The sequence below is a fragment of the Haliotis asinina genome, chromosome 10, assembly GCF_037392515.1.
Source record: "Haliotis asinina isolate JCU_RB_2024 chromosome 10, JCU_Hal_asi_v2, whole genome shotgun sequence".
Classification (NCBI taxonomy): Eukaryota; Metazoa; Mollusca; class Gastropoda; order Lepetellida; family Haliotidae; genus Haliotis; species Haliotis asinina.
The window spans coordinates 31,011,134-31,148,450 of NC_090289.1; the positions used below are offsets into that span (position 1 = coordinate 31,011,134).

At 40.1% G+C, this 137,317-nt stretch overlaps 1 protein-coding gene across 1 annotated transcript; it reads right to left on the minus strand.

Annotated features, from left to right (window-relative positions):
* Positions 1 to 3,545: 3,545 nt before the first annotated feature.
* Positions 3,546 to 97,295, minus strand: LOC137297948 (fibrillin-2-like). The gene is made up of 52 exons (XM_067829949.1): positions 97,116 to 97,295; positions 71,317 to 71,415; positions 70,500 to 70,766; positions 67,646 to 67,774; positions 65,018 to 65,139; positions 63,955 to 64,254; positions 63,101 to 63,308; positions 61,649 to 61,902; positions 60,867 to 61,071; positions 60,183 to 60,422; positions 58,373 to 58,504; positions 57,418 to 57,612; positions 56,271 to 56,525; positions 54,629 to 54,857; positions 53,465 to 53,643; positions 52,803 to 52,964; positions 50,381 to 50,494; positions 49,913 to 50,041; positions 48,757 to 48,882; positions 46,043 to 46,159; positions 45,420 to 45,668; positions 44,226 to 44,345; positions 43,634 to 43,759; positions 42,447 to 42,578; positions 41,479 to 41,610; positions 40,937 to 41,191; positions 40,107 to 40,226; positions 38,941 to 39,063; positions 37,677 to 37,796; positions 36,601 to 36,738; positions 35,656 to 35,910; positions 34,585 to 34,851; positions 32,694 to 32,813; positions 31,783 to 31,917; positions 31,375 to 31,506; positions 30,865 to 30,999; positions 30,457 to 30,588; positions 29,947 to 30,081; positions 29,539 to 29,670; positions 29,029 to 29,163; positions 28,621 to 28,752; positions 27,428 to 27,547; positions 27,067 to 27,179; positions 25,781 to 25,845; positions 25,007 to 25,170; positions 23,586 to 23,673; positions 23,408 to 23,424; positions 22,672 to 22,804; positions 9,856 to 10,052; positions 7,972 to 8,039; positions 6,982 to 7,032; positions 3,546 to 5,583 (listed from the first exon to the last, which is right to left on the minus strand). The coding sequence occupies exons 1-52, from the start codon at positions 97,126 to 97,128 to the stop codon at positions 5,551 to 5,553; spliced, it is 7,749 nt and encodes a 2,582-aa protein (XP_067686050.1). The 5' UTR covers positions 97,129 to 97,295; the 3' UTR covers positions 3,546 to 5,550.
* Positions 97,296 to 137,317: the final 40,022 nt, after the last annotated feature.

Here is a 137,317-nt window from a genome sequence, read left to right on the forward strand (position 1 = left end):
CAATCTCGACAGAATAGCGCCATGGACATTGCTGCGTTGTAGCATTGTCGCTGTTTTCAGTGTACACACAGATTTAGTAATTGGCAGTGCTGTGCTATATTTAGATCCGTACTACATTTGAACAGAAAGATCTGGAAAGTACTGCTGCTGTGGGATGGTAGTCCCATGGGCATTAACACTGTTGTAGAACTTGTTCTTGTGTATATAAACAGAGCTGACTATGTTAGGGGCGGTGGGGTAGCCTAGTGGTTAAAGCGTTCGCTCGCTGAAGACCCGGATTCGATTCCTCACGAGTACAATGTGTGAAGTCCATATCTGCTGTCACCCACCGTGTTTTGTGGTGTTTTTGCTGGGATATTGCTAAAGCGGCCTAAAAGTAAACTCACCTATGTTACATCTTACGTCATTAGGAGACCTGTATTGTGTTATTATACCATGGATATTCAAACTGGTTGCAAGTTAGATAACTGTTGCGGAGGGGCAAATGTTGGCATCATTGTCCTTAGTGATGTAATTACTGCTGTTGTATTATATTACCTTTGATTTGTACTGACGTCTTGCGTCTTTACAAATAATCCATTTCTTCAGAAATTCTTTGATGCGATGGTAAATTGAGGTAGACATTGAAACCATCTTTATGTGTGCAGAGCAGAATATTCCTGACCAGCTCCGGCGACTTATATGGTCACAACGGGAAAAGACGAACATATGACATCGAGGCAAGGTATACGACAGGTTCTGTCTCAACGGCAGCTTGACAACAACAACTTAACAAAGGAACACTGTTTTCTCTAGGGGCGATTATTGAGGGTGAAACAACTATTGCCACAGCAATAGTCGGTTGCAACATACTATTGCGACCAGCTATCAAAATACTACTACGGTGTTTTTTCTCTCCTTGAACATGTTTCTGCCCGTATTTTGCGCTGCGCATTTATCAACGGAGGTCAATCACTAAGCTATCGATAGTCATACAAACTATCGATGCATCGATGATTTTCGTTTCCACGATCGATTAATTGTTATCGGAGACTCAACACTTGCAGTTCATTGACAGTTCTGTACATAGTTACAACATTAGTATTTACAACCACCCCGAACACATTCAGCTTCAATGAGCAAATCCACAGGATCGAAAAGTTCGAGTCAGCAAAGACAATATTAATAATAGTATTTATAAAACGCTGTATCCATCCAGTAGGTGCATGCTCAAAGGGCATAAAACGAGAGATAGAGAGAAATACACACACACACACACACACACACACACACACACACACACACACACACACTTCATGAAATAATAGTATGAAATAAAACGAATGGATGGAGTAAAGCCTATGAATATTACCGGGAGAAAATGAATCTATGAATTATAGTTCATGAATAACAGGGTGAAATAGAGTCTATGAAAATAGTTGCGTCTTGAGTTTTTGACTTGAATGCAATTAATGATGGTGACAGTTTGATGTCAAGAGGAAGTGTGTTCCAGAGGCGAAGAACTGAGTGACTGAAGGACTTCATCCATGGCTGGTAAGATTATACTTTGGTTTATTCAGAAGATTCAGATCTTGAGGTCGAAGAGTCTTTAAAGGGAGGTAGTCTACTAGCATATTGGAAATGTATGGTGGTGCCATATCATTTCGACATTAGTACACCATGCGTTGAATTTTAATGTTGATTCTCGCTTCAAAGGGAAGCCAATGCAAATCCTTAAGACCTGCCGTTATGCGCGACGATTTTGGTGTTCTCTTCACTATCCTAGCAGCAGAGTTCTGGACTTTCTGGAGTTTGTGTGGCGGATGTTTACTGATTCCTATCAGTAACAATTCGTTACTGTGGCAATAGTTAATCTACAATGAACTGCTAGAAATTGAGAAATTTTGCCGGCATGTTACTGAAAGGTAAATCTTTACAGAATACATAACTGATGACTGTCAGGTTGACTTATCTGATAACATTGATAACATCACATCGCATGAATGTGCTCCACTCACCACACATGCACCCTGACTGGTGTAAACATACCTGTAATCATACCTCAGGTACAACAAACGGGTCCTAATATCATTTTTTTTATGGATGATAATGTCCGAGGAAGAGTTGTTAATGATGTTATTTACATCAACAACATCACACATATGGACTGGCCTGCAAGGTCATGGGATAAATGTCACATGAATGTTAATGCCTGAGAAAGAGTTATTAACGATGATGCTAAGATCAACAACATCACACATATGGACTGGCCTGCAAGGTCATGGGATAAATGTCACATGAATGTTAATGCCTGAGAAAGAGTTATTAACGATGATGCTAAGATCAACAACATCACACATATGGACTGGCCTGCAGGGTCACCTGATGTTAATCCCACTGAAGATGCTTGGCGCATTATTGGAAGTCGTGTTTACTGTCCCCATGTTCACCCCCACACTCGGGATGAAATTGAAGAGGCGCTACAGAGAGAATGGTAAAACATTTCACACGTGTGCAAGCTTCCACTCGTTCTCATGATGGCCATACGTGTTACTGAGCGCTGCTTCACCGTCCAAAACTTATATGTTAACAATTTGCTCCATCAGTGCAGCACATTCTCTCTCGGGTACATACTTCTGATCATCTGCAAGTCTATTCTACCACGACTTCAGTAAATACAGGATTGTGATTGGTTAATCAAAGTCATTCAGAGGTATATAATCACGTTATATGCCTCTGATTTACCAAAACTTTAGGTACATGTTTAAAATCTGAATATCATGGTTATGGTAGAATGGAGATAAATGTATTGTGTTGGAAAATCAGAGGTATATAACGAAATTATAATAGCTCTAAATTTTTATTTAAAACCGAACGCGTACGTTTATCTCCTAATTATTACTCAATACCATTTCAGTTCGTTTTGTTAATCGTGTGGACATGTTTCACTTGTCTATTGCATCATTCCGTGATTTGCAAATTCAATAAATGAAAGTGTAATGGGACTACAGTGAGGAGTATACATATAAGCAGCTTGCTAGAAGTCCTCCTTGTGGTCATTAGGCATGGGTCATTCCATTACATGCAGCGGTACTAAGGCTTCATATGTAAGATCAATCAACGATGACGTGTTTATTTAAGGGTTATAACTAATGGGTCGTGTGACAAATGGGGTGCCACGCCAATGCGTCACGAACCTGCGTCTAGATTTTCGAAGCTCTCTTAGTGCTAAGATAGTCGTAAGTTAATGTAAATGAATGGTATCTTAGCGCAAAGAGAGCTTCAAAAGTCTTTGCAGGACAGACAGTTCCAACAGCAGCAGACACAACATTATCCATATGCGTTTGTGTTTGCGTTATTCATCCTACCAACCCCGATGCACTTTCCAGGCGCCCCATGCATGGACAAAATGGAGAGGTTCCGCGTTTTTATCTAGACAGTGCTCTCAGAAGGTATGAACACTCATGGGAATGACTAAACTAGCACTGCAAGCTCTAAACTAGCGCGAGAAACGTATATTACAACGAATGCTCATTCTGACAGCAAGAAATACAAACAGCTTTATATATATTAAGTAAATAGATATTTTATTTCAAGAATATGTAAATATTACTTTTTAAAAAAAAGTAAATATGTATCACAAAACAATAATGAATATGGCTGTTAATCTCTCATACACGGTTGACATACAAGGAATAAATTTACAGTGACAATATTGGTGTGGTTCCCGATTTCACATACCGACAGTATACAAAGCACACCAAAAGAGAAATACTGCACTCTAATATGGAAACGCAGAGGATCCAATTGTTTACAGAACGGCAGGGGAGATAATCACTGTATGATAATGACTCTAGACATAACAAGTTTGAGGGAGTTTAGTTTAACGCCGCACTCAGCAATATTACAGCATTATCACGGCAGGGTCCAACAGAAATGGGCTTCAAACACTGTACCCATGTGGGTAATCGAACCCGGGTCCACCCGTGAACGCTTTAACCACAAGGCTACCCTACCACACCTGGACTCTGGTAGTGTTGTCTCTTTATGGGTGCAAACCCAGTGCCCAGCGGGTAAACTGAAGATGAACAGTTTGTAAACTAGATTTTCTGTGTTAATGCATTCCTATACTAAATATCTCACTTTCTCTCCATTCTTGCATAGTTCCTTTCGGTGACACAAATAACACTCATCCTCGCGAGTCAGGGCTTTATTATTTTCCCTCGGTACACGTGGCTATGATGCTTGGAGGGGTGCTGAGAGTGACAGACAAGCGCGGAACCAGCCGCTCTATCCTGACCCAAACAGCACGACAATCAAGGTAACAACAACAACAACACTGGCAGCATCATAGTCGACAGTGAAAGAAATCTGATTATAGGTCAAGAGAAACAATATGTAGTTCACCGTCTCCCTGATATAGTGAAAAAGCTTCGGTACCATATGAACTGATAAAGTTTGCTGTAAATACAGTAGTACGACCCTTTAAAATATACTGAACAAATATAGTAAGGCATCATGACTATTTGGGGAGGTGGTAGGGGGCGGGGAGAGATATATATTGCAGTGAAGACTGAGCAACCTCCAAAATAATCACAATCTTTAATAATGTATTTAGTATATCATGACAAACACTTTCTCAGTTGGTTTCAACTAAAGTAATATTTCAGAGCAAATTTGCTGTTTTTGTTCCAATAAGTAGACATATTTCGGATAGAAAAAGAGCACTAAGTTGCGGAATTATTTTAAAATGGAATATTAATAACAAATGGTCTTTTTCACAATTCAGGCTTCTGAAATCAGTCATTGGAGTCATTTATGGAGATAAAGCTAGCTCGTAAGTCTATGTTAAAAAATCAAGAACATATTTCAAAAAACAACTTGTTAGAGATACTGATACTGTAATATTTACACATTCATACAAAGATACTTAATCAGGTATATGATGGTGTAATGTATTGTCCTTTCCGGCTTGTATTCATAAACCCAGGTAATCACACATTGCATCTGCTAGTCAGCTCGAGTGACGTAAGCAGTTGTGCATACAAATTGGTAGTGACCTGTTTGTGTTTGTTGGTATGCATTACGAGAAATAACATACCAGCAATGCCAGCATACTGGGGATTAATAGCCGGTGACGTGTCAACAATGTGTACAGTATGTACAATAATATATCGTTTATACTTAATGACGTTATGAAGAGATATGAAGTGTATATTGTCCCGATTGTGGTATGTGAATTTAGCTTTGCGGACGTATTGATTGCCTCCTAGAGTTCTGCAGATTCTTTTAATCAGGTTGACCATTCATGAGGCGAAGAAGACATGACTCATATGTCACATGATTGTGCAGCTGGGATGTCCTGCGAAACTCGCCACCGTTTTCCTTGAAGAATACTTCCCAACAGTCAGTATCAAGGATTGTCTGGATTAGTTCTCGGCATTAAATCTCAATATCATTCAAGCATGATTAGAGCATCCTGTGGTGCTCATGATTTATACAGCGAGGAGTGGTACCAAGACGATTCCTCGTGGCGTACTTGTCCAAACTGTGTTCTTCCTGCCAGGTGTCCTAGGCACTGGAGAACGGGGGCTTGCGACTGGACTGTAACAAACGGTGAGAAAGTATACTATGTGCGGATGTTCTAAGACAATTACAGGGCAATATACAACATACGGGTGTTCTCCCCGATTCTCGAGACAACATACCACTCGCAGATGTTCTGGAATGTTCTCTAGACAACGTACCGTCAAATTCTCTGGACAACATGCCACAGGCAGATCCTGTCAAATTCTCTAGACAACATGCCACATGCAGATCCTATCAAATTCTCTGGACAACATGCCACAGGCAGATCCTGTCAAATTCTTCACACATACCACGCATAGATGGTCTGAATCATTCTCTCCACAACATACCACTTGCAAATGTTCTGAAATATTCTGAAGACAAAATACGCATAGATGTTCAAAAACATTCTCTCGACAACATACCATGCACGAATGTTTTGAAATATTCTCCAGGCAGCATATCACTCACAGATGTTCTGAAACATTCGCTATACAGCGTACCACACACATATGTATGGAAGCATATTAGGGCCTCGTGAAAAATTTGTTGGGTGTCACTATCTCCTCCGTAGGACTTGATATGTCCTACGTAGGACATAGTATCTACTACGTGGGAGATATTTAGTATTACGTAGGAGATAGTATCTCCTACGTAGGAGATAATGAGACTAAAAACATTTTTCACCGTGGCCCTAATACGCTTCCGTACATATGCACTGACACATTCTCTAGATAACATATTAATCGCTGATGGTATCAATATTCTCTATGCAGAACAACATACGTTGATGTTCTCACTCGACAAGGAAATATATCACATGTAGGCGATGGTGTAAAAACGTCCTCGGTAAAACTGTAGCAGTGAAAAGGTCCTCGGTTAGAAAGTCCTTTTGTAGTAAAAACTGATTTACTTATATTTATTTGACAAGATTGATCTTAAAAACCATGAAATAACATATAATGAAAACTGAATCGTTGTTTGTTCTTTTAAACGACATCTAAAGAAATCATGATATGCTCACGGATTTTATATCTAAAGTGACCGTTAATCTGATGTCAAAACAGTTGTAAGTGTCTCGTTGTGAAAGCATCTCACCCAGAACTAGTTCCCATTAAAAAATAAATAAATAAAAAAACAAAAAAAAAAAAAAACAAAAACAGGTGTTGTGCGATGCATCATAAACAATTAAACAACATTGTTTTTTTCTGTATACTTCTTGTTAAAAAATGAAAAGGGAACTTTTTTACGAGCACCTTCTCACCTAGGTAAATTGAGGAAGTGTTACTGAACACCGTGGTTCACTCATCATGAAGAGGACCGGGATTGGACCCCCACATGAGTACTAAGTGTGAAGCTTTCTACCAATGGGCTACCCAGCCGCCTATTCGTAGCAGGATATATCACTGGACGGTCAATAGATGTGAACCTTACCTTCAGCTGTGACGAGGGGGACGTGTTAATTTGGGGTCTTCTGATCTCGAACTGAAAGGTAACACAATATTGTGGATTAAATTTTACCATGAAAGTACGGGTAAAAAGCATACAAATAACCCCAGATTTCACTTTATATATGTGCGTTTGTGCTCTCAATAACAATGCCTGGCTCAAATATTTTAGATAATTAGAAAGTGAGTACAAGGCAATGAAAAAATATAAACTAAATACAACTAAATACTTTAATCACCCAAATCATTTTATGCATTTGTGTCAGAATGGACATGACAATAACTTAATCATTACATTATCTAAAGCACCTCAGCTGTGTCTACCACTTGTGTGATGCCAAGCAAAAAATTTTCGTTGTTTCAGTTATTTTCTCGTCTCTACAACTAGGTTTTCGTTGCTTTGAATATTTTATTGTTACTTCAAGTTTCTGTCCTATGCATGACAACTGGGTCGTTTCCTCGTCACTTCCATCATTTTCTCAGTACTTGGAATATTTTTTCGTATTTGCTCGTTACTACAAATATTTTCTCGTTTAAATTTGTTCGAAAATACTTCCTCACTGCATCAAGTTTCTTTCTTTACAAAGCTTGAAATTTAGAGCATTTTTGAAAGTTTTTGAAAGGAAATTAAGGGAACGAGAAAATATTTAAAAGCAATCAGAAGTTAATCGAAGTAACGAAGTAATAATTGAAGCAACGTGAAAACATTCGTGAGAACAAGTAAATATTCACGTTTTCGAAAGGAACTTGACTTACCCAGAACATACCCGAAGCAACGAGAAAATAATCGAAATAACGAGAAAATTATTGAAATAACGAGAACATTCTTGAAAAAAAAACACGAAAAAATATCCGAACCAACGAGAATTATCCTTGGAAAATATAAATGCTCTAAAAGTGGCGGCATTAGGCTTTCGTAGTGACACAGATCAATATGCCATGTTCAAGTTTTATAGCAGTGTTCCGTTCTACTCACGGTTTCATTCGGTGGCATAACCCGGTACAGGAAATCCCAGGAGAAGTTGGAAAGGTCGGCGTCGTCGGCTGTCGGGGAAGAAGGATTGTTATTCACAATTTCAAGCAGGAGAATGAAAATAAAAAAGCACATGTACCGACAGATCTCACAGTCTACAACATAGTGTGAGTGAGTTCAGTTATACAACACTCAGCAATATTCCAATTATATGGCGACAGTCTGTAAATAATCGAGTCTGAACCAGACAATCCAGTGATGAACAGCATGAACATCGATCTACGCAGTTGGGAAACGATGCCATATCTACCAAGTCGGCTGGCCCTCACAGTATGTCTCAGTACTCGCCTCTTAAGACAAGCATGGGTTACTGAAGATCAGTTCTAACTCTGATCTTCACGGATGCAACATGATATTTAACACTCAGCTGACCGGCGTTTGATCTGCACGGGTCACCTTTTTGTCTGAGGCAGTGCAAAGTTGCATCCCTTGAGTGTTAAAGAATCAAAATGGGTTCGAATCTCACAGTCACCCTGATTGTGATTTTGGTTTGTCTGAGCCGAGTGACTTCTTTGACCTTTTGGGTGATGGTTGTAAACCTCTTAAAATAACATTTGGATCATTCAGTTAAGTAAAAATCTCTGTTTTTAAGCAGCGCTATATCTACTATAGTATTTTGTGGGCATCTCTGCATACCAGATTATACCATTCAGTATGCTGATGCGATCCTACAGGATCACTGCTTTCCTTATGCATGAGTGAGTTAGTGAGCAAGGCTTAAGGTCGCTTGTAGCAATTATCCAACAATATCACGGCGAGGACACCAGAAATAAGCTTCACACATTGTACCTACATATTGAACCTAAACACCGATGGTCCTTTTATGAGGAAAGGTGCCTCCCTAAATCATGAGAGGATCATATCAGATTCCGTACTTAGATTTACTGTGTGCTTTATGAGTGGTAACGGCTAAACACGGTACGCGAATCGTCACAGTTCATGTCAATTGAACATTTAAATCTTTGAATTTTATTCAAGTTGGGATAAAAGTTGTTAAACAAACGATCATAGTTTCAAATTGTTTGAACTACAAGGGAGGGATGCGCATTCAATGAAACAACGAGAACAAGTTGGGTTGGTGTAAGTTGATGCTCATCACATACCGCATGGGCATTTGTTTGCTCTTCCAACTACTGCGCTTACACCCCTGTAATATAAACCAATAATAGCAAATTGTTCAACAGCTTTTATCATAAGATGATTAAAATTCTGAGATTTAAAAGTTCATTAGGCAAGGTAAATTTATGACGACTGGCAATCCAAATTTCACTATATTTGATTTACTTTTTTGTTTAAAGTGAAATTCATTGGTACGTTTTCACTGCAAACAAACTGTACCTTCCTGCAACAGACCAACCTAGTGGAATGCCGAAGCTACAATCTCCTCCTGATATTGTGGAACAGCCATAATAAGGATATATTAACGCCAAAACGCCTGTTACGACAAAAATATCCAGTCACTTTCAAATCATTTTAATGAATAAATCTATTAAGCGCAAAAATGTTTAATTGAATTATTAAGAATATCTATAATTAACAACCTCGGGAGGGACAGAATACATTTGCAGGGACCCTATCACGTAAGAGGTATCTACATAGTTACTTCAGACGTGGTATCCTTGTGGAAGGGATTTACCTGAAGGTCCCAGGTTAAATTTCCAACACGGTACAATGTGTGAAACCCATATTTTGAGTGCCGCGCCTTGACATTGCTGGGATATTGCTAAAATCGGCGAAAAATCCGATTCACTTTCTCTTGTTTAGCTTAATGTCACTTCTGTTACTCTTAGTATTTTTGTACACTGTTTATTGCTGTAAAGAACCTACGTCGTGTTTGTTGGTGATCTTTAGCGAACCAAGCACTGTCTCTGAAGCTACCCCGTGCATTCCTCTTTCTTCGCTTGTGAGTGTCGTCACTGGATGCCGCTGAGAGGGAGTCAGGGTAGTACATGCCGCGATTGGCGCTGTAGAAGCCGCCTCGTGTGGCGAGCTGACTCGAGAATGGTTGAAGGTAGGAGTCGTACCTGAAATATATTTTATTTTCACGTACTTATCAAACGTATAATCAGAGCCCGCGTGCCAACAACCTGACTACTGGTATGACGTTTGGACAAATTTGGTTTCCTTCTTGTATTCAGGCTGTGTAATACTGTTTCACTACCCCGCGTGTGCAGATGCGTGTACTTTTCCCTTTCACTACTGTACTTTTATACCTGCCTGCTAGCTTTTCCTTTAACTATCCTATTTGTACACCTACTGGCTAGTTTTCCCTTTCACTACCCTACTTGCATACCCACGGGCTAGTTTTCCCTTGCACTATCCTACTTGTAAAGATACTGGCTAGTTTTCTATTTCACTACCCCATGTGTACACAAACTGGTTAGTTTTCCGTGTCACGACCCTACATGTACATACACTGGCTAGGTTTCCATGTCACTACCCTATTTGCACACCTACTAGCAACTTTTCCCTTCACGACCCTACTTGTACATCTACTGGTTAGTCTTCCAGTTTACTACCCTACATGTACACTTACTGACTAGTTTTCCTTTTCATGTTTTCCTCCTACTTGTATATCTACCGGTTAGTTTTCTATTTCACTACCTTGTTCAGCTTTTAGGTATGTTTTCACTTCACTACCCTATTTGTAGAGCACTTGGGTAGGTGTTTACTCCACTACAGTATTTGTACAGCAGTTAGCTACGTTTTCACTTCACTATCTTGGGCTGCTGGGTAGGTGTTTACTTCACTACCCAATTTGTACTGCTGTTGAGTAGATGTTCACTTTATTACCCTATTTGTACTGCTGTTGAGTAGATGTTTACTTCACTACCCTATCTGTATTACCCTATTTGTACTGCTATTGAGTAGGTGTTTACTTCACTACCCTATCTGTATTACCCTATTTGTACTGCTATTGAGTAGGTGTTTACTTCACTACCCTATCTGCACTGCTGTTGAGTAGATGTTCACTTCATTACCCTATTTGTACCGCTGTTGAGTAGATGTTCACTTCATTACCCTATCTGTATTGCCCTATTTGTACCGCTGTTGAGTAGATGTTCACTTTATTACCCTATTTCTACCGCTGTTGAGTAGATGTTCACTTTATTACCCTATTTGTATTGCCCTATTTGTACCGCTGTTGAGTAGATGTTCACTTCATTACCCTATTTGTACCGCTGTTGAGTAGATGTTCACTTTATTACCCTAGTTGTATCGCTGTTGAGTAGATGTTCACTTCATTACCCAATCTGTATTGCCCTACTTCTACCGCTGTTGAGTAGATGTTCACTTTATTACCCTATTTGTACCGCTGTTGAGTAGATATTCACTTTATTACCCTATTTGTATTGCCCTATTTGTACCACTGTTGAGTAGATGTTCACTTCATTACCCTATTTGTACCGCTGTTGAGTAGATGTTCACTTCATTACCCTATCTGTATTGCCCTATTTGTACTGCTGTTGAGTAGATGTTCACTTCATTACCCTTTCTGTATTGCCCTATTTGTACTGCTGTTGAGTAGATGTTCACTTCATTACCCTATCTGTATTGCCCTATTTGTACTGCTGTTGAGTAGATGTTCCCTTCATTACCCTATCTGTATTGCCCTATTTGTACCGCTGTTGAGTAGATGTTCACTTCATTAGCCTATTTGTACCGCTGTTGAGTAGATGTTCACTTCATTACCCTATCTGTATTGCCCTATTTGTACTGCTGTTGAGTAGATGTTCACTTCATTACCCTATCTGTATTGCCCTATTTGTACCGCTGTTGAGTAGATGTTCACTTTATTACCCTATTTGTACCGCTGTTGAGTAGATGTTCACTTCATTACCCTATCTGTATTGCCCTATTTGTACCGCTGTTGAGTAGATGTTCACTTTATTACCCTATTTGTACCGCTGTTGAGTAGATGTTCACTTCATTACCCTATCTGTATTGCCCTATTTGTACTGCTGTTGAGTAGATGTTCACTTCATTACCCTATTTGTACCGCTGTTGAGTAGATGTTCACTTCATTACCCTATCTGTATTGCCCTATTTGTACTGCTGTTGAGTAGATGTTCACTTCATTACCATATCTGTATTGCCCTATTTGTACCGCTGTTGAGTAGATGTTCACTTTATTACCCTATTTGTACCGCTGTTGAGTAGATGTTCACTTCATTACCCTATCTGTATTGCCCTATTTGTACCGCTGTTGAGTAGATGTTCACTTCATTACCCTATTTGTACCGCTGTTGAGTAGATGTTCACTTCATTACCCTATTTGTACTGCTGTTGAGTAGATGTTCACTTCATTACCCTATTTGTACCGCTGTTGAGTAGATGTTCACTTCATTACCCTATCTGTATTGCCCTATTTGTACTGCTCTTGAGTAGATGTTCACTTCATTACCCTATTTGTACCGCTGTTGAGTAGATGTTCACTTCATTACCCTATCTGTATTGCCCTATTTGTACTGCTGTTGAGTAGATGTTCACTTTATTACCCTATCTGTATTGCCCTATTTGTACCGCTGTTGAGTAGATGTTCACTTTATAACCCTATTTGTACCGCTGTTGAGTAGATGTTCACTTCATTACCCTATCTGTATTGCCCTATTTGTACTGCTGTTGAGTAGATGTTCACTTCATTACCCTATCTGTATTGCCCTATTTGTACCGCTGTTGAGTAGATGTTCACTTTATTACCCTATTTGTACCGCTGTTGAGTAGATGTTCACTTCAGTACCCTATCTGTATTGCCCTATTTGTACCGCTGTTGAGTAGATGTTCACTTTATTACCCTATTTGTACCGCTGTTGACTAGATGTTCACTTCATTACCCTATCTGTATTGCCCTATTTGTACTGCTGTTGAGTAGATGTTCACTTCATTACCCTATTTGTACCGCTGTTGAGTAGATGTTCACTTCATTACCCTATCTGTATTGCCCTATTTGTACTGCTGTTGAGTAGATGTTCACTTCATTAACCTATCTGTATTGCCCTATTTGTACCGCTGTTGAGTAGATGTTCACTTTATTACCCTATTTGTACCGCTGTTGAGTAGATGTTCACTTCATTACCCTATCTGTATTGCCCTATTTGTACCGCTGTTGAGTAGATGTTCACTTTATTACCCTATTTGTACTGCTGTTGAGTAGATGTTCACTTCATTACCCTATCTGTATTGCCCTATTTGTACTGCTGTTGAGTAGATGTTCACTTCATTACCCTATCTGTATTGCCCTATTTGTACCGCTGTTGAGTAGATGTTCACTTTATTACCCTATTTGTACCGCTGTTCAGTAGATGTTCACTTCATTACCCTATCTGTATTGCCCTATTTGTACCGCTGTTGAGTAGATGTTCACTTTATTACCCTATTTGTACCGCTGTTGAGTAGATGTTCACTTCATTACCCTATTTGTATTGCCCTATTTCTACTGCTGTTGAGTAGATGTTCACTTCATTACCCTATTTGTACCGCTGTTGAGTAGATGTTCACTTCATTACCCTATCTGTATTGCCCTATTTGTACTGCTGTTGAGTAGATGTTCACTTCATTACCCTATCTGTATTGCCCTATTTGTACCGCTGTTGAGTAGATGTTCACTTTATTACCCTATTTGTACCGCTGTTGAGTAGATGTTCACTTCATTACCCTATCTGTATTGCCCTATTTGTACTGCTCTTGAGTAGATGTTCACTTCATTACCCTATTTGTACCGCTGTTGAGTAGATGTTCACTTCATTACCCTATTTGTACTGCTGTTGAGTAGATGTTCACTTCATTACCCTAGTTGTACCGCTGTTGAGTAGATGTTCACTTCATTACCCTATCTGTATTGCCCTATTTGTACTGCTGTTGAGTAGATGTTCACTTCATTACCCTATTTGTACCGCTGTTGAGTAGATGTTCACTTCATTACCCTATCTGTATTGCCCTATTTGTACTGCTGTTGAGTAGATGTTCACTTCATTAACCTATCTGTATTGCCCTATTTGTACCGCTGTTGAGTAGATGTTCACTTTATTACCCTATTTGTACCGCTGTTGAGTAGATGTTCACTTCATTACCCTATCTGTATTGCCCTATTTGTACTGCTGTTGAGTAGATGTTCACTTTATTACCCTATCTGTATTGCCCTATTTGTACCGCTGTTGAGTAGATGTTCACTTTATTACCCTATTTGTACCGCTGTTGAGTAGATGTTCACTTCATTACCCTATCTGTATTGCCCTATTTGTACCGCTGTTGAGTAGATGTTCACTTCATTACCCTATCTGTATTGCCCTATTTGTACCGCTGTTGAGTAGATGTTCACTTTATTACCCTATTTGTACCGCTGTTGAGTAGATGTTCACTTCAGTACCCTATCTGTATTGCCCTATTTGTACCGCTGTTGAGTAGATGTTCACTTTATTACCCTATTTGTACCGCTGTTGAGTAGATGTTCACTTCATTACCCTATCTGTATTGCCCTATTTGTACCGCTGTTGAGTAGATGTTCACTTCATTACCCTATTTGTACCGCTGTTGAGTAGATGTTCACTTCACTACCCTATCTGTATTGCCCTATTTGTACTGCTGTTGAGTAGATGTTCACTTCATTACCCTATCTGTATTGCCCTATTTGTACCGCTGTTGAGTAGATGTTCACTTTATTACCCTATTTGTACCGCTGTTGAGTAGATGTTCACTTCATTACCCTATTTGTACTGCTGTTGAGTAGATGTTCACTTCATTACCCTATTTGTACCGCTGTTGAGTAGATGTTCACTTCATTACCCTATCTGTATTGCCCTATTTGTACTGCTGTTGAGTAGATGTTCACTTCATTACCCTATTTGTACCGCTGTTGAGTAGATGTTCACTTCATTACCCTATCTGTATTGCCCTATTTGTACTGCTGTTGAGTAGATGTTCACTTCATTACCCTATCTGTATTGCCCTATTTGTACCGCTGTTGAGTAGATGTTCACTTCATTACCCTATCTGTATTGCCCTATTTGTACTGCTGTTGAGTAGATGTTTACTTCATTACCCTATTTGTACCGCTGTTGAGTAGATGTTCACTTCATTACCCTATCTGTATTGCCCTATTTGTACCGCTGTTGAGTAGATGTTCACTTCATTACCCTATCTGTATTGCCCTATTTGTACCGCTGTTGAGTAGATGTTCACTTCATTACCCTATCTGTATTGCCCTATTTGTACTGCTGTTGAGTAGATGTTCACTTCATTACCCTATCTGTATTGCCCTATTTGTACTGCTGTTGAGTAGATGTTCACTTCATTACCCTATTTGTACCGCTGTTGAGTAGATGTTCACTTCATTACCCTATCTGTATTGCCCTATTTGTACTGCTGTTGAGTAGATGTTCACTTCATTACCCTATCTGTATTGCCCTATTTGTACTGCTGTTGAGTAGATGTTCACTTCATTACCCTATTTGTACCGCTGTTGAGTAGATGTTCACTTCATTACCCTATCTGTATTGCCCTATTTGTACTGCTGTTGAGTAGATGTTCACTTCATTACCCTATCTGTATTGCCCTATTTGTACCGCTGTTGAGTAGATATTCACTTCATTACCCTTTCTCTATTGCCCTATTTGTACTGCTGTTGAGTAGATGTTCACTTCATTACCCTATTTGTACCGCTGTTGAGTAGATGTTCACTTCATTACCCTATCTGTATTGCCCTATTTGTACTGCTGTTGAGTAGATGTTCACTTCATTACCCTATCTGTATTGCCCTATTTGTACCGCTGTTGAGTAGATGTTCACTTCATTACCCTATCTGTATTGCCCTATTTGTACTGCTGTTGAGTAGATGTTCACTTCATTAGCCTATTTGTACCGCTGTTGAGTAGATGTTCACTTCATTACCCTATCTGTATTGCCCTATTTGTACTGCTGTTGAGTAGATGTTCACTTCATTAGCCTATTTGTACCGCTGTTGAGTAGATGTTCACTTCATTACCCTATCTGTATTGCCCTATTTGTACTGCTGTTGAGTAGATGTTCACTTCATTACCCTATCTGTATTGCCCTATTTGTACCGCTGTTGAGTAGATGTTCACTTCATTACCCTATTTGTACCGCTGTTGAGTAGATGTTCACTTCATTACCCTATCTGTATTGCCCTATTTGTACTGCTGTTGAGTAGATGTTCACTTCATTAGCCTATTTGTACCGCTGTTGAGTAGATGTTCACTTCATTACCCTCTTTGTACTGCTGTTGAGTAGATGTTCACTTCATTACCCTAGTTGTACCGCTGTTGAGTAGATGTTCACTTCATTACCCTATCTGTATTGCCCTATTTGTACTGCTGTTGAGTAGATGTTCACTTCATTACCCTATTTGTACCGCTGTTGAGTAGATGTTCACTTCATTACCCTATCTGTATTGCCCTATTTGTACCGCTGTTGAGTAGATGTTCACTTTATTACCCTATCTGTATTGCCCTATTTGTACCGCTGTTGAGTAGATGTTCACTTTATTACCCTATTTGTACCGCTGTTGAGTAGATGTTCACTTCATTACCCTATCTGTATTGCCCTATTTGTACCGCTGTTGAGTAGATGTTCACTTCATTACCCTATCTGTATTGCCCTATTTGTACCGCTGTTGAGTAGATGTTCACTTTATTACCCTATTTGTACCGCTGTTGAGTAGATGTTCACTTCATTACCCTATCTGTATTGCCCTATTTGTACCGCTGTTGAGTAGATGTTCACTTTATTACCCTATTTGTACCGCTGTTGAGTAGATGTTCACTTCATTACCCTATCTGTATTGCCCTATTTGTACTGCTGTTGAGTAGATGTTCACTTCATTACCCTATTTGTACCGCTGTTGAGTAGATGTTCACTTCATTACCCTATCTGTATTGCCCTATTTATACTGCTGTTGAGTAGATGTTCACTTCATTACCCTATCTGTATTGCCCTATTTGTACCGCTGTTGAGTAGATGTTCACTTCATTACCCTATCTGTATTGCCCTATTTGTACTGCTGTTGAGTAGATGTTTACTTCATTACCCTATTTGTACCGCTGTTGAGTAGATGTTCACTTCATTACCCTATCTGTATTGCCCTATTTGTACCGCTGTTGAGTAGATGTTCACTTCATTACCCTATCTGTATTGCCCTGTTTGTACCGCTGTTGAGTAGATGTTCACTTCATTACCCTATCTGTATTGCCCTATTTGTACTGCTGTTGAGTAGATGTTCACTTCATTACCCTATCTGTATTGCCCTATTTGTACTGCTGTTGAGTAGATGTTCACTTCATTAGCCTATTTGTACCGCTGTTGAGTAGATGTTCACTTCATTACCCTATCTGTATTGCCCTATTTGTACTGCTGTTGAGTAGATGTTCACTTCATTACCCTATCTGTATTGCCCTATTTGTACCGCTGTTGAGTAGATGTTCACTTCATTACCCTATTTGTACCGCTGTTGAGTAGATGTTCACTTCATTACCCTATCTGTATTGCCCTATTTGTACTGCTGTTGAGTAGATGTTCACTTCATTACCCTATCTGTATTGCCCTATTTGTACCGCTGTTGAGTAGATGTTCACTTCATTACCCTATCTGTATTGCCCTATTTGTACTGCTGTTGAGTAGATGTTTACTTCATTACCCTATTTGTACCGCTGTTGAGTAGATGTTCACTTCATTACCCTATCTGTATTGCCCTATTTGTACCGCTGTTGAGTAGATGTTCACTTCATTACCCTATCTGTATTGCCCTGTTTGTACCGCTGTTGAGTAGATGTTCACTTCATTACCCTATCTGTATTGCCCTATTTGTACTGCTGTTGAGTAGATGTTCACTTCATTACCCTATCTGTATTGCCCTATTTGTACCGCTGTTGAGTAGATGTTCACTTCATTACCCTATTTGTACCGCTGTTGAGTAGATGTTCACTTCATTACCCTATCTGTATTGCCCTATTTATACTGCTGTTGAGTAGATGTTCACTTCATTACCCTATCTGTATTGCCCTATTTGTACCGCTGTTGAGTAGATGTTCACTTCATTACCCTATCTGTATTGCCCTATTTGTACTGCTGTTGAGTAGATGTTTACTTCATTACCCTATTTGTACCGCTGTTGAGTAGATGTTCACTTCATTACCCTATCTGTATTGCCCTATTTGTACCGCTGTTGAGTAGATGTTCACTTCATTACCCTATCTGTATTGCCCTGTTTGTACCGCTGTTGAGTAGATGTTCACTTCATTACCCTATCTGTATTGCCCTATTTGTACTGCTGTTGAGTAGATGTTCACTTCATTACCCTATCTGTATTGCCCTATTTGTACTGCTGTTGAGTAGATGTTCACTTCATTAGCCTATTTGTACCGCTGTTGAGTAGATGTTCACTTCATTACCCTATCTGTATTGCCCTATTTGTACTGCTGTTGAGTAGATGTTCACTTCATTACCCTATCTGTATTGCCCTATTTGTACCGCTGTTGAGTAGATGTTCACTTCATTACCCTATTTGTACCGCTGTTGAGTAGATGTTCACTTCATTACCCTATCTGTATTGCCCTATTTGTACTGCTGTTGAGTAGATGTTCACTTCATTACCCTATCTGTATTGCCCTATTTGTACCGCTGTTGAGTAGATGTTCACTTCATTACCCTATCTGTATTGCCCTATTTGTACTGCTGTTGAGTAGATGTTCACTTCATTACCCTATTTGTACCGCTGTTGAGTAGATGTTCACTTCATTACCCTATCTGTATTGCCCTATTTGTACTGCTGTTGAGTAGATGTTCACTTCATTACCCTATCTGTATTGCCCTATTTGTACCGCTGTTGAGTAGATGTTCACTTCATTACCCTATCTGTATTGCCCTATTTGTACTGCTGTTGAGTAGATGTTCACTTCATTAGCCTATTTGTACCGCTGTTGAGTAGATGTTCACTTCATTACCCTATCTGTATTGCCCTATTTGTACTGCTGTTGAGTAGATGTTCACTTCATTAGCCTATTTGTACCGCTGTTGAGTAGATGTTCACTTCATTACCCTATCTGTATTGCCCTATTTGTACTGCTGTTGAGTAGATGTTCACTTCATTACCCTATCTGTATTGCCCTATTTGTACCGCTGTTGAGTAGATGTTCACTTTATTACCCTATTTGTACCGCTGTTGAGTAGATGTTCACTTCATTACCCTATCTGTATTGCCCTATTTGTACTGCTGTTGAGTAGATGTTCACTTCATTAGCCTATTTGTACTGCTGTTGAGTAGATGTTCACTTCATTACCCTATCTGTATTGCCCTATTTGTACTGCTGTTGAGTAGATGTTCACTTCATTACCCTATTTGTACCGCTGTTGAGTAGATGTTCACTTCATTACCCTATCTGTATTGCCCTATTTGTACTGCTGTTGAGTAGATGTTCACTTCATTACCCTATCTGTATTGCCCTATTTGTACCGCTGTTGAGTAGATGTTCACTTTATTACCCTATTTGTACCGCTGTTGAGTAGATGTTCACTTCATTACCCTATCTGTATTGCCCTATTTGTACCGCTGTTGAGTAGATGTTCACTTTATTACCCTATTTGTACCGCTGTTGAGTAGATGTTCACTTCATTACCCTATCTGTATTGCCCTATTTGTACTGCTGTTGAGTAGATGTTCACTTCATTACCCTATCTGTATTGCCCTATTTGTACCGCTGTTGAGTAGATGTTCACTTTATTACCCTATTTGTACCGCTGTTGAGTAGATGTTCACTTCATTACCCTATCTGTATTGCCCTATTTGTACCGCTGTTGAGTAGATGTTCACTTCATTACCCTATCTGTATTGCCCTATTTGTACCGCTGTTGAGTAGATGTTCACTTTATTACCCTATTTGTACCGCTGTTGAGTAGATGTTCACTTCATTACCCTATCTGTATTGCCCTATTTGTACCGCTGTTGAGTAGATGTTCACTTTATTACCCTATTTGTACCGCTGTTGAGTAGATGTTCACTTCATTACCCTATCTGTATTGCCCTATTTCTACTGCTGTTGTGTAGATGTTCACTTCATTAGCCTATTTGTACCGCTGTTGAGTAGATGTTCACTTCATTACCCTATCTGTATTGCCCTATTTGTACTGCTGTTGAGTAGATGTTCACTTCATTACCCTATCTGTATTGCCCTATTTGTACCGCTGTTGAGTAGATGTTCACTTTATTACCCTATTTGTACCGCTGTTGAGTAGATGTTCACTTCATTACCCTATCTGTATTGCCCTATTTGTACTGCTGTTGAGTAGATGTTCACTTCATTAGCCTATTTGTACCGCTGTTGAGTAGATGTTCACTTCATTACCCTATCTGTATTGCCCTATTTGTACTGCTGTTGAGTAGATGTTCACTTCATTACCCTATTTGTACCGCTGTTGAGTAGATGTTCACTTCATTACCCTATCTGTATTGCCCTATTTGTACTGCTGTTGAGTAGATGTTCACTTCATTACCCTATCTGTATTGCCCTATTTGTACCGCTGTTGAGTAGATGTTCACTTTATTACCCTATTTGTACCGCTGTTGAGTAGATGTTCACTTCATTACCCTATCTGTATTGCCCTATTTGTACCGCTGTTGAGTAGATGTTCACTTTATTACCCTATTTGTACCGCTGTTGAGTAGATGTTCACTTCATTACCCTATCTGTATTGCCCTATTTGTACTGCTGTTGAGTAGATGTTCACTTCATTACCCTATCTGTATTGCCCTATTTGTACCGCTGTTGAGTAGATGTTCACTTTATTACCCTATTTGTACCGCTGTTGAGTAGATGTTCACTTCATTACCCTATCTGTATTGCCCTATTTGTACCGCTGTTGAGTAGATGTTCACTTCATTACCCTATCTGTATTGCCCTATTTGTACCGCTGTTGAGTAGATGTTCACTTTATTACCCTATTTGTACCGCTGTTGAGTAGATGTTCACTTCATTACCCTATCTGTATTGCCCTATTTGTACCGCTGTTGAGTAGATGTTCACTTTATTACCCTATTTGTACCGCTGTTGAGTAGATGTTCACTTCATTACCCTATCTGTATTGCCCTATTTCTACTGCTGTTGTGTAGATGTTCACTTCATTACCCTATCTGTATTGCCCTATTTGTACCGCTGTTGAGTAGATGTTCACTTCATTACCCTATCTGTATTGCCCTATTTGTACCGCTGTTGAGTAGATGTTCACTTCATTACCCTATCTGTATTGCCCTATTTGTACTGCTGTTGAGTAGATGTTCACTTCATTAGCCTATTTGTACCGCTGTTGAGTAGATGTTCACTTCATTACCCTATCTGTATTGCCCTATTTGTACTGCTGTTGAGTAGATGTTCACTTCATTAGCCTATTTGTACCGCTGTTGAGTAGATGTTCACTTCATTACCCTATCTGTATTGCCCTATTTGTACTGCTGTTGAGTAGATGTTCACTTCATTACCCTATCTGTATTGCCCTATTTGTACCGCTGTTGAGTAGATGTTCACTTTATTACCCTATTTGTACCGCTGTTGAGTAGATGTTCACTTCATTACCCTATCTGTATTGCCCTATTTGTACTGCTGTTGAGTAGATGTTCACTTCATTAGCCTATTTGTACCGCTGTTGAGTAGATGTTCACTTCATTACCCTATCTGTATTGCCCTATTTGTACTGCTGTTGAGTAGATGTTCACTTCATTACCCTATTTGTACCGCTGTTGAGTAGATGTTCACTTCATTACCCTATCTGTATTGCCCTATTTGTACTGCTGTTGAGTAGATGTTCACTTCATTACCCTATCTGTATTGCCCTATTTGTACCGCTGTTGAGTAGATGTTCACTTTATTACCCTATTTGTACCGCTGTTGAGTAGATGTTCACTTCATTACCCTATCTGTATTGCCCTATTTGTACCGCTGTTGAGTAGATGTTCACTTTATTACCCTATTTGTACCGCTGTTGAGTAGATGTTCACTTCATTACCCTATCTGTATTGCCCTATTTGTACTGCTGTTGAGTAGATGTTCACTTCATTACCCTATTTGTACCGCTGTTGAGTAGATGTTCACTTCATTACCCTATCTGTATTGCCCTATTTGTACTGCTGTTGAGTAGATGTTCACTTTATTACCCTATCTGTATTGCCCTATTTGTACTGCTGTTGAGTAGATGTTCACTTTATTACCCTATCTGTATTGCCCTATTTGTACTGCTGTTGAGTAGATGTTCACTTCATTACCCTATCTGTATTGCCCTATTTGTACTGCTGTTGAGTAGATGTTCACTTTATTACCCTATCTGTATTGCCCTATTTGTACCGCTGTTGAGTAGATGTTCACTTTATTACCCTATTTGTACCGCTGTTGAGTAGATGTTCACTTCATTACCCTATCTGTATTGCCCTATTTGTACCGCTGTTGAGTAGATGTTCACTTTATTACCCTATTTGTACCGCTGTTGAGTAGATGTTCACTTCATTACCCTATCTGTATTGCCCTATTTGTACTGCTGTTGAGTAGGTATTACACAGCTGTTACTAGGTGTCCAGTTCACTACACCACTGTTAAAGTACCCATTTTGAGACTACATCTCAACTACATCCAGAGAAATTCCACTCACCGTTCATCAGAGGACCTCTCGAACTCCTTCTTCTGGTTTCTGATCTTCATAAAGATGATCGCAATGATGCACGCCAGGATTACGATGAACAGGGGGATACCCACCGAAAGGCCGATAATAAGTCGATAGTCACCTGCACACGAACGTTATTGGATACGTTTAAGAAGGTTCGTGAGTATACACTGAGCGGCAATCACATGAAATAATCGACCACATTAAGACTGTATTCGATTGACATCAATTACCGTCTGTTAACATATTTTGACACACAAAATAATTTGCGATTAGAGGTCGTGAATTCTATGACACAAAATGCACAACGGTTGATTCATCATAAAAATCTGTGATTGATGCACAGGTTGATTAATTCTTAATCCTTTTACACCATCATTTGTGGATGAGTGACTTTAGTTGTACGCCATACTAAGCCATTCCAGCTGTATGGCTGTATGGCGGCGTCAAGTAAACAATCGAGTCTTGACCAGACAATCCAGTCATCAAGAACATAAGCACCGGTTACAAAGTCAGCTAGGCTGATCACCCTATCCCGTTACTGAAGATCAGTTGTTACACAGATCTGCACCATCTATAAATGAATAGACCCATTCTACCCCGGGACCTTCTCTATGATTCCGAAACCCCCCCACAATATTTGGCAACACTAAGTAGAAAGATGATTTCTAATCATCCCATGAATTTCTGCTTCTGGGAAACAACTACTTGGTAATGTACTTACTTTCTACTGGGACAGGGCTGAAAGGTAAAAAATAAATGATAAGCATAAGATCAGATGCAACCGATGAAAGAAGACATATCTTTTGAACGACAACACATGTTCGACACAATTATTATATCATTATTTATAACATTATTTTTTAATAATATATTTTTTTATTTAAAGAAAGATCTTATACCTGCACTTTGGTGTATCGTTAGTCGTGGTGCAGACTTCGTTACTCGCACAATTGAGTACACGGTAAACATCACAAGGATCTGTCGTCACTGAAAGATATGATAGGAGAATTCTAATTACACCTTGTATTGGATAAAATCAATGATATAGTACAGAAGACTGTTGAGAACGTCCAACATGGGGAGCAAGTAACACCATAGGGTAGAAAAATAGTAAAGGTACATCAAAGGTGGCAAACGTCTTAGAACTTTTCCCCCAACATCAAGATAATACTATAATAATACCGTAAAATACCAGTCAATTCACTGCTGAGGACAAAGGAGAAGGGGTACACACGGCGCTAAGGGATATACAACAGATGGGAACATGGGAATGATACACTATTGACAGAATAGGGCAAAGACCGTAGACAACGAAAGCCAAATGGTACAAGTAACAATATAGAAGAGAACAGTTTTGAGAACAACTGAGATGTGGCACATGCGCCATTAAGGGATATACAACATTTAGGAACACGGCAACGATACACTCATTTCAATACTTTGAAAACCTGTTGAAAACGAAAGCCCAACGGTACAAGTAACAATATAGGAGAGAACACTGTTGAGATGAAAAAAGATTTGAATAAAACACGATTGACAATACAGCAGGAAGACCGTGGAGAATCAAATGACAACATAGGTCTGAAGAATGATGAAAATACTTGGCATGGCAATGTACCGCAGAGAACTTATCATTTGTTTTTATACACATTGTCCATAAAATGATGGTTTATTACATGTTACTATCACACGTATTTGTATTTTAAATCTGTCTCCCAACAGACTACTGCTATACAGTATTCGTCATAGGAGTACTCTTTCCTTCCATGTTTACTTATATTCAATCATTCGGGTCTAATCATCCCTCTGTTACAGGCAACCATCTTTGTCTGGAATGTCCGCCGCCGCCCTCAGCAATATTCCAGCTATATGGCAGCGGCCTGTAAATAATCGAGTCTGGACCATACGACCTTGGAATCACCAGCATGAACATCAATGTTCAGTGAGAAAATACACTTCATGTAAATCTAAAAAGATACACATGGAGAACAAAGGTACAATCAATATCACTGGTTTGGTCGTTGATTCATGCCGCACTGGGCACTATTCCTGTTACATGAAGGCGGTCTGTAGATATTCGAGTCTGGACTACACAACCCAGTGATCAGCTTTATATATCCTGACCACCCGATTCCATTAGTCGTTCCTAAGACAAAAATGGGTTGACTGATTCTGAAGGGATCTTCACGGGTCGCCTCTTATAACAAGCATGGGTTACTGACGACCAATTTTAAAGTGATCTTCATGGATATTCGTGTAACAATAACCAGATAAAAATAACAGCTAATCTAACAAGCAGTACATGATACGCCTCACTCACCGTTTACTCCTTGGACTGTTTGGCCCAGAACTGGTGCTATCACTCCACCGATAGTTAAGTTCTCCTTAATTAGGTTTGCTGCTGCCGTTGTGAATGCTGCTTTAGGGTCAGTTGCAATCTTCGTGTTAATATCGGTTGTGTAGTTAGCGATAACACTGCCGCTCCTGATACACACATGGCAAATGATTGATAGTAATCTGTTAAGTTTGTATATTTCATCAGACTGTATTGCGTTTCAGTAACTATCTGCATAGATGCTAAAGGCGGGTTATGGGGATGGGGACCATTTCGCTCAGGCTACGAAGAGTCGAGTTCCTGACAGTGAGTAAATGAGTTCAGTTTTACACTCAGCAACATTACCTCAGTCTAGCGGTCTGAAAATATCCAAATCTCGGCCAGACAATCCAATGATCAAAACATAAGCATCTATCTGCACAATAGGGAACCGATGGTATGTGTCAACCAAGTCACCGAGCCTGACCACCCCATCTCGTTAGTGGCCTCTTACGACAAGCATGGTTTACTGCAGATCAGTTCCAATCCGGATCTTCACCAAACATGAAGCTGGTTGGCCTCCTGTTGGCATTAATCATGTTGATAGGACTGTCAGCGCCATGCCTATGCTCGTAGGTACATCAAAGGAGGTAAGCGCATGAGAACTGTGTCAGTTCTTCCACCATCAAGCGAATACGCCGTAAAATACCTGCCAACTCACTCGGTCAATGTACCTGTACAAGGTCTTCAGTACAATCCGAACACGCTGGAACTGCTTACCTGATGTCCGTGACAATAAGCTGCACTAAGGCATCACCCAGCTTCCGTCTGAAGTAATCGAATAGCTGGAACACATGGAACAATAACCACTGTGAATAGCTTGTGAGGTATAACGTTTTTCACCATAAACAATTCAATGGCAACGTTGACTGTGTCTCTGTGTCTTTATTGTTGGCCCCCGTGCATAGACCACAGGGTAATGTGGGTTTGTGATAAATGTTGTTTAAATGCTTAAAAAACATTCAGATCTATGATAGTTAGGGTTTGGGTATTTACTTCTTAGATGTTCACATGGTCTACATACCAAGCAAAAAGTGACACAACGTAGTCGGTAGGCACATAGTCGGTCTTCTTGTTCTGTCTTAATGTACGTTTATCAACATGAGAGAGATAATGTTCTATAGCTACAAATGATTTGAAAAGACAGTGATTTTAAAGTTTAGACTTTGAGATTATTGAAGTGTGCCAAGTTCGGATTTCAGAGTCTCTCACTCTCTGGCATCCGCACATCCAAAGATATTCAAATCCATTGTGGAAGTGCATGTTCACGTGGTAAGAAATCCTACTGAAATAATTAGTTTGAAGTTTTTCCCCCAAATTGGATCTTACTGAATCGTCAAATCCCCCTAAATAGGCAAGATCATACTAATAGTCTAAGAGTTTAGCTGCTACTTAGATAGGTAGTCCGCCGGTTCTGTTATGAAGATATTAAATGAGTAGAAATGTTTTTATGTGGCTCAAAAATACTGGTACCATTAACGCCCATAGTTGAGGGTGTCTCAGCCTCGGTAATGTACACTTTGGAGAGTACTGGCAACCAATGATCAAACCACCGATTACCCCTGATCAGAATGTTTGGCATGAGTATACCCATGCTCATACCTTTCGTAATAAAGAGGTCAATCTCAAAGAGTTGTCCTGCGGGGTTAAGTAGAGACGTTCTGATATTACTGAAGAAATTTCAAAGCGACATGATCCAGGTTTCAACGGTGTGGGTATAACTTTAGACTGAGAATAGGTTGATTAGTTATTTAAGGCAACAGTGTTGCGTCCCATGGATGTTTCAGGAATCTCTGATCGTGGGTTCGAATCTGTGTTTGCTGTAATGTTGTTTCTAGGTTTTAAAACCATCCATTTGGGTTTCACCTCAGTGGTAAAGGACTTTCGTCACTTCGGATTTGATGTAACTGAAATACTATTCAAGGTGGAATCAACGTAAACATATTAACTTAGAGTCACGTGATATGCAACATGACAGGTAAACTTGAGGTATAACGTGCTCTTACCGCTTTCTGTATGTTTTCGAGAAGGTTGAGATATTTCGTCGAATTTTTTTGTGTGAAGTCGATGTCAGAAACATTCCTTTCCAGGCGGATAGATGCACTGATCTCTTCAACAGCTGAAAAGAAAGACACAATTCAAATTCTCTCCAGGAATCTGTTATGCAGGGATATACCATAGTATAACTTGTGCTGAAAGACTTTATTGAGACTGTGAAGAAGAAGTAGAAGAAGAAGAAGAGAACACTACACTCCAAATGAATTACACATTTTGCATGTGTGTGAAAATCTAAGACTTTTAGTCATATGTTTCATACTGAAAGTGGTATAAACGTGGTTGGGGTAGGGGGATGAAGTGGTGTATTACCGTCGCACGTCTTTCCATCCTGGTTGAGCGTTTGCCCAGCGGGACATACACATGTGAACGACCCGTCTGTGTTCATACAAGAACCGCTACAGCCATGACTGCCAGCACACTCATCTTCGTCTGGGGATGAAATCATCCATTTTATAAGAGGGAAGAAATATGGTTTGTTATAGCAGTGAGTGCTGTCAGTGGAGACTGGAGATTTCAGCTTCTCATCACGTCTCAGTACATTATATGGCAGATACACCTTCCACTTCCCTATGAAAAAATCTCAGTTATTATGTTCTCAGATATGTACTTTTAAGCTGTAATATTTCCCTTAATAATTTAAGAAATCCCCCCGTCCATTTTAAAACCATGTCAGGATAAAACACTCCAGGCAAATAACTGGTGGAACATTCCAAACATGACAATTCACACATTGTTATATAACCATGTATGAGCATATCTTGAGGAACTGACACAGACTGCTGTGAAGAAGTTGAAATAGACCTTGGTATATGTTTTGACATCAGACAGACATGGACGTTAAATGTCTTCATCATAATCAAAACACTTGAGTGCTGTTTTCATCTGATTTCAGTCAGATATTAACATTAGGTGGCTTCAGTGAGAGAACGCAAATATTGAATTAGATGTCTTCATAATAGACAAATACTTCCGTTCTACTTCACTAAGATATCAAGCAGATATTGACATTAAATGTCCAGATTATAGACAAATACTCTCGTTTTGCTTCCCTCGGATATATAGCAAATATTGACATTAAATGTCTTACTTATAGAAATATACCCTCGTTCTACTTCAGTGAGACATCAAGCAGATATTGACATTAAATGGCTTGATTACAGCCAAATACGTTTGTGCTATTTCAATCAGATATCAAACAGTTATTGACATTAAATGCCTTGATTATAGAAAAATACTCTCGCTTTACTTCAGTCATTTATCAGGTTGGTGTCAAGATTACAGCCAAATACGTTGTGTTATTTCAATCAGATATCAAGCAGACACTGAAATTAAATATCTTGATTATAGACAAATACTCTCGTTCTACTTCAGTCAGATATCAAGCTGGTGTCTTCATTACAGCAAAATATTTTCATGCCGTCTGTGTGCCGAGTGCATGCGTTTACTGTGTCAATACATGTTATGCACATGACAGGAGAAGTTCCAAACGTTTGATGACATACCATCACATTTGTTTGTTGTAGCGTTCTTCACGTAGCCGCTGTCGCAGTCGCAGGAGAAGGACCCTGGGCTGTTGCTACAAGTAGAGTTTGGTGTCCCGCTACATATGTTGGTGTTCTGGCACTCGTCAATATCTGTGCCACACACAAGCAAACAGTATGGCGGGTGTTGAATAAGAAAATATACTACATGTACATCGACACAATACACTTGAAAATCAATAAAACTGGAATCAGACTTTTGCAAGAACCATGGCTTGATCCGTGGAAGGTGAAGATTGTGAAACTTTATGGAAAAGATGAAAAATGTTTTGTTAAATTGTCACACATTGTAAAAGATGAACAACAGTTGTTACAATGAAAGAAGTTCTAGCAATAGGTTCTACATTTATCGGTGATGATTTCACTCACCATCACAGAGATTGGTGGTAGCGTTCTTAACGTATCCAGAGACACAGTCACATCTGTAGCTTCCGTCTGTGTTGGTGCAGTTGGAGTTGGCCAGTCCAGAGCAGATGGTTGCGTTCGCGGTGCACTCGTTGGTGTCTTACAAAGGACAAACATGTCAAATCAATCTCATATACACAATCACTTACACTTTCTTACGCTACACGTCGTGTTTCTTATATTCCTGGTGGTTAAATAGGTAAGAAACATTGACGTTTTTCAGTCCGATTGTTGTATTCGGTTGAGATTGGTGGTCAGTGCGAAACAACAATATGTTTCTTTGACGGATAATTCATTTGAAGAAAGGAACAACACACACACACACATAAAAGCACACACACACGCGCGCGCGCGCAAATATTGTGACTGTGCTTTAGCATCACTGTGTCGTGCAAGTGGACGATTGTATGCATTTACTGGGTCAATACATGTTGTGCATATGACAGGAGAAGTTCCAAACGTTTCATGACATACCATCACATTTGTCTGTTGCAACGTTCTTCACGTAGCCGCTGTCGCAGTCGCAGGAGAAGGACCCTGGGCTGTTGCTACAGGTGGAGTTTGGTGTTCCGCTACATATGTTGGTGTTCTGGCACTCGTCAATATCTGTGCCATACATAAGCAGACAGTAATGGGGGTGTTGAATTAGAAAATATACTACGTGTACATCGACACAATACACTTGAAAATCAATAAAACTGGAATCAGACTTTTGCAAGAACCATGGCTTGATCCGTGGAAGGTGAAGATTGTGAAACTTTATGGAAAAGATGAAAAATGTTTTGTTAAATTGTCACACATTGTAAAAGATGAACAACAGTTGTTACAATGAAAGAAGTTCTAGCAATAGGTTCTACATTTATCGGTGATGATTTCACTCACCATCACAGAGATTGGTGGTAGCGTTCTTAACGTATCCAGAGACACAGTCACATCTGTAGCTTCCGTCTGTGTTGGTGCAGTTGGAGTTGGCCAGTCCAGAGCAGATGGTTGCGTTCGCGGTGCACTCGTTGGTGTCTTACAAAGGACAAACATGTCAAATCAATCTCATATACACAATCACTTACACTTTCTTACGCTACACGTCGTGTTTCTTATATTCCTGGTGGTTAAATAGGTAAGAAACATTGACGTTTTTCAGTCCGATTGTTGTATTCGGTTGAGATTGGTGGTCAGTGCGAAACAACAATATGTTTCTTTGACGGATAATTCATTTGAAGAAAGGAACAACACACACACACACATAAAAGCACACACACACGCGCGCGCGCGCAAATATTGTGACTGTGCTTTAGCATCACTGTGTCGTGCAAGTGGACGATTGTATGCATTTACTGGGTCAATACATGTTGTGCATATGACAGGAGAAGTTCCAAACGTTTCATGACATACCATCACATTTGTCTGTTGCAACGTTCTTCACGTAGCCGCTGTCGCAGTCGCAGGAGAAGGACCCTGGGCTGTTGCTACAGGTGGAGTTTGGTGTTCCGCTACATATGTTGGTGTTCTGGCACTCGTCAATATCTGTGCCATACATAAGCAGACAGTAATGGGGGTGTTGAATTAGAAAATATACTACGTGTACATCGACACAATACACTTGAAAATCAATAAAACTGGAATCAGACTTTTGCAAGAACCATGGCTTGATCCGTGGAAGGTGAAGATTGTGAAACTTTATGGAAAAGATGAAAAATGTTTTGTTAAATTGTCACACATTGTAAAAGATGAACAACAGTTGTTACAATGAAAGAAGTTCTAGCAATAGGTTCTACATTTATCGGTGATGATTTCACTCACCATCACAGAGATTGGTGGTAGCGTTCTTAACGTATCCAGAGACACAGTCACATCTGTAGCTTCCGTCTGTGTTGGTGCAGTTGGAGTTGGCCAGTCCAGAGCAGATGGTTGCGTTCGCGGTGCACTCGTTGGTGTCTTACAAAGGACAAACATGTCAAATCAATCTCATATACACAATCACTTACACTTTCTTACGCTACACGTCGTGTTTCTTATATTCCTGGTGGTTAAATAGGTAAGAAACATTGAAGTTTTTCAGTCCGATTGTTGTATTCGGTTGAGATTGGTGGTCAGTGCGAAACAACAATATGTTTCTTTGACGGATAATTCATTTGAAGAAAGGAACAACACACACACACACATAAAAGCACACACACACACGCGCGCGCGCAAATATTGTGACTGTGCTTTAGCATCACTGTGTCGTGCAAGTGGACGATTGTATGCATTTACTGGGTCAATACATGTTGTGCATATGACAGGAGAAGTTCCAAACGTTTCATGACATACCATCACATTTGTCTGTTGCAACGTTCTTCACGTAGCCGCTGTCGCAGTCGCAGGAGAAGGACCCTGGGCTGTTGCTACAGGTGGAGTTTGGTGTTCCGCTACATATGTTGGTGTTCTGGCACTCGTCAATATCTGTGCCATACATAAGCAGACAGTAATGGGGGTGTTGAATTAGAAAATATACTACATGTACATCGACACAATACACTTGAAAATCAATAAAACTGGAATCAGACTTTTGCAAGAACCATGGCTTGATCCGTGGAAGGTGAAGATTGTGAAACTTTATGGAAAAGATGAAAAATGTTTTGTTAAATTGTCACACATTGTAAAAGATGAACAACAGTTGTTACAATGAAAGAAGTTCTAGCAATAGGTTCTACATTTATCGGTGATGATTTCACTCACCATCACAGAGATTGGTGGTAGCGTTCTTAACGTATCCAGAGACACAGTCACATCTGTAGCTTCCGTCTGTGTTGGTGCAGTTGGAGTTGGCCAGTCCAGAGCAGATGGTTGCGTTCGCGGTGCACTCGTTAATGTCTGGAAACAGGTTTATTATCTTGAAAACGTTTGCATTGCAAGCCACATCCAAAAGTTAGTATTTAATGTTAAATGTTAATTAACGTCCAACTTTGTCTGCAGGTTTGACTAACAACAGCTACTCTCTCTGAAATGAACATATTTTACATAAAATAACTGCTCAGAATAAAGACAATAAAATACAATAAATAGGAGCCCTGAGACCTCCTTAATTTTCAGCCTGAAACTGGAAATCTAGATTTGGTGGACATTTCTGACTCGCATGAGCTCTCTTGGATATATTCCTTTCAAGGTCTCTATGACAGACTAATTACGGGCGTCAATGAAGAATTAGGATAATACTATTAAAAACGTAGGGGATATTAGATTTACAAGATTGATGAAATGCAAATGATGACTCCAGGGAGGAAACATGATGAAGAGAAATAAGGGGAAATATGACAATTTATTCCACTCCGTTAATAATGTTTTATCTGTATGGATATACATCACCTTTCCTCATATGCTTTGGCATTGTCTAGCGGAATGCTTGCAAACTGGAATATTCCCTACTTTTAAAATAGTGTATAATTGCTGACCTGAGTTGACCTCAACTTCAGACAAAGACTGAAAATCACACCGTGTTAAACGATGTTGTTATTGGAAAAGAGTTTTCGTACATTGTTTCAGTTTTTAGTAGTATGTTGTTATATGACGTTTCATAATTAATATGTCAGTTCACATCAGTGTATTCCTGTGTAGCACATTAAAACGGTTTGAAATATCTTATGTCTCACCAGTGCAGCTGTTACCGGTCCCAACGTAGCCATCAAAACACGAGCAATCATGTCCACCTACAGTGTTTGTACAATTCTGTGAACAGGTGTTCAGATCACCGTCTAAACACTCATTGACATCTGAAACATGCAACATATACCTGAACATGAGTACATGCAGTGTTGAGTCTGGGCATATCGAAATATGGGAGCAAACACTTACTACTGCATCGTATACAGCCGTGTGGGTCTGGTATATACCTTTACGTCATACACAGCCGTGTGGGTCTGGTACATACCTTCACGTCATACACAACCGTGTGGGTCTGGTACATACCTTCACGTCATATACAGCTGTGTGGGTCTGGTACATACCTTTACGTCATACACAACCGTGTGGGTCTGGTACATACCTTCACGTCATATACAGCTGTGTGGGTCTGGTACATACCTTTACGTCATACACAACCGTGTGGGTCTGGTACATACCTTCACGTCATATACAGCCGTGTGGGTCTGGTACATACCTTCACGTCATACACAACCGTGTGGGTCTGGTACATACCTTTACGTCATACACAACCGTGTGGGTCTGGTACATACCTTTACGTCATACACAACTGTGTGGGTCTGGTACATACCTTCACGTCATATACAGCTGTGTGGGTCTGGTACATACCTTTACGTCATACACAACCGTGTGGGTCTGGTACATACCTTCACGTCTTACACAACCGTGTGGGTCTGGTACATACCTTTACGTCATACACAGCCGTGTGGGTCTGGTACATACCTTTACGTCATACACAGCCGTGTCGTTCTGGTACATACCTTTACGTCACACACAGCCGTGTGGGTCTGGTACATACCTTTACGTCACACACAGCCGTGTGGGTCTGGTACATACCTTTACGTCATACACAGCCGTGTGGGTCTGGTACATACCTTTACGTCATACACAACCGTGTGGGTCTGGTACATACCTTCACGTCATACACAGCCGTGTGGGTCTGGTACATAACTTTACGTCATACACAGCCGTGTGGGTCTGGTACATAACTTTACGTCATACACAGCCGTGTGGGTCTGGTACATACCTTTACGTCATACACAGCTGTGTGGGTCTGGTACATACCTTTACGTCATACACAGCTGTGTGGGTCTGGTACATACCTTCACGTCATACACAACCGTGTGGGTCTGGTACATACCTTCACGTCTTACACAGCCGTGTGGGTCTGGTACATAACTTTACGTCATACACAGCCGTGTGGGTCTGGTACATACCTTTACGTCATACACAACCGTGTGGGTCTGGTACATACCTTCACGTCTTACACAGCCGTGTGGGTCTGGTACATAACTTTACGTCATACACAGCCGTGTGGGTCTGGTACATACCTTTACGTCATACACAACCGTGTGGGTCTGGTACATAACTTTACGTCATACACAGCCGTGTGGGTCTGGTACATACCTTTACGTCATACACAGCCGTGTGGGTCTGGTACATACCTTTACGTCATACACAACCGTGTGGGTCTGGTACATACCTTCACGTCATACACAGCCGTGTGGGTCTGGTACATACCTTCACGTCATACACAGCCGTGTGGATCTGGTACATACCTTTACGTCATACACAACCGTGTGGGTCTGGTACATACCTTTACGTCATACACAACCGTGTGGTCTGGTACGTACCTTTACGTCATACACAACCGTGTGGGTCTGGTAAACCGTATTATACATGCACACATAACCACGTGGAACTAATACACATTATAACATACACAGCCGCATGGGACAAGCACATGCTGAATTAAACAACACGGCAATGTCCCCATGGTCTGCATACACGCCCAATTTACAAAATACACTCGGATACCAGGATCCAAATACTGGTTCTTACCAACACACATCTTAGTGGTAGGGTTTTGCTGGAACCCGCTGTTACATTCACAGATGAAGGAGCCGACAGTGTTGTTACAGTTGGAGTTGGGTGTGCCGGCACATATGGTGGCGTTGTCCATGCATTCATTGACGTCTTCGTTGCAAGTATCCCCCTTCCATCCAGTCCTGCACGTGCACTCGCCATTTGTGCTGTTGCAGGCGACGGAGTTGACGCCACACATGCATCTGTTTATACAGTTCTTACCCCAGTGGTTTGCGTCACAGGCTGAAATATTTTAAATGTATTATTCAGGATGTGCGTCTCGTAAGTACTGGGCAATGGATAGACGCAGATTGAAGGCATCACCAGTGTGCTGTGCCATCTGATATCCGACCTTTGCATAACAGTAAGACCCGCTTTTTTCGCAGATCCGCAACAATCGATATGTACAGATCAACAGGGTCGATATTTACAGAACAGCAAGCCCCGATAATTGCAGATCGGCATGGCTCGATATTCACATAACAGCTAGGCCTAGCAAACAGATCACTGCATATTCGATACTCCAGCGGCCTGTGTATACTCAAGTCTGAACCAGAGAACCTAGTCATCAACAACATGAGCATCGAGCTACACAACGGGGATGCGATGACATGTGTCAGCCAAGTCACTGATGCATTCAATGAGTGATAGAGTTCAGTATTACGCCACTCTCAACAATATTTCATCTATACGGCAGCGGTCTGTAAGCAATCGAGTTTGGACCAGGCAATCCTGTCATCAACAGCACCAGCATCGATTTACTCAACTGGGATACGAAGACATGTGTCAGTGATGGTCGCTGATGACCAATTCTAACCCAGATCTTCACAGGCTATGAGAGTGAGATATCAACCATCAACGACAAAATGTTCTTACAACATCAAAAAACATGTTTTGATTTGTCAGAGCTTGACTGTGTGAAAGTAATTCACTGCGGCGTTCTCTGACCTGGTGCTGGTAGAATATTGCTAAAAGCTGCGTACTCACCCTACAAATATATATTCAGGACTGTTTTATTGTTCCTAACAATGTGATATTACCACCCACCTTGACACGAATTGAATGCTGTCCTGAAGAATCCATTCTCACACTCGCAGATAAAACTTCCGTTTGTATTGGTGCAGGTGCTGTTAGCGCCGCAGTTGGCGGTGTTGCACTCGTTCACGTCGTCGGAACACGTGTCCCCCTCCCACCCCTTGACACAGGTGCATGAGCCGTTGACCTTGTCGCACGTCGCGGTGTTAACAACATTGCAGCTGCAGTTGCTTCTGCATTCTTGGCCAAAGGTACCTTGTACACAATCTGTTGGGAAAAGGATGAGTACTGTTACCTCACTGATGTATACGGTGAGTGAGTGAGTTTAGGTTTACGCCGCACTCAGCAATATTCCCGCTATATGGTGACGATCTGTAAACAATCGAGTCTGGACCAGACAATCCAGTCATCAACAGCAAGAGAGTCGATTTACACTGTTGGGATATATGTCAACCAAGTCTGAGAGTCTGACTACCCGATCCCCTTAGTCGGCTCTTGCTGGCACCATTCTAACCCGGATTTTTACGGGTATCATTGTATTCAGAATCGAAGCTTACAGTGGACTATGATTTCTATGAAGCTCCACCATCTCGGTGAGGTTTTTAAAATGTTTAAGGCTGCACATGGGTGGGAATTTTCCACATTGTATTTGACGAATTAATTGATGCAATTTCCTAGATTGATCTATGCCCTATTTCAACAATGATTTCCTCATATGCAACTGCGTTGCCTTTGCATGCGTGGAAGAATACATGCACCTTTTCGCGAACGCGTGGGTAGTATATATATATACATACATACATACATACATACATACATACATACATACATACATACATACGTGTGTGTGTGTGTGTGTGTGTGTGTGTGCGTGTGTGTGTGTGTGTGCATCTGTGACTTGGGGGGGATAGGTGAAGTTACAAAGACACGTGGTGAAGATAGTGAGTGACCACCTACCTGCACACGTGACGCCGTCATTCTGGAGTTTGGAGCCACTCTTACAAACGCACTCATATCCGCCGCCATTTCCTATGTTGTTGCACGTGGCGCCCCCTGTCGCACAAGGATCCGTCCCTTCTGTGCACTCATTGACATCTGAATGGTAAAGGTGTCATGAATTTGAGCAGTTTAACGTAGTTTTCGGTAATTTAACGTTGGCCGCAATCTACACAGCCACGTTAGACACTGCATGTGACAAAGAGAAGAACATATACTGATGTTTTAGAACAGACCAACTTAGTATGCCACCAGAAACATTGAATTTCTTATTCTTCTGACAAATAGGAAAAGAAAGAAAGGTAAAATGCATTTTTATAGAATCGTGGGAGAATACGAGTGAGTGAGTGAAATGGGTTCTCTGCCGCTTTCAGGAACATTCAGGCTACAACAAGCCTGAAAAATTGAAAAATATAGCCAGAGATCAATTTTAAAGAGAACATAACAAGACTGGAACCGTATCTATTACGTTTTAGAGGGAAGCTCTACCTCACGACCAGGTTAAAATGATCCATTTATAGTTAGGCCTACTGTCATTATCACTACTGTCATGTCGACTATAAGGTCTTACTTTCCAATCATAATCTCGGAGTAGTGCTTTTTCCTGCACACACATATCGCCAAATTTATCGGTAAACTGGTATACCGCTCAAACGAGCTTAATCACACGGGGCCACTTGAGTCTGAAGTGAGAATGCCTAATCACGAGTTACCGCATCGCGAGTACCTCATTGACAAGAGGTCGGAAACGCATTGCACCGCGGCGTAAAACAATCCACACTACTCAACATATTCTGTCCGCGTGCGTGTGTAACTGTAAATCAACAGGCAGTTTGAGCAGGAGTAATAGAGAACACATATACAGACAGCAAAAGAAACGCAACTGATTTTTGTCATTTTTTTAAAAATAGAAGATATAAACATGAACGCTTACTCTTAGGAGAGTTCATTTTTTGGAAACTTGCGTTTCTTTTTCTGTTCAGTATACTAAACAGGCATCCAACTATCGTAAAAATGACCATTTCTTTAGAACTTACCGACGCACAGTGATGAGTTTGTGGGGTCCACCTTGAATCCGCTGTTACAGAAGCACGACTCATTCCCTTGGTCCACTTGACATCCCTGTTGACACTGAAGAGTCGTACACTCGGTCGCCGCTGTATCATGGACGGTGTAAAATGTGGTCAAGTGAGATGATGACAGTGACCAATACATCACATGAATACTATGTTGAAATAAGAAATGAGCAGCTGAACACGGCCATAAAGTAAGAACAGTGTTGAAAGAAGGAATGAGCTGAACACGGCCATAAAGTAAAGACAGTGTTGAAAGAAGGAATGAACTGAACACGGTAATAAATTAAAGACAGTATTGAAAGAAGGAATGAGCAGTTGAACACGGTCATAAAGTAGAGACTGTGTTGAAAGAAGGAATGAGCTGAACACGGTAATAAAGTAGAGATTGTGTTGAAAGAAGGAATGGGCTGAATACAGTAATAAAGTAGAGATTGTGTTGAAAGAAGGAATGAGCTGAACACGGTCATAAAGTAGAGACAGTGTTGAAAGAAGGAATGAGCAGTTGAACACGGTCATAAAGTAGAGACTGTGTTGAAAGAAGGAATGAGCTGAACACGGTCATAAAGTAGAGACTGTGTTGAAAGAAGGAATGAGCTGAACACGGTAATAAAGTAGAGATTGTGTTGAAAGAACGAATGGGCTGAATACAGTAATAAAGTAGAGATTGTGTTGAAAGAAGGAATGAGCAGTTGAACACGGTCATAAAGTAGAGACTGTGTTGAAAGAAGGAATGAACAGTTGAACACGGTAATAAAGTAGAGATTGTGTTGAAAGAACGAATGGGCTGAATACAGTAATAAAGTAGAGATTGTGTTGAAAGAAGGAATGAGCTGAACAAGGTCATAAAGTAGAGACAGTGTTGAAAAAAGGAATGAGCTGAACACGCTCATAACGTGATACAGCGTCGAGGTGTAAATACTAAAGCTTTTAGGCATTTTTGTGAATGCGAGTGCTCGCGGTAGGGCAGGATATGACAAACATTTTTCATTTAACATAAAAAAGAATATACTTCTGAGAATAGCCAAGACTGGATATTCTTCCGCGAGGGTGTTTTATAATTACACAAACAAGAGCTTGAGCAAACTGAATTTTGGTGTATTCTGAACGAAGGATGTGCCGTACATAGTCGGGTTTAGGCCAGAGTAACAGGTGAACCACATTAAATCTGCACTGAGTTATAGTCTAACATCATATTGTTGTCTTATTTCATTTGTGGATCACTGACCTACACAGGATCGTCTGTTTGTCTGGAGCAGGAAGCCTGGACGACAGCTGCAGGCATAACCTCCATCAGTGTTCCTGCAGTTGTGTTGACAATCGTCCTTTCCTGTCGCACACTCATCAACATCTGCAACAACAACCATATATGTTAACGTGGGCTCTAAACGATAAAGGGGTGGAAAGCATTCGCATGTCAGACACAAAAAATCATTTTCTATCATTTTTGGTGTCGGGTGAGAATCTCTAAAGTGTTGAGAGTGTTCTTTCGTCAGATCAAAGACCCGGGTTCTATTCCCCACATGGGTATATTTCTGTTATGGGATAAGAATCTCTGGTATTGGCTGGAAGTCTCTAAAGTACTCCCTTGTCAGACCCGAGACCCGGGTTCTATTTCTGTAATTTTGATCAAGAGTGCCCCTTCATCAGATCAATGACCAGGGATCTATTCTCCACATCGGTATATCACTGGTATCGGGTGAGAACCTCTAAACCATTCACAATTTTCGCTCGCCAGGTGAAAGACCCAGGTTCTTTTCCCCACATGGGAATATTTTTGCTATCGGGTGAGAATCTCTTAAGTTTTTTCAAGTTTCCCCTTGCAATGCCAAAGACCTGGCTTCTCTTCCCTATATGTGCATATTTGTGATGTCGGGTGAGAATTTCTAATTTTACAAGTTTTGGCTCGCTATGTTAAAGAACCAGGTTCTGTTCTCCACATGGGTGCATAAGAGGTGGACGTGCTCAACCCATACTCAATCACTCTAAAAGTCGACACTATGAGTCATCGACATTGTCAACAAATTTTATGTTCCAAACATTCAAATGAGAAATTATTACTTCCTAGCACAGAATGTCACTTTAACTGGAACGTAGACTGTCATTAGTAATATCACACGTGTCAAGTTGATATAAACGACTTGTGGCTTGTCAGCATTTCAGTTCTATTAGAACAGGTGTGAGGACCTGTTAAAACTCACGAGGAGGTAGGATAGCCTATTGTCTAAACCGTTCGCTCATTACGCCTAAGATCCGTGTTCGATTTCCATCATGGATACAATGTGTGAAGATCCTTTCTGTTCACTCCGACGTGATAATGCTGGAATATACTATAATTTTGCTAAAAATGCTTTAAAACTCACTCACTCACTCAAATGCATTGTCAAAACTCACCCCTGCATCTGTCCGTCTCCCTCACATAGCCGGCATTGCATTCACAGACAAAAGAGCCCACGTTGTTAGTGCATCTCTGGTCACAAGTATTCAGAGCTGGTTCATCACATTCGTTGATATCTGAATCAATAAGCATAAATGTGATCAGCGATAAGTAGTACACGAAGCAGGAGGTTGGGATCGGTTGGAATGATGTAGAGGGCTCTCATGCTTCACAAGCCTGCTAGTTCCTCATTAACCACTCAAACTCTCAAGCGATAAACAATTTTAGTCACTGTGGTCATATTATGATATTTCCTTAATTTGCCTGTAAATGAAACCAAACAGTACCATGTGTGAAATGTTTAGGTATTATTTTGAAAGTCTGGAATCACTTCTCCCCTTATTACTTATTTGGTGGGGGTAGCCTTGTGGTTGACACGTTCGTTCGTCACGTTGATGACCCGGGTTTGATTTTCCACATGGGTAAAAAGTATGAACCCCATTTCTGGTGTTCCCTTGCGTGATACTGCTGAAACATTGCTAAAAGCGGCGTAAAACCACACTCGCTCACTCACTCCCTTGTTTGACACAACTTTGGCTGTTGGTGACTAGCGTATGTTAAAACAGTTCTTGTTCCAAAGTGTGCTTTCGACAAATATCGCTTCAGTAGCACAGTAGTGTACTACAACTTAGGACTTTAAGAAAGAGAAATCATCTGACATAATATATTCGAAGATGGTTCGGTGGAATAAAGAACAAAGCTGAACTAGTTTTAAAACTAATTAAATATGACCGACGATTATTTAAAACTATAATTAAAAATAGACTAAAGTATTTAGTCGTCTCACCGTCGCAGGTGTTAGTGGCGTTGTTAAGCCTGTACCCAGTCCTGCACACACATCTAAAGGAGCCGGGGTTGTTGACGCAGTCGGAGCTCTGTGGACAAATGGCCCCTTGTGCACACTCGTTTCTGTCTTGGTCGCACTTCAACCCTAACCAACCGCCCATGCACTGACATCCCTCCTTCCTGTCGCAGGTGATAGCGCCCACTCCACACCCACACTCGTTGGCGCATCCCTGTCCCCAGTGCTGATCATCGCATTCTGAACAAGAGAAATCATATGGGATATGGCTGTCCTGTACAAATCCTACCGTATCCCGACCACAAAACGTTCGTAACTGTACTATACTGATCTTCTGTAACCCCTGCTTATTGTAAGAGACGACAAATTGACTAAACCCTCACTCAGAGTTACATCTGACTAGCGTTAATAGTGTGACTCATTACACATGTATATATCAGCATGTACACCCTCACAAAATAAGCAACTTGAGGAGGAGAAGGACTAAACCCACGGAGGGCATCTCCCAATGTCAAACATACACTTACCTCTGCATGTGGTTTGATCATTGGCAAGTTTGGTGCCAATTGGACAGTTGCATCTAAACCCTCCCACAGTGTTCTCACAGGTGTCGCTGGGATTGCATTTGTTCAGGGTCGGGTTGTCACACTCAAGAATATCTGCAAAAAACAGTATCCGTATGATATAGTTTATCCATCATTTGGGATCATTATGAACTTGATAAAAGCAACAACTCTGAGTTACAATTTACGAATTAACGCCGAAGTCCTTTCGTAACAATGATTAGAAAACAGGTTCTTTGGTTCCTCTTAATTAAGGTGACCTTAAATTCTCATTTCCATATCTGACTGTATCCCGTGAATTTCCATGGTGACCGACATATTTAGATGTTCGTGTTTGACTGTACCGTTGCAATACCATTGGGCTGCATTTCCCAAGTGTGTCTGTAGCTTGTCAAGTTACATTGGTGACAAACAGATTTATCTTATAATATCTGACAATATCCTGGCAGTTACGGACCCTCAGACGCACCTTCACACATGAATGCTGTCAGCTGCCATTCGAGGCAGAGCAGGGCATAAATGACTGCTACATGGGTCCTAGGGGTTTGCTCTGTGATTGGCTGGACGTCTAGAACCAGGCTGTATGGTTCTTGGCAACAACAGAACCAAATCCGTCAGTCACCATGGTGAGAGTAAACCCACAGACGCTGCCAGGACCAATAGTGATGGAACACTCACCAACTCGTCAATATCCATGGTGACAGAAGACTCACCAAACCTGACAGTAGCAATGGTCACAGGAAATGAATCACCAAACCTGTCAATTACCACTGCGACAGAAGAAGACTCACCAAATATGTCAGTACGAATGGCGGCAGAAGATTCACCACATCTGTCAGCAACCATGGTGACAGACGACTCACCAAGTCTATCCGTTACCATCGTGACAGAAAACCCACCAAATCTGCCAGTCTGTCGGTCTGATGACTCACCTATACACGTCTGATTGTCTGTGCCAAGCTTGTAGCCAAGATTACAGAAACAAAACGCCTCTTCAGTTTCCGCTTTGACCGTGCAGCCCTGGTCACAGTTCAGGTTCTTTACTTCACTACACACATTCTCCACTGGAATACGAGCAAAGTCATGGTCAGATGGACGATATTACTTTATCTGACACTACTGTATCCCATCCCTTGCAACACAGTCGACGCACACATGAACAGACCAACTGCATTCTAACTTCCGTAGTGTGGGTTATCACTATTCCGTTTAGTCATTTCGATATTTAGATCAGGATACAATATACTGAACCAAAAAAGAAGCGCAAGTTTCGACGAATGAAATCTCATAAACGTAGGCGTTCATGTTCATGTCTACGTCTTCTAGTTAGAAACTTGACAAAAAGTCTGTGTTGCGTTTTTTTGCTGTTCAGTATATGTTACCTGATTTGTAAAGAAACTGAAAACGCTTGCCTACACATAGCACGTATTTTAGTTGCACTATTGTGATCACCTCAATTTGCATGCACTGTTGTTCAAGGTACTAATTAGTTGAAAATGATGACAACAGACAGCAGACTAATCCACTAGTCCCCGCCTGCTAACCCCTACCTAGTAAATACAAATATCCATTTTATAATTAACTTCATATTTCATTTTTTAATATTTAAGTAAAATAGTTTAACACCATTTCATAATATCAAATATATATATATGGTGTTTTGCATAAAGCAAACAGACGAAATACCATTTCACAAATTCCTGTTTAGAGTTCTCGTCAGGTTGTATTCAATCTCATAAGAAAGGAGCCGTATATTGCACAAAGATATTAATTTGTACATATATTTAAAAAGGTTTTTGTAAATGTACCTACATAATAATCCTTGTCAAGAGACAGCTTTGTAAATTATGATTCCACCTGTGAAGACACGATTTAGACCTTTTTTCAGCAACAGATGCTTGTGGTAAGAGGCCACTAACAGGATTGGGTTGCCAGATTCGCTGACTTAGCTGACACATGTCATTGTATCCCAGTTGCGTAAACTGATGCTCATGATGTTGATCATTGATTTATTTGGTCTCAATTATTTACAGACCGCCGTCATATAGCATGGATATTGCTGAATGCGACGTCAAGTAACAAACAAACACTACAGATGATTCACCTCTCCTTTACCTACCTTGTTCACAAGCCGCCCGGTCATCCTTAAGTCGATAACCAAACTCACATTCACAGTTGTAGCTGCCGTCGACGTTGACACATTTCTGAGCGCAGTTATTCTGTTCCGTTTTGCATTCATTGATATCTAAAACGACAAAAATCACCCGTGTAGTTTAACTGAGGGTGCCAGTATATGTTTCACCTTTCGACCTGTACTGACTCTTTACTTTATTATAAGCTTACGAATGTCGTAGAGCCACGAACTGTTTGTGCATCGGGTCCAAGTTTTTATAGTGAAGTATACGGTAAAGAGGAGAGAAGGATGAAGGAACTGTAAATTCAGTACGCACAGGTGTATATAGGTCCTACTAGACCGCGTCCCGCTAAAGTGTCTCGGCATCACACGCTAAAATTGATATTAATCCATCCAACGTCTACCCTAAAATGGCCGCAACAGCAAGAGTTGCCATTCGACCATTCGTCACCACTCGCTCCTTTCCTTAACCTGAAAGAAGATCGCTAGTCTGCTTGTCCCAGAATACCACGAGGTGGCCACGAATGACCACTCGGCTTCTCCCGTAATGACACCAATCTTCCGGAGGGTTTCTCACCTTCACACTTTTTTTGGTCGTTCTCCGTGTATCCGGGGTTGCAGGAGCACGTGAAGGAGCCCTCTACGTTGGTACAGACCTGATCGCAAGTGTTGGCATCCGTGACACACTCGTTCTTGTCTGCAGAGTTAATAAAACTACTCATGATTCTCGTTCGTAACAAAAAAGTTTTAACATCACCAACATCGCGATCCTTATTGTCTTTGGACCACTTAATGATACCCCAACCCGTGCAGCTTCGAGTTAAAATTGGTTTTCACCAATCCATGCGACTAACGGGATTGGGTGGCTTGGCTCGCTTACTTGGTTGATGTATGTCTTCGGATACTAATTTGCGTAGGTCGATACTGCTGACATCAATCACTGAATTGTCTGGTCCAGAACCTAGGGTCCATTCCCGAGGTGGGATTCGACCTTCTTAAGATAGACCCCGACTCCGCAAGACCAAAGATGCTAACACAGTGAGTACGCTGACAAGGAGAAAGACATCACGTCTGGGATGACTCCGCGCCCTGTCTATAGTCCCACTCAACAGAAGGAACAACCTAGGGTCGCATAGCAAGGTACTCAGATCTGTTTTTCCCAAATTTTGCTCAGCGTCGCGCTGGATGCCAATGTAGAGGCTATACATTTTCCGACATCCGTGCGGCATTCGAAACAAGGAATTTCTGATCTGAAGTCGGACGTCTTGTCCACATGACCAAAGAGGTTGACTGACAAGGATATCATCTATGGGATGGCTGCCATTTTAAAAAGCCAGAGACTACACTTGATTGTTACATTTGTCTAAAACATTTGCCTAATCCTGGCCAACAATCCATATAAACACGTTATCAGTACAATTTAAAGAATGGCATTCCCTCTGTGAATACTGACTACACTATCCTTTGATAACAAATCATTATCAGAGCACATTATCAGAACAATTCAAAGAAAGTTATTCCAGCTATGAATCAAACTGACTACAACATTCTTTGATAACAAATCATTACCGAAACAGTCACCACGTACAGTAATCCTGTTATTTTTCACATCATAAATTTTAAAGGTGTCCTTTCCAGTGACGAATGTTTTTTAGACATGTATGTGAATGTTTTATTGCAGACATATTTTTATGTGATTCAACCTATCGGGATTAAAGGAGCAAGGCTTGTTATCCGCCTACACACACGATCCGATCATTTTTAATAGTACCTGTACAGGTCCCATTAGCTTGTTTGTCGTATCCAGTAGGGCATGTGCACGTATATGAACCGTTGGTGTTGGTGCAGATTTGGCCCACAGGACATGGGTTTTCATTACACTCGTTGATGTCCACGTCGCACCTGGTTCCACTCCACCCCGCGTTGCAGATGCAACCCCTAACGTTGTTGCAGCTTCTGGAACGGTCGCCACAGTCGCAGCGTTGAGCACAGTCTTTACCGTAGTTTAAGTCTTCGCATGCTGAAACATTCATACACTCATCATCACGTTTATCTCGAGACATGTATGTAACTTTGAGTCAGTTGTCGAGTGAGTGCTTTTAGCAATATTCCAGCCATATCGCTGGACCATTGTACCCATTGTTGGGGGAACCGTGTGTTCAGTATGACGAGCGAACGCCTAAACCACAAAGTTACCCCACCACCGAGTGGCTCAGTTGTAAGTTCGGGACGCCCGGGGACCGGGTTCGATTCCCTAGATGTGTATAATGTTTGACGCCCATGTATCTGGAGTTGTCTGTTGTGTGAAGATCGTTTCAGTGGTGTAGATACTCACTGTCTCAAGTGTAGATTAATAGCTTGAAAACTGACAAACACACAGAAATGCCAACTTACGTTCACACGATACTTTGTCTGAAGACAGCAGGTATCCATCAAAACACGTACAGAAGAAGCTCCCGACGGTGTTGTTGCAGTCGTGTGCGCACACATTCTGGTTGCACTCGTTGATATCTGACAAAAGGTTAAAAAGAATAGCGCGAGGTTAACCCCAAAGCAGATCAAGGCTAACTGACAGACGTTAAAGCATCAGTCTTTACCATCTATAGAAACAGAGTCCACTGGTTCTAAAAGAGAGGAATAGAATTTGAAACATCAACGCTAGGGAATGATTTCCATCATCTGCAGAAACAGACTACAATGATAGTAAAATAGGAAAAGAACTGATAACGCCAACGCTGGGGAATAATTTACTTCGTCGACAGAGACATTCCATTGGTCGCAAACGGAAAGCGATGAGGGAGACTATGTCAGTCAATCGATGCAAACCAACAGGTGGTTGCAAAAAGGCCAGTACGTCTGACGTAGAGCAGTACGTGCAGTAATTGCTACTCAAACTAATTACATGCAAAGTATATATTGATTGGATCACTCTTTAAATGACATTCGGAAGTTTGTGAGATAAACAAGGGAGATCACTCCATCTGTATTTACTGTCTTTAATGAATGCCCCGTTTCGGTATAGATGTAGATCGGTGTAAATGTAAGTTGCACATCCGTTAATCCGATAATTACTCCTCTAAACTGAAGGGAAGTACTTGTGAATATAATTACGGAGTAAAATATGAACAATGATATGTCAAGAGAAATCTTGATGTAATCAGGCAGACTGTATACAGAGGGAGAGGAAACTCCTCGAAAAGCCCCCGAACGTATGCCGCGGGTCGTTACGTAACCAGTGTAGCTAATATTTCGGTAGCTTAGTATTTAAAACTGACCCCGGTTTATTTTCAACAGCTGATTAAATTCGCCGAGTGTTGTGACAACTGAAACCCTACATGTAGATGGTAAGTTAACGATTTTGTCACTTCAGTATAAGTTTAATGATTGTTATTAGAGACAGTATTAGGACAGTGGATGTGGCTTCTATTCTCGAGTAACCGCGAAGATAGACTAAATTGTGTCGATAAAAACTTCTTTCACACATTCGTATATTTTTAGAAGGGAAACATGCCTTTAGTTGAAAGGTATTTGCAAGTAATAGTGATAGTTTTATGACTTACAAAATGGTTACGGTGTAATCGAAGTGTGAGAAAAAATATGACGTATCGCCGATCTGTTCTGATTCGCCATTGAAATACTACACGAGTGTTTGTTCGAGTGTTTCCAGTTATTGCTTCAAAACTCTTTCACATACACCTTTCATTCTAATGAGGGGAATATACTATCAGGTGAAATGTTTTGCAAGTAATTGTAACAGTTTCATAATCTACAAAAGCATGTTAGGGTGTATTTGAGGTGTGTGAAAAATGTGACATATCGCTGATTTGATCTGAGCAGTCATTGAAATACTACAGTGTGTTGTTTGAGTGTTTCTAGTTATTATTCTAAAACATCATTCACATACACCTTTAATTTTCATGAGGGGATTATACCATCAGGTGAAAAGTGTTTGCAAGTAACAGTGACAGTTTTATGATTTTAGAAAAATTGTTAGGGTGTTTGTAATGTGTGTGAACAATATGTCATATCCCCGATCTGATCTGATCCGCAAGTCATACTTGTGATGGTTGAGGGCTATTCGTCTGTAACTTCTTTCTTTCTTGTTGATCTTATTATTTGACAAAACTGCAAAGGTGTTTACAACGCTTTGATAGTTTTGAACGTTCCGTTTTTGACAGTGTCAGTTAAGATTTTGCTAATGTCCATGTCATTACCCACATGCAATAAGATATCTGAATTAATTACTGATGTAAACAAAAGTGTCTCAAAGTAGATTTTTTAAAAGGATAGCTGATGTTAACACATCTGCTCTAGCGACACTTTTGCGTTCTTTAACATGTTTTGGAAGGATGTGTCATTTATTCTTTCATTCATTCACATATGCACTTCTTTCTTTTATTCTTTTTCATGCATTGACATATAACTCTTGCTCTTAATTCTTACTGGAAATCATTCATTCACTGTAAAAGTCCGACTGATACAATAAACTGGCTGAAGTTCAGTTAAAGGTCACATATACTCTAATAGGGTACAAATGCAAAATCACTTGCTGACATCGTTATAAATGAAACCACGGCATCAAAACTGCTCATTTCGACCTTTAATTACCTTAAATCGACCTTTTTGTCAACAATTCGGCATGTCTTTGGTGACGTCGAGAAATCAGCAAAATGACGAGCTACACATTTTCTATAAATTGAACGGAAAATCGTTCCTTCTATGACGTCACTGTAGGGCTCTGGCGACAGAGTTACGTAACCTGTCTGTGGTTTCGTTTGCGGGCGAGAGAGAAGCAAGCGACTTTTTAGCAACTTTTAAGCGCTTGGTATTAATTAACCACAAGTTGTTGTTTTTTTAAAAATGGTGTTTCGTTTAAGACTAACCAAAAGTCTTTCATATGCAGTGATAAAAAGAGTACCAAAAAATTGAGTTTAGTGGTCCTTTAAACACTGCGCTGAAACTGCGCTGGGAACGAGCTTGAGCTTAGTCACTATGTGCGTTGGACCACGACGTGGCTCACTTTATTAGTACAAATGGCAAAGAAAGCATGCGAGTAGTTGTTCCCTGTAGTTGTTTTTCCCTGATGTAGTATCCGTGAGGAAACATACCTTTGCATGTGCTGTTATCAGACTGGTCAATTTCGAATCCATTTTCGCAGAAGCATTTGACAGAGTCCGCCAAGCAGCCATAGGAACAGTTTAAAGATTTACATGTTTCTGTTGTACTTGATGAATCTGAAATATCATCGAATTATCATTATTATCATCATTATTACAAGTAACAAGATGACAAGAATTTTTATGGATGATCAACTTCTTTATTCCAGGGTAGCGACGTTTCGGTATAGATTCTTATACCGTTTTCAAGCGTGTGGGGAATGGCAGGGGGAGTACAATATATATACAGCAGAGATGAGCATGTGATGACAATACCACAATGACAGGATTAACAATAACTATTTGAGGTAACAATACATTAGAGAAGTGTTGAGGTAAGCTGATTAAGGACTGAAGCCAGCGGGTGAGTTGACAGAAGCCAGAGTGAGATGAGTGGATTAATTGGTGGAAGCCAGGGTGAGTTGAGTGGATAAATTGAGACTGGGGGCCAGAGTGGGTTGATTAATTAGTGTTAATGATGCAGTTGAATGCCGGAGAGACAAAGACGCCTTGATCCCTGTTGATTGTTGGGTTGTGTCTGCGGATTTGTACTGCTTCAGCAAGTTTGCGTTGTTTGAAGTCATGTTTGTTGCTAGCAAGTGTTGTGACAGTGTCCCAGTTGATGTTGTGGTCAGGAAATTTGGTGATGTGTTCCGAAATGGCTGATTTTGTGTCACCTTTGTTTGTGGAGGTTTTGTGTTCTTTGATGCGTATGTTGAGTGGTCTGGATGTTTCCCCAATGTAGTTGCTGCCGCAGCTGCAGCTGATGTTGTAGATGACGCCTTTAGGGTGTTGTTGTTGTGTACTGTGTTACAAGTAACAAGGCCGGCGAATGATTTGCATTTGGTAATCATAACGATGTAGAAATGGATAGCTCTAGATCTGTGGCAGCCGATGCTTGTCGTGAGAAGGATCGGATGGTCATCGCATCCCAATTCCGTAGATGATCATGCTCACTGGATTGTCTGGTCCAAACTCGACTATGTACAGACCACGCATGTAGCTGAAATATTGCTGAGTAGGGCGTTAAACGCCAGACAAATATTGTATCGCAGTTGTTTACTTTAAACATAATCATCACTTACAGAACACGGTATTATGTGTCTACCTATAACGCATTTTCTTGGGTCAGAGGCATCCTGCTTGAAACCTGTATTACAGTCACAGAAGAAAGAAGGCACGGTGTTGTTGCAGATCTGTTGGCAATCATGAAGGTTTTCAGCACACTCGTCGATGTCTGCAACGTTTTCAATTCACAAATGCATCACATCTTGCACAAGAATGCCTTGATATTGTGATACGGCTAAAGGGGGATTAAACTTTATTAAACCAAACTGACTCACTCACCCTTAACATTTACATTTTAGGTATGTAGCTGAATGTTGAGGCCGAAATGTAATGCATCCGTCTTCAGTAGTTAAAACTCATAACATATACAACCATATGCTTAGAAAAAATAACTCACTGAAGAGCAAAATTCTTCATTTAAACTTATTGGTTATTGTCCCGCGTCATGCCCTCTGTCTAACGGTCCACTATTTCGCACTCACTCTAACTACAGTGAGAAATGGCTTACCTTGACAGACGCTGCTCTCTAGCCTGTACCCGGCCATACACGAACACCGATAGCTACCCTGAGTATTCGTACAGTTTTGGTCACAGGGGTTTGATGCCTCGCATTCGTTGATATCTGATCATTAACAAAGAATTATATTCGAAATCAATAATAATAGAAAGAAAGTTTATTTGCTCCACGCAAAGGTGAAGTTTATACTGAAGCTGTGCAGATGGTTATAACTGTCTCTCTTTCCTGCCCCACTTTCTTGCAGCCATATATCAGAGGTATTTCCGCAGTTTTACATTCCCTTTTTATTGGAATATACCCAGGAAGAATATATTATGTAAAATGTCCCATGAACGCCGATAACACATTCTCTTTGACTCAGAATTCCTGTGTGTGTTCTTCAAATACAAAAGCATACCAGCATAATGACACACAATCCAACCATATTTTAACTGATCCCACACGTTTTATGAAATATTTAGCCCATGATTTAACCATAACCAAGAAATGAGTATACATGTTTCAATATAACCAACAAATAAACGTAAGTGATTTCGCAAAACCAAAAAGTGATTTTACATAACCAACCAATGAATTTTGATGATTTAAAATAACCAAAAACTTAGTTTTGATTATTTAACATAACCGACAAAAGAGTGTTTACATGATTTAAATGAATTGTGATGATTCAACATAAGCAAGAAATGAGTTTACGTGATTTAATATTGCCAAGAAAATAGTTTTCATGATTTAACATAACCAACAAATGAGTTTATATTATTTACCATAACCGAGAAACGAGTTTACATTATTTAGCATAAACAAAAAAAAATGAGTTTACGTGATTTAACATGACCATGAAATGAGTTTTCATGATTTAACATTACCCAGAAATAGGTTTTGAGGATTCAACATATATTACGAAAACATTTACCCTCGGTGGTTCACTCTCACTTTGCCAGAGTCTTACCCAAATGTCTTGTAAAACAACATTGCACTGTGGCTAGGTGAGAGACGAGAGCCAAGGACCCTATTCTTGAAACGCTTGTTCAAGAATTCTTCACTTTGATCGAAGTCAATATGTTGAATGGGTTTAAGACGTTCGTAGGGCTGCGAACGTTTCGAGAATAGTTACCCAGGTAATTAGCATTGACCACTGAAGCGTGAGCCTTTGTTTAAGGGTTATAGTCTATATCTACTGTGCCACATGATTTAAGATGTATGCAAGTATGTGTGTTTGTTTGCAAATATTCAAATTTGGTTTAGGTATATTTTTATCTGATATTTTGTTCAGACACTTGATCGACAAACATGCAAGACGCTCATGATGCTTCTCCAGACAGAATAACATTTTTGTGACTTGCTTTGCATAACATGATTACAAAAGTACACGATAGCATAAATTACATTCAGCACACAATATACATGAATATAGATATTTGATAGACCTGTTTCCAGTGCTGATGTCAACCCCAAATGTTTTTTTTTCAAAGTATTGCAGTATGGTGTAATCCTATTCCTGAATTCACTTAGTGATTGTATATGTCTGAGGTCTTCAGGCAGAGATTTCCAAAGTTCAATAGTACTGGGAAAAAGAATTTTTCTTGAAAATCGGTATTTGTAACTCCTTCAACAATTTATCATTTTTGAAACTTTATAAAGTGCAGAATTTATCTGTGCAGTCCAATTTGCGTCGTTTTGGAAACCAGAGGTCTAAATGTTTGTGTTCGGAATAATAATTATTTTTGCATAAATAATCTTGGACTAGTTAAAATCACTTCACTAATATCACTAAATGAGCATTTCCCGAAATTCGCATCAATATCACACAGACCAAATCAATGTATCTCACCTTGATACAAATGTCACGAATGTCACCAAATGAACATTTCCTCCAATCCTCAAAACATATTCAAATAATACTATATCAATGTGCATGTATCTCACTTAAATATAAGTTCACAAATCTCACTAACTAAGCATTTTGTTGAAACAAATTATGGCTCATCTGGACTAAGTGTTATCAAAACACCAACCCCCACTCAATCAAATTTGACACCAGTTTTGACAGGATCTGGCTAAGTGAGAGAACACCCCCTCGGCTCAGTGGACAGACACTCAATCAACTAAACCACCGACGCGGTCAGTAGTGTGATGATACTAGCACTACATCCCAATGACCATTTTGACTGGACATTGCTGATGCTACCTTTTTGCTTAACCTGTCCTTCACACCGACCAGGCATGCTAACAAAAAGTAACATCTTTTAACGTATTTTCAACCTCGCCGTGGGAGATCATTAAAGGTTCTAGAATATTTTGCCTTATAATTAACGTTATGTTGGTTTGATCTGTTGCTGAATATGACCTTCCACTTCTAATCAGGGACGAGAGTAATGGTAAAGGGTGTCATGTGTGAGTCGAAATTATTTACCTATACATTTGTCGTTTTCGGCTTTGAATCCATCAGGGCAGGCACTGCAATTGAAGCCTTGTCCTAAGCGCTCCTGTTCCGCCGGAACCAGGTCGGTACAGTTCTGACCGGTAAAACATGGCGAACTGAGACAACTGTTGATATCTTCGCTACAGTCGTCACCTGCCGACCACATAACACTGCGTTAGAAGTTCCACACATGACAAAAGGATTTGACATGAGATTTGTGTGAAATATGATAGATTCCTACCATACAGTAAACAAAAGTCATCATAATAAAACGTACCCCTGAACTTAAAACGTTATGGCTGTATATATAAGCAGTTCGTCTGAAGTGCTCGGTAAACAGTTCCTTTGATTTTACAATACCTGTTGTCATCACCTTTGATTTTACAACACCTGGTGTCACCACACCCGGTAACATCACTATTTCACAAGGTGAGGTGGGGTAGCCTAGCTGTCCCGAAAAGGGTGCAAAGTGTAAAGCCCATTTCTGGTGTCCTCCACCGTGATATTGCTGGAATATTGCTAAAAGTAGCGTAAAACTACACTCAATTTTTATAGTGATTCTTAAGGATAGAGTTGAACAGGATATAGTCGGAACCGTACAAAGGCATTATGACGATGGAAAGAGTTTTGTTTTGTAAAGTATTCACACACACCTGTCCACCCAGGGTTACAGTTACAGGCTGCCAGGGCAAACGATGCGGACGCTGCCGTATTCTGGTCGGTGCGTGAACGGCTGAAGTTGCAATTTCCCTGGCCCGAACAGCCGTCGCAGAGCCGTATCTTTACCTCCACCGTCTCCGACGACGTATTCTTGGAATCCTTCACTACTATGCTGTGGACAAAGACATATGTCCATGATGCTTCAGTGTGAGCGAACTGTATGATGTTGCAATCGAGTCGATTTACACGGACACCTGTTTACCATGTACTATACGGGTACGTGTGTATGATATGAGTACGGCTATGTGTCCATTGTAATGCTTCACAAAAACTATTCACCTACTCGTTCAACAAGCATTTAGTCTATATTTTGTAGACTAGATTTTTTTTCAGCTGTAGCTTCAAAACCAGATATCATATCAAATAAAACAATAGTTTTTAATCATTTTCTGAGATAATATAATTTTCCTAAGAAATTTTAATCTTGATCTCCCAATTTCATATATTTTTATGGCATAATGATGTAAGAACCGTAACTAATCAATTCTTTCAAATGATTAAAGTGTATTATAAGACTGAGAAGTGAGGATACACCGGCTAGTGCTCAACGTTTGAAACATTTTTCCGACTCAAACTGGGTGTTAGTGGAGAGTCGTAGCTGAATTCGGTCATGCGAATAATTCTTTTAGGCTGACGAGCTAATCGTTAATATATTTTATCGAGAAATTTCACGGTACTATTTCTTCTTGAAATTTCGAGATCGTAACTTAAAATTTCACCATATTATTTCGAAACATTAACATAACGATCTTGAAATTCAAAATTGCTATCTTGAAACATTAAAAAAAAACATTTCAAAAACAAAATGAAAAGAAACAACAAACATAATGACCCTAAGATGGATCCATATTCCAGTGGAAACTGTCAAAACCGGCATCCGTGCAATTCGGCAGGTTGTCCCATCAGCTCTACAATCCTGCACTTTTTTTCTTAATCGGATGATATCTTCAGTCCCAATGAATGCCGGTTTAGACAGCTTCCACTGTATTTCACTTATGACATCCAATTGAAAATCAAATACTGAGCATACTGGACACAGTTAACAGATGAGTGGGAAGTGCCTTGAGTCTATATAATTTGGTTTTTGAGCCACTCACGTTATTTTACTAGCGTTAGTTGACATGGGTGTATACGAGACTTCAGCAGTTCTCTCGCTTCCAGATTGCGTTCCCTCCGTTAGGGTCAAACCATCCGGCTTATCTATGACCTCGTAGGTGATGGAGTCCCCACTGTCGGTGTCTGTAGCGTTCAGGGAGAAGGTCGTTGTTTGTTGGAGATTCACGTGAAGAACGGTGGTGTTGGAGGTGAGGGATGGTATTGTGTTGGCTGCAGAACATTCATGTAGGAAGATTGAATTATATTCCAAAATCGTACCAACAAACCATTAAAGCCACCTTAACAATAAACAAACAAATGGCCACTTTCATAATAACATCCTTCAATATAATACATTACAGGTACAAAGTAAACAACAGCAAAGTCATGTCAATCCAGTGAGCACTGATCTCCACAATTGGGATACGATGACATATGTCAACCAAGTCAGCGAGCCTTATCCTCCGATCCCGTTTGCCGTCTTTCAAAACAAACATGGGTTACTGAAGATCAATTGTAACCCGGATCTTCACGGTTTAGGATGTTGTTTTCATGTTGACCATAGACATTACATAAAACCTGAGCTGGTGGATTATTTTTAAGGATCAAGATACAGTTAACGTTGTAGTTATAAGAGAATACTGGCATAGAAAGGGGCCGACAAGTAAAGGTCGGATGTAAGAGTTTATGGGATGGTGTTGGATGGTGTTGGCTTGGACGTTTGTGCTGCCTAAGCCGGCACTCATTGGGACTAAAGAAATAATCCGATTTAGACAAAGTGCTGGACTGTAGAGCTGATGGTAAATGTACACGCCATCGTTGGGGCTGAGATTGTATGCCGTAGTTGACACCCTGCCGGTTTGGACAGTTTCCACTGTATGCCAAGTAGGGGATATGTTCCATTTTGCACATATACCAAGAGCCAGTGTCAATGTATGTGAGAAAATGTAAATATGTTTGCCTAGGAATGAAGCATTTAAAAAATAATGAAATTTATTGCCACATTTTTCTTAAAGCTGTCCCAAACCGGCACTCATTGGGACTGCAGAAATAATAAGTTTAGACAATGTGCCGGATTGGAGAGCTGATGGTAAATGTACAAGCCACAAATGGGACCGAGAGATTATGCGGGTGTTGACAACTTGCCGGAATGGACAGATACCGGTTTTAACAGCGTAAATAACAACTGTTTCTTTCTTTAAGTGATAAAAAGAGCCTAATTCAAAGGAGTAACCCAATCCATTGCCTAATTTCACCCGGTTGACGGGTGTTTATTACACATATATGTACTTATCTCTATTGCACTGATGTAGTTTCAGGCAATTCAGAGTCCAATGACCTGGAGCTTTCGGTAAGTGGAGTTTAAACTTAGAATTGATATTCAGCACCCCAAGCCTGCCGCTAGAGGCGACTCTGGTGGTCAAGCGCTCTGACCAGCCTGACGCATGTAATCGTATAACAGTTGCATACATCGATGCACTGGATTATCTGGTCCATCACAGTATTTACCAAGACTGCTGGAAGGTGTAACAAACAAAGAATTCTCATGTAAAAAACCTCAAATTCAAGCCCCAAAATAAATTAACTCGCAATACGCAAAATGAATATCGCTAATAATTTGTTGAACATGGCCATTCCACTCACTTTGCTCTTCCCGTTCCCTTTTCACACCCTCGTCAGTCTGTCTGGTAGAATCTGCAACGTCCTGGTCCCCGGTGGCCAGGAAGTCAAATATACACGGGAGGTTCTTGTCGTCCCCGCCACATGCAGCAATAGACGCAGTCCTGTCCTCTTCACTGGCCTCGTCGTAAAACAGGGGCACGAAGTCTGGATGGTAGAAGTCCGAGGCGTTCTTTCGTGGTGGATAAATGAAAAGGGACTCTGTCAAGTTGATCTGCCCTGAAAACAGAGTGAGAGATTTTAGTCTTTCAGCAGTATTCCAACAATATCATTGCGGCTTATACTAGAAGCGGGCGTCACTCTGAAAACAGATGGAATCGAGGGGGGGGGGGGGGGTTGCTTGTACCCATGTGAGGAATCGGACAATCGAACCCGGCCTCTCGGTGTGACGAACACTTTAACCACTAAGCTGCCACATCATTTTTCAGCTGCATCGTACGACAAGACGCAGCTAGCGGGGACCCCAGCTGTTGTAAACCTAACCCCTCTATGAGACAACGATGAGACTGGGTTTCAGGTTACATAAAAAATAATTGTACATTCTGTTGTTTCAATATCCGTAATGTTAGATATTTGTTACTACCTACTGTTTTCCTTTCAGCACCATTATCGAGGCGAATCTGAGTTCGAATCCATGATCAGCGGATCCTGTTCTGTGACGATGTGTATTCATCATCCGCAGCTGCTGTGATTGATTGATTGACTGATGTTTTACGCCGCATTCAGTTATATTCCATCTATATGACGGCGGTCTGTAAATAATCTAGTCTGGACCAGACATTCCAGTGATCAACAGCTTGAACGTCGACCTTCACAAAAGAGATGCGATGATGTGTGCCAACCAAGTCTGCAAGCCTGATAAATCGATCACGTTAGTGACTCTTACGACAAGCAGTGCTTGCTGAAGACCAAATCTAACAAGCATCTTCATGGGGACAGGGATTACATAACTAGCTGGTCGTACACAAGGGACAGGCGGTGGGGTATACCCAGTGTGAATTCCCGTGTACCGGTGGAGAGTTTATGGACTCTCACACAGAGTACAACGTTACAGGATAGGTTACATTCACACAAAAAATAGAGTGTCACAGTTAATACACGAAGTACTTACATGTTTTCCCATATTCGTATACGACCCTTTCTGGTGAACTGACATCCAGAATGGTTCCATTAGGGAAGGTAAGATCGTCGGACTTGTCATCGTTGAAATTTCCCATCAAACCTCTTGTTTTGTTCTTAAAAGCTGCCGTCAAACCCACGGAGACGGTGAGGAGCTTTGGACCTTGCACCACCCTCACGGAGACCCCTGTTGGTCCAACGAGACATGCTGCGTAAGGCCTATCTACTGACTTACATTGCCTTAAAACAGACTTCATAAAGTAATGAGTTCCCAAAGATGGACACATATTCCAACTTGATTTTAAAGTGGGTCAGGTCAGTGGGTATGGTTTCACATCAGAAATGGGCTTCACATGTTGTTCCGATGTGAGGAATCGAATCCCGGTCTTCGGCCTGAGGAACGGATGCTTTAATCACTAGACTGTACCCACCGACCCCGTGAGTCAGGTGAAGGAACTAGCCAAAGGTAAGATGCTTGGTTGGCGTTTTAGAAGATGCTATTTGATGAACATAGAAACATTTCTGAGTTTCATCCTCTTTTAATACTTTAATGCAACGATAAAACCTGATGATAGGACCAGAACATGCCCTGAAACGTTGAATCAAAGTCTAAAAAGAAGAATAAACCCAATCAATATATATTATCGATACCACCGATACGGTCTGTGGTGTGATATGAACACCAAACCCAAAGGTGTTTTGACTGGGCATTATTGACATTAACTTTTACTAAACCATTCCTACACATCGACCAGGCAGGGTAAGAAAAAGAAAATCTTTTAACGTATTTTCCCCAGCGATTCTCTATTTAAGTCAAGGGTTTTACCACATTGCAAACACAACAGGAATGCACACCACACAGTACATGCTTTTGCATACATGACACAACCAACACTGGACACACAATAACACAAACCCCCTCCACATATCTGTCACTTAGCGTGTACCTGAAGGAAAGAACCCTACGACATCCTCGCCTTGACGACTAACTGTCAATCCGCCAGTGCCGGTCTCCGTGAAGTTGGCGTCATTTGCAAAGGACACAGATAAGTCTTTTCCGTTCCGGTAGATGATGAACCCTTTAAAGAGAAACGACAAAACCCTTTCCACATCCATAAGAAATCTCTGCAAAAAGCAGAGTCAATTGTACAATTGTGGGCATATCATGAGTATATGTTTGTTTCAGCAGTATTACACCTGTTTTCTTTGCTTGTAAACAAATCGAGTTTGGACAAGACAATCCAGTGATTGTCATCATGCGATACGATGACAGTGTTTATGAATCACTATGCCATAGAGATGATACCAGGTGTTCACGAAAAAGGTGAGCGTATCCTGCACCACCGATGACACCCAGTGTCTAGTTAGCTGTTCAGTTGAAACATACTGGGAAACGTTTGGGGTAAGTCAAAATTGGTAACTAGGCTAACTAGAAAATACTACAATAAATGGCCTGAATCACTGACATAGCGCACCACGTATTGGTGGTGCTATGTTTTAAAAGGGTGTATGACACTTTAACATCCTTGTAAATTCCACTTTCCACAATTCCACTGCAGTTCCTAATACCCTTTAAAAACACCGTGTAACGAAGTTATTACCCTTACTATGTCTGTATTTATCTCATCTTTGAAAAACTGACATTCGACAGAATATAACAACAATAAATAACGATAACACACTTTATATGAGTCAAGCCATAAAGGGAGATAACTCGTGATAGCTTATTATAACGTGACCGGATTTGAGGTTTTTTTGGTCTCAAACGACAAATGAAGTATTTTTTACAAAATATATTGACGAAAACAAATAACAAATCATGTAAACGAATTCATTACTCTGTTTATACTCATAATTGTAAAGCCAACCGTAAACTTTCGAAACGGTCAGCTGCTTGGCAGCCATATTCAATATAAGGTCAAGGTCATATGTACAACCAGTGTAGCTTACCTTGTAATAGATTTGACAGTGTGTACGAATCTTAATTCCGGTTCATATGCTTTGGCTACTGACAATCAGAATTCGACAAATTGTTCAAGGGTCCCAAAGTCACATATACTACACTGTCATGGAAAGCGTATACTCGATTTGACTAAAATTGATTACAGGCCTATTCCACAGTCGTCGAAGGACTATGTCCTTTAGATCCAAATATCACTATGACAAATAGTCACAAGCTTTTGTAGCAGGCAGTGTATAACTGAAATGTATACTTAACGGCATCATCATTTGCTAAAGCCCGATGTCCATTACGACAGTTCTCGCCAAGTGCAATGTACTAAACTGGCTTTTAGGTGACTCAGGATCGTTTAGTCAGGCTCTCTGACTTGCTGAACACATGCCATCGTCTCCCAATTCGTACATCAATGCTCATGGTGCCAGTCACTGGAAAGTCTTGCCCAGTCTCGATTATTTAATGACTGATGTATTATTGCAGGAACATTACTTAGCGTGGCGCTAAACAACAAAGAAAGATTTGCTATTTTAAAACTATTTATATTTATCTACGGTTCCTTATATAAAGGCTGCTGGGCTAAGAATGGATCGCAAACAGAGGAAAGGCAAATTCATTTAGCCTTGGCTACACACGTAAGGCACAAAAGGAGTTACGTCCCTTGGTTTACCTAGCGCTGTGAGGAGCTCAGCATCAGCTACTGTTTGTTCAGATGTTGGCAGATGTTGGCAGATGTTGGCACAGTTGCCATGGTGGTTTTCTTTAGGAGTCTCTCACTCAAAAGGGGGGTAATTTCAATTTACCTGTCTTAGATGGTGCCAGTTCCACGATAAAGGTATCGTTTCTGTCCGTAGCAGCAAAGGCCGTGAAGATGGTAGCCGTGGTCAGATTGCCGTCCTTATTCAGAGCCCTTTCCGTTCTGGCTTGAAGTGTAAAGGTGGCATTTACATCGTTCGCATCAAGCATCACCCATTCGCCGTGGCCGTTGAAAATGTAGGTGAGCTCATCGAGGGTGGTAATGTGTGGGTCACCAAACCCGTTGGCTGAAAACGTGGTCATGAGTGTGATAATACTGGCTGGGGGACATTGCAAAACTTATTGATAGGTCGTTATGAGCATTTTAATCCTCTCAGAGCAATACATCAAAATTTGTCCATAAGTCGTTATCAACATTTTATTCCAGGTTGGACACTATATCAAACCTTGTTGATAAGTCTACATCAGTATTCTATTCCAGATAAGGCAATAGATAGATAGAACCACACAACACCGCTCGTCAATATGTCGTAAGCAATATTTAACACTGGCTGGGCAATACTTCAAAACTCGTCCATAAGTCGATATCAACATTTTAATTCCCACATTAGTGATTCCACACCTGGGTTCAATGCGTGAAACCCATTTCAGGTGTCCCCCAATGGAATATTGGCAAATTCGGATAAAAGTAAACTCACCCATATTATCACTCTTCAAAGGGTTTTACTTACCCCACCAGAAAGGGAACCTGCGGGAACAGAATCTCTGGGGTCGGATACTGAAGAAGAGATCGCACGTATTGGACTGCTCACAGCAATAGTATCTTCCCTGGAAATCTGCCAGGTAATGCAGCCTTACAAATATGGGATCATACCTCTGCAGCGAGCCAGATTCGTCATCGGACGTAAGTAATCTGGAGTTTCTATAGCAACATTCCTGTAAAAATACAGATTGTCACATTTTTAAAAAAAATGCAAAATGGAACAAGTCGTCAACTTGTCTATCTGCTTAATATTGTCAAAACAAATCATGAAAGATCTTATTCACTTAATACACCAGTTGCACGTTATGGTATATCTTTTCTATCACACTGACTCGTGAAGATCCGGGTTAGAATTGATCTTCAGGAACCCATACTTGTCGTAAGAGGCGACTAACGGGTTGGTGGCAAGGCTCGCTGACTTGATTGACACGACACTTGTCGTATCCCAATTGCAGATTGCAGTGGTTGGTCATTGGATTGTCTGGACCAGATTCGATTATTCACAGACCACCCTCATGTAGCGTTAACGCGTGTTCTCCTCATCCCTTATATTGCGTCAGACCTCTCGATCCCGCGTCAATTTTGGCTCACCTGACACACTGAACTTAAACAGTGGAACGCCGTTATATCCTTCGACACCCTCTCTACCCTTAACACAACAAAGTGACGTATCTGTAATACATTTCAATAGTTTGCAAATTCATTTGATCAATAATGCGTGATAAAAAAGCCAAAAATAACCCAACTTACCCGTGACAATGGAAATGACCACCAGGTGAGGTACGATGTGTAACAAGTACTGAATCTACCATTCTGGAATTTATAACCAGAAAAGTAAAAACGCCAGTCTCTGTGCATCCACACTGAACTGCAGGGACAGTCTGCCAGGAAAAATGTCCACCAACTCCGATAATCCCCTGACCACCTGTTATACCAATCTCTACACAACGACACATAGTTGGTCACAGTTCCCCCGATGTCGAAGACGTACACACCCGGGGTACCTGAATTGAAAAAAATTATATCAAATTTGAAGATTCTTTTCGAAAGAATTGACTTAACAGCTTCGACTTCATTGACAGTCTGTCTTCGGTGTCAGTTAGGAGGTCATTGTTACCTTGAGCAGTATACTGGCAAACAGGCAATGTTACAATTTGGAGTTTGTAACAGTTCGTGCGTATGAGCGAATGAATGAGTTTGGTTATACACCGTTTTTAGCAATATTTCAGCAATATCAAAGCTGGGACACCAGAAATGGGCTTCACACATTGTACCTTTGTGGGAAATAGAACCCAGGTCTTCTGTGGTTTAATCACAAGGCTCCCCCACCCCTACCCCACCTGGTAAGTTGGTATGGAATCGAACCTGGGTCTTCGGCGTGAAGAGAGAAGCTTTAACCACTAGGCTACCCAACTGACCCTATGAATTTAAGGAGGGAGGATTTATGCAGTTGTAAGGAATAGCGTGGATGGTCTACAAACAGACTGAAGATGTTGGGGACATCAATGGAATCGACTCCTTGTCGGCTGGGTAATTAGGCCAAGAATTGACGACTTTGAGACTCGGCCGTTCCTTGGCACGTTATACCTACATTTACGTGATTGTTAGTGAGTTACGTTTCACACCGCCTTTAGCAATATCCCAGCAATATCAAGGCAGGGGACACCTGAAATGAACTTGATGCATTGCACCCATGTGAGAAATCGAACCGTTGTCTTCGGCGTGAGAAACGAACGCATTAACCACTAAGCTACCCCATTAACCCCTCTTATTAATGATCACTGCCAAACAGGATAATAACAAGCACAATACTGAACCGGAAATGGAACCACCGACCTTCCACTCAACGGGAATAGTGAGAGAGTGGGTTTAGTTTTACGCCGCACGCAACAATATTCCAGCCATATGGCGGCGGTCTGTCAATAATCCTGTCTGGGCCAGTGATCAACAACATGAGCATCGATCTGCGCAATTGGGAATCGATGACATGTGTCAACCTAGTGAGCGAGCCTGACCACCCGATCCCGTTAGTTGCCTCTTACGACAAGCATAGTCACTCGAGGGGGATAGCCTCTGTACCTCAGACCAGTGAAATTGTCATGTTTCGTTATCAACCTGGTAATTGTATTTGTATTCACGGTCCGCTACAATGTGGGCGATTCGGTGATGTTGAGGTCGTGGTGTGATGACGACGCTACCTACCTGTGTTGCTGCCGATACCGGCGTTGGTATAAGCCGATCGCTTGCCAGAGGCGATAAGGACCACCTCTCTTCTGTCTTGCGGATTGGAACTTTCATAGCCGATATAAATTGGAATGTCATCGCTGACAGTCCATCCCATTTTGTTGTAGGTATACAAGGCATATGTTGCCTGGCCGTTTGTAATCAGCAACACTTGAAACGTGGCATACTACAACAAATGATTTAGATATATCGTGATAATCGATTTGTTTTACTCCGATTTTACCTATATTCCAGCAATATAACTGAGGGTTATATCAGAAATGACCTTCACCCACTGTAACGGTTAAACGGTTTAACACCAAGGCTACCTCACTTCCCCCATCGCAATAATATCGCGAGAAAACATTTCCACATCCATATCAAATGACTGCTAAAAGCCGAGTCGATTGTACAATCCGACGATTATGAACATGTGTTTGTATGCACCTTTATCGCCATGAATGTATGACAGCAGCTGTATGACAGCAGCATGAAAATAATAGAGCCTGGACCAGACAGACCAGTGATCAACATCATGAGCATTGATCTGGGAAACGATGGCATGTATCAAGTGAGATCACCTTTTATGACAGGTGTGGTATATGGGTTACGGGATACTGAAGACAAATTGTCATCCGGACATTGTACAGGTATCTGTCTGTCCGTCTGTCAGTATGTCACGATTCACAGAATCACACTCATTCGCACACAAATATTCACATATTTACTGAATCACCATCTCTCTAAATCATGCACATGCGCGCTCGCACATGCATACACTCAACCGCTCAAGGACGCATTCACGCAGTTGCTCAATGGAACTGATATCTCACCTTTCCGGAAGTGGTTTCTCCCTTCTGTGGAACGTCATTCCACGTAACCACCAACGCCCATGTTGCTCTGAATGAGCTGTCAGTGATATACTTCTTAATCCACGTGGAAGCTCTTTCTAGCATAGAATTGTTGGGTCCGGTGTAAACTTGGTAGTATATGGCAGTTGAGGACTTCTTCACCGAGGACGTAAGGTCAATGTCAGCCCAGTACGGACACAAAATGTTCTGTGTAGTTGTGGGCAGCGATGGAGCATATGGACCAAACGGCGTCCGAAAACTAATTACGCCATTCGTAGAAATCTGGACGGAAGGGAGAACACAGTCATTAATGACTTAACCTTCTTTTAATCCGCATTCGGCAGTGTTCTAGTTATATGGCGGATCAATAAATAATCGAGTCTAGACCAGACAATCCTGTGATCAACAGCATGAGCATCGATCTACGCAATTAGGATGCGATGATATGTGTCAACCGAGTCACCGAGCCTCACCACAAGATCCCTTGTGATCCTTTGTGCCTCTTAGTGGTTGCTGAAGACTAGTTCTAACCCGCACCTCCACAGGTGAACGACAGACGGGAATTAATTAACAGGCTGTTCATAAAATGCTATACTGTCCTGTAATATGTAGAGTACTTCGTATGTATTCGGCATGTTATTTCGAAACAGTTTCACTAATATCTTAAATTCACCATATCACACCACTGTTCTCCAAAATATCTAATGCAATACTATTAGCTTTTGCCAAAAAGGCGACTATGCTTGTCGTAAGAGGCGACTAACGGGATCGGGTGGTCAGGCTGCTGACTTGGTTGACACGTGTCATCGATTCCCAATTGCGCAGATCGATGCTCATGTTGTTGATCACTGGATTGTCTGGTCCAGACTCGATTATTTACAAACCGCCGCCATATGGGTGGAATATTGCTGAGTGCGGCGTAAACTCACTTAATTACACTGTGGGATTGCCAGGTGGCAAAAAACATTCGCTCTATTGCTAAACGCCGCGTAAAACCAAACTGACTCACTGAATTACCTTCATGTCATGGTAGTTCTGAACTTACATATAACTCGGTGTATATTTTCGATGAAAATGGTATTCCATCCTCCACTTCTATTCGCTGAAAACCTTCGTCCTGGGTTCTCATTGCGCTATCCGAAGTGCTTGTACCGAAGGCAAACATTTCTGTTGAAAGGGAAAAAACAGCAATGATATCACAACTATTATTCAAAACACACACCATCGGGCGTTCAATGTCGATAAGTAAATGAGTAAAACTTGGTTGACGATCATTGCGTTTGTATTGTAACATGCACGTACGTTTGTACATGTGTATGTACGTACGTGGTTGCGTATGTGTATGAGTGCATGCGTGTGTCTGCGCAAGAGAGGACTAATACCACTTTTAATATTCTAGTCCACTGATTTTTATGTGCAAAGGGTGTGTTGGTTGTGTGAAGGTGATTGGTTATGCTGACAGTGTGAACCGATCATGACCAATTAAGTTGACAATGTGTACTGATCATGATTGATTATGCTGACAATGTGTACTGATCGCGGTTATGTATTTTGATCCTGTGGTCTGATTGTGAATGGTGATGCTGACAATGTGACCTGCTGGTGTATTGGTTATTTCGACAATGTGAACTAATCGTGATTGGTTATGTTCAAAATATGAACTGATCGAGATTGCATGTGTTGACAATGTGAACTGGAGGTGATTGGTTATTTCAACAATATGAACTGATCAGGACTAATTATGTTGACAATATGAACTGATCAGGACTAATTATGTTGACAATATGAACTGATCAGGACTAATTATGTTGACAATATGAACTGATCGAGGACTAAAAAATGTTGACAATATGAACTGATCGAGGACTAATTATGTTGACAATATGAACTGATCAGGACTAATTATAATGACAATATGAACTGATCAGGATTAATTAAGTTGACAATATGAACTGATCGAGGACTAATTATGTTGACAATATGAACTGATCGAGGACTAATTATGTTGACAATATGAACTGATCGAGGACTAATTATGTTGACGATATGAACTGATCAGGACTAATTATGTTGACAATGTGAACTAATCGTGATTGGTTATGCTGACAATGTGAACTGATCATGATTGGTTATGTTCAAAATATGAACTGATCGAGATTGCATGTGTTGACAATGTGAACTGGGGGTGATTGGTTATTTCAACAATATGAACTGATCGAGGACTAATTATGTTGACAATATGAACTGATCAGGACTAATTATGTTGACAATATGAACTGATCAGGACTAATTATGTTGACAATATGAACTGATCGAGGACTAATTATGTTGACAATATGAACTGATCGAGGACTAATTATGTTGACAATATGAACTGATCAGGACTAATTATGTTGACAATATGAACTGATCAGGACTAATTAAGTTGACAATATGAACTGATCGAGGACTAATTATGTTGACAATATGAACTGATCGAGGACTAATTATGCTGACAATATGAACTGATCGAGGACTAATTATGTTGACAATATGAACTGATCAGGACTAATTATGTTGACAATGTGAACTAATCGTGATTGGTTATGCTGACAATGTGAACTGATCATGATTGGTTATGTTCAAAATATGAACTGATCGAGATTGCATGTGTTGACAATGTGAACTGGGGGTGATTGGTTATTTCAACAATATGAACTGATCAGGACTAATTATAATGACAATATGAACTGATCAGGACTAATTATGTTGACAATATGAACTGATCAGGACTAATTATGTTGACAATATGAACTGATCGAGGACTAATTATGTTGACAATATGAACTGATCGAGGACTAATTATGTTGACAATATGAACTGATCAGGACTAATTATGTTGACAATATGAACTGATCAGGACTAATTATGTTGACAATATGAACTGATCGAGGACTAATTATGTTGACAATATGAACTGATCGAGGACTAATTATGCTGACAATATGAACTGATCGAGGACTAATTATGTTGACAATATGAACTGATCAGGACTAATTATGTTGACAATATGAACTGATCAGGACTAATTATGTTGACAATATGAACTGATCAGGACTAATTATGTTGACAATATGAACTGATCAGGACTAATTATGTTGACAATATGAAATGATCGAGGACTAATTATGGTGACAATATGAACTGATCGAGGACTAATTGTGCTGACAATATGAACTGATCAGGACTAATTATGTTGACAATATGAACTGATGGAGGACTAATTATGTTGACAATATGAACTGATCGAGGACTAATTGTGCTGACAATATGAACTGATCGAGGACTAATTATGTTGACAATATGAACTGATCGAGGACTAATTGTGCTGACAATATGAACTGATCGAGGACTAATTATAATGACAATATGAAATGATCGAGGACTAATTATGTTGACAATATGAACTGATCGAGGACTAATTGTGCTGACAATATGAACTGATCGAGGACTAATTATGTTGACAATATGAACTGATCGAGAACTAATTATGCTGACGATATGAACTGATCGTGATTCGGTAGGTTGACAATGTGAACTGACCGGACTGATCGTGTTTGGTTATGTTGACAAAATGAACTGGGTTTGACTGGGCGTGTTAACCTTGTGAATTGTTAAATGTTCTTTTCCTTACCTGCAAAGCATTCCCGATCTCTCCGGACGAACCCGGCCACGCACCCACACTCGTAACCCGCAACCAGGTCGGTACACACGTCAAATGGGCCTTTACAGTACTCCCTGTCATCATCGTCACACTCATTTACTGAAAATATACAGATGTAGTGACTACAATAAATACGACTCGTACCCCATAGGTTCGTCTTTTAAACCTTGTAGAAACATTTTTGTGAGAGTCTACATTATCTAACAAAAAGAACCTAAAATCCGTTTGATGCCAGCGACACATGCAACAGACAATAAATGGTTCTATAATGGCAGTTTGTTTTATTGGGTAATCATATTTGTTAGGTTAAGTGAACAGAGTTTCGGGGCATTTTTTCAACCGATTACATCCTGTTCAGCTTGACCTGATCAAGTGAATACTAATGCATTTCGTGACCATGTCACATCTGTTTTGGTCTATTATTGTGAAGGAGTGACCCATTGTCATATAATTGTCAGCATGTCCGAAAAGCCGAGACAAGGTCGCCGTTTGACATCTTAGTTTCGAGAAATCGAGAACAATCTCCTGTATTTCAAAAAGAAGCTACAGATGGTTTAATATTTCCATTTCACGCTTTTAGTAAGCGAGCAGAAGCAGCAGTAACTGGTGATTCCAGTGATAATTGAGCTGGTTTAGAGAGTGAATCAGGAATCGGATTGTGAAAGTAATTGAGTCTGTACGTTGTGAAGTTAGTAAACCAAACTAGACAGCATATGACTGTATAAACAATTCAACTAAAACATGAAAGTGTGTTTCCGGGACAAGTTCTATAACGAATCCATGTGTTTATGCTTACCACGAATGCAACATTAATAACATCTCCTGCTCCCCTATTTCATGTACGCAACTAGGATACGGTGACACATGACTGAACCAAGTCAGCGAGTCTGACCAACCGATCCCGTTTGTCGCCTTCTACCAGAAGCATGGTTTGAAGAAGTCCGGATTTTCACGGGTGAAATATTACTTGAAGAAAATTGTAGCAACTATTGCTGAAAATGAGTTCAAAGCCAAATCAAGGATATTGAAATGACAAAGTGGCGTAATCATACACTCGCCATTGCAAGTTCATTCCACGGGAATGTTTCCCTTTTTCGGAGTATCTGTTCAGATCCGGGTTAGAATTGATTTTCTAACCCTTGCTTGTCGTAAGAGGCGACCTGTGTACCCCGTCAGTCTCATTGGCTTTGGTTGACACATGGTTGACACAAAATCCCACTTGAATCGATCGATGCTCATGCTGTCGATCACTTGATTGCCAGGTGAGGCTGAGTGCGGCGTTTTGATTTTTTAAATATGATGTTGAAATAATTGTGAAAATGAACGATTGAAACTCTTGATAAATATGGGGTCTAGGCTAACTGCCCCCGGACAACTGCCCCCCGCCAACTGCCCCCTGGCTATCTGAACCCCGTCCATTGTGACCCCTGGACAACTGCCCCCCATAATAACAACACACCAACTGCCCTTGAGACCCTTGAACAGAACCTTCCAGAGGTCTTCCAGTCAGTAATCAACTACTTCGAAGATACATACATTGGCCGCCACCGTCATCTGCAGTCCAGCATACAGGCTAGCCATCCCAACATCTTGGAGTCGTGCAAAGAGAACAGGTACTGAATGAGGTACACATGACCCAGATGGTGACTGGCCAGGAACCGTCCCCCATCCCCCCAAACGAAAAACCTACCGTGACAGTGCCAACAGACTTGTACGTGTTGTTGAGGTATATGACTCCATGCACGTTTTGGAATTTTCAAGAGCCATATCCCACAATCTGTCCTTATAAATGAACTGATACTCGTACTGAATCTAAAGATGATGTGTTGTGGTATTATATAGTGCTATAAATAAAAATAACATCATAACATTTAGTTTGTGTGTTTTGTTATGATGGGGTGGGTGTAGGTGTGTGTGTGTGTGTGTGTGTGTGTGTGTGTGTGGTGGGGGGCGAGGGGGGGGCAGTTGTTAACAGTTGGGGGCTATTAACCCGGGGACAGCTGTCCAGGGGGCACAATGGATGGGGGGCAGATAGCCAGGGGGCACTTGTCGGAGGGCAGTTGTCCGGGGGGCAGTTAGCCTGGTACCTAAAAATGAAATATCGAGAATTGTCCGTTTCTGTTTAAGGCATTAATATATGCAAGCGCATTAGAACTTTTATTGATACAGTAATATTTCGTGAGGTCTAAGAGAGGTATTGTGAGCCATGTTCTGTATTTTTAGGTTTAACGCTGCTTTTTGTTCACTGACGCATTCATGAAGAAGACGTCAGGTCATCACGCACGACTGCACAAGGATTCCACAAAACAAGATGAGTTGGCATCAAAACACGTTTTCATTTTTTATACTCCACACTAAAAAGGTATACAATTTATACCCCGCGGTTGTCATGAATGCAAGACAAATGCAGAAACCGTTACCTGTTTTTATACTCCACGGCTAAGACAGATGCACAGCAAATGAAGAATGTGTTCACTCAGGAGTAGAGCAAGCCCCCCTAACCAGACACCCTACCTCCACCCCCTTACACACACACACACACACACACACACACACACACACACACACACACACACACACACACACAAACACAAACACCGATCGTCACCCTCACTCCCACCCTCCACCACCCTCCTGGTCGTCAAACTGCAATTCAAGATTATACATGTGCATGAGGACACTCTATACCGGACAAATATACATGACAGCCTTTGATCTGTAACTGACTCCAGTTGCAACTCAGGATTTAGCTTGAGGAGCACCTAAATCATCTACATCATCATGGGTGTATTTGGTTTTACAGGACAACAGGACTTATATTCACCATCACCAGACGCTTCGTAGACCTCTCTCTTGTGCCGTTCGTGTAGCAGGTTGTACTCCGAGGGGAGAAAGTCGGAATTCAAGGCTTCCTCGGAGAGCAGGTCGACCTCTGTCTCGTATTTCCGATCGAGAGACGTGAACCTGACCACTTCTACTCCTTTTTCGAAAGTTCGAAAATCTCGTGTTTTCATACTGGTGTTAAGGTGTTTCTGCATGGAAATAAAGGATTCCTCCTCTAGGAGTGTAGCGAGGTCATCGTGTTCGAAATCTGGAAATGATGAGAGGAAAATGATAAGACACGTGTATTCAGGAAATGTCCACCCCAGAGTTGAATCTACGTCACGATTCCCACATAGTCACTACTGTGGCATACGAGTTATATATATGACATACGGTACAACTGTGTAATATAATTCCATTATATAGCATGTGGCCATCCCTGGTATGACATAAGTCATTTTGTTATATACCCATGTAAATATTTGACAGTGATGCGGGTATACAATACGGATGGCACGGTCAAACTGCACATAGAAACCCCAGGTTCCGTATTGAAACCCTGTCGGTTCTACTTTCTCGAAAGCTCAGTAAAACAGATTAATGCAAAATAAGACGGTATATAATAAATACTGAACGTCATACTACTGGATTTAGATGCTTTGTATAGAACAAGAAGATGTCATGGGAGCAGGGAAACAACTTGCTCGTCGACCTCCTCACTGCTCTACTCCCATGACACGCTGTCATGGTATGACGTTCTATATACATGTATATCTGCGATAGAAAATGTGTACTAAGGCTTTGGCCCCAATTCCTACCTCTTTGGGCTGCAGTGACCATGGCATGGAACAGAAGCACAACGACAACTATCATCAGGTGGGGAACTTTCCGTCTGTGAGGTGACTGTCGCAAGACGCCTGAAAGTGGAACATAAATGTCCTGTATCTTGGTAGCATGGTACACCCCTGAAGATACGGGTTAGAATTGGTCTCCAGGAACCACTGCTTGTCATGAGAAGTGACTAAGAGGATCGGATAGTCAGGCTTACTTAATTGGATGACATCGTTTCCCGTTAACGCAGATTGATGATCATGATATTGATCATTGGGTTTTCGGGTTCAGGCTCGACGATTTATCGACCGTCGCCTTATAGCTGGAATACTGTTGTGTTACACAACAAACAGACAAATATTGTCAGAACATCAGGTGTAAATCTCATACAATTATATACTGACCAGCAAAAGAAACGCAGTGTTCGAAAACACGAAATCTCATAAAAGTTAGCGTTCATGTTAATGTCTTCTAGTTAACACTTGACTAAAAAGATTTGCGTTTCTTTTGCTGCTCAGTATATATGAACTACTTTGTATATTCCCCTCCCAACGGTCAATTTTTATTATCATATTGGCTTAATATTTATGTTGATTCCTTTCGTTCAGAGTGTGTTACTTCGTATCTTTTGTCAGTGCGTTAAATCGGTTTTGCATTCTCTATCATGTTCGCGTATCTGTGCGAATCAGACAGATGTAACAGGGAATCTTTGATCATAAACCAAATTATTTGTTCGAAACTGACCATAACCTAAATAACATCGTGCAAAGATTATTCATGGACTACAACTACATAACCACATAATTTTACAATAATTGCTGCGCTAAGATTGTGTTGTGCAAATGGAACACACTTTGTTTTAAAGCATTTGTTATCACATTCTATAGCATAAACATTTTCGGTAATGATCATTTCAAATGAATCTGATGAAGTGAAATACAGCGTTTGGAATTAAGTAAATTGACTATGTGAGCGCAACGCCAGTCACACAATTTGCTTGAAGCTCCCGTAACTCACATGCCATGCAGTGCGTACTTTGATCACAGTATATGGCGTTCTATTTGCATTAAAGTTATTTTTAAAAGAGCAAACGCAGAGTAGCAAATTTTTTATTTAAACCATTAAAAACATCTGGCGTCCTAGCTGGTTTTCAGTGACCCAACTCATGTAATTGTGTAAGCGCATACTGACATCACTACAGTCACCCTGAAAGAAATTATTTATTGAGAACCATGTCACAAACATTCCCGAAGAAAAAGCCACCTTCATTTAAATATTCTATGGTGTGTAAAAGTATGTATTTATCGTGTTGTGAAAGTTGTGTCTTCTACATCAGCCTGTATACTAATAGTTTCAGGTACATTCTAGAGATTGGTGAGTCATTTGTTAAGGCTGTGACTTACGGATACCTTTCCGATCTACATCGAAACGTTGCTCTTCCCATGAAACTCTTAACTTTATAGTCATATAATTATTATCTATCTAATTAAAAAGACTAAAAAGGCTTAGTAAGAGGAATGGAATGTTATCTCATCCAAGAAAGAAACACAGGGCGACTTTAAACAGTTTTCAACCTTACGTCAAAATTGAAAGTCACATTTCACATACTTCAATAGTTTCATTACTGCTCATCTTTAGTAAGGAATTGGGGTGCCATTTTTTAACAACGCGTGTAAATTTGAATTTGAAAATATATTATACACAAACAAAATAATGGGTCCACATTCAGCCCAATTATATACAAAGCAGCCCCAGGTACCGACCCAGTTCATCGCCAAATGTATCTCAGTTTCTTAACTGAAACACATGGTGGTGTAGGGATACGATATACTGCTTTGACTAGGATCGGATATATTTCCTGTTTTGTTTATTGTTCGTATAAGATCTTGCATTTAGAGTAATGTAAACTTGTATGTGGTCGGTAAGTACTGTTTTATATACAGTATGTGTAACTTTTCAGGTATTCAGGTGGTATATGCATTGTGATGCAGAGAAGGTATATCCTCGCGGGCATTTAGACAGTGTGTATACTCGTTCGTATAATTTCCCTTGTATATTACGTATGTCCTCGATGGTATGAATACACAGTTCCCTGTGATAGTTGATGCATACTTTAATTGATAAATATTGGTTAGAATATTAACTGTCATGTGAAGGAGCGTAAGCAGTCATGTTTGATGGTCACTTAAGAAGTAACTGTTAGATGATGGAGATGTGTCTGATGCGGGTATCACAGAAGCGTTAAGAACCCCAGGTTTGCATTTTTCAGCGACTGTCCTTAGTCGAGTAACGTTTGAAAACGATTGTACTGTATTCAAAATTTTCAATTCAATTTTGAAAATTTAATGTGTACATATTTCCCTGTGGTGTAGTTGGTATACAGTTGAAGCTATACAATTGGTAGCTACTAGTTGCTAATTAATTAGTCTATACTATTCGGCATATAGCTCATCTACAATGGACATTATGACAGCTAAGGAAGGATAACAACATATGAATGAAGAAATTTTTCATTACAGTGAAAGTGATGTTGCTGTGTAGATTCTGAAACTGTTATCATCACTTGCGTGATAAAAGTCCTGGATCCTGCTCCGAAACGTCGCTCTAACTGTAATAAAGAGTGAGTGGGTTTAGCTTCACACCTCACCCAGCAATAGTTCAGTTATATTGCGTCGGTCTGTAAATTATCGAGTCCGGTCAGGCGATCCAGTGATCAACAGCACGAACATCGATCTACGCAATCAGGATACGATGACATGTGTCAACTGAGCCTGGCCACCTGAATCCGTTATTCGCCTATTACGGCAAGTATGGTCACTGAAGACCATTTCTAACCCGGGTCTTCACGGTTGACGTTCAGGTGTAGATACTAACACCGTTATCAAGCAAGTGATGATAACTGTAACCTACAATGAAACGTAGCTCTCACTGTAATGATGACGTTGTTTATCCATATACTGGGCGACATTATGACAACTGACACAGAATGTAATCTGTACTGTAATCGACGTGATCACTTTTGAAGGAGCAGGACGTGTCCGTGCATCGTGTCCTGTCAGGTCCTTGTATAGCTGGTATCGTATATCGGTAGGCTACTTCTAAAGCCCAGTAATAAATAGCCTTGTCAAGCACTCATAAAACAGATTATGCAAATGACCCTAGAACATCATCTAAAGCATTTGTTTCCACACATGAACATGAAGTCCCACCGGAACAACTCCTCACAAGCCTTCCCGTGACACACACTTATGAATTTACATACGGCTCAAGCTACATCGGTGGTGCACTCCCTAAGTGACTTATGCTGCGTCGGTACCAAAATTCCATTATGCTCTTGCAGATAAGGATACTGAATGAGTGAGTGAGTTTAGTTTTATGCCGCATCCAGCAGTATTCTAGCGGCGACGGTCTGTATATAATCGAGTTTGGGCTAGACAATCCAGTGATCAACAGTATCGATCTACCTAAATGGGATTTTTGCAGGTAAAAAACAATAAACAAAACAGAAAAAACCCACAAAAACAAAACAAAACAAAACAAAACAAAACAAAACAAAACAAAACAAAAACAAAAACCAAAACAAATTAAAAACAAAACAATGACATTTTCGTATTCTGAAGCTGCAACGTAATTGGAATCTAAATAGGATTCACACGACACCTGTGTAAAATCCCAATGTGGCTTACTTGACTTCTCTTGGCTTACTCACATCCCTATGTAACGCACTGTGTCACTATTGAAATCATGACGTGACAGACAGTGTATACCCACCGAAATCCCTACACAACTCACTTCTGAAATTATGACACATCGAACACCACATTGACCACCAGGTGTTATCACTGATTTTCAGATATTTTGCCCTTTTTAGCAATTGACTCTTTTTACAGGAATGTCTAGATTGGGTATTCTTTATATAATTTGTACATCACATCCTTAATGTAACTCACATGGTATCACTACCAACGTGTACATGATATCTAGTGGTTAAAGCGTTTGCTCGTCACGCCAAAAACACGGGTTCTATTCCCCACATGTTCACAATATGTGAAGTCATTTGTGGAGTCCCCCGTCATGATATTGCAGGAATATTGCAAAAAAAAATAAATAAAACGGCGTAAAGCCACGCTCACCAGCTCTTTCACACATTGTAAACTCGCATGTAGGTAAAGCGATGCTATGTACACACTCCACACTGACCAATGTCAGTGCCACAAATATTTGAGTAGAACTGGGTATTTGAGTATGAACTGCACTCAACAATTGTGAATTAACCTGGGGTTTATTTTCCACACTGATTTCAATAATGCTTCTTAAAGTATACTTTTAGCCATATTAGAGGATGCTTTATGTAGTGGTCGTGTGTTTGATCAGCCTCAAAATGTGTACTTAATAACAGCCACTTGTTTGTCCGTCAAGACTCGATTATAGTATTCCTTCCACTGAAAGCCTAGTCTTATATTTCTTTAAGATACTCTGTCTTTAATTACACCGATAACAACCGCCAGTGTTCACTGCATACATGCTACCCTTCTTTTACTACCAGCGAATATTCAAGCAAATTCGGCAAGTAGCAAAGGTACTGTAGCCTAAAACCATAGTCATTGTCACTGATAAAACAACAACAAAAAAAAAAACAAAAAAAACAAACACATGCAGCCCTTTGGCAATTTTTGAAACACCCGGTGTCCTTATTGGATGAATATCGAACAGCTTACCTTGGCAAAATTTGTACATAGTTGGAAACGACTGAACCCTGAAAACTTCAAACTTTAATAGTTAACTTGTACCCTTTTGAGCAGGGTATTTCGTTCACTGTGGACATGTTATATAAACCTCCCCTAGTTTCCCTTCACGGTAGAGGGATTTACTATAGCAGGATAGACATTAAGAGGTTTCAAACTGATCCGTTTTCCAATGTAAAACCTGGTTTATACATTCTACGGGAGCCACCAAGCAAAGAGAGGCAGCTTTGACACATGATCTCACGCCCCAGATTTACAACTCGGAGGGCGTGAATGCCTATACAATTATACTGCAGATGTACGCAGGTAGAAAATGTTAAAATGATGATTTCATTCTCGAGTATTCCTTGAGCAAGAGGCGAGTACTGCTGATAGAGCAGTAGAGTTTCAGCTTTATCACTGACGACATTACTGTTATTCCCATAATTTCTATGCTTGTTTTACCTTTAAAACAAACGTTTTTCGTGGCCAACTCGGAGAAACACACATGGCCAGTATGATTGTAGCTGGATCTTCCATCTAAACACCTCTATAGTGTATAATGGGATAAACACACATGGCCAGTATGATTGTAGCTGGATCTTCCATCTAAACACCGCTATAGTGTATACTCGGAGAAACACACATGGCCAGTATGATTGTAGCTGGATCTTCCATCTGAACACCGCTATAGTGTATACTCGGAGAAACACACATGGTCAGTATGATTGTAGCTGGATCTTCCATCTAAACACCTCTATAGTGTATACTCGGAGAAACACACATGGCCAGTATGATTGTAGCTGGATCTTCCATCTAAACACCGCTATAGTGTATACTCGGAGAAACACGCATGGCCAGAATGATTCTAGCTGGATCTTCCATCTAAACACCTCTATAGTGTATACTTGGAGAAACACACATGGCCAGTATGATTGTAGCTGGATCTTCCATCTAAACACCTCTATACTGTACACTCAGAGAAACACACATGCCCCGTCATGATGTGAAATGGGCTTGGCTACACACATCGTGTTTTTGTGGGGAATCGAACCAAGGTTTCCATCCTGACGAGGGGACCCTTTAACCTTGAGACTACCCCACCACCCCTAAGCTATGCAAATTCTTCGCCATAACATCTCAGCTTGTACGTAAAAATGACGAAATATGTTATCAGTTTTTGACAGCAAGGAATATGTAACGTTTAGCGCCTAAGATCGATGTATATACCACTTCCTACCTGATAAATGCCTAACAGCTGACAGCATGGTGTATGGTGTCACCCAGGAAGTTGGTATGTGAATCAAGAGAAGGTTACCGTTCGCTAACATCTTTTATATCACTATTAATTTACTTTTCATGCATGACAGTTGTTTTTCCCCAACGTCACGTAATACTCAGTATGTTGACGAAACTGATCGTATGTATATTTGGTACTACCTGTATATATAGGAGGGAGGGGCTTGGGGACATGCCCGATGATTATAGGTAGTCCCCGGCGTGTATAATGCAAGTATCTGATTGGCCATCATGTCTTCATATGATGTCAATAATCCGATATTATGTGCGTTTGACACCGGGAAGTATTCACAGCAGGGAACAGACACGTATACATTTTTGGCGACTACAGCAGTCTGACGTCTTGAAGTAACCACGATAGTCAGCTGGGGACGATACCATAGCTTATGGCTGATAAAAACAGGCGTTAACCCTACCTAGGTTTAACTGCCAGAAAGAAGGTTCTTAAGAAAATTTACAGGTTTTTTCTACAAGGACACAATTACATAGATGCAGTTGTTACTATGTCGCTGTTCCCGTGGAGTTTCGCTAATCGAGAAACGGTTAACCAGAATTGTTAGGCTCCTTGTAAAATCAAACAAAAGCGACAAAATCCTTCTCACATTCGCAAGAAATCTGTGTTTGTGAATCACTATCAAATATTGATGGGATCAGGTGTTCGCGAACCGGTTGGGTATCATTCACCGCCGGTGGCATACGCCATAAACATGTGCCAATCTAGTCAGCTGTTCACCTGGAAAACACAACAGGCGAGCGTATGTTGGAAGTGAAAACGGAATTGTATCGGACATAATATTTATCACTGAACGTTCAAATTTAGAAATGTCCTTTATCTTTTTCTACTACTAAATCATTTAGTTTCAAACGTCCTACAGAGTCACATCGTGTATATATTGCATTTGGGGCGGTGGGGTAGCCTAGTGGTCAAAACGTTCGCTCGTCACGCCGAAAACCCGGGTTCGATTCCCCGCATGGGTACAACTCATATATTGCACTTTATATTATCATGCCCTGACCATATCTATATTCGCCTACAAAGACTATGTCTGATGTTCGTATAGTGTAGTATCCTGTCTTGGCCATATCAATACATATCCACGTTATAGACAATGTTTGGTGTTTGGCATTGTATGGTATCTTGTATTGGCCATGTCAATATGTATCTCCACGTATTCCTCTATTGACTATCTTTGATGTTCGCAACCCGTGAAGGTCCCAGGGTAGAATAGGCCTTCAACCTTCAACCCACGCTTACCATGAAAGGCGACTATGCTTGTCGTAGGAGGCGACTAACGGGATCGGGTGGTCAGGCTCGCAAACTTGGTTGACTCATGTCATCGATTCCCAACTGCGCAGATCGATGCTCATGTTGTTGGTCACTGGACTGTCTGGTCCAGACTCGATTATTTACAGAGCGCCGCCATTTGGCTGGAATATTGCTCAGTGTAGCGTAAAATTAAACTCACTCACTCACTCTTTGATGTTCGCATAGTGTAGCATCTTGTCTTGGCTATATCAATACATATAACTGCTATTGGCTATGTTTTACGTTCGCTTGATGTAGTATTTTACCTTTGCCATATCAGACATGTATAGGCATGTTTGATGTTTATAAGGTGTAGAATCTTGCCTTTACCGTTTCACAATAATTTCCTTATACAGACAACGTCTGATGTTCGCATGGTTGAGTATCTTTTGTCACCATATCACTAAATTCCTTTCACAATATGACTAAGAAAGGCACGATACCTTTTCGGTGACAACGTCTTTATTGTATTATGATGTGATGCTTGTCAAGCAAGTGCAGCAGCAAAGAACAGACCTGTATACACTGAACCGCAAAAGAAACGTGACTTTTCAAAACCAAATGCAAAATGTCGTTCTGACAATGTGGTGTTTCTATTATGGTCGTATGTTTGGCATGTTTTTCAATCCAAATTGTCAGTCACTACCAATATCAGAGTGGTTTCCGATTAAAAAGCATATAGTCCAAACGTACCTACAAAATACAGACGAGGAAAAAAGGTTCCGTATAGATATAAAAAAAATGCACGTGCTCATAGTGACAACCCTATCAATGAAGGCGAGTCCCAAACTTGGTTGAAATCATTCTTGTGCTGACACAATCAACATACCACGGCTTGCGAGAGATGACAAGAACCAAGCCCTAAGACGATTTCAAGGCTGCCGATCATTTTAATGTTCACGTTAGGATGGGTTATAGTGAAAACGGACCCCAGCAAAAACGGCAAAAACAGAAATCGAGAAAACGGCCACCGCTCACGAGAAAACGGCCACCGATGTTAGAGAAAAGGGCCCCTAAGTTCAGAGAAAACGGAAAACAGAGGCCGTTTTCTCGTGAGCGGTGGCCGTTTTCTCGATTTTTCTCGGGGTCGTTTTCGCTGGGGTCCGTTTTCTCCGTAGCCAGTTAGGATAATCACAGACCATATCGGGGCTCGTTACCGCCAAATGCAACTGTAGTGGGCAACTCAGCAACGAAATTGACAATATTGACTATGGAGATCTGTGCTTTTTTCTGATGAAAGCTGATATTGTGTTTTGACAGTCGATGGCAGAGTAGGAGTATGTAACGGGGACCTGTTTTCCAATGCGTGTATTGTTGGAAGAGACTCGTGGGATGGCCCAAGCATCTAGGTGTTGGTTGCAGTCGGCTTGAACCAGAATCACAGTGCAGGACGAAGAAATGGCGTGACAACTGCCCGCTATACTGACCAAGTCATTAGACCCAACATTGTACAACATTTTGAAAGTAACGGAAATCACATCTTCCAACAAGACAGCGCTGTGCTCACAATGCAAGAAGAACCCTGGACTACCTAAGACAAAATGGCTTCCAAACCTTACAATGGCATGCGCTCAATTCAGATTTACGTCCAATAGAACACAGTTGGGATGAACAACCAAGACCGACAATTCCGACTGGACTCGATCAGGCATGGCCCCAAGTGCATATGGTCTTTATCAACCGGCTAATTCATTCCACGTAGAGACGACGCAACGCCGTCATCGGTGCCCATGGAGGCCAACACGATACTCACTTTGAGGTATCTTAGTGATACCATTTTTGGTGAATTGTTTGTGGGAACACTAAATGTGATTCCCGAAAATGTGTTAACCATAACTGTCAAGTTTGAACACAGTTCCCCGTTGTGATTTTTACTAAGAGCGAATTAAAGTGTGTGGTTGACGAAACCTCTATCAGTGTGCGTTTCTGTCGCGGAACAGTATACAGTATCCTGAATCTTTGACCCTTTAACCACTTGACTACAGCAACGCTCAATTACGGTAAAGCAATAAATCGGGCTTGAAAAGGGAATCTGGTAGAAAGGGACAACATGAACAGATGAAAGAGTAAAGAATGAAAATAAAATATTCGCAAAAGTTAGTTTAACAGTTAAAAGAGGAAGACATGGAAATAGTTTCACAGGGAAATCAAATGTAATGAATAAAGGAGGAAAGTAAGAATAGACGAATAGAGGACGGTGGAATAGTTGAGACCGAAAGGGGGCATGATGGAGAAATATGAGATGGGTGGAGTAAATAAATGGTGATGAATGTAGGAGGATAGAGAAGGGTGGGAAGTGATAGTTTTGGGGGAAACAAGACAAGAGAAACACGATCCCTATAGGAGGAATCGTCATTTTAGCAGGGAGTTGACAAGCCTCACTGATCCACCCAGGTTTATGACACAGAAAGGGGTTTGGCTATCAGGGTGTCGGGTGTCGGGTGTCGGGTGTCGGGTGTAACCCACTTTCTGGATACTTATCCTTATCTTCTGGGTAACGAAGCGTTCAATGGTGCACGATCATTTTTGAAGAATGTCATCAGGTAACGTCTCCCCAGATATATATACACCTGGAAATTAATCAAGCAACACCCCAATTTTTTCTATTGGAGCAACTTTGAAGTGTTCTGACAATCAAAATATGCCGGGTTGATATAGTTTGACACTTTTTTATTCAACAGACGATCTCTGACAAACAACTTAAAGGGAAAAAGTATCAAGACTTTGCTTTATTGCAACGAAATCCAAATTCTTAAAACTGTCTTAAATTCATGAAAAAATGGACACAATTTACTATTCATCCACAGACGTTGTTGTCAGGTGTATTAACACAAATGTCACATGGAAAGAAAGAACAGTCATCTGAGAGTCTGCACACCGACTTTCATCAATATCTAGTGTGTCCTCCCTGCGCACGCACCACCGATTCCAGACGCCTCCTCATTCCTTGGATGAGTCTCCGGATCTGATTCTGGGGGATCCTGTTCCACTCCTCATGCAGGGCAGCCGTCAATTCGTTGAGATTATGGACTGGTGGGTCTCTCTGCCTCACACGACGGCCAATAAAGTCCCACAAATGTTCAATGGGGTTGAGGTCAGGGCTCATGGCAGGCCATGGAATTCTGTCAATTGCATTTTGCCGCAAAAAATCATTTACAGCATGCGCCCTGTGAGGTCTAGCATTGTCGTCCATAAATATGGGTCTCGTTGCCAGAGGATGGTTCTCAAAATGAGGTACCACAGCCCTGTCAAGAACCTCCTGTTGGTAACGAACACCGTTAAGGTTGCCACGGATGGTAATGATATCCAACTTGCAGTTCATGGAAATGCACCCCCATACCATAACGGAACCTCCCCCAAAGGCCACAGTCTCCTGGATGTTCCGTGGAGCCATTGCTGTGTTCCTCTGCCTCCAGACCCGAGTACGACCGTCCACCATGTGCAGCAAGAACCGGCTCTCATCTGAGAAATGGACCTTCCTCCAAGAGGCAATGTTCCAGTGCAAACGGTCATTACACCAGGCCAGTCGGGCTGCCTTATGGGCTGGAGACAGTCTGGGTCGCTTGATTGGCCTCCTTGCCCGGTATCCTGCAGCTTTCAGACGATTCCGAACAGTCCTGTTCGAGATGGGTCTCCCTGGAAGCCACTCCTGTCTCAACCGAGAGCTCGAGTCGAAGGACCTGCGCCGTACAAGTCTCAGTAAAGCTCTGTCCTCCCGGACTGTGGTCTTCCTGGGTCTTCCTGGTCTAGGCAGGTCTTTAACTTCATTAGTGGCCCGGTATTTTTTCAAAAGTTTTGAAATTATGGAATGATGTCGTCCGATTTGAGTCCCGATTTGTCTTAGAGACATACCAGCATTCCTCATGCCGATTATTTGCCAACGAGTGGCCTCTGATAATTTCCTACGTGCCATGACATTGAAATGAATGAAAAACCGAATGCAATCGACAACCTGCGCTTGTAAACACCCCAGGGAAAAAGTGCATTTTTCGAAAGTTGAGGTTAAAGCAATGCACGTGCGCTGTGCAAGCTTCACGCGCGTCATATCAACCCATGAAAAGCTCATGCTGTATGTCAATACATCAAAATTGAATAATCAATCATCAAAATTACTTCGTTAAACTTTGTTAAGTTTTTATGTGTCTTTGAATTTGGTGTTGCTTAATTAATTTCCATATGTATAGATAGCTCATATGGCTAGAGAATCTATGCATCAAAAATATCTCCTGTCGACATATAATCCATGATATATATCCGATGGCCTTTCTCTGTTTAGATGATGTGCAATAAGACATTGCATCCCTCTCGCGCGGTGACGCAGTTCAGACAAAGGAACTCAGAACCCCAAGTGTTTATTTTAACCTGGAGGTCCTCTTTTTACGGAGTGTTCTCAATCTTCCACCTTTTGCGACAGTAAAACAACACAAGGATTAAGTGGCGGGTGGGTCCATCTTTCATCTCAACACCTCACGGAGACTGATAAACATTCGGGAATTGTTATTTCGTTATTTTTTTCAAGTATTGCAGCGCTTGACCTGAAAGTGACATATCTAAAATGTAAGGTATTGTCCTGCTGTGTTGTATTGTTGGTTCTGATTTGCTTGGTCGTATGACCACGTGGACCACTTGACGCGCAATGTGAATTCGAGCCACAGGCTAGTTATTATTCTGATAAAGTGCTCAAAGGGCGATAGGTTTGTGTAACTCGTGAGTTATGCTGAGACGCTATCATTTTTATGGATATCATACTGTGATCTCTAAGGCATCGGGACCCGTGAACGTCCTTGAAGGGTCAGAGTTGATCTTCAGTAACCCACGCTTGCCATTAGATCCTACTAAAGGGAACGGGTTGCTAGACTCACTGACTTGGTTGTCGTCATACCCCTAGTTGCGTAGATGCTGTTGATCACTGAATTGCCTGTCCAGATTCGAATATTGACAGATCGCCGCCATATATCTAGAATAGTGCGGCGTGGTACAATAACTCAACACAACCCAACCATGGCTGAAATACACGTCGTTCCGGGTTTCCTGTATATTCTGTGTGATACATATGTATCGTTAAGTAAGACTTCTTTTTTGTCTCAGACTATGTGTTCTGCTACTTCTATATGTACGACTATCAAGCGTGGCTTTTGATCACACACACATTTGCCTTGGATATGTACGAGTATCAAGTATGGTCTTTGATCACACACACACTTGTCTTGGATATGTACGAGTATCAAGTATATGGTCTTTGATAATAGACTCTTGCCTTGGATATGTGCGACTATCAAGTATATGGCCTTTGATCTCTCTCACACACACACATTTACCTTGGCTATGTACGTGTGTCAAGTACATGACGTTTGATCACGCACACACACATGCCATGGATATGTACGGGTATCAAGTATATTCCCTTTGATACAACACATTTGCCTAGGATGTGTGCGAGTATCAAGTATATGGCCTTTGCTCACACACACTTGCCTTGGATATGTAAGAATATATAGTATATGGCCTTGATCACACACTGGCCTAGGATATGTACGCGTATCAAGAATGGTCTTTGATCTTACACACACGCTTCCCTTGGATATGGACTGTATGAAATTAGCAAATCATCTCGATGTTGAAAATCCATGCACCCTTTCGGGCAACACAGTAACAGTCATCAAGAACAAGCATCAGCACTACACAGTCAGGAAATTGGTCCCTAAAGACCTTCGCAATGATAACTTCAAGTTTCTTCCAAAACAATATGTCAGTGAATAAAATCAGCCACCCTATACAAGTCTACACCCTACTTCAACTTTATACGTGTAACTGAATATCAAAGTTGAACTGTAATCGGTTATTGACTCTGCTACAAAAGGTTAAGTGGTCTAATAAAAAACTGAAAGTGACATCGGCGTTAACGTTAATTCAACCATTGTGACACGCCAATCTATGTGTACAAAAACGGATGTCGTATGACCATGTGGTCAATAGTGTGTATCGCTAGTGTGATCGTAGGTCGGGTGACCAATATTCAAGTATTTATGAAACAAAATCGATTGCTTGTGTACACATACCTACGACTTCTTTCAAATTTTACATTTATTGGGGGGAGGGGGGGGAGCGGTGGGGGGCGGTGGGATAACCTTGGTGTTAAAGCGTTCGCTAGTCACGCCGAAGACCTGGATTCGATTCCTCAAATGGGTACAATGTGTGGAGCCCATTTCTGGTGTCCCCTTCGTGGTATTGCTGGAATTTTGCTAAACGCGGTGTGGAAGTAACTTCACCCACTCTGTTGGATGATAATTCTATTATAATCCTTATTAGCATTACTGAAACCTCGCCCAGTTTCTCACCTGGTACAGGAAAGCTGACAGTCTTCTCGTGTTACGGCCTGACATTTTCAGAAAGTGCCATAACGTGTTCTCGAAATCATAAATTTGATAAAGAACTTTCACTTGTTAACTCAATATCGTTCTCGTGTACACATGTGACTCTCTTGTTTTTGTATCCCATTTTATGAAGATAGATGCCACAAAAACCACCAGTATTACAAGACTTTTGCCTCCAGTCACCGTCGTCATTGCAGGAGTACCCAGTATATAATGCCAGTCACATGTTACGTAATAGGTGTCTAAGAGGCGAGTAAAGAGTGGGAGCAACAAAGGTTTATGGAAATTCCCATAAATCGATTTTATTGCGAGTGTAAAATATAGATTTAACGACAGCCAGTACGTTAAACTTTTCAGTTTTAGTGTTATGGTTAGGGTGGAGCACAGGATTCCAGAGCTGAGCTTGTGTAACCAGACGGACCTGATCTTTTAACATCTTGTCACTGGGCGATGTTCCAACTCTTCGTCAACGATCGCTGTTTTACCGCATGATGGTGTTAAACCGACTATCGATATACTTGATACTGGTAATGCATTAGTGATATACTAGTATTAGTGATATACTAGTATTAGTGATATACTAGTATCAGTGATATACTAGTATTAGTGATATACTAGTATTAGTGATATACTAGTATTAGTGATATACTAAATACATTACCAGAATGACGTGTATCGAAATATATCAAAGAACCATTTGCTGTTACACTTTCTGTTGAAAGTTAACAGCATTTTGTCTATATAATTTGCTACTTTTTATATTCTAAACTGTTTCCTTATTGCACATGGGACAACAGCCTATGACGTCGAAATAAAACGATCTGATCTATCATGATACCACCATGGCATACTCCGGCCGTACTGCTGTTTCACCACCACTAGTAAGTATGCCATCGATTTTACTAGTATTTTACTGCCAATGTGTTATATATCATCGCCTACAATACAAATACGCTACCAGTATTGCTAAAAGCATAAAACCGACATCATACTACCGATTATGCTACGAATATACTGCCGTAGTAAAGTACATCTGCTGTATTGTACGAGATATTACCTTTGCTACTATTTCTCTGGCCATGGTGTATATTATCCACTATTTAAGTAATACATTATGAGACTGTATCATGTAGGTAAAGGGGGACTTTAATCTCAAATATATTTGAATTTCACTGCATTAAAATACTGTTTTTTCACTGCATTACAATATTGCTTGAGCAGTGATATACAAATTCGTTCATGGCGAAACGTGTAAACATTTGCGACAATTTGCAGGCAGAGATACAATGTAACGAAAAATACAAAGAGCGTAACCTAGAAAATAAACACAAATAACCGAGAATTACAAAGGATTGTTGTAAGGATATGCGTAGCGTGCAGAAACTGTTACGCTCCCCGCAGGGTAGATTCGGCTTATATCGGTATATCCTAGCACCAGCTTAGGTGCATGGTGTAATCTATCTGTCATACTACTACTGTTATACTAAAAACCTGATACATACTACCTGTCATACTACTATTATTACACTACCGAGAAGGTGTACACTACCTGTCATACTACTATTGGTATACTAAAAACCTGATATATACTACCTGTCATACTACTATTATTACACTACCGAGACGGTATACACTACCCGTCATACTACTACTGTTAGACTAAAAACCTCATATATACTACCTGTCATACTACTATTATTACACTACCGAGAAGGTGTACACTACCTGTCATACTACTATTGGTATACTAAAAACCTGATATATACTACCTGTCATACTACTATTATTACACTACCGAGAAGGTATACACTACCCGTCATACTACTACTGTTAGACTAAAAACCTCATATATACTACCTGTCATACTACTATTATTACACTACCGAGAATGTATACACTACCTGTCATACTACTACTGGTATACTAAAAACCTGATATATACTACCTGTCACACTACTATTATTACACTACCGAGAAGGTATACACTACCTGTCAAACTACTACTGTTAGACTAAAAACCTGATATATACTACCTGTCATACTACTATTACTAAACTACCGAGAATGTGTACACTACCCGTCATACTACTACTGTTAGACTAAAAACCTCATATATACTACCTGTCATACTACTATTATTACACTACCGAGAATGTGTACACTACCTGTCATACTACTACTGTTAGACTAAAAACCACATATATACTACCTGTCACACTACTGTTATTACAGTACCGAGAAGGTGTACACTAACTGTCATACTACTATTGGTATACTAAAAACCTCATACATACTACCTGTCATACTACTATTATTACACTACTGAGAATGTGTACACTACCTGTCATACTACTACTGTTAGACTAAAAACCTGATATATACTACCTGTCATACTACTATTATTACACTACCGAGAATGTGTACACTACCTGTCATACTACTACTGGTATACTAAAACCTGATATACGAGTATACTACCTGCCACACTACTATTATTACACTACCGAGAAGGTATACACTACCTGTCATACTACTACTGTTATACTAAAAACCTGATATATACTACCTGTCATACTACTATTATTACACTACCGAGAATGTGTACACTACCTGTCATACTACTACTGTTATAATGATAGTTTTTTGTACTTAGTTTGTTGTTTTATTTTTGTCTCCTTCAAATTTCATTTTATTTGTTGGGTAAACAAAGTGATTACATCTGTTATGCATGTGCCTAAAGGACAATTAGGAGATTATATATTTCTCAGTAATAGTCCAGAAATAATGCTATATTATAATTTTCAGAATAGAAGACATCTACAATGTAAATAAAGAGGTATATTGACTGGACATTTTAAGTCTCTTTGTACATAAATACATCTTTCGCTCGCACACCCATACTATGATAATACAGAAATAATACATTCACATTCTCAATAATGTTCACTCTGGAAGATGTTTTTCAAGACATGATGTTTACCCCCTGCCACAACTTGGTGATGGGGGTTAGGCTAAGCCTCGCAGCATGGTGCTCACAGCGTCACAATAAACATGTAGAAAAGAAATCAAGGGTACTAATGTTCCAGAAGACCCCCATACACATCAATAGACGGGGGGTCGAAAATTATTCATAATTTAATCATTATCTATTCAAGACGGGGATTAGAGCTATGTCTGTTTATTCATAATCCCCTTGAATGAAATAATGTAGAATCTCTTCAACTGAAAGTAAATTCGATTTCAGATATAAATCATTACATTGTGTCCTCTTCAAGCCAATGGTCAGTGACCATTTATTGTGACCATCAACACAACAATGTCTCTCAGTAATTTAATGTAAAGTTGACGTACATATCCTTTTAAGGTTGACAGCTTCTGTACGCTTGTCAATTTCATGTAGATCACTCATATGATAACACGTATTATTACGGTTAATAAATTTGACGAATTCCGATTGGTTAACAACCAAAAATACGAAACTATGGCGAATTTGCCTGGGTGTACAAATCGTACACCCCGTCAAATCTGTGACGTGACACACTACACGGGTTGTGCGAATGACCTTGGTGCGAATATATGCAGTTAAGTAATTATTATATTTTCATGCAAAATACGCTTTAGAGCAGAAAGTTAATGTTTACATGCTGTGGTGGGGCCGTGAATCAGCAAGAGATCAAGTATTGGATGGTGATTTAAAGCGCTTGTGAACAGCAGTTTATTGCATGGCACCAGCGTTATTCAAGTGTACATGTTATTTATTGCCAGAATTTAGAAGCTATACTTGATTTATGTCTCTACAAAAAGTAGCGTTATTCAAGTGTACATGTTATTTATCGGTAGAATTTAGAAGCTATGCTTGATTTATGTCTCTACAGAAAGAGTATGATACTGTTCTCGTAAAACCTCGTCTGGGTCCGTTATTTGCGATTCTTGTCGACACGTGTACCCACCAGAATACTCCGCTCTTTAAAATTACGAGGGTCTGTCTCATCGTGCGATGTGTACATAGCACCTTGTGGTGAGCAGTCCAAGCGAATGACCCATTCTAACACGGAAATTAATCAGTTATAATACTTTTCTCATAACACAATCCTATGCACTCCTACTTGGCGTGGTCATGTACAGTAATGTTACCAGACTAAGCAAAGTGTGCCTCGGGCCGTTGCTGGACACAATACCATTAATATTCCAAATGTGTGAGTCTCTTCTGAAAGTGCTACACCGATGATAGTTCACGGCACAGACACCAATAAACCTTATCATGTTTGTCCCATTTTCAGCTTCTCCCCTAAATATAGAAACCGAAAAAAAATCTTTCCTATATTTGTTTCAGCAGTATGACAGCTGTATGGTGTGGTTTGTAAACAACCCTAATCTGGACCAGACAATCCAATGACTGTCACCATGCATGTGTTCATGAATGCCCATGAAACAGTCATAACACCGGGTGTTTGCGAAACGATGGGCCTATCCTGCCGCACCGGTGGCAGTCGTCAAAAACACTGCCAAGTCTAGAGAACTGTTCACGTGAAATAATTAGGGAATATATGGTCCGAATTGCATCGGACATCGTCTTTTTTTATGATGCATCATCACATTTCGAAATGTCCTCCACATGTCTGCCATCAACCTCTTGAAAGCTTTACTGGGGCCTTGAATGTTGTACTCTTGATCTCGTCTGAGCGAGAGTTGCACGTTCTCATAAAGACAACACGCTAGATTGTACCTCAAAATTTGTGAAATATAAACACCCAAGCTTGGAGGTATTGGAATGTTGTTCCACATGAAAAGGAATTTGACTATTGGAAAGTTGAAGTCATCCTTTCTGTCATACCGTGGATTTATGTTTCTCCTTCTGAATTTGTATGTATTGACACATTTCTGCTTCAAGACCCAGTCAAACCAGGGATTGATATCACAAGCAAGCTACACGCTGTAGTTGCAGGGGCTGCTTGGACCGTGTTCACAGCTAGAGTCCTCATGGATATATCTATCTACGTCTATCGAATATACGAGTATGCGATTACAGTCATGTTTCAATGCAAGTCTTGACCTGAGAACAATTGGTGCACGGTTTAGTATTTAGAGCATATACACAGAAACGCTATATCCTATTTAAACTTTATTTCCTGAAGGTAGGGCATAACATTATAGTTTGATGATAATTTCACCAGTGTCAAGTTTCTTCAGCTGTAACCGATGAATGTTAAACAGGGCTCTTTACCTTCAAAGCGATGGATTGTCATTACTAATGTAAAGATCTTAAATCTACAGATAAGAGATGAAAGTGGACTGAAAACTGCGTTGAAAGCGTTCGTTGATGACCTATCCACAGCTAGAATCCCCATGCATATATCAGTTCACGGCTATCGAATATATGCGATTACAGTCACGCTTCAACGGCACTGTTTCTACCATCGAAATATATGAGTGAGTTTAAGTTTACGCTGAACTCACCAATATTCCAGCCATGTGGCGGTGGTCTGTAAATAATCAAGTCTGGACAAGACTATCCAGTGATCAACAGCATGGGCATCGATCTGCGCAAATGGGAAACGATGACATGTGTCATCCGAGTCAGCGAGCCTGACCACTCGATCCCGTTAGTCGCCTCTTACGACAAGCGTGGTCGCCTTTCATGGCAAGCATGGGTTGCTGAAGGCCTTTTCTACCCCGGATCTTCACAGGTCCAAAGTATATGAATACAAAATGCCATTTAGAGAGTCAAATGTAACATATGTTATATTTTGGAGTATATTTCCTAAGTAATTCGAAAGCAAATAGAAGAGAAGATCGCAAAATGATTTAAAAGAATAATATGTTTAATGCTGTCTGAGTATTTATTCAATGACTATTTTGGCAGGTGTAACATATTTTTTTTTTTTTTTTAAAAGAGGGATACACTTATTAAAAGGTGGATACATTTAAGAATCCTCAGTCATCAACATTTGAATGAAGATACAACTATGTGTCACGGTTGAAAACGGAGGTATCGTGTTCGTCTCAAAGATCAAGGCCGGTTAAACGTCAAGCCATCCAGAGGTGATACATGGTTCGTGTATTGTATGGTGTATCCTTTAGTGGAACAGCTGTACGTATCGCGTATCGGTATGTGCGTATCGGTTTAAAAATATGACAACTCTTTTGACTCTTTAGCCCAGGGCGAAGATCATTGCACCATCTTGTTCAGTGGTTTGTTACGTAGACATCGGGAAGGTTGTCCCGACTTAAAGCAATGACGTTCAGGTTAAATCAAATTGTTAAAGACAAACTGTGTAATACAGATCGTATGAAAACATGCCAGAAGTGAATTCTTTTTACTGTACAGATAGAAGGCCTTCAGTTGGTTTCAATACAAAGGCGGGAGCTGTTTTATAGAGTTAAGCGTTTTATACTGAGTGAGTGAGTGAGTTTTGTTTTGTCATGACCTGTTACTTGACATAGGAGGAAAACCAGAAGTCTGAAACCCAAGACCAAGGTGTTGACAAATTAGAAACATGAACAGACGAGCATAGACGTCTTGCGTACCCAAGCAACGCTGCTTTCGGGACCAGAGACGACTGCACCACCTTCGACGAATGGGTTACCCGTAATCCACCACGTCATGTAATAGTCAAGGAAGACAAATGGTTTGTACTCGCTAACTGAACCAAACTTTCAACAACCATGTTGCTTTTGTAACTCTGCGTGTTGGAGCTCTTTATTAACTTTCCTTGTTTCAGTAAACACTGTTTCATTTTAGAAACAGGATTATCTGCATAACATCTCGTATAAAGGGGGGCATATGGGGATATAACGATTTGGAATAAACGACTCCATGGCACACAAGAGACTCATCGGTCAGGCTCGCTCATGTCCCACGCTTGAAGACTAGTATGTCATTCGGTTAGAATGCCTAATTCCGCCGTCATGATGCGTGACGAAGAGACGTCCGAACTGCGACCAGTGTATCGACCCCTGGTAAGTGACACCTTTTCCAGTATTATGATAAGTACAGAGTGCATGCTTCATGTAACCCGGCGTTGAATGATGAGAGGGGTCGGGGACCAAGCCCGTGGGGCGTTAACAACGCGGCTGCTCGAAAATTGATACGTCAAGGTGAAGGTCGTACCTAGATACTGGCGTCACTAACACAAGCTTTGCTTGCGCGTTATTCTATATAAGAGTTAGGTCAAGCCGCTGGTGTTTCATATAGGTTTGTCTGAGCAATAACTGTAAAATAAGTCGAGAGGACGTTGAGAAGTCTGACGGTGGCTAAACGGTTGGAGGGCCAATGAGCTTGGTGTTGCATTTATCACATTCCTCATTTAGACACTTTTTAAATACTTATTTTCACACGTCATCCATCTATTATTAATGTTGCAGTTATTTATCGTCACTCAAAATATCATTATTTTACAAATCCGATTCCTTGTCTTGTATTCCCTTTAGAGGGAAAATATATCTAGCTTGGCCAAGACAAAACAGTGCAAGTATATTATAATCAGCATCCCTGTGGTCGCTGACGTGGTTCATACATATCATCCCATTTACGTAGATGAACGATCTTGATAATGATCACTGGATTGTCTGACCCTGACCCGTATATCTACATACTGCCACCACATGACTGGAACATTGCAGGGTGTGGTGTTAAACAAAAAAAAACTCAACTAGGCGGATCGACCTACCCGCTGCTGTCGCCATAGCAGCAAAATGTTGGGCGGCTATTCTATCCCGTCTCACAGTTTGACTAGTTTGGGAGTAACATGATTTTGGCATGGCAATATCGAGACGCCAACATGACGTCACAATCATGACAGCTGCATACTTATTTGCATTGGTGGTCTTTGGTCCGAGAAAATACAAAAGAAAAATATGTCCTAGAAAAGTTGGCAAGGAAAATATCACCATGGTTCATTTCGTAGTGGTGTGTTATGAGAAGGTACACACAAGTTAAATGCTCTGGATATTTGAGGAGGGAATGAGAGATTTAGTTCTACGCCGCTTGTAGCAAAACTGCAGCAATATCAAGGACGAGTTCACCAGAAATTGGCTTCAAACATAGTACCCATGTAGTGAATCGGACTAGGATCTTCGGCGAACCACAGGCTAGCCCACCATCCCATAAATATTTGCTATCAAAGAGACTTTAAGAGAAGATGGAAATGTTTTAGCATGTCGTAGTTGTTTGGTGTGAGTATGTGCCATTTTGTATGAAATGTTACATACGAGGGATTTCTCTTAGTTGTTCCGTATGGGAAGAGTAATGGGGCATGGTCTAAATGACAATTTATTAATTTAAAACGTTTGCACAATTCATACATCAAAGAAATTGCTCACATATTTCATCAGAAGAATGAGATCGCATACTTGAAACACAATCAGTACACATTTATATAACTCTAATCCCCTTAAGTACACTTGAGTGTGTCCCAGAAGTGTCATGTAGCAAATCTTTCAGGGAAACGCCGATTGTTACGTAAGCCAGAAGTCCAGAATTAGCATCAATCACGGTGACTCTGGTCACCAATTGAGCAAAGGCTACAAACGATTAGCGTTTATGAATGTGGCAAAACTATCATTTCTGAAATTACCACTGTGCTGCCTGTTTTGGGTTACCGTTCAATGACATTCCTACGGACTCTGTTATTGAGAGCATATCACCTTGAAATCCCTTAATTGCGTGTTCAGCTCGTTCCGCTCAGTACTGAATGACAGGGGTGGGTAACATGCCGGAATGGGGCAGGGCTTCAGGCGTTCGTGTTTCAAGTGCCAAGAGACACAGAGGTCAAACAAATGTACCCGTGTCTTTTCGTGGAAACCGAAACATAATCTTTTTCCATGGAACATTCTAATTCACTGATAAAAAAGGAAAACGAATACGACGCAACAAACATCCTTACATAACACCTAGAGGACAATTTTAAAAAATGTTTTACGGTGATGCATATAAAAAGATATACCTCTCACACTGAGCATTATCAAATAACCTTAACACTCAATGGACAAACAAGATCATAATCTTCCTTTCGGAATGATTTTGAGAGGTTTTACGGTGATATATCTCACAAAGATGTACCTCCGAAACTGAACATTATCAACATACGGTTTCATGTTCTCTGTCATTGCACGTACGTACGGGTTGTATTTCTTCTTGTAGCTAATCGCAGGGTCGTTATTCTAGTAGCGAGAGGATTCGTGATCGGTTTATAAGCGTCAAATAACTTTAAAAAAGACATTCTGAACTTTGACTTATTTTCACCTAAATGATCGGGTTACAACGGCGACGTCGTGTCGGAACATTGTACACTACAGTAGTATGACATGCGTCAATACTATATCCAATATGCTACTTCAAGAAGCTGTCATATTTTGCACCTCTACTGAAACTTCAATACAGTGGAAAGATTGTCACTGGATCAATTCATAAAGTAATCAATGAAGAAATGCTATATCATGGATAGTTTGTACCTTTGACACCAATGGTTTGGCTTAAAAATGAATCCATGCTTCCCATGAATCCATGTGTGTATAAAATGTGGATGAAAGGACAATAATTCGGTGAGTCTGAGTAAGAGCAAGACGAACCAACATCAAACATTAACATTACGCCGTAAACAATAACGGAATAGCAACGATAGGAATACAATAAATACCAATAATGTTTGTTCCTCTGGTTGTACAACGGTAAGTTATGACAATGGTTAGTTGGATGTTGTTTAACGCCGCGCTTAGATACGGTCTGTAAATATCCGAGTCTGGACCAGACAAGCCGGTGATCAACAGCATGAGCATCGAAACAAGTCAGTGGGCCTGACTACCCGATTATCTCCTCTAGGACTAGCATGGGTTGCTGAGGATCAATTTTAAACCTGGATCATGATGGGTCTACAGTTACAATGACACAAAAGCCATAACATAATACATGTACATAACTATGAGTTACAAGTACATTGTTCCCGCATTCCACACTCTACATCGTTGTCTTTTTGATGCACAGCCAGACACGGAAGTCACGAACTAACGCATTAGCTATGCACGACCATGTGATTATTATGTGCCTAATACCCGTTCTGATCATGCATAAACCTGTCCTAGTGATAATGATATCGTACTTGTAGAACCTGTGACGTACATACTAGAGTATGTTAGAGATCTTAATCAAAAGTATGGAGCTAAAGCATGCTTGTGTCTGTGTGATGGTAGATGCCTGTGTGATGGGTGACTGGAACAGGGTAGTTGGATGAAGAGGGCCGCATGTAACGAATCGGAGTTCAGTTTTACAGCGCTTAAAAGCAATATTCAGCGATATCATGGCGGGGGACACTAGTGTGGGCTTCACACATTGTACCCATGTGGGGAATCGAACCCAGGACTACTACGTGACGAGTGAACGCTTTAACCACTGGGCTTAGCCACTGCCCCTGACGAATAAGGCATATACTGGACAAAAAATAAAGAGTTCATGAATATATTGGGGTGGAGATGGGAGTGGAGTTACACTGATGACGGAGCACTAAGTTACGCATTTGACATATCAAGAAAACAGAAGTTGTCTAAAGCAGCACTCAACGCTGAAGAATTAATCCAGTTTATACAACGTGCCGTGTTGCGAGCTCATGATAATGTACAAACCATGGACGGGATTGAGATTTTAAGCCGGTGTTGTCAACGTGCCAGATTGGATAGATGCCGGTTTTGAAAGCTTCCATCTTATATGACATACTGTAATGCGAGAAAACTATTTCTTAGCTGAACCGGGAAAAACATTCTAAAAAGCCCCTAACCTTAATCACTAACATTAATTTTGCAAAACTTACATTGTTTACTTCAGTAACACCATGTACTATTTTCGGTTTTGTCTTTGCGATTGACTGCTCGCGCTTCTTAGAATTGTCCTATCAGAGCTTTTCGCTTACATGACCCTCGGGAGCGATCACGTGACGTTATGGACACACCCATATCAGGAACCGGTATTTCCTCGGGAATGTGGATCAAGTTAAGTGAAAAGTTGCAACAGCATTCAAACTGTGTTGCAATATGATCTTGTTATCGATTCAAAAGGGTGTGTAGTCAAATGTGCATTCCTGGTCTTGAAGACGTTCGTGACTGTTTAATGACGACTGATTAATAAGTGAGCAAGGAGGTTTACATTGTCCTTAAAATCAATTTTCAACGCAGAACATAATTTCATCCAACGCAGATGTACCGTGGTCATGTCTAAACCGTTCGCTTAGTCAAGTTGTGACACACATCAGACTGTGCAATTGCAAAGTTGAGGACAAGCTCAAATTATGTTTCCGTGAGATATCGAGATCACGTTTTACACTAAGCCATTTTGCTCTTTGTCTTTGGTCCACTGGGTTTGCTGAAAACTATTACAACAAGATATCATATGTCGTCAAGATTTACTTCCTAGTGTAGGTAACTTTGGTTTGAGCCTGACGGTTAATTCTCATAATGACAGAGTCTCAGATTGGTTGTATGGATGAAGGTATCTACCCGGCAAATCTCGTCGCCTTAAATCCTACACACATGCCCACCGAGGGGGTAATACTTTGGTGTGATGGTAGAGGTGTCCTGTAGTAGAAACAGTTTTATGAATGCGCTCAAGATCTCTTGAGTCGATAAACCATATCAATGAACGATGTTGACTTATGTGATTAAAGAGGTAGACTGATTTTAACGTGAACAGCCATATAAGAGTTCATTCATGTTCATACTGCCCCTAGAAAAAACGTTCATGTTCATCTAAATACAACAGGTTATAGGCCCTAAAAAGACTTTGTTGTTCAGCATATATATTAGTTATTCAAAATGTTATTTTAAATAGATTAGGGGTGACATTTAGAGGAAAAAGAGAGGAAAAAGAAAGCAAATATACTGTGTGACAGTTTCGACACTCAACCTGGTCCTAGAAATGACTTTTGATGATTCGCTTATCTGATACATTAATTGAAAAGGTAATATCAGTTTAAACATTTTAGCAAAGAATACTATTTCCATTTCCCACATTCCTCCAGTGTAAGAGAAAAAAGATGTATCAAATTGCTGCATGAACCCTGCAGAAACGCAGTCAAAAGTAACATTATGTAACGTACCTTTCCAAGTCATGTTGTCTTCTGTAGAAGTCTTCTGTGTTTCTGTATAATTCCAAACAAGATGTTAACTTGAAAACTACCCCCACCCCGTTCACTTCACAATTGTGTACAATGTGGAGCTTCCAAGCTCTGCTGGTCAGGTTTGCAACCTGGGTATTTCCACCCGTGAAGATCCTTTCAAAGCTGATTTAGCTTTGCCGAAGGGAGACAACTGGGGTCATCGTGGGGATCGTCACGCTAAGACAATTCATATCCGGTGTCTGCTTTTGGGAGCAAGACTCGGTATACGGAGTGAGAGTAAGGGAGATAATCAAACTGAAGCCAGCCGGCTGGAACCTCTATCTATACAATTCGATTGAAATTGACGTCGAGAGGGCAAATAAAATCCATATCTCAAATAGGTCTTTTTAAGAACAACAGATTAACGTATAGGGAAATCGTCTTAAGGATAGGATTTAACGAGGTTTTGAATAGGAGTTTCAGTATTTATTGTTTGGTGGGTGCGGTCGCAGTAGGGAACGTATTAATGTTAAGTTTCCTTATGCTGAATCACGAAACTCAGTAGGATAAGATAGCTCAGCCACATAGTCTATGCGTGTATGATAGAATGGTCGATATCGTAAAGTGACATCTGTGTTAAGGATCGCACGACACAAAGGTAGTACCCAACTTAACAGCAAGAGGCGGATACGTCTTTTTGAGAAAGGTGTGTGCGTATGTGTGCGCGTGCGCACGCGCGCGTGTGTGTGAGTGTGTGAGTGTGTGAGAGAGGGAGTGAGAGAGAGGGAGAGTGTGTGTGTATGTGTGAGAGAGTGAGAGAGAGTGTGTGTGTGTGTGAGAGAGAGAGTGAGAGAGTGTGTGGGTGCGCACCACTTCATCACGCCTCTGGATCCGCTTATGACAACAACCCTGTATATTCATTCGTGTCGAACTGACGGGTATATGTGACGTGAGTGTGTGTGTAATGCAACATGCATTCTGTATAAATGCATGTATACATTCCTCGTCATGATTGAACATGCTTACGCATGCATGTTCCACTTAGATTGTGAAATCAGTCATTTCGTCAAATGACTAACAGGGTCTGCCACTTTGCGTCATTTTTGTGACACCAGTCAATATACTGCAATCATTCCATCAAATTTCATTTCATCTATATGTGCTGGGCAGCGTTTTGTGAGGTGTGGCTGCTCTGGACACAGCAAGTGTCAACCAAACAGACGTAAATGCTTCCCGTGACCCGATCCTGCGACACGTGCTCACTCCGAGTTAGGGGTCAGCATTAGCACGTCATTGATGACTGTGTAAGTGAAACAGTACACATGCTACCGTCTGATCTCAAGCTTAAGGCGTCTCGAATACCCGTTGTTTAAGTACTTAAGATTATGTACATAAATGACTGAAATAGAAAGACAATCCGGCGGAGGGTAGTGTGTTGCAATAACCACCAGGCAAAACAGATTAGTTATTGTCATATCAGTGAGTATGCGTGAGTTTAGTTTTACTCCTTTACCAGTATTCCAGCAGTATCACATCAGAAACACCAGAAATGTGTTTCACACTCTGTACTCATGTAGGGAATCGAACCCGGAGCTTCGACGGGACAGGCGAACGCTTTAGCCACTAGGCTACTCCACCCCCTTCAAATCAAATCAGATAGGTGTTTTCCTATTTTGTGTAGTGTCATATCAATAAATACCGTTGAGTCGAACTTTGATGCGTCGAAGTAAAGGCTTGGCTTCTACGAATATCAGATCCTTCTCCGAGTAATTAATATTGATAAGGTCAAACATCTTTAAATCGATGTTTGATCTGACGAACTCATCATTGTCTCGAAGTGAAAGTTTGGTCCATTTATTACTGTCTTTATCATGTGGTTGTGTCGAACCTTGGATAATATTTATGTAGACCCCTACAATTTCGACACATCAATGTTTGACCGTATTTCATATAAAGTAAAATTTTCTTGACAGTTAAGCTATTTAATCAGGACTTCACCATTAAAGGAGTGATTAAGCCAATTTCTATGGTCCACATTTGTTTGACTACATATACTGACGTACTAAAGAAACTGAACTGTTCACCTTCAAATATGGTGTGTTTTTGCAAAGCAAAATTTAAACCAAGTAGACTTTTAGCGATAAAGAAATACTCAGAACAAAGCTACACAAACGTATATCTCAAACCCACCGGAACTCGGATTGCTTAGATTAGGTGTGGACGTGATAACTATAAAAGTGAATATGTGAAAAGTTGTTTTGTTGATGAATGAGACAGGAAGGTCTTATGAAAAATTCTTCATGTAAATTTAATGAAATGAATAATCATTGATTTGATTCTTGGGTAAATCCAGGATTATCACCTGTCACTTTAATGGGCCAAACTTGTGCTGGTGGGTTCATTTAAGCTTTGCATCACCCGTCTCAGTAATATGGTATGTGGTATTTCCTAAAAGGCAGAATATGCTCACTTTATCCCGAAGTCGTATTGTTACCAGTGTTTTGTGGTGATTGGTAATATAGAACGTCAGTTCTAACGAATATCCAGTCTTGACTATTCAGGGAAACAAACCCGTGAAGATCGGGGTTAGAACGATATTCTGTAAACCATGTTAACGGGGTCGAGACATGTCATCACATCCCAATTGCGTAAATTGATTCTTATGCTGTTGATCACTGGATTGTCTGGTCCTGACTCGATCGCTTACAGACTACCGTCATATAACTGAAATACTTCCGTGCGCGGCGTAAAACTAAACTCACTCACTCCCCTCTGAAGCAAACTATAAACAAGCGCTCATGAACCAGTCGGACTCGTACACTCGATTTTGTTATCAGTGGCAGTCCATATGATTACGGAATTCTTCTGTCGCTGCTATTACAAGCTTATACCTGTCATGATTACTGAAACCTTGACAGCAGGATAAAACACAATGCATTCATGCTGTCTGTAAATTCCTTATTCACCCAGATCCACTGACATACGGTTTTCGTCTGGATGCCTTCTCCCCGATTTTGCCAGCTGATCCCACGGTTGACTGTGAAATATTTTTCCTTCTTTGAAGCAGACATTCTACGCTTGAGACAATGAATCATCCGTTGTTTGTTGTGCCGTTTTAAGAGGTTAGGTAGGATATTTGCCATAAACCTCGTTTGTTGTCTTCCAGAGTTGTTGTCAGCATGTCCACGTGCTTAAGGAATACTGCCACTTCAGAGAGGTCCCATCGAAACGTCTGGTGAACAAACGTCATATCATGCTATTTCAATTAGTCTTGTCCCAATGTTAAGGTTACATGATTGTGCCTAACAATACAAATTGCACATGCATGCATATATTAAGCTGTAGACGTACAATAGCTCGCATTTGGAAACCGATGCGATACACATAGTCATCTGGGAAATATGACGAAACTTAAACATTCAGCATCGTTACCAATATCATACAGATGTTCCTATTGGCTTATAGAAAAAAAACCATATTCACACAATGTTTACTATTACACCATGTAGAGTAGATAAGATTTCAAATATCTAAAACGACCTTTAAATATTCATATAGAAAGACTCCGCAGTTTCAAAATTTACATACAGAGAAACGTTGACCGAATTCGGACTATTTGCCGTACAATCCACGAGACTTTACCTTTTATACCATCTAATTTTAGCCTGACCATATATGGGGTGAACCAATTACAAGCCTTCTCCTTATCGCTGACATACCCTGATGTAAATCAATTGTCAGCGGGGATCATCTCAACGGAAAAACAACAAAAAAGTCGAATCTTACAACAAAGAACATTGTACTGTCTGAGTCTTGCGTAACAAATACAATATACTTCAGCGACTCTACCCTATATCTGTTATATTTGGGATAAAATGTTGTTTTATACGCTTAAATTGTTTTGCTATGGGTAAATTGCACCCAACAGATCTGTCAAACAAGGAAGGAAACAAGGAAGTACCCTGAACATCTCGGTACGCATACTGACGATAAGGGCTCCTTGTCTGGAAAATGTTCCCAGGAAAACAACCCATAAAACTGGCGTTCGGGAGGCGATTTGTTTATAATCATTCTAAGATCTAGAATCTAGAGATCATTCCATTCTAAGGTGACCGGTCCTAATAAACTTGGAAATAATCGTTATTTTAGAAGCAAATGCTTTCTTGTAAAATGTATTTTGTGATTTCACGTGCACTTCCAGTTCCGTTTCACCCGAAGGACAACATATTGCAAATATATTCTCGAAGAGGGGTGTTTTAGGTCCTGCCATATAATAGGATTTTTATTCTCTTGAATATGAAGTTTGCACGTTTAACGAGTTCTACAGTTCTCAACTGAAGGACAACATATTGCAAATATATTCTGAAGTAAGGACTCTCAGGGCCTGGTAAAGAATAGGATTGTTTGGCCTTTTTGTCTTGAATGTAAATTTTGTGATTACACGTGTTCTAATCCCATTCGGTTTCAACAGAAGGACAAAGTGTTGCGAATATATTCTTGAAGACATATTTAGGCCTGGTATTGAGACACTCCCCGAAGACACATACCCTCTGTGTGGCTGCAGCGTGGTGTTATCAAGATATTCATCAGGATATCCAATTGCCCATGTGCTCAACACCTATTATCTTCTCTATAATACCTGCATTGTCAGCTCAGGGAAAACCAGTCAAGTGTTACCTGGGCCTGGGCAGTGCTCGGGAGATTCCTGGCTAGAGGGACGAAGGGGTAAATACATTCAACTACGGACAACCTACGGTTGGGATGGGCTGTATGTTAAGGAGTGATTTTTTTTGATAGCATGGATGAAACCGGTTCGAATGCAGTGGGTGGGTTTGGCGGATAAGTAGCTATTTGGGAACCCTTTGCTTATGGGTTCAGCTAGAAACTACTTTTCAGATCCACAGATGCACATGTGTTGTTTTGGGGCTGCATTTTGACACTTAAGAGGGTCCTGGTGCATGCCTCAGTGATTGTATTCATCTTTTGTCATGTATCTGCGTTTGTCGTTGTTACCTTACTGTATTCCTTTTCAAAGTAGAGCATCAGCAATGATGTATATCTCTGATGTCAAGAATGCGTTGCCTGTTGTGGCGACAAACATCTCTATACAAATACATAGTTAAATAAATAACCTGCAAAAACGTCTTTCCACATGTATTTTTCAGTTACATCTTCAAGGCACAATGTCACGCCGCACTTAGACTAACACCTAGAGTCTCAAATGAAAATCATAAATGCAATGAAAAAGATCCCAGAGACTTTAACGTCTGCAATTTCAGTTGCCGAAATAGATGTATATACTTGCTGCCTTTTCTTGACTTTCCTGGACATATGTGCTTCAGGGTCTGTACGACAGACTATGTCCCCTGGGACGCTCCCATAAAATTTATTTCAAATAAAATTACACATTTACGTCACATTAGTCAAGTGAATTAATGCAACTTTGCATTAAATCAACTATCGAGGACATTATTTGACGCGAACCCAAACGAGTTATGTGCCTCGCACCACTCTTTACGAATATCTTGTGATTGAAACCAGTTCGGTAAACACAGTTCAACCCATTCGTAATCAACTCGTGTTATTTTTGGAGTATACAAACCGTGTGCCTTTTCGGAGTATACGGAAATAGACGAGTGGTGACGAATGAGTTGGGCGGTTTTCGATGTACGGATGAATTGTTTAAATTGGAATCTGTTCGCTTCGTTTTTCATTTATCGATTTCAGGCAAGTCGTAAGAGATAATAAGTCTTTTATTGCATCCATAGTAAGCTTAAATGGGTGTATATGCTGGACCCCATTCTGAACAGTATGGGCCAAAATATTGTCGAACATGTGTGACACTGCGCCTTTAAGAGAGCGAAGAGGTACGAACCCATGTCATGAAGCCATTGATGTCCTTTTTTTTTTAAAGATCCAGTATGTGTTCATTTGATTTTCGTGCAATTCTATTTACTGTTTTCATTAATTTGTTGCATCCTGCCTATCCCTTAAAAAAATAAACAGTACAATAACATGATCGTAAATATCAATCGACAATGTCAAGAGAATAGTCTACGTCAATACGTCAAGTTTGTTGGCAAGAAGGAAAAAGGTGGGGATACAGACAAGGGGGTAACCGTGTCATGCAGCTGAACTGATTGATTGATTGATTGATTGATTGATTGGTTGATTGATTGATTTGGTTGATTGATTGTTTGATTGATTGATTGATTCTGGACCTGACAATCCTGCGATCAACAGCATAAGAGGCAAATTACATATTTACCATACATTCATAGACATCCAGTAGAGCGATATACTTATGCTGTCGCTGTAACTGTTGACGGGGGTAGGGTGAATAGAGAAGAAAAGGCAAGCAGATAAACCTTGCCACTGATGTGGTCGACCATGATACAAAATAAAACAGAAACATAGGCAGGCTTCGCTGAAACTTCCGGTAAACCAGACACCTTTGTGACCACTGGTAAAATATTTTAACCTTTCGGGGCTGTTTGTTTTTCTGTGGCTCAATCCCGGTGTTCTTTTTCAGGGTGGCACTACGCGAATATGTAGTGAACTAAAATCAAGTTTTAAGGTTTAACGAAAATGTTCACCCCCACCCCCTCTTATATCTGTTTGATTTAGTTGTTAAATCTCCGCATCCGATGACGATAAAACAAATATTACAAAATATATATGTCTCGTGTCTAATGTAACTTTGACACTTGATATTTGTGTATGTTCAGAATTACTTCGTGTCATGAAGTATCTAACTGTAACATGTAACACAGGTTCTCGTCAGAACCGAGACTGTGTTGGTTGGTTTATCGTTTAACGCCACACTGAACAACATTACAGCTACATGGCGGCGGTCTGTAAATATCTGAGTCTGGACCCAAGTGACCAACAGCATGAGCAGGGATCTATGCAATCGAGATACGATCATGACGTGTGTCAACCAAGTCAGCGAGCCCGAACCCCCGATACCTTTAGTTGACTATAACTGACTGAGGCAACAACAACAAACACGGACTACCTTTGATGTTATAACTAACTGTAAAAGTTGATACTTGCTGCCCTTCTCGTCAGAAAAGCATACTGTTACAGAGTGTGTGAGTGAGTGTGACTCAGTGGCGTCTGTGTCAATATTTCCCGTGAGTACATCCATCTTATACCCAGGAGGGCCTACGGAATGACGTACCAGTACTTTTATCGCAAAGTTACACCGATCAGTGAACAGCACTGGTTATGAACAACATTGGTTATGAACAATATTGTTTATGACCAACACTGGTTATGAACAACATTGGTTATGACCAACACTGGTTATGGACAACACTGGTTATGAACAACACTGGTTATGGACAACACTGGTTATGAACAACACTGGTTATGGACAACATTGGTTATGACCAACACTGGTTATGAACAACACTGGTTATGAACAACACTGGTTATGGACAACACTGGTTATGACCAACACTGGTTATGACCAACACTGGTTATGAACAACATAGGTTATGACCAACACTGGTTATGGACAACACTGGTTATGAACAACACTGGTTATGAACAACACTGGTTATGAACAACACTGGTTATGGACAACATTGGTTATGAACAACACTGGTTATGGACAACATTGGTTATGAACAACACTGGTTATGAACAACATTGGTTATTAACACCAGTGGTTATGAACAACACTGGTTATGAACAACATTGGTTATGAACAACACTGGTTATGAACAACACTGGTTATGAACAACACTGGTTATGGACAACACTGGTTATGGACAACATTGGTTATGAACAACACTGGTTATGAACAACATTGGTTATTAACACCAGTGGTTATGAACAACACTGGTTATGAACAACATTGGTTATGAACAACACTGGTTATGAACAAGACTGGTTATGGACAACACTGGTTATGAACAACACTGGTTATGGACAACATTGGTTCTGAACAACACTGGTTATGGACAACATTGGTTATGAACAACACTGGTTATGAACAACACTGGTTATGAACAACACTGGTTATGGACAACACTGGTTATGACCAACACTGGTTATGGACAACACTGGTTATGAACAACATTGGTTATGACCAACACTGGTTATGAACAACATTGGTTATGACCAACACTGGTTATGAACGACACTGGTTATGAACGACACTGGTTATGAACAACATTGGTTATGAACAACACTGGTTATGGACAACACTGGTTATGACCAACACTGGTTATGACCAACACTGGTTATGAACAACATTGGTTATGACCAACACTGGTAATGGACAACACTGGTTATGAACAACACTGGTTATGAACAACACTGGTTATGAAGAACATTGGTTATGACCAACACTGGTTATGGACAACACTGGTTATGGACAACATTGGTTATGAACAACACTGGTTATGACCAACACTGGTTATGAACAACACTGGTTATGAACAACATTGGTTATTAACAACACTGGTTATGAACACCAGTGGTTATGAACAACACTGGTTATGAACACCAGTGGTTATGAACAACACTGGTTATGAACAACACTGGTTATGAACAACACTGGTTATGAACAACACTGGTTATGAACACCAGTGGTTATGAACAACACTGGTTATGAACACCAGTGGTTATGGACAACATTGGTTCTGAACAACACTGGTTATGAACACCAGTGGTTATGGACAACACTGGTTATGAACAACACTGGTTATGAACAACACTGGTTATGAACAACACTGGTTATGGACAACATTGGTTATGAACAACACTGGTTATGAACACCAGTGGTTATGAACAACACTGGTTATGAACACCAGTGGTTATGAACAACACTGGTTATGAACACCAGTGGTTATGAGCAACACTGGTTATGAACAACACTGGTTATGAACAACACTGGTTATGAACACCAGTGGTTATGGACAACACTGGTTATGAACAACACTGGTTATGGACAACATTGGTTCTGAACAACACTGGTTATGAACACCAGTGGTTATGGACAACACTGGTTATGAACAACACTGGTTATGAACAACACTGGTTATGAACAACACTGGTTATGGACAACATTGGTTATGAACAACACTGGTTATGAACACCAGTGGTTATGAACAACACTGGTTATGAACACCAGTGGTTATGAACAACACTGGTTATGAACAACACTGGTTATGAACAACACTGGTTATGGACAACACTGGTTATGGACAACACTGGTTATGAACAACACTGGTTATGGACAACACTGGTTATGAACAACACTGGTTATGAACAACACTGGTTATGAACAACACTGGTTATGAACAACACTGGTTATGAACAACACTGGTTATGGACAACACTGGTTATGGACAACACTGGTTATGAACAACACTGGTTATGAACAACACTGGTTATGAACAACACTGGTTATGAACAACACTGGTTATGGACAACATTGGTTATGACAAACACTGGTTATGACCAACACTGGTTATGAACAACATTGGTTATGACCAACACTGGTTATGGACAACACTGGTTATGAACAACACTGGTTATGAACAACACTGGTTATGGACAACATTGGTTATGAACAACACTGGTTGTGGACAACACTGGTTATGGACAACATTGGTTATGAACAACACTGGTTATGAACAACATTGGTTATGACCAACACTGGTTATGAACAACACTGGTTATGAACAACACTGGTTATGAACAACACTGGTTATGAACAACACTGGTTATGAACAACACTGGTTATGAACAACATTGGTTATGACCAACACTGGTTATGGACAACACTGGTTATGAACAACACTGGTTATGAACACCAGTGGTTATGGACAACACTGGTTATGAACAACACTGGTTATGAACAACACTGGTTATGAACAACACTGGTTATGGACAACATTGGTTATGGACAACACTGGTTATGAACACCAGTGGTTATGAACAACATTGGTTATTAACACCAGTGGTTATGAACAACACTGGTTATGAACACCAGTGGTTATGAACAACACTGGTTATGAACAACACTGGTTATGAACAACACTGGTTATGGACAACACTGGTTATGAACAACACTGGTTATGGACAACACTGGTTATGAACAACACTGGTAATGGACAACATTGGTTATGAACAACACTGGTTATGAACAACATTGGTTATGAACAACACTGGTTATGAACAACACTGGTTATGACCAACACTGGTTATAAACAACATTGTTTATGACCAACACTGGTTATGAACAACACTGGTTATGAACAACATTGGTTATAAACAACATTGGTTATGAACAACACTGGTTATGAAGAACATTGTTTATGACCAACACTGGTTATGAACAACATTGGTTATGAACAACACTGGTTATGAACAACACTGGTTATGACCAACACTGGTTATAAACAACATTGTTTATGACCAACACTGGTTATGAACAACACTGGTTATGAACAACATTGGTTATAAACAACATTGGTTATGAACAACACTGGTTATGAAGAACATTGTTTATGACCAACACTGGTTATGAACGACACTGGTTATGAACAACACTGGTTATGAACAACATTGTTTGTGACCAACACTGGTTATGAACAACACTGGTTATGGACAACACTGGTTATGAACAACACTGGTTATGGACAACACTGGTTATGAACAACATTGGTTATGACCAACACTGGTTATGAACAACATTGGTTATGACCAACACTGGTTATGAACGACACTGGTTATGAACGACACTGGTTATGAACAACATTGGTTATGAACAACACTGGTTATGGACAACACTGGTTATGAAAAACACTGGTTATGACCAACACTGGTTATGAACAACATTGGTTATGACCAACACTGGTTATGGACAACACTGGTTATGAACAACACTGGTTATGAAGAACATTGGTTATGACCAACACTGGTTATGGACAACACTGGTTATGGACAACATTGGTTATGAACAACACTGGTTATGACCAACACTGGTTATGAACAACATTGGTTATTAACAACACTGGTTATGAACACCAGTGGTTATGAACAACACTGGTTATGAACACCAGTGGTTATGAACAACACTGGTTATGAACAACACTGGTTATGAACAACACTGGTTATGAACACCAGTGGTTATGAACAACACTGGTTATGAACACCAGTGGTTATGGACAACATTGGTTCTGAACAACACTGGTTATGAACACCAGTGGTTATGGACAACACTGGTTATGAACAACACTGGTAATGAACAACACTAGTTATGAACAACACTGGTTATGGACAACATTGGTTATGAACAACACTGGTTATGAACACCAGTGGTTATGAACAACACTGGTTATGAACACCAGTGGTTATGAACAACACTGGTTATGAACACCAGTGGTTATGAACAACACTGGTTATGAACAACACTGGTTATGAACAACACTGGTTATGAACACCAGTGGTTATGGACAACACTGGTTATGAACAACACTGGTTATGGACAACATTGGTTCTGAACAACACTGGTTATGAACACCAGTGGTTATGGACAACACTGGTTATGAACAACACTGGTTATGAACAACACTGGTTATGAACAACACTGGTTATGGACACCAGTGGTTATGAACAACACTGGTTATGAACACCAGTGGTTATGAACAACACTGGTTATGAACAACACTGGTTATGAACAACACTGGTTATGAACAACACTGGTTATGAACAACACTGGTTATGGACAACACTGGTTATGGACAACACTGGTTATGAACAACACTGGTTATGAACAACACTGGTTATGGACAACATTGGTTATGACCAACACTGGTTATGACCAACACTGGTCATGACCAACACTGGTTATGAACAACATTGGTTATGACCAACACTGGTTATGGACAACAATGGTTATGAACAACACTGGTTATGAACAACACTGGTTATGACCAACACTGGTTATGGACAACATTGGTTATGAACAACACTGGTTATGGACAACACTGGTTATGGACAACATTGGTTATGAACAACACTGGTTATGAACAACATTGGTTATGACCAACACTGGTTATGAACAACACTGGTTATGAACAACACTGGTTATGAACAACACTGGTTATGAACAACACTGGTTATGAACAACATTGGTTATGACCAACACTGGTTATGGACAACACTGGTTATGAACAACACTGGTTATGAACACCAGTGGTTATGGACAACACTGGTTATGAACAACACTGGTTATGAACAACACTGGTTATGAACAACACTGGTTATGGAGAACATTGGTTATGGACAACACTGGTTGTGAACACCAGTGGTTATGAACAACATTGGTTATTAACAACATTGGTTATGAACAACACTGGCTATGAACACCAGTGGTTATGAACAACACTGGTTATGAACAACACTGGTTATGAACAACACTGGTTATGGACAACACTGGTTATGAGCAACACTGGTTATGCACAACACTGGTTATGAACAACACTGGTTATGGACAACATTGGTTATGAACAACACTGGTTGTGGACAACATTGGTTATGAACAACACTGGTTATGACCAACACTGGTTATGAACAACACTGGTTATGACCAACACTGGTTATGAACAACACTGGTTATGAACAACATTGGTTATTAACACCAGTGGTTGTTAACAACACTGGTTATGAACAACACTGGTTATGGACAACACTGGTTATGAACAACACTGGTTATGGACAACACTGGTTATGAACAACATTGGTTATGACCAACACTGGTTATGAACAACACTGGTTATGAAGAACATTGTTTATGACCAACACTGGTTATGATCGACACTGGTTATGAACAACATTGGTTATGAACGATATTGTTTATGACCAACACTGGTTATAAACATCATTGTTTATGACCAACACTGGTTATGAACAACATTGGTTATGAACAACACTGGTTATGAACAACACTGGTTATGACCAACACTGGTTATAAACAACATTGTTCATGACCAACACTGGTTATGAACAACATTGGTTTTGACCAACACTGGTTATGGACAACACTGGTTATGAACAACACTGGTTATGAACAACACTGGTTATGAACAACACTGGTTATGGACAACATTGGTTATGAACAACACTGGTTATGAACAACACTGGTTATGGACAACACTGGTTATGAACAACATTGGTTATGAACAACACTGGTTATGAACAACATTGGTTATGGACAACATTGGTTATGAACAACACTGGTTATGGACAACATTGGTTATGAACAACATTGGTTAGTAACAACACTGGTTATGGACAACACTGGTTATGAACAACATTGGTTATGAACAACACTGGTTATGAACAACACTGGTTATGAACAACATTGGTTATGAACAACACTGGTTATGAACAACACTGGTTATGAACAACACTGGTTATGAACAACACTGGTTATGGGCAACATTGATTATGAACAACACTGGTTGTGGACAACACTGGTTATAGACAACACTGGTTTTGAACAACACTGGTTATGAACAACATTGGTTATGACCAACACTGGTTATGGACAACACTGGTTATGAACAACACTGGTTATGAACAACACTGGTTATGAACAACACTGGTTATGAACAACATTGGTTATGACCAACACTGGTTATGGACAACACTGGTTATGAACAACACTGGTTATTAACACCAGTGGTTATGGACAACACTGGTTATGAACAACACTGGTTATGAACAACACTGGTTATGAACAACACTGGTTATGGACAACATTGGTTTTGGACAACACTGGTTATGAACACCAGTGGTTATGAACAACATTGGTTATTAACACCAGTGGTTATGAACAACACTGGTTATGAACACCAGTGGTTATGAACAACACTGGTTATGAACAACACTGGTTATGAACAACACTGGTTATGGACAACACTGGTTATGAACAACACTGGTTATGGACAACACTGGTTATGAACAACACTGGTTATGGACAACATTGTTTATGAACAACACTGGTTATGGACAACATTGGTTATGAACAACACTGGTTGTGACCAACACTGGTTATGAACAACACTGGTTATGACCAACACTGGTTATGAACAACACTGGTTATGAACAACATTGGTTGTTAACACCAGTGGTTATTAACAACACTGGTTATGAACAACACTGGTTATGGACAACACTGGTTATGAACAACACTGGTTATGGACAACACTGGTTATGAACAACATTGGTTATGACCAACACTGGTTATGAACAACACTGGTTAAGAAGAACATTGTTTATGACCAACACTGGTTATGATCGACACTGGTTATGAACAACATTGCTTATGAACGATATTGTTTATGACCAACACTGGTTATAAACATCATTGTTTATGACCAACACTGGTTATGAACAACATTGGTTATGAACAACACTGGTTATGAACAACACTGGTTATGGAAAACACTGGTTATGAACAACATTGTTTATGACCAACACTGGTTATGAACAACACTGGTTATGGACAACATTGGTTATGAACAACACTGGTTATGAACAACATTGGTTATTAACACCAGTGGTTATGAACAACACTGGTTATGAACAACATTGGTTATGAACAACACTGGTTATGAACAACACTGGTTATGAACAACACTGGTTATGGAGAACACTGGTTATGAACAACACTGGTTATGGACAACATTGGTTCTGAACAACACTGGTTATGGACAACATTGGTTATGAACAACACTGGTTATGAACAACACTGGTTATGAACAACACTGGTTATGGACAACACTGGTTATGAACAACACTGGTTATGGACAACACTGGTTATGAACAACATTGGTTATGACCAACACTGGTTATGAACAACATTGGTTATGACCAACACTGGTTATGAACGACACTGGTTATGAACGACACTGGTTATGAACAACATTGGTTATGAACAACACTGGTTCTGGACAACACTGGTTATGAACAACACTGGTTATGACCAACACTGGTTGTGAAGAACATTGGTTATGACCAACACTGGTTATGGACAACACTGGTTATGGACAACATTGGTTATGAACAACACTGGTTATGAACAACACTGGTTATGAACAACATTGGTTATTAACAACACTGGTTATGAAAACCAGTGGTTATGAACAACAGTGGTTATGAACACCAGTGGTTATGAACAACACTGGTTATGAACAACACTGGTTATGAACAACACTGGTTATGAACACCAGTGGTTATGAACAACACTGGTTATGAACACCAGTGGTTATGGACAACATTGGTTCTGAACAACACTGGTTATGAACACGAGTGGTTATGGACAACACTGGTTATGAACAACACTGGTTATGAACAACACTGGTTATGAACAACACTGGTTATGGACAACATTGGTTATGAACAACACTGGTTATGAACACCAGTGGTTATGAACAACACTGGTTATGAACACCAGTGGTTGTGAACAACACTGGTTATGAACACCAGTGGTTATGAACAACACTGGTTATGAACAACACTGGTTATGAACAACACTGGTTATGAACACCAGTGGTTATGGACAACACTGGTTATGAACAACACTGGTTATGAACAACACTGGTTATGAACAACACTGGTTATGGACAACATTGGTTATGAACAACACTGGTTATGAACACCAGTGGTTATGAACAACACTGGTTATGAACACCAGTGGTTATGAACAACACTGGTTATGAACAACACTGGTTATGAACAACACTGGTTATGAACAACACTGGTTATGGACAACACTGGTTATGGACAACACTGGTTATGGACAACACTGGTTATGAACAACACTGGTTATGAACAACACTGGTTATGAACAACATTGGTTATGACCAACACTGGTTATGACCAACACTGGTTATGACCAACACTGGTTATGAACAACATTGGTTATGACCAACACTGGTTATGGACAACACTGGTTATGAACAACACTGGTTATGAACAACACTGGTTATGAACAACACTGGTTGTGGACAACATTGGTTATGAACAACACTGGTTATGGACAACACTGGTTATGGACAACATTGGTTATGAACAACACTGGTTATGAACAACATTGTTTATGACCAACACTGGTTATGAACAACACTGGCTATGAACAACACTGGTTATGAACAACACTGGTTATGAACAACACTGGTTATGAACAACATTGGTTATGACAAACACTGGTTATGGACAGCACTGGTTATGAACAACACTGGTTATGAACATCAGTGGTTATGGACAACACTGGTTATGAACAACACTGGTTATGAACAACACTGGTTATGAACAACACTGGTTATGGACAACATTGGTTATGGACAACACTGGTTATGAACACCAGTGGTTATGAACAACATTGGTTATTAACACCAGTGGTTATGAACAACACTGGTTATGAACACCAGTGGTTATGGACAACATTGGTTATGAACAACACTGGTTATGAACACCAGTGGTTATGGACAACACTGGTTATGGACAACACTGGTTATGAACAACACTGGTTATGGACAACATTGGTTATGGACAACACTGGTTATGAACACCAGTGGTTATGAACAACATTGGTTATTAACACCAGTGGTTATGAACAACACTGGTTCTGAACACCAGTGGTTATGAACAACACTGGTTATGAACAACACTGGTTATGAACAACACTGGTTATGGACAACACTGGTTATGAACAACACTGGTTATGGACAACACTGGTTATGAACAACACTGGTTATGGACAACATTGGTTATGAACAACACTGGTTATGGACAACATTGGTTATGAACAACACTGGTTATGACCAACACTGGTTATGAACAACACTGGTTATGACCAACACTGGTTATGAACAACACTGGTTATGAACACCAGTGGTTATGAACAACACTGGTTATGAACAACACTGGTTATGAACAACACTGGTTATGAACAACACTGGTTATGGACAACACTGGTTATGGACAACACTGGTTATGAACAACACTGGTTATGAACAACACTGGTTATGAACAACACTGGTTATGAACAACACTGGTTATGAACAACACTGGTGATGGACAACATTGGTTATGACCAACACTGGTTATGACCAACACTGGTTATGACCAACACTGGTTATGAACAACATTGGTTATGACCAACACTGGTTATGGACAACACTGGTTATGAACAACACTGGTTATGAACAACACTGGTTATGAACAACACTGGTTATGGACAACATTGGTTATGAACAACACTGGTTATGGACAACACTGGTTATGGACAACATTGGTTATGAACAACACTGGTTATGAACAACATTGGTTATGACCAACACTGGTTATGGACAACACTGGTTATGACCAACACTGGTTATGAACAACACTGGCTTTGAACAACACTGGTTATGAACAACACTGGTTATGAACAGCATTGGTTATGACCAACACTGGTTATGGACAACACTGGTTATGAACAACACTGGTTATGAACACCAGTGGTTATGGACAACACTGGTTATGAACAACACTGGTTATGAACAACACTGGTTATGGACAACATTGGTTATGGACAACACTGGTTATGAACACCAGTGGTTATGAACAACATTGGTTATTAACACCAGTGGTTATGAACAACACTGGTTATGAACACCAGTGGTTATGAACAACACTGGTTATGAACAACACTGGTTATGAACAACACTGGTTATGGACAACACTGGTTATGAACAACACTGGTTATGGACAACACTGGTTATGAACAACACTGGTTATGGACAACATTGGTTATGAACAACACTGGTTATGGACAACATTGGTTATGAGCAACACTGGTTATGACCAACACTGGTTATGAACAACACTGGTTATGACCAACACTGGTTATGAACAACACTGGTTATGAACACCAGTGGTTATGAACAACACTGGTTATGAACAACACTGGTTATGAACAACACTGGTTATGAACAACACTGGTTATGGACAACACTGGTTATGGATAACACTGGTTATGAACAACACTGGTTATGAACAACACTGGTTATGAACAACACTGGTTATGAACAACACTGGTTATGAACAACACTGGTGATGGACAACATTGGTTATGACCAACACTGGTTATGACCAACACTGGTTATGAACAACATTGGTTATGACCAACACTGGTTATGGACAACACTGGTTATGAAAAACACTGGTTATGAACAACACTGGTTATGAACAACACTGGTTATGGACAACATTGGTTATGAACAACACTGGTTATGGACAACACTGGTTATGGACAACATTGGTTATGAACAACACTGGTTATGAACAACATTGGTTATGACCAACACTGGTTATGGACAACACTGGTTATGAACAACACTGGTTATGAACAACACTGGCTTTGAACAACACTGGTTATGAACAACACTGGTTATGAACAACATTGGTTATGACCAACACTGGTTATGGACAACACTGGTTATGAACAACACTGGTTATGAACACCAGTGGTTATGGACAACACTGGTTATGAACAACACTGGTTATGAACAACACTGGTTATGAACAACACTGGTTATGGACAACATTGGTTATGGACAACACTGGTTATGAACACCAGACGTTATGAACAACATTGGTTATTAACACCAGTGGTTATGAACAACACTGGTTATGAACACCAGTGGTTATGAACAACACTGGTTATGAACACCACTGGTTATGAACAACACTGGTTATGAACAACACTGGTTATGGACAACATTGGTTATGGACAACACTGGTTATGAACAACACTGGTTATGGACACCATTGGTTATGAACAACACTGGTTATGGACAACACTGGTTATGAACAACACTGGTTATGAACAACACTGGTTATGACCAACACTGGTTATGAACAACACTGGTTATGAACAACATTGGTTATTAACACCAGTGGTTATGGACAACACTGGTTATGAACAACACTGGTTATGGACAACACTGGTTATGAACAACACTGGTTATGGACAACACTGGTTATGAACAACATTGGTTATGACCAACACTGGTTATGAACAACACTGGTTATGAAGAACATTGTTTATGACCAACACTGGTTATGATCGACACTGGTTATGAACAACATTGGTTATGAACGATATTGTTTATGACCAACACTGGTTATAAACATCATTGTTTATGACCAACACTGGTTATGAACAACATTGGTTATGAACAACACTGGTTATGAACAACACTGGTTATGACCAACACTGGTTATAAACAACATTGTTTATGACCAACACTGGTTATGACCAACACTGGTTATGACCAACACTGGTTATGACCAACACTGGTTATGAACAACATTGGTTATGACCAACACTGGTTATGGACAACACTGGTTATGAACAACACTGGTTATGAACAACACTGGTTATGAACAACACTGGTTATGAACAACACTGGTTATGAACACCAGTGGTTATGGACAGCACTGGTTATGAACAACACTGGTTATGAACAACACTGGTTATGAACAACACTGGTTATGGACAACATTGGTTATGGACAACACTGGTTATGAACACCAGTGGTTATGAACAACATTGGTTATTAACACCAGTGGTTATGAACAACACTGGTTATGAACACCAGTGGTTATGAACAACACTGGTTATGAACAACACTGGTTATGAACAACACTGGTTATGGACAACACTGGTTATGGACAACACTGGTTATGAACAACACTGGTTATGGACAACATTGGTTATGAACAACACTGGTTATGGACAACATTGGTTATGAACAACACTGGTTTTGACCAACACTGGTTATGAACAACACTGGTTATGACCAACACTGGTTATGAACAACACTGGTTATGAACACCAGTGGTTATGAACAACACTGGTTATGAACAACACTGGTTATGAACAACACTGGTTATGAACAACACTGGTTATGGACAACACTGGTTTTGGACAACACTGGTTATGGACAACACTGGTTATGAACAACTCTGGTTATGAACAACACTGGTTATGAACAACACTGGTTATGAACAACACTGGTTATGAACAACACTGGTTATGAACAACACTGGTTATGGACAACATTGGTTATGACCAACACTGGTTATGACCAACACTGGTTATGACCAACACTGGTTATGAACAACATTGGTTATGACCAACACTGGTTATGGACAACACTGGTTATGAACAACACTGGTTATGAACAACACTGGTTATGAACAACACTGGTTATGAACAACATTGGTTATGAACAACACTGGTTATGGACAACACTGGTTATGGACAACATTGGTTATGAACAACACTGGTTATGAACAACACTGGTTATGACCAACACTGGTTATGGACAACACTGGTTGTGAACAACACTGGTTATGAACAACACTGGTCATGAACAACACTGGTTATGAACAACATTGGTTATGACCAACACTGGTTATGGACAACACTGGTTATGAACAACACTGGTTATGAACACCAGTGGTTATGGACAACACTGGTTATGAACAACACCGGTTATGAACAACACTGGTTATGAACAACACTGGTTATGGACAACATTGGTTATGGACAACACTGGTTATGAACACCAGTGGTTATGAACAACATTGGTTATTAACACCAGTGGTTATGAACAACACTGGTTATGAACACCAGTGGTTATGAACAACACTGGTTATGAACACCATTGGTTATGAACAACACTGGTTATGAACAACACTGGTTATGGACAACATTGGTTATGGACAACACTGGTTATGAACAACACTGGTTATGGACACCATTGGTTATGAACAACACTGGTTATGGACAACATTGGTTATGAACAACACTGGTTATGAACAACACTGGTTATGAACAACACTGGTTATGACCAACACTGGTTATGAACAACACTGGTTATGAACAACATTGGTTATTAACACCAGTGGTTATGGACAACACTGGTTATGAACAACACTGGTTATGGACAACACTGGTTGTGAACAACACTGGTTATGGACAACACTGGTTATGAACAACATTGGTTATGACCAACACTGGTTATGAACAACACTGGTTATGAAGAATATTGTTTATGACCAACACTGGTTATGATCGACACTGGTTATGAACAACATTGGTTATGAACGATATTGTTTATGACCAACACTGGTTAAAAACATCATTGGTTATGACCAACACTGGTTATGAACAACATTGGTTATGAACAACACTGGTTATGAACAACACTGGTTATGACCAACACTGGTTATAAACAACATTGTTTATGACCAACACTGGTTATGACCAACACTGGTTATGACCAACACTGGTTATGACCAACACTGGTTTTGAACAACACTGGTTATGAACAACACTGGTTATGGACAACACTGGTTATGAACAACACTGGCTATGAACAACACTGGTTATGAACAACACTGGTTATGGACAACATTGGTTATGAACAACATTGGTTATGAACAACACTGGTTATGGACAACACTGGTTATGAACAACATTGGTTATGAACAACACTGGTTATGAACAACATTGGTTATGGACAACATTGGTTATGAACAACACTGGTTATGGACAACATTGGTTATGAACAACATTGGTTATGAACAACACTGGTTATGGACAACACTGGTTATGAACAACATTGGTTATGAACAACACTGGTTATGAACAACACTGGTTATGGACAACATTGGTTATGAACAACACTGGTTATGAACAACACTGGTTATGGACAACATTGGTTATGAACAACATTGGTTATGACCAACACTGGTTATGGACAACACTGGTTATGAACAACATTGGTTGTGACCAACACTGGTTATGGACAACACTGGTTATGAACAACACTGGTTGTGGACAACACTGGTTATGAACAACACTGGTTATGAACAACACTGGTTATGAACAACATTGGTTATGACCAACACTGGTTATGGACAACACTGGTTATGAACAACACTGGTTATGAACAACACTGGTTATGGACAACACTGGTTATGGACAACATTGGTTATGAACAACACTGGTTATGAACAACATTGTTTATGACCAACACTGGTTATGGACAACACTGGTTATGAACAACACTGGTTATGAACAACACTGGTTATGGACAACACTGGTTATGGACAACATTGGTTATGAACAACACTGGTTATGAACAACATTGGTTATGACCAACACTGGTTATGGACAACACTGGTTATGAACAACACTGGTTATGAACAACACTGGTTATGAACAACACTGGTTATGAACAACACTGGTTATGAACAACATTGGTTATGACCAACACTGGTTATGGACAACACTGGTTATGAACAACACTGGTTATGAACACCAGTGGTTATGGACAACACTGGTTATGAACAACACTGGTTATGAACAACACTGGTTATGAACAACACTGGTTATGGACAACATTGGTTATGAACAACACTGGTTATGAACACCAGTGGTGATGAACAACATTGGTTATTAACACCAGTGGTTATGAACAACACTGGTTATGAACACCAGTGGTTATGAACAACACTGGTTATGAACAACACTGGTTATGAACAACACTGGTTATGAACAACACTGGTTATGGACAACATTGGTTATGGACAATACTGGTTATGAACAACACTGGTTATGGACACAATTGGTTATGAACAACACTGGCTATGGACAACATTGGTTATGAACAACACTGGTTATGACCAACACTGGTTATGAACAACACTGGTTATGACCAACACTGGTTATGAACAACACTGGTTATGAACAACATTGGTTATTAACACCAGTGGTTATGGACAACACTGGTTATGAACAACACTGGTTATGGACAACACTGGTTATGAACAACACTGGTTATGGACAACACTGGTTATGAACAACATTGGTTATGACCAACACTGGTTATGAACAACACTGGTTATGAAGAACATTGTTTATGACCAACACTGGTTATGATCGACACTGGTTATGAACAACATTGGTTATGAACGATATTGTTTATGACCAACACTGGTTATAAACATCATTGTTTATGACCAACACTGGTTATGAACAACATTGGTTATGAACAACACTGGTTATGAACAACACTGGTTATGACCAACACTGGTTATAAACAACATTGTTTATGACCAACACTGGTTATGACCAACACTGGTTATGAACAACATTGGTTATGACCAACACTGGTTATGGACAACACTGGTTATGACCAACACTGGTTATGGACAACACTGGTTATGAACAACACTGGTTATGAACACCAGTGGTTATGGACAACACTGGTTATGAACAACACTGGTTATGAACAACACTGGTTATGAACAACATTGTTTATGACCAACACTGGTTATGGACAACACTGGTTATGAACAACACTGGTTATGAACAACACTGGTTATGAACAACACTGGTTATGGACAACATTGGTTATGAACAACATTGGTTATGAACAACACTGGTTATGGACAACACTGGTTATGAACAACACTGGTTATGAACAACACTGTTTATGAACAACACTGGTTATGAACAACACTGGTTATGAACAACACTGGTTATGACCAACACTGGTTATGGACAACACTGGTTATGAACAACACTGGTTATGAACAACACTGCTTATGAACAACACTGGTTATGGACAACATTGATTATGGACAACACTGGTTATGAACACCAGTGATTATGAACAACATTGGTTATTAACACCAGTGGTTATGAACAACACTGGTTATGAACAACACTGGTTATGAACAACACTGGTTATGAACACCACTGGTTATGAACAACACTGGTTATGAACAACACTGGTTATGGACAACATTGGTTATGGACAACACTGGTTATGAACAACACTGGTTATAGACACCATTGGTTATGAACAACACTGGTTATGGACAACATTGGTTATGAACAACACTGGTTATGAACAACACTGGTTATGAACAACACTGGTTATGACCAACACTGGTTATGGACAACACTGGTTATGAACAACATTGGTTATTAACACCAGTGGTTATGGACAACACTGGTTATGAACAACACTGGTTATGGACAACACTGGTTATGAACAACACTGGTTATGGACAACACTGGTTATGAACAACATTGGTTATGACCAACACTGGTTATCAACAACACTGGTTATGAAGAATATTGTTTATGACCAACACTGGTTATGATCGACACTGGTTATGAACAACATTGGTTATGAACGATATTGTTTATGACCAACACTGGTTATAAACATCATTGTTTATGACCAACACTGGTTATGAACAACATTGGTTATGAACAACACTGGTTATGAACAACACTGGTTATGACCAACACTGGTTATAAACAACATTGTTTATGACCAACACTGGTTATGACCAACACTGGTTATGACCAACACTGGTTATGACCAACACTGGTTATGAACAACATTGGTTATGACCAACACTGGTTATGGACAACACTGGTTATGAACAACACTGGTTATGAACAACACTGGTTGTGAACAGCACTGGTTATGGACAACATTGGTTATGAACAACATTGGTTATGAACAACACTGGTTATGGACAACACTGGTTATGAACAACATTGGTTATGAACAACACTGGTTATGAACAACACTGGTTATGGACAACATTGGTTATGAACAACACTGGTTATGGACAACATTGGTTATGAACAACATTGGTTATGAACAACACTGGTTATGGACAACACTGGTTATGAACAACATTGGTTATGAACAACACTGGTTATGAACAACACTGGTTATGGACAACATTGGTTATGAACAACACTGGTTATGAACAACACTGGTTATGGACAACATTGGTTATGAACAACATTGGTTATGACCAACACTGGTTATGGACAACACTGGTTATGAACAACACTGGTTATGAACAACACTGGTTGTGGACAACACTGGTTATGGACAACATTGGTTATGAACAACACTGGTTATGAACAACATTGTTTATGACCAACACTGGTTATGGACAACACTGGTTATGAACAACACTGGTTATGAACAACACTGGTTATGGACAACACTGGTTATGGACAACATTGGTTATGAACAACACTGGTTATGAACAACATTGGTTATGACCAACACTGGTTATGGACAACACTGGTTATGAACAACACTGGTTATGAACAACACTGGTTATGAAAAACACTGGTTATGAACAACACTGGTTATGAACAACATTGGTTATGACCAACACTGGTTATGGACAACACTGGTTATGAACAACACTGGTTATGAACACCAGTGGTTATGGACAACACTGGTTATGAACAACACTGGTTATGAACAACACTGGTTATGAACAACATTGGTTATTAACACCAGTGGTTATGGACAACACTGGTTATGAACAACACTGGTTATGGACAACACTGGTTATGAACAACACTGGTTATGGACAACACTGGTTATGAACAACATTGGTTATGACCAACACTGGTTATGAACAACACTGGTTATGAAGAACATTGTTTATGACCAACACTGGTTATGATCGACACTGGTTATGAACAACATTGGTTATGAACGATATTGTTTATGACCAACACTGGTTATAAACATCATTGTTTATGACCAACACTGGTTATGAACAACATTGGTTATGAACAACACTGGTTATGAACAACACTGGTTATGACCAACACTGGTTATAAACAACATTGTTTATGACCAACACTGGTTATGACCAACACTGGTTATGACCAACACTGGTTATGACCAACACTGGTTATGAACAACATTGGTTATGACCAACACTGGTTATGGACAACACTGGTTATGAACAACACTGGTTATGAACAACACTGGTTATGAACAACACTGGTTATGAACAACACTGGTTATGAACACCAGTGGTTATGGACAGCACTGGTTATGAACAACACTGGTTATGAACAACACTGGTTATGAACAACACTGGTTATGGACAACATTGGTTATGGACAACACTGGTTATGAACACCAGTGGTTATGAACAACATTGGTTATTAACACCAGTGGTTATGAACAACACTGGTTATGAACACCAGTGGTTATGAACAACACTGGTTATGAACAACACTGGTTATGAACAACACTGGTTATGGACAACACTGGTTATGGACAACACTGGTTATGAACAACACTGGTTATGGACAACATTGGTTATGAACAACACTGGTTATGGACAACATTGGTTATGAACAACACTGGTTTTGACCAACACTGGTTATGAACAACACTGGTTATGACCAACACTGGTTATGAACAACACTGGTTATGAACACCAGTGGTTATGAACAACACTGGTTATGAACAACACTGGTTATGAACAACACTGGTTATGAACAACACTGGTTATGGACAACACTGGTTTTGGACAACACTGGTTATGGACAACACTGGTTATGAACAACTCTGGTTATGAACAACACTGGTTATGAACAACACTGGTTATGAACAACACTGGTTATGAACAACACTGGTTATGAACAACACTGGTTATGGACAACATTGGTTATGACCAACACTGGTTATGACCAACACTGGTTATGACCAACACTGGTTATGAACAACATTGGTTATGACCAACACTGGTTATGGACAACACTGGTTATGAACAACACTGGTTATGAACAACACTGGTTATGAACAACACTGGTTATGAACAACATTGGTTATGAACAACACTGGTTATGGACAACACTGGTTATGGACAACATTGGTTATGAACAACACTGGTTATGAACAACACTGGTTATGACCAACACTGGTTATGGACAACACTGGTTGTGAACAACACTGGTTATGAACAACACTGGTCATGAACAACACTGGTTATGAACAACATTGGTTATGACCAACACTGGTTATGGACAACACTGGTTATGAACAACACTGGTTATGAACACCAGTGGTTATGGACAACACTGGTTATGAACAACACCGGTTATGAACAACACTGGTTATGAACAACACTGGTTATGGACAACATTGGTTATGGACAACACTGGTTATGAACACCAGTGGTTATGAACAACATTGGTTATTAACACCAGTGGTTATGAACAACACTGGTTATGAACACCAGTGGTTATGAACAACACTGGTTATGAACACCATTGGTTATGAACAACACTGGTTATGAACAACACTGGTTATGGACAACATTGGTTATGGACAACACTGGTTATGAACAACACTGGTTATGGACACCATTGGTTATGAACAACACTGGTTATGGACAACATTGGTTATGAACAACACTGGTTATGAACAACACTGGTTATGAACAACACTGGTTATGACCAACACTGGTTATGAACAACACTGGTTATGAACAACATTGGTTATTAACACCAGTGGTTATGGACAACACTGGTTATGAACAACACTGGTTATGGACAACACTGGTTGTGAACAACACTGGTTATGGACAACACTGGTTATGAACAACATTGGTTATGACCAACACTGGTTATGAACAACACTGGTTATGAAGAATATTGTTTATGACCAACACTGGTTATGATCGACACTGGTTATGAACAACATTGGTTATGAACGATATTGTTTATGACCAACACTGGTTAAAAACATCATTGGTTATGACCAACACTGGTTATGAACAACATTGGTTATGAACAACACTGGTTATGAACAACACTGGTTATGACCAACACTGGTTATAAACAACATTGTTTATGACCAACACTGGTTATGACCAACACTGGTTATGACCAACACTGGTTATGACCAACACTGGTTTTGAACAACACTGGTTATGAACAACACTGGTTATGGACAACACTGGTTATGAACAACACTGGCTATGAACAACACTGGTTATGAACAACACTGGTTATGGACAACATTGGTTATGAACAACATTGGTTATGAACAACACTGGTTATGGACAACACTGGTTATGAACAACATTGGTTATGAACAACACTGGTTATGAACAACATTGGTTATGGACAACATTGGTTATGAACAACACTGGTTATGGACAACATTGGTTATGAACAACATTGGTTATGAACAACACTGGTTATGGACAACACTGGTTATGAACAACATTGGTTATGAACAACACTGGTTATGAACAACACTGGTTATGGACAACATTGGTTATGAACAACACTGGTTATGAACAACACTGGTTATGGACAACATTGGTTATGAACAACATTGGTTATGACCAACACTGGTTATGGACAACACTGGTTATGAACAACATTGGTTGTGACCAACACTGGTTATGGACAACACTGGTTATGAACAACACTGGTTGTGGACAACACTGGTTATGAACAACACTGGTTATGAACAACACTGGTTATGAACAACATTGGTTATGACCAACACTGGTTATGGACAACACTGGTTATGAACAACACTGGTTATGAACAACACTGGTTATGGACAACACTGGTTATGGACAACATTGGTTATGAACAACACTGGTTATGAACAACATTGTTTATGACCAACACTGGTTATGGACAACACTGGTTATGAACAACACTGGTTATGAACAACACTGGTTATGGACAACACTGGTTATGGACAACATTGGTTATGAACAACACTGGTTATGAACAACATTGGTTATGACCAACACTGGTTATGGACAACACTGGTTATGAACAACACTGGTTATGAACAACACTGGTTATGAACAACACTGGTTATGAACAACACTGGTTATGAACAACATTGGTTATGACCAACACTGGTTATGGACAACACTGGTTATGAACAACACTGGTTATGAACACCAGTGGTTATGGACAACACTGGTTATGAACAACACTGGTTATGAACAACACTGGTTATGAACAACACTGGTTATGGACAACATTGGTTATGAACAACACTGGTTATGAACACCAGTGGTGATGAACAACATTGGTTATTAACACCAGTGGTTATGAACAACACTGGTTATGAACACCAGTGGTTATGAACAACACTGGTTATGAACAACACTGGTTATGAACAACACTGGTTATGAACAACACTGGTTATGGACAACATTGGTTATGGACAATACTGGTTATGAACAACACTGGTTATGGACACAATTGGTTATGAACAACACTGGCTATGGACAACATTGGTTATGAACAACACTGGTTATGACCAACACTGGTTATGAACAACACTGGTTATGACCAACACTGGTTATGAACAACACTGGTTATGAACAACATTGGTTATTAACACCAGTGGTTATGGACAACACTGGTTATGAACAACACTGGTTATGGACAACACTGGTTATGAACAACACTGGTTATGGACAACACTGGTTATGAACAACATTGGTTATGACCAACACTGGTTATGAACAACACTGGTTATGAAGAACATTGTTTATGACCAACACTGGTTATGATCGACACTGGTTATGAACAACATTGGTTATGAACGATATTGTTTATGACCAACACTGGTTATAAACATCATTGTTTATGACCAACACTGGTTATGAACAACATTGGTTATGAACAACACTGGTTATGAACAACACTGGTTATGACCAACACTGGTTATAAACAACATTGTTTATGACCAACACTGGTTATGACCAACACTGGTTATGAACAACATTGGTTATGACCAACACTGGTTATGGACAACACTGGTTATGACCAACACTGGTTATGGACAACACTGGTTATGAACAACACTGGTTATGAACACCAGTGGTTATGGACAACACTGGTTATGAACAACACTGGTTATGAACAACACTGGTTATGAACAACATTGTTTATGACCAACACTGGTTATGGACAACACTGGTTATGAACAACACTGGTTATGAACAACACTGGTTATGAACAACACTGGTTATGGACAACATTGGTTATGAACAACATTGGTTATGAACAACACTGGTTATGGACAACACTGGTTATGAACAACACTGGTTATGAACAACACTGTTTATGAACAACACTGGTTATGAACAACACTGGTTATGAACAACACTGGTTATGACCAACACTGGTTATGGACAACACTGGTTATGAACAACACTGGTTATGAACAACACTGCTTATGAACAACACTGGTTATGGACAACATTGATTATGGACAACACTGGTTATGAACACCAGTGATTATGAACAACATTGGTTATTAACACCAGTGGTTATGAACAACACTGGTTATGAACAACACTGGTTATGAACAACACTGGTTATGAACACCACTGGTTATGAACAACACTGGTTATGAACAACACTGGTTATGGACAACATTGGTTATGGACAACACTGGTTATGAACAACACTGGTTATAGACACCATTGGTTATGAACAACACTGGTTATGGACAACATTGGTTATGAACAACACTGGTTATGAACAACACTGGTTATGAACAACACTGGTTATGACCAACACTGGTTATGGACAACACTGGTTATGAACAACATTGGTTATTAACACCAGTGGTTATGGACAACACTGGTTATGAACAACACTGGTTATGGACAACACTGGTTATGAACAACACTGGTTATGGACAACACTGGTTATGAACAACATTGGTTATGACCAACACTGGTTATCAACAACACTGGTTATGAAGAATATTGTTTATGACCAACACTGGTTATGATCGACACTGGTTATGAACAACATTGGTTATGAACGATATTGTTTATGACCAACACTGGTTATAAACATCATTGTTTATGACCAACACTGGTTATGAACAACATTGGTTATGAACAACACTGGTTATGAACAACACTGGTTATGACCAACACTGGTTATAAACAACATTGTTTATGACCAACACTGGTTATGACCAACACTGGTTATGACCAACACTGGTTATGACCAACACTGGTTATGAACAACATTGGTTATGACCAACACTGGTTATGGACAACACTGGTTATGAACAACACTGGTTATGAACAACACTGGTTGTGAACAGCACTGGTTATGGACAACATTGGTTATGAACAACATTGGTTATGAACAACACTGGTTATGGACAACACTGGTTATGAACAACATTGGTTATGAACAACACTGGTTATGAACAACACTGGTTATGGACAACATTGGTTATGAACAACACTGGTTATGGACAACATTGGTTATGAACAACATTGGTTATGAACAACACTGGTTATGGACAACACTGGTTATGAACAACATTGGTTATGAACAACACTGGTTATGAACAACACTGGTTATGGACAACATTGGTTATGAACAACACTGGTTATGAACAACACTGGTTATGGACAACATTGGTTATGAACAACATTGGTTATGACCAACACTGGTTATGGACAACACTGGTTATGAACAACACTGGTTATGAACAACACTGGTTGTGGACAACACTGGTTATGGACAACATTGGTTATGAACAACACTGGTTATGAACAACATTGTTTATGACCAACACTGGTTATGGACAACACTGGTTATGAACAACACTGGTTATGAACAACACTGGTTATGGACAACACTGGTTATGGACAACATTGGTTATGAACAACACTGGTTATGAACAACATTGGTTATGACCAACACTGGTTATGGACAACACTGGTTATGAACAACACTGGTTATGAACAACACTGGTTATGAAAAACACTGGTTATGAACAACACTGGTTATGAACAACATTGGTTATGACCAACACTGGTTATGGACAACACTGGTTATGAACAACACTGGTTATGAACACCAGTGGTTATGGACAACACTGGTTATGAACAACACTGGTTATGAACAACACTGGTTATGAACAACACTGGTTATGGACAACATTGGTTATGGACAACACTGGTTATGAACACCAGTGGTTATGAACAACATTGGTTATTAACACCAGTGGTTATGAACAACACTGGTTATGAACACCAGTGGTTATGAACAACACTGGTTATGAACAACACTGGTTATGAACAACACTGGTTATGAACAACACTGGTTATGGACAACATTGGTTATGGACAACACTGGTTATGAACAACACTGGTTATGGACACCATTGGTTATGAACAACACTGGTTATGGACAACATTGGTTATGAACAACACTGGTTATGACCAACACTGGTTATGAACAACACTGGTTATGACCAACACTGGTTATGAACAACACTGGTTATGAACAACATTGGTTATTAACACCAGTGGTTATGGATAACACTGGTTATGAACAACACTGCTTATGGACAACACTGGTTATGAACAACACTGGTTATGGACAACACTGGTTATGAACAACATTGGTTATGACCAACACTGGTTATGAACAACACTGGTTATGAAGAACATTGTTTATGACCAACACTGGTTATGATCGACACTGGTTATGAACAACATTGGTTATGAACGATATTGTTTATGACCAACACTGGTTATAAACATCATTGTTTATGACCAACACTGGTTATGAACAACATTGGTTATGAACAACACTGGTTATGAACAACACTGGTTATGACCAACACTGGTTATAAACAACATTGTTTATGACCAACACTGGTTATGACCAACACTGGTTATGACCAACACTGGTTATGACCAACACTGGTTATGAACAACATTGGTTATGACCAACACTGGTTATGGACAACACTGGTTATGAACAACACTGGTTATTAACAACACTGGTTATGAACAACACTGGTTATGGACAACATTGGTTATGAACAACATTGGTTATGAACAACACTGGTTATGGACAACACTGGTTATGAACAACATTGGTTATGAACAACACTGGTTATGAACAACATTGGTTATGGACAACATTGGTTATGAACAACACTGGTTGTGGACAACATTGGTTATGAACAACATTGGTTCTGAACAACACTGGTTATGGACAACACTGGTTATGAACAACATTGGTTATGAACAACACTGGTTATGAACAACACTGGTTATGGACAACATTGGTTATGATCAACACTGGTTATGAACAACAATGGTTATGGACAACATTGGTTATGAACAACATTGGTTATGACCAACACTGGTTATGGACAACACTGGTTATGAACAACACTGGTTATGAACAACACTGGTTGTGGACAACACTGGTTATGGACAACATTGGTTATGAACAACACTGGTTATGAACAACATTGTTTATGACCAACACTGGTTATGGACAACACTGGTTATGAACAACACTGGTTATGAACAACACTGGTTGTGGACAACACTGGTTATGGACAACATTGGTTATGAACAACACTGGTTATGAACAACATTGGTTATGACCAACACTGGTTATGGACAACACTGGTTATGAACAACACTGGTTATGAACACCAGTGGTTATGGACAACACTGGTTATGAACAGCACTGGTTATGAACAACACTGGTTATGAACAACACTGGTTATGGACAACATTGGTTTTGGACAACACTGGTTATGAACACCAGTGGTTATGAACAACATTGGTTATTAACACCAGTGGTTATGAACAACACTGGTTATGAACACCAGTGGTTATGAACAACACTGGTTATGGACAACACTGGTTATGAACAACACTGGTTGTGGACAACATTGGTTATGAACAACACTGGTTATGGACAACTTTGGTTATGAACAACACTGGTTATGACCAACACTGGTTATGAACAACACTGGTTATGACCAACACTGGTTTTGAACAACACTGGTTATGAACAACATTGGTTATTAACACCAGTGGTTATTAACAACACTGGTTATGAACAACACTGGTTATGGACAACACTGGTTATGAACAACATTGGTTATGAACAACACTGGTTATGAACAACACTGGTTATGGACAACATTGGTTATGATCAACACTGGTTATGAACAACACTGGTTATGGACAACATTGGTTATGAACAACATTGGTTATGACCAACACTGGTTATGGACAACACTGGTTATGAACAACACTGGTTATGAACAACACTGGTTGTGGACAACACTGGTTATGGACAACATTGGTTATGAACAACACTGGTTATGAACAACATTGTTTATGACCAACACTGGTTATGGACAACACTGGTTATGAACAACACTGGTTATGAACAACACTGGTTGTGGACAACACTGGTTATGGACAACATTGGTTATGAACAACACTGGTTATGAACAACATTGGTTATGACCAACACTGGTTATGGACAACACTGGTTATGAACAACACTGGTTATGAACACCAGTGGTTATGGACAACACTGGTTATGAACAACACTGGTTATGAACAACACTGGTTATGAACAACACTGGTTATGGACAACATTGGTTTTGGACAACACTGGTTATGAACACCAGTGGTTATGAACAACATTGGTTATTAACACCAGTGGTTATGAACAACACTGGTTATGAACACCAGTGGTTATGAACAACACTGGTTATGAACAACACTGGTTATGAACAACACTGGTTATGGACAACACTGGTTATGAACAACACTGGTTATGGACAACACTGGTTATGAACAACACTGGTTGTGGACAACATTGGTTATGAACAACACTGGTTATGGACAACTTTGGTTATGAACAACACTGGTTATGACCAACACTGGTTATGAACAACACTGGTTATGACCAACACTGGTTTTGAACAACACTGGTTATGAACAACATTGGTTATTAACACCAGTGGTTATTAACAACACTGGTTATGAACAACACTGGTTATGGACAACACTGGTTATGAACAACATTGGTTATGAACAACACTGGTTATGAACAACACTGGTTATGGACAACATTGGTTATGATCAACACTGGTTATGAACAACACTGGTTATGGACAACATTGGTTATGAACAACATTGGTTATGACCAACACTGGTTATGGACAACACTGGTTATGAACAACACTGGTTATGAACAACACTGGTTGTGGACAACACTGGTTATGGACAATATTGGTTATGAACAACACTGGTTATGAACAACATTGTTTATGACCAACACTGGTTATGGACAACACTGGTTATGAACAACACTGGTTATGAACAACACTGGTTGTGGACAACACTGGTTATGGACAACATTGGTTATGAACAACACTGGTTATGAACAACATTGGTTATGACCAACACTGGTTATGGACAACACTGGTTATGAACAACACTGGTTATGAACACCAGTGGTTATGGACAACACTGGTTATGAACAACACTGGTTATGAACAACACTGGTTATGAACAACACTGGTTATGGACAACATTGGTTTTGGACAACACTGGTTATGAACACCAGTGGTTATGAACAACATTGGTTATTAACACCAGTGGTTATGAACAACACTGGTTATGAACACCAGTGGTTATGAACAACACTGGTTATGAACAACACTGGTTATGAACAACACTGGTTATGGACAACACTGGTTATGAACAACACTGGTTATGGACAACACTGGTTATGAACAACACTGGTTGTGGACAACATTGGTTATGAACAACACTGGTTATGGACAACTTTGGTTATGAACAACACTGGTTATGACCAACACTGGTTATGAACAACACTGGTTATGACCAACACTGGTTTTGAACAACACTGGTTATGAACAACATTGGTTATTAACACCAGTGGTTATTAACAACACTGGTTATGAACAACACTGGTTATGGACAACACTGGTTATGAACAACATTGGTTATGAACAACACTGGTTATGAACAACACTGGTTATGGACAACATTGGTTATGATCAACACTGGTTATGAACAACACTGGTTATGGACAACATTGGTTATGAACAACATTGGTTATGACCAACACTGGTTATGGACAACACTGGTTATGAACAACACTGGTTATGAACAACACTGGTTGTGGACAACACTGGTTATGGACAACATTGGTTATGAACAACACTGGTTATGAACAACATTGTTTATGACCAACACTGGTTATGGACAACACTGGTTATGAACAACACTGGTTATGAACAACACTGGTTGTGGACAACACTGGTTATGGACAACATTGGTTATGAACAACACTGGTTATGAACAACATTGGTTATGACCAACACTGGTTATGGACAACACTGGTTATGAACAACACTGGTTATGAACACCAGTGGTTATGGACAACACTGGTTATGAACAACACTGGTTATGAACAACACTGGTTATGAACAACACTGGTTATGGACAACATTGGTTTTGGACAACACTGGTTATGAACACCAGTGGTTATGAACAACATTGGTTATTAACACCAGTGGTTATGAACAACACTGGTTATGAACACCAGTGGTTATGAACAACACTGGTTATGAACAACACTGGTTATGAACAACACTGGTTATGGACAACACTGGTTATGAACAACACTGGTTATGGACAACACTGGTTATGAACAACACTGGTTGTGGACAACATTGGTTATGAACAACACTGGTTATGGACAACTTTGGTTATGAACAACACTGGTTATGACCAACACTGGTTATGAACAACACTGGTTATGACCAACACTGGTTTTGAACAACACTGGTTATGAACAACATTGGTTATTAACACCAGTGGTTATTAACAACACTGGTTATGAACAACACTGGTTATGGACAACACTGGTTATGAACAACACTGGTTATGGACAACACTGGTTATGAACAACATTGGTTATGACCAACACTGGTTATGAACAACACTGGTTATGAAGAACATTGTTTATGACCAACACTGGTTATGATCGACACTGGTTATGAACAACATTGGTTATGAACGATATTGTTTATGACCAACACTGGTTATAAACATCATTGTTTATGACCAACACTGGTTATGAACAACATTGGTTATGAACAACACTGGTTATGAACAACACTGGTTATGACCAACACTGGTTATAAACAACATTGTTTATGACCAACACTGGTTATGAACAACACTGGTTATGAACAACATTGGTTATAAACAACATTGGTTATGAACAACACTGGTTATGAAGAACATTGTTTATGACCAACACTGGTTATGAACAACATTGGTTATGAACAACACTGGTTATGAACAACACTGGTTATGACCAACACTGGTTATAAACAACATTGTTTATGACCAACACTGGTTATGAACAACACTGGTTATGAACAACATTGGTTGTAAACAACATTGGTTATGAACAACACTGGTTATGAAGAACATTGTTTATGACCAACACTGGTTATGAACGACACTGGTTATGAACAACACTGGTTATGAACAACATTGTTTGTGACCAACACTGGTTATGAACAACATTGGTTATGAACAACACTGGTTATGAACAACACTGGTTATGACCAACACTGGTTATAAACAACATTGTTTATGACCAACACTGGTTATGAACAACACTGGTTATGAACAACATTGGTTATAAACAACATTGGTTATGAACAATTTTGGTTATTAACACCAGTGGTTAATAACAACATTGACTATGACCATTATTTGTACCATCAAAACTACTTATGAATTACGTTGGTTATGAGCAACAGCGATGATTAATTTTCCTGGCTTTCACAAACTGTTAACTGAAAACTGTTAAATACAGCCGTCCCGTGGCATAACAAATGAACACAAACGCACGCATGCATGCATGCACGCACGCACGCACACAGACGCTGTTGAGGAAAGATGGAGTTTGAAGTACTTCGTCATGGAATGTCGATTGTGAATTCTCAGCGGGGTATAAATGTTAATTGCGTTTTCACAAGGCGGCTAATGTTGCGGTGTCGTGCCGGGAAGACATTATAGAAACTATATTGCGTTACAGCTTCTGAACATACCATTCCTCTTAATACCATGTTTCCTTAAAAAGTATTCTATTCTATACTTCAGTACACTGGCAAAAAGCGTCCTTGATCCTTACCATTGGGGCTGTTAAATCGCTTCTTACGACGTTTGAATATAAAGATATCATTTTTGTATATTGGGCAATTGTTATGGTACAATGCAGGTCCAAGGCGTTACCACCTTGACTATGGAAGAACATGTTTATGGTGCTTAGGGTGAGTTTCATAATTAGCAGTAATCTGGGAATCGAACTGAGCATCTTGGGATCACGGTAAGGGACGCAACTCTACAGACAGTTAAACTCACTTACTCATTCACTCTCCGGAGATGCTATGTTTCCGCTGTCTTGCCTCATGTTCACTAGATGATAGCAATGAATTGAGACTCTTCCTTGTTTACAAATCCCTGGGTGTACTTTACGTTTGCGTACATAAATACGAGCGAGATAATAATAATTATATTATCATTACATGCCACATGTCTACAGAGTCCTATTTGAACTACTTCTAAATCACTCTGTGATGCTGCATATTTTTTTCTCTCTTGACTATTGGGTGTGAATCTCAACGGCACGTCGTATTTTCACTCTCAACACCCTAGAGATCATACAACTCTTGAACCACTAGGTCTGCCGAGTTAATGTGGTTTTCCCATTCTTACGAGATACCCACTCACAGCTGGGTGGACAGGGACACATAGTCACATTACTTCGTCCAAGTTTCACGCTAGTGTAGCCGCAACTAGGTGTTTGTACGTATTCACGTGGTCACCATCTGGTCATATACCAACGAATTCGTGGGTTCCTTTAAGTGCGCAGGTTTGTGTACTGTACACTAGGGGTTGTGTACTGTACACTATTGGGTGTAACAACAACACTAAAAGAGTCTGCGTACAAGGACGACGCCAAGGTGTTTTTTCACCTAGTCACAGGTGTGCTCGAGCAACTTAAGCTTGCTGAATCACCAGCCTGACACCATAGACAGCTCGCATACCACTCATGATAATGAATGTGGAGAGCTTCTAATCGGGTTAATAAGCCTTAGAGCGCTGTCTAGCCTGCTGCAAATTCGTCATGCCCAGAGTATTCCAAAGAATGTTCCCAACGCTCTCTGGAAGCTGTGGTCACAGGTTGTCCCAGTCTTTGGTCCTCTTCCACATTCGCCTTTACCCGTTCTCCAATTCTGATCAGTGGCAAAGGGGGTGAGTGAGTGAGTTTAGTTTTAGCAATATTCCAGCAATATCAAGACAGGGAACACCGGAAATGGACTTCACACACTGCACCCATGTGAAGAATCGAACCCGGGTCTTCGGCGTGACGGGCGAACAGTTTAACCACTCGGCTACCCCACCGATTCGGCAAAGAAAGAAACCTCACTCCTTAAATTGATGAGATGTCAGCATGGATGGCCAGCTGACCTTTCATGACACTGACCATTTAGTTTGTTTTCATCAAAAGAGAAGGGTGATCTTGCATACGGCATCTAGATGCTAGGTCATTCATGATGAAAGTAACGACCATTTATGAAAATAATTTATTACAAAAACATTATAAATGTTATTCATAAATATGATTTATAATAAATTCAGATATTGTTGTTGGCACAAGGAATGGGAAACATTGATTCACATAGTTACAGATAACATGTTTAATACTGTCAGTAAACAAAATCAACAGTATAACGGTCAAATCGAAAGAAGTTAGCTTAAGCAAACGTTATCTTTTCTGTTATCACAAGGAAACGAAAAGCTTTTCAGCGTATATATATATATATATATATATATATATATATATATATATATATATATATAAGCATGCATTCACTTCAACGTGAAAACAGGTGTATATACGTACATGCAGACTAGGTATGTAATTCATTAACGCACAATGCATTGAAATAAGATAAAGCATTTTGTTAAAAATGATAACGTTCCATAATTTTTAAACATTATCTGACAAACAAAAGTAGACAACAGAACATCTGCGTAACATTGTAACAATGCCTATTGTCAGATTAGCCAATCAGAGAGCATTAGTGGGCATTGTTAGTTTCTTTTCGGTGTTTGAAAACGTTAACTCGAACGTATGTGCTAGAGTAGCTAATCAAATACCGTTAACAATGGGTATCATGTAAGAGATCACGACACCCACAAACAACTTCTAGTAATCATTTATATTGGACAGGTAAGTACAAGTACATTGTCTTTTTCATTGTGTGTCAAAAGGAATGCGAAACACAGGCAAGATCTAATTTTCACACGCAGCTATACATGTTTGACAACGAACGTGGACAGAATAATAACATGAATATTGC

Coding starts and splice junctions, on each gene's coding strand:
- LOC137297948 (XM_067829949.1), bottom strand. Junction 64,255..65,017: donor AAATATACACCGAGTTATAT/GTAAGTTCAGAA, acceptor CCTTCCGTCCAG/ATTTCTACGAATGGCGTAAT. Junction 57,613..58,372: donor CGTAGGGTTCTTTCCTTCAG/GTACACGCTAAG, acceptor TTGGACCAACAG/GGGTCTCCGTGAGGGTGGTG.